Below are 138,374 nucleotides of genomic sequence, written 5' to 3'. Positions count from 1 at the left end.
CTGGCGGCCTCCCAGGAGCTTGGACTTGCCCGCTGCCGCCGCCTCCTCCTCCTCCTCCTGCCCCTGCAGGCCTCTTCTTCTCTGCTTAGCCAGCCTGCTCCCTCCCAGTGGATCTCCTGTGGGTGGCCTGGGCTCATCTTCCTTGATGCTGCAGAGTCCGTGTGGTGGGCAGAGCGTCTCTCTGTCCTTGGGGATAACTGTGTGCAGCCTGCCTGCCTGCCTGCCAATGTGGTTCTGCTGTTCTGGGGTGAAGCTTCCCTCCCCTTTGAAGCCCCCAAGAGGGGAATGCAAAAATAAGATCTGCAGAATGTTTTGCTTGCAGAGCTGGAAAAAGAAGGGGGGGGGAGAGAGAAGCAACCCACCTCCAGCCCTGACAAAAGAGAAAATCACCATAATCAGAAATGCACACAGCTGTGATTCAAAGAGCTGCCATTGACTTGCGTCTCCTTTGGCTGCAGGGTGAGCCATGCGGGATTAAGCCTGATTCACAAAGGAGGGAGGTGCTTTGATCAGGGGGAAGGAAGCTGGGCCAGCAAGGGTCTGCTCACAACACATGTCGGAGTCATCTTTTACATTCCCATGTCAAACTGTTTTGCTGGGGCAGCATTTCGGCTCTTGTAAAGCCGAGGGAGAAGGTGCTGAGGCAGACAGCAGCAGCTCTGCCCCCCAACCCAAACACCCGTTTCCCCAGAGAGCCCGAATTTCACCCAAACCCCTAACCTATTGGGACTGCCTTGAACTGAAACTGGAGCCCAACCAGCACCAGCACCACCATGGGGATGCAAAACGTGGTGACTGACTCAAAAGGAATTGTTCCCCTCAGCAGTGATGGGGGGCGGGGGCGGGGTCATGTTTTATTTTCCTACTTTTGAATAAATTCTGCAGTATGTGTTTTGCTTGGGGGGATACTTTTAAACAATTTAAAAACAGTTTTAAAATGAGCAAATGTTTTTCTTTCAAGGTCACACTCATTATCACTACATTCATGTGATAGAGTTACCTAGCAAGCAAAAGAGTCTCTGTTATTCTGCCTGAAATTATCTAAATTGGTTCAAAACCAGTCTATATCTGAACTGGCAAGTGAATCTCTTGTCAATGCTCATGGCTGGCATCTTAACAGGGTGTGCAAGCACAGAGCGCGCACACACACACACACACACACACCATGCTCATCCTGCTGTGCAAGAGGGCAAAGAATCTGGAGCACTCCCCACTGTTATGACATGTGGGGCAAGACACATGTTCACTGGTAGAACTTTGCAGCAAGGGCTAACCTGTGTGCGATCGTGGGAATGATACTCATGGGGACAACAAGCTTCCCAAGCAAAACATCAAACATTTATTGAATAATAAGCCAAACACACAATCTCATTTGGGGAATCGATAAAATAGGTCTCTAATTGCAGTACTAGCAAGCCAAATCATTTACGTGGGGGATTTGAGAGACGAAACTCACTTGCATGGATATTAACACAGAAAAGCAATGCATTCAATAATCACCAGTGGAATGAATGGGGCAACCATAGAGTTCTGGGAAGTGCAGCTCCTAGCCAGTCTCCTTCATGTTAAACTAGCTGCAAACCGGGCAGCACTACATCGGGATGGTTCCTGAGACAGGCAGAAGAACTAGCGAATCAGGGAAACCAAATAGTCAGGAAAGGAGGGGACAGGCAAAACAAGATATACTGTATAAGAACAGTCCTGCTGGATCGAGCCAAAGAAGGCCCCTCTAGTCCAGCATCCTGTTTCCCACAATGGCCCACCAGATGCCTCTGAGCAGCCCACAGGCAAGAGATCTGTGCAGGCCCTCTCTCCACCTGCTGGGGCTCCCCTGCAACTGCTATAGGCCACCTCCAGCAGTGTACTAGCCCTCCGACTAGTAGCCGTGATAATGCGATGCAACTGTTTTAGAGGTTGACCAGGTGGCTTAAATCAACAGCAGCTGCACACTGGTTGGTGGGAGCAAGTGTGGGGGGGGCGGGCGGGGTTAGGTTTTGAGAGAAGACTCAAGGGCCCTTCTCCTGTGTTGGTCACTATAATTTAGGCTGATAGTGAAAAGGGTCAGACGGGTGGGTTTTTTGTTTTAGAACTTAGGCAAACTTTGAGCATAAATAAATAAATAAAATAATAAATAAAGTAGTAGTAGTAGGCGGTGGGGCAGCAGCTACAGGTAGGAGATAGCTTGTCCGCCTGCCTGCAGTCAACAACCACCAAAATCCAAAACCTCTCTACATATCAGGAGCCAGCAGAACAGGTAAATGTCAGGCCAGCATCTTGTTCCCTGCTGTGTTCATTGTCTGCCTGCAGGGAGTTTTCAACATAACAAAGCCTCCAGAAGCATGACTCCCCCCTCCCAACTCTCTCTCTCTCACACACACACTACTTCCATTCTGTCAACTCATGTTGCTGCTTATATGCACTGAGCAGTGGGGCTGGACCTCTCCTAGACCTCCAATGTCCCTTCCAGTGCTCATGTCCCACGTTTCTACGGCCCTTCTCCTGAACAATGGACATTCTGGGACATCACTGCAGTTCAACGACTTATTGTTGCGGGTGGAACTGTACATCTGAATGTCAGAAATGTCACCAACTTCTCTCTCTGAAACCCTCAAGGGACCAAAAATGAGCACAGAAATGCCTGAAGTAGCCCTGAAAGGGCTGGAGGAGGAGTTTGGGTCAGGACGGCAGGGTGCCTGTGCAGAACGGAGCCCTGGCGGCAGGTGGAGCGCCATCAGCCTCTGCTGCCACAGCACCTCCCTCAGCCCTCCTGCTAGATGAAGATGCAGGATAAGCAGCTCGGGCAGGGAAGGATGCCGGGCTGTTGTTAAACAGCTGCCCAGCAGCAGCAGCAGCCTGAAGCCGGTGTGCCTGGCAGGGCTCCGGCGGCTTTGCACTTCTGTCCAACGCCCAATTAAAAGCCTCTCACTCTAGGCAAAAGACAGCTGGGCGCCAATGGCGAGGGTGGCTGGCTTGCCCAGGGCAGCCCTTCAGCCTCTCCCAGTGGTGGCCTCTCCGCCTCCAGATTAGAGCTCCCTCCCTCCTGCATGCAGCTTTGCACCTCAGAGAGCTTTCCTCACTTGCAGGTGGTCATGAAGATCAGGGCTAGAGCCGGAGGGAGCGCCATCGGCGGAATCCCCATCGTTGGCACCACCCGTTTGATTTGGGTTGCTGCTGCATTCCCCTAAAACTCAGTGGGGAGTTCTGCTGGGGGCGGGCCGTGTTCTGACCCTGGGAGATGTTTGGGCAATTGCCCTAGTGCAGCACGACTAAGAAGATCGCGGGCTTGCAACTGAGCCAAGCGGCTGTCCGTAGCAGAAGAGGTCAGGCTCTGGAGGGCAAATGGGTTTTCTAGGGGAGTTCAGAGCTTGGGAAATGGACATGCTGAGACAGAACTCCTCCTCCGGCAAATGGTGCAGGGCACACAAGGCCTACACTTCCCACCTTTAAAGGGCTCTCCAGTTTTGCCAACATTTTGTTAGGGTTCGTCCCAATACTGATTTTATATCTTTGCCCACAAATGCAGTCCTTCTTCCATTTGACCTTTGAATGACGATCCTTTCTCCGGGGGTGTAGCTATAATGGAGCAGATGGGTTCAAATAATCCGCCACCCCCCACCAGCTCCTGAGGGGCTCCCAGCAACATCCCTCTCTATTTTCTTCATTATTTCCCTCACTCCGAGGGGCCACCAGGGAGAGGGGTGAACATGGGCCCTTTCTCCCCTAGCTACGCCCCTGCCTTTCACTCTTTGCTATATTAGATCTCACTTTGTGATGCACTGGGCACTCTTGTGACCTCAGTCATAGGAACAGAGGAAGCTACCATATAGTGAGTCAGACCTTGGTCCACCTAGCTAAGTATTGTCTTCACAGACTGGCAGCGGCTTCTCCAAGGTTGCAGGCAGGAGTCTCTCTCCCAGCCCTATCTCGTTGGAGATGCTGCCAGGGAGGGAACTGGGAACCTTCAGCTCTTCTCAGAGCGGCTCCATCATCCCCTGAGGGGAAATCTCTTTGACTCTTCCAGTGCTCATACTTTTAGTCTCCCATTCATATGCAACCAGGGTGGACCCTGCTTAGCTAAGGGGACAAATCCTGCTTGTTACCCCAAGACCAGCTCTGCTCAGTCCATCATCATCATCATGGTCATCAATGTTCAGGATGAGATTCTGCTGCTTCCACATGTTGGCAGCACCTGAACGTGACAGCCCAGAATCCGAAATATGCTGCCATCGTGCTGCTTGATGTGGTGCTTCTGAGGGCGAACTGGAGACCAAAAGCATCTTTGGGCGCCAAGGTGTGCCAGCTAAAAGGTGGAAGGAGGAGCTGGTACCACCAGTCAGAAGAACCGGCAGCTGAATTGGCCAGTCTGGCCTTGCATGAGAAATGCCATCCGCAGCTGAAGAGGAAGCCATGCTTTCCAAAGCGCTTTCACTGACATCAGAGGGGTCCCTCCCCCCTGTTGCAGGATTCTGCAGCAGGTGGGGGCGGGGTTCACGTTTGCATCATAGGCGTGGGAGACTGAGCCTGCCCTGTCAGCCTCCGTGGCGGGGGCGAGTGCAGAGCCAGTGCCCAGCCTGGCGCCTCTCCCTTCACGCCTCTTCCTGCCATAGAGGAAGCCTTCCTCCTCCTCCTCCTCCTCCTCCTCCTCCTCCTCCTCCAGCCTAGGGAACTCAGCCCAGACGGAGCAAGTACTTGGAGCTCGCACAGAGTCCCTGCGTGGATCCCTCAGCTGGAGAGGGGAGGCCAGTGGGGGACCTCCGGCTGCACAGGCAGCACTATCGCTATGGGTTCATGGGGAATTACCTGTGCATTTGACAAAGGGGTAGCTTCAAGCTTAGTCCCATAATTTTTAATTTCAGATTTTATAACATTTTTGGTTATCTTTCTAGCAACTTTGGCTGTAAAAGGGATGCCCTTTATCATGGGATCGGGTCTGCTTGTTGCTGTCACACTACCTAATCCCCCCTCTCAGCTTTTGGAAGTGCCAAGCATCTCAGGGCAAGGGGAGCGTTGCTGGGGGGTCCTGCCCAGAGTCACTGGTGGGCTGCTCCCTCTCTTCTGAGCCAATCCTGGGATCGGTCCTATTGCCTCTTGACGAGGCAAGTCCCAAAGGCCTCAGGACCAGAGGGCCATGGAGCGAACCAAGGGGAGGACCAGTGGGCCCTGTGGGGCACAGCCATAGGGAGCCGTAGCGCTGTGCCCCAGGACTGCTGAGGAGTCCAAAGGCAGCCCCGATGCTGCTCAGGATGGGCGGTAGCAGCATCAGCAGCCCTGTTTGTGTGGCCAAGCATCAGGGCTGCCTTTGGAGACAGTGGCAGGAAGGCTGCCACACCACGCCAGCGACTGCCCATGGCAACAGGGGGTGCCCCTTCTCCCTGGCTTTAGAGGGGCCTCACCTGAAAGTGCAGCTGCTGATTCTGCCCGAGGCTCCTCTTCACTGACTGGTCACGGTCTGGGTCAGAGGGTGAGGGCAGAGCCATATCCTCAGGCTGTGGGGAGAGCACTGGGGCCAGCCCCACCCTGCCCGGGTCTTCTGACTCTTCCCCCTGGGGGCTCCTCCTCTAAATGAAGGCAGAATACACCCCAGGGGAGATGGGCCGGTGGTCTCCTGCAGGGCGGGGGGCTGAATGGTGCTAGGAACTAGCCAGTGGCAGCCCCGTTGCTGCTCTTGCGTTGGGGGCCATCCAAGTGCCAGCCCCCTTCCGGACTCTTCCAGTGAGCACGAAATAGCGGCGTTATGGGAAGGGGCCTTCTGGATGCTGCTGCTGGTGGTGGTGGTCTCACTGGTTCCATCCAGATCCCCAGCACCTCAGAGGGGAAACCGGGAACCCTTTGGAGCACTTCCCTCCTTGGGCCCAGAGCACCCCCTTGCAGCAGCAGCAGTGCAGGCCGCTGGAGTCCCTCTCCTGCCTGCTCCTGCGCTCATTTCTTCGACAATCGCACATTAACAGGCAAGAGGGGTTTGCTCTTTGGGCAAAATATGTAGCCCTTCAAGGGACATCCATAGCGGACATCCATGATCAGCTCTTCCAAACCTCTCTCTTTCCAGCTGCAGCCAGTGATCAGATTCGAATGGCAGGCAACCCACAAACACCATGGTGCCTTAGTGTCCATGCGCTGGGGTTCACACCGTGGATAAGCACTGGAGTCAAGAGACGACCCTAATGCAGGGATATCACCACAGCAAGGCAGAGAAAATGCTGACCCCTGAAGAATGCCGGCTCTAGCAGGTCACACCAAGAGGGTTTTAGCAAGGGGTCCTCAAAAGAGGGTGTGTGGGGGCCGTGTCCCAAAGGAGCAGGGACTAGCGAGGCAAATGGGGGGGGGACTGGAGCTGGTGCGTGCCGGCTGACGCAGGGGCTCCTTGTCCTTCACCCCAAAGCAGCCTCTGCCTCTCCCACCCCACCCCTGCCCCGGACACCACCCCGTGTGTGCCTTGCTGGGATGGAGAGGTCCCTGGAAATGGCAGGAAGGAGAGGCCGCAAGTAATCAGCCTGCCTGGTGACCCTTCACCCCTTCCCCGGCGTTACACATGCCCAGGCTAATACACTTGAGCCCAGCTGCTTGGCAGCTGACCCCCCCAGAGGCCCCCTTGCTGACAAAAGGCCTATCTTCTCTCCACCTAAATGATTTAAATTCTAATCAAACATCATTTATAGTACATCTCGCAGCCGTCTCCTGGGAACTGCTCCCACGTGAGCTGTTGCCAGGGCAACCAGGGGGTCTCATTTCAGAAATGTCAGATTGTATTATTGTCTTCACACTTCTCTGATAACCTGGTGTCTCTCTCCTTCTCTCCACCATCCCTGTGGTTTTGCTCTCTCCCACCCCACTCCTCCCTTCACCAATCCATCCCCACTCCGACATCCCAGGAGAAAATTACCAGCTCTATTTCATTACCTGCTCTGCCTCCATCATCACCCCTTACACACACACACACACACACACACACACACACACACACACACACACACGGTGCCCCCCCCCCCACATCCCTTTGGGGCTTGCTTGTGTGGTCTGGTGTCATTTCATTTCACTAGATATGAAAATGAGACATAGATTTTTACGTGCAGTGATGATCACGCAGCCCAGTGGCTTCTGCGAACGTCCCTGGAACCAGGCAGTTTTCAAAACAGCTCCAGTTCCAGACCTCGTGGTTGCCTCTGACTGCAGGACCCCGGAGACCACAGGTCTTGGAGCAGGCATTGCTGTAAGCACCATGAGGCTTTTCTGGGTTCATTTTAAAATGGGGAAGATTTTATCAGAGATTAGCCAAATACTCACTTTATGTCAAGTGCAAAAGTGCCTCATGGTCCAGTAAGAGAAACGAGCGAGCCGTTTGGGTTGAGTCAGGCATCCCCTCCCACCAAAAAGAAAGCAGCCGCCACCTCAAGGGAGAGCGAGAGCAAGAGCAAGAGAGAGATGGTCTGGAGGTATACAAGGGAGTAATTGGGCGGGAGCGAAGCAGGGCCCAGGTCTGCTCAGTGCCCAGATGGGAGACCCAGAGAACATGAACCAGAGTGAGCTGGTGGGATCCTGTCTTGGTACTGTGACCAGCACCACTTCAGATTGGAGCGAAGCAATTCCATTTCGGAATGCTCCCCTATGTAAAAACCTCAAGGAGAAGCAGTCTAGCTCAGCCCAATCCTTGCTGAGCTAAGTTTCTCCTTGCAGAGGGCATGCCATTTGGGGGGTTTCTAAATGCAGGGCAACACTTAAAGACACAGCTATGATGAACCAGCCGTGTGGAGCAGTACAGGCCACCCCACCCCCACCACTCCCACCCCCTGCACATGGGTCAGCTGCCACGGTTGCTTGCGTCCACCATGGGCACCACGTCACTACTCAAAGCAGAGGCATTCCAAGCACCTGAAGTGGGTCAAAGCGGGTGGAGTCAGGCCACCGGCCCATCAAGCCCAGGGCCACCACCTTCCCAGCAGATCTCTGGAACCTGAAAAGGCCTCCTCCAGGGTTAGGGTTAGGGTTAGGGTGGCCACCAGCCACCTTGAGCAACAGCCACTGGACGCCTGAGCCTGCCATCGGCCAAGTCAAAGCCATCCACCTCCCCCGCCCCGCCACAGACCCTCCTGCCATACCCGACTCACAGGGCTTGCGGCCTGAAAGGTGCCATTTGGACCCTCAAATGCACAGGGAGCCCCCAGCCCCACCTGATGAGGGTGGGCGGGCTCCTCCTCCTCCTCCTCCTCCTCTTCCTCCTCCTCCGGCATGGAGCCCAGTAGGAATGTTCCTCTCTGCAGAGACCAACCCTGCAGTGGTCCAAGCAGTTAATATTTAACTGAATAAAGAGCCATAAATATGGAAAACGGGACTTCTAATTAAATAAGCAGCTTTTAAAAAGACCCTAGGGCCAGAGTGACTTTTGTTTAAATATGATTGATTGGCCTCTCTTTCTCTCCTGCTTGTTAAAAGTCGAACGAGAGGGGCTGGCCGGTCCCTGTCACACTCCAGCTGCCTGACTGCTAAGCGGGGCGAGGGGGGGGCTTCCAGGTGGAGAGGGGGGCAGCGCTTCATTCCCAAGCTCGGGGGGGGGGAGCTGAGGCTGCAGGCCAACTGGGGGGCAGCACCTCAGGGGGCCCAGACCGGGCCAGAAAAGTCCGGTTCGTGCCGCAGGCGCGCAAGAGGCAGCCCAGGCTAGCAGGGTGCGGGCAAGGGAAAGGGAACGTTGCACCAGTCGAGTGGGTGTCGACTCCTGGCGCCCACAGAGCCCCCCTGTGGTTGTCTTTGGTAGAATACCGGGGCGGGGGTTGACCACTGCCGTCTCCCGTGCAGTTGGGATGGGCAAAACATTTTGACATGTCTCAAGCTCAAAACAAAACACCCCCTAAATAAAAAGCCTGTTTTGAGCTCAGTTTTGGAGGCCTGTTTTCCTCTTGCTGATTGGTTTTCTGGCACTGGCTTCCGATAGGCTTGCAATCTCCTTGCTTATTGGTTGGCTTGTTATCACACAAATCAAGTGCTATAATGGGCAACTGTGCCCCCACTGGCTGGGGGGGGAGGGGGAGGGAACACAAAAGGAGGGAGTTTCAAAATGTATCCCATGGGACTGGGAGGCAGAGAGCCCTTATAGGATCCTATGAGGGTTTGGGGGAAAGGTTAAACAAATCGGCTGCTTGCCCATTTCTTGGGGGGGGTTGCATGCTCAGTGGTAGGGATATGCAGAATGTTCTGAGCTTGGGAATGTTCCGACTTGGAACAGGCCATTTCGAGTGTTCCTAGCTCAGAACAGAACACCCCTAAAAGGGATGTTCCGAATGTTCCGTGTGTACTGGCTTTTAAAAACAACAACAACACACCTTTAAGAGATTGAGGGCAGCATGAGTGGAGGCCAGGGGAGCTGTGGAAACATGCCACCATGGCTGCTGTGTGGGATGCTGGCCAGAGCATCGCGATGGTGGCTTGCAGTGCCAGGCGTTGGCGCTGGTAAGAAGAGCTTCAATTCCTGTAATGTTAAAGGTACCTCTTGCTCCCCCCCCAGCACCCCCCTCACTACCTGATCGCCCCCCCACAAAGCCAGAACACTCGGGATGTTCTGGCCAGGATGGGCCTGTCCCTTGGCAACACCAGGTGGCCCCGGCCGCCATAACAGGGTGGGGAGGGTGACCCTCCCCTCACTGCTACCTGCCCAACCAGTTCGTCGGGGCTGGGCACCACTGGAAGTCAGTGTCTCGTTTCTCAAAAATAAGGAATAGTGAGGGGATGTAAACCTACAGTTGATCCAAGATCTGAGTTAAGGTAACCCAAAAGCTCCCCAAAGAAGCAGGGAGCACATTTGTACACGACACGTCTGCCAAGCCTGTGGACAGGATGGGGAGCTGGCACGTCCCACTCAGTTATAGCTTCGTCTAGTCATGCAACATTTTAGGGACAGCGATGAGACGATCCAAGTCCAGCTTCCGGCTGCCTTCTTCCAGCTTCCCCACTGACACTTTCTTGACTTAGCGAGGAAGTACAATGGCTGGCCTGAGCAGCAGCCCTGCGGAGATGCTATTCCGGCATTTCAGGGCTGCTTTGTGAAATCGTCAGGCCACCTAATGGCACAGCAGGGAAATGACTTGACTAGCAAGCCAGAGGTGGCCGGTTCAAATGCCCGCTGGGCTGTTTCTCAGACTATGGGAAACTCTTATAGGGGGCAGCAGCGATATAGGCAGGTGCTGAAAGGCATCATCTCCTACCGTGCGGGAGGAGGCAACAGTGGGAAATCCCTCCTGTATCCTACCAAAGACAATCGCAGGGCTCTGTGGGTGCCAGGAGTCAAAATCGACTTGATGGCACACTTGACCTTGACCTTTTGTGAAATCTTCCATGCAAGTAGCCAAGAGTTCACGCATGGGCACTGAGTCACCAGGCAGGGCTAAGCAGCGGCTCCCTTACATTTAGAACTGCTGGTCATGGCCGATTGGGCAATGAAGGGTTGCTACTAGAACTGCAACCAGCAGAACAAACACTCTGCTGGTGGCGTCTCAGTGAGCAGAAGACAGGCAATTGCAGATGGAAGGAAAGGAGGGCACGGCATCAGCCTTTAGCCACGGGGAGGAGGCCTGTCCCTCAGCCTTGGTGTGGGAAGTGGGGTGTGAGTTACACAACACATGCCCCACCTGTGCTGTGTGTCTGGGTGTTCTGAGGAGCCCCACAGCTGCTGCTGCTGCTGCTGCTGCTGCCGCCGCCGCCATACTTTTCGTGAACCCCATGGGTGCCCATTAAGATCATTGGGGCAGATCTGGTTGTAGTTACCACTGGCTCATTTGGTGATGCCATGAAACTGGACCTTCTAGGATTGCCATGGAGCTCTGGAGTGTGTTCCCAAGGGAAACCAGGACCTTCCCATTTCTGGCTGTTTTTAATTGCACCCATTTTATTTTATTTTATTTTATTTATTATTTTTTACATTTATATCCCACTCTTCCTCCGAGGAGCTCAGAACAGGCTTTCCATATATAATGTTTTAAAGTTTTATTGCTGTTTATTTTAATGTGTTTTATATGATTTTTACAGTTTTAATAGTTGTATTTTAATTTGGAAACTGCCCAGATATTGTATATGGGGTGGTATGCAAATCCAATAAAGAAACAAACACATACTCGCCGCACTGCAGCTGCGGGCTTCCTGGCGCATCCAGTGCCCACGGTGGGATGAAGCCGGGCTCACCCAGCAGGGCGCCCCCTTCCCTTCGCCCTCCTCCACTTGGCGGGCGACACATGGCCGGTGGGGTGGCTGCCGCCTTCCTGCCCAGCTCGGGGCCTGGTCAGCCCCGTTGGAGACAGGATTCCTGCTGGCTCCGCAGGGCTTCTCTCAGGCACTTAGTGACGGAGGCTGCTCCAGAGCAAAGGCAGCCGGCGCTGGTCTTCCCGGCTGCCTCTTTGGCAAACACGGACCAGAAGCGCATCAGGCAACACAAAGGGCTTCCCTTCCTCACATCTGGTGGGGCTTCACACGGAAGTTTGGCCTGGCTCTCAGGGAAGGCAGGCCAGGCCTGGCCGGGGCTCCCAGGACTAGAGCCAGGCACGTGCCACTCTGCGCATGGTGGCCACCAGAAGCACTGCAGCCCAGAACAGCCTGTGGGGCTCCCCGCCTCTGGCTGATCCCGGCCGGCCATGTGGCTGCCCTCCGCAGGGAGTCTTAGGGAGGCAAGCCTTGCCTTAGCGAACAGTGCCCTTGCCCTGCTGCGCCGGCTTCTGGGGGTCTCAGCTCCTCACCTGGCACCTGGCTCAGGTGCTGGTTTCTGAATGGCAGCGCTCAGGTCCCCTCTGACTGCCGCCTGTGCACGACCCAGACAACCCATAAGAGGTGTGACCAAATGTTGAGCAGGCATTGCATGCCACTCGGAGGCTTGAGGAGGTGTGAGCAAGAGTCATGTCTCTTGAAGAGACCATCCCAGTGGCCACCTCTCTCTCCGCATTGCCCTTCTCAGGGGCCTGGAAGCCAGAGGCAGCCGAGGGCTCAGTTGTGGCCACTTGTCAGCCCCTCCCCCAGCCTGAGTTTTAGGCACGTTCCTGGGCTTTTCCAGGGAGTTGTTTCTTGTGAAGAGATGAGGAGAGGCTTGCCACAGCCGGCTATGCCCCACACAGCTCCAGCCCTCCCATGTTCCTGGGGTGAGAACCAGGGGCGTAACAAGGCTGGAGTGGGCCCAGATACAAAATTTTTAAATGGGCCCCTCACTGACACACACACACACACACACACACACTTCACAATATATAGTCATGTGACTTGCCTCTGGGGGGGCCTCGAGGCGTGGGGGCCCCCAGGCAGCCGCCTCCCCTTGCCTAATAGTAGTTACGCCCCTGGTGAGAACCATGAACAAACCGTTTAGAATTGGGGGGGGGGCGTCTAGCTAGAGTGAGATGCAATGACGTAAACTCTGGCAAAAGAAATGCAAGGAGACAATAAGGGATGCAAAAATAAAGTTTAATAAGTACGTACGTCATAACGTAAGAGCAGCCCTGCTTGATCAGGGCCAAGGTCCAGCATCCTGTTTCACCCAGTGGCCCACCAGATGCTTCTGAGAAGTCCGCAGGCCAGAGGTGAGGGCAGGGCTTCTCTCCTGCTGTTGCTCCCCTGCAACTGCTTTTGTGAGGCATCTTGCCTCAAGCTGGAGGTGGCCTATAGCCACCAGACTAGTGGCCATTGATACAGGGGCAGAGCCACTGTTGGGCAAGCAGGTTCAAGGAACCTGGGCCACCGCCCCGCCCCCAGGGGCCACACCTCATGGCCCCCAACACGCCTCCCCCGTGTCTAACATCAGACTCGGGGGACATTATTTCACTCCCAAACGGGGCCCTGGGGCCCCATTTGAGACTGAAATTGGCCCACACTGTGTTGGCAGCTAACTCAGCAGGGCTGATTTTGGTCCCAAATGGAGCTACACGGCCCCATCTGAGAATGAAATAACACCCCCAGTGCCTGATGTCAGATGTGTGTGTGTGGGGGGTCGTGGTCAGGGGGCTGCAGGGGAAGTTGAACAATTGCTGCCGCCAGCCTCTCTCAGGACACTGCATTGATTGATTGATTGATTGATTGATTGTTAAATTTATATACCGCCTTTCATTAAAGCAATCCCAAGGTGGTTTACAGCAAAAATTTAAACACAAGATGGAAAAAAAAGACATAATTAAAATATTAATTGAAAAAAAATTAAACAAATCTCATTAAAAATTTAAAACAAAAGCATAAAGGCAATACAGAGTACAAAGAGCAGCAGCAAAGAATCAAATAAATGCCTGGGCAAAAAGCCAAGATTTTACATTTTTTCTAAAAGCTGTGATGGAGACCGAGGAGCGAATAGCCACCGGGAGAGCATTCCAGAGTCTGGGGGCAGCCACAGAGAAGGCCCTGTCCCAGTGCATGACAGCCGAGCCTCCCTCATTGTCGGCACCCAGAGCAGAGCCCCCTCAGAGGACCTCGTCAAGCGGGCAGCAACCCATTAGCCGTCTGGCTTGGGTTGCCAGCTGAACATCCTTGCTCCAGAGGGATGTGAGTGAAATCATGCGTGTGGAGAAGAGGTTCCTTTCAGACTGAGGCACAACTGAAGCGACAGAAGAAAAAGCTCAAGACATCCCTCAAACATATTTGTTTGTTTGGATGTTGGATATCCCATCTTTCTGCAGCGCTCAATGCCAACACAAAAACAATAAAATAGCAAACTAACCACAATAACTATAAACTAATAAAACTGCCACATCCCAACCAGCAGAAACCTTAGCTCAGTAGTGAAGAAGACCGCATGGAATGGAGGAGGGCCCAGTTGAAATGGGCCCCAATGAGGCAGGCCAAGGGGGGTGTGTGTGTGTGCTGGCTCCTTGGCGCACATCCCACACACCAGGTGGGTGCCACCAAGGAGAAGGCCCTGCCCGGTGACGGCGGAGGTGGCCCTTGACCTGCCCAGGCCTCCAACTGTTCACGGCTTTCAAGGATCTTGAACTGGACCCCAAAACAAACCACCTTGAACTCTGGCGAGAAGGAATAATCGGGCTCAGCAGGTGAGTTGTGCCAGGCCAGGAATCTCTGGGCGCCTCCTTCCTCGCGGGAGGCTCTTCAAGCGAGAGCCCTTCACCCTGCCCAGAGGGGCCAAGGTCGGGCTGGCAGCGCCTCACAGCCGCTTCCTCCTCCCCGCTCAGGGGGCTTCTGCTCGGCCGCCCTCTCTGGCGCTGCTCCGACGACGAGGCGCTGGCGGGTCTCGGGGGGCGCAACTGGGGCGCCCCCTTGAGCCAGAGGAGCAGCGAGGAAGAGGAGGGGAGGACACCCCCACCCCACCCCACCCCGCCCCGCGCAGGCTGCTCGTCTCCAGCGGTGCGCAGCAGCAGCAGCAGCCGCCGCCACCTGAGCAGCCCCCCCTCGCCCTGTTGCCATGGCAGCGGCAGCGGCGGGGCCGTGAGTGATGGCCGGAGCAGCTGCCCCAAGGCTCTCTCCATCAGGCGGCGGCGGCGGCGGGGGGGGGGCCTGACGGCGGCTGTAAATCGCCCGCAGAAAGAGGCGCAGCCAGCAGCCCTGCGGGGCCGGCTCTCTGCCGCCCGCCGGGAAGGGGCCCCGAGGGAGACGAGGGGACCCGGCGGGGGGGCTGCTCTGCCTCTTGTGCCGGGTCTCTCCGCGTAGCTGCTCCCCGCAAGGCGGCCCTGGCCACACACACACACACACACACACACACACACCCCTCCCTGCAGCAGCGGCGGCGGCTTCCCAATCCCAAGAGCGAGCCCGGCGCGCGTTCCCGGCTGGCTTGGGCGGCTGATTCGCGGCCAGGGTGAGACGAGGCCGCCGCGCCGCCTCCTCCCCGCAGTCCCCTCCCCGCCACGTCCTCCTTCCCCCGAGCGCTTTGCCGCGAGCGGCGGCGGCGGGTGGATTCCTGCGCGACTCGGCGAAAGTGCAGCGCGGTGGCAAGAAGAGTTAGTCTCTTGCCCCGAGGAGGCCGCTTCGCGCTTGCAAGCCCCTCGTGGTCCTGCAGGGAGAACTGTAGCCCCCCCCCCCACGAATTAGGAAGGAAGACACGCGCCCGCGCACAAGAGGCAGCGAGAACAAAGCCGCAGCAGCAGCAGCAGCAGGCGCCAAAGGAAGCTGTCGCTTCAGGCCAGACGCCTGGCGGACCCAAGGGGCCGAGCCTGCTCCTGAGATTCCAGGACACGGGGAGCCGCCTTCTCCCGGGTCAGACCCTAGGTCCATGGAGCTCAGTCTTGTCTGCGCGGACTGGCAGCGGCTCTCCAGGGGCCTTTCCCAGCCCTCCCTGGAGACGCTGCCGGGGAGTGGGGGACCTGGGACCTGCTCCTGCCTGCAGGAAGGAAGATGCTCTTCCCCTAGCCAAGGCCCGGTCCTCTAAGGGGACCTATCTTCTCCTAGCACTCATCCAAACACAAACCAAGGCAGGCCCTGCTGAGCAAGGGGGACAATTCGTGCAGAATTTGACACAGAAGAGGCCGGTGAGGAAGCGGAGTTGCTGGAGCACCCGCCGGATTCTGGAGTCGGTGAGGCTGCCACCCTAGAAGCTGGTCAGCCCAAGGCAGCGGTGGCGGCTGCTGAGCCAGGGGATCCCCAGACCCTCCCCAGCATTCCCAAGAGCAGAGATGGCCACCAGTCGGAGCTCAGCCCAGAAGGCACAGCAGCACAGGCCCAGGGCCGGCAGGGGAAGGCCTCCCTCTTCTACTTGTGAGGAGGAAGCAGAGAGGGCTGTGAGGAGGGGGAGGGTGGTGTGCTCAGGATCAGGGCCAAAAGGATGCTCCAGGAAGGGGTGGGGCAAGAGAGGTCGCCCAGTTTGTGTCTGTTGCTGGTGCAAAACCTCCTTCTGCTCTAGTCCTGGGCAGCTCCTTTGCTGCTGCTGCTGCTGCTGCTGCTGCTCTTCTCCTCTTCCATGTTCTCCTGCCAGGGAGTCCAAGCTACGCCCCTTGCGGTGACAGCTGGAAGCAGGACCAGTGCATGCAACTGGGCTCCACCACCCAGCTACTTGGGGGCCACAGGAAGCCCCCAGCCAGCCCTCATTTGCATAGCAGCCTCACAGACTGGCGGGGGTCACTACGTTTTCTCCCAGGACTTACCTGTGCGTCAGACACATGCCAACCTCTGGGAACTACTTCCAAAGAAAGGGGGCTGGAACAATCCCTACTCTGAGGAAGGGGAGAGGAACAGAGATGGCACCCTCGGGTGGGGAGAAGATGTTCCATAGGAGACGCAACAACATCCCTGACAAGAGGCCGTTCTGCATTCCTCTGCTATAGCGCTGGGCCATCACTCAACCGGCTCAACATCACGGAGCCTTCCCGTTGCCAAAGGGAACTCCAACCAGAAGGCTGAGGACTCTGACACCACCATTCTGGCTCACAACCGCTGCTTTCTCCCCCTCCCCTTGCAAAAGGACTTAATCGCTCCGGCATTGTTTGACATTTGGGTTTTACTCACTGCAGAGCAGAAAGCACCACTAATTAGTTCTGGGTGTCAGTGGAGTAGCACGAAAGCTCCGGCTTTTATGGAGTGCTGGCAGCGGCTCTGGCCAAGGCCTTCCTACAGTCTGGCGGGGAGGACCCAATGCGAGTCCAGCTCTCCTGCCTCCCCCCCCTCAATTTTTGAGATGTTCCCACAGTCAACAGCAAGTCCCAAACTGTGCACTTGAACAAATGAAGAGATCAATAGATCAGTCAATAAAATCATGAAAGTCTCTGAAAGCCCAAAGCATCCATGCACAGAGGAAACTTTACTCTTATGGTGCCTTTGTAGGAGTCACTGTTCTGACTTCCCTCCCGCCACTCAGCCTGGAGGCTGGTGAGTCTGACCATTTCTGCGCTGAATGCAACTGGATCATTCAGTCCCTGGCAAGGAGAGATGTGAAGGCCCCAGGAAAAACAGGAAAATTTCGGGGGGGGGGGAAGTATTTTCCCCCAAAGGATTTTTTGTTTGTTTTCCACCTTCTTTACGTCAGCTTATGAGGTCACCCAGCATTCTGTGTGCATGCCCCCCTATCAACTTCACAACACCTGGACCAATATGAACCAAATCGGGTATAACTGTAGGGACACCTCAATGGCGTCATGAGTGATGATGTCATCCCCTCCCCCCGATTCAAGATGGCAGATGTGTAAACGTTTGAGGCTCAAGTGGGCTAATTTGTGAACCACCTACCTGATTTGAAATTTTAAAAGTTGCTACAGCTGAAGGGATGCCCCAATGGTGTCGTTTGCAATGATGTCATCCACCCCAATTCAAGATGGCAGATGTGTGAATGTTTAAGGCTGAAGTGGGCTACTTGTGAAGATGATAGTGAAAGGGAAGTAGGCAGATTAGTTCTTACCAGAACACTGGAGGAGCACGTGGAAGAACTTGTGGATCAGCTAACCAAGGCTAACAAAATCTGGTGCAGTTGTGAGTGTTCCTGTGGTCCCCTGTCCCCATCAACTTCGCAATGCCTGGACCAATATGAACCAAATTAAGTACAGTTGTAGGGATACATAGGGACACCTCAATGGCATCATTTGCAATGATGTCATCCACCCCAATTCAATATGGCAGATGTGTTACCAGAACTTGTTTCCTGAAAAATGGGGGGGGGGGGGAGAAAGGATGAAATATTTTCTTCTGGCATTATGAATAAAATATCTAAGAAAAGACGTTCAAATATATTCATATAAGGAAAAGTGTTCTGTGCTTTACTTGCCTAAACTTCTTGCTTGCTTTAGATTCCTTCGTCTTCTGCAGCTTGCGAAAGAAAGTGGCCTATGTTTGGAAATATACCAGATCAAGAAATAAACAGAAAGGTAGAGAGTCTTGTCTCAATTGAGGCACTTCATTTTTATCATCTTAATTACTTCGGAAAACTGAAGGATCAAAAGCAGAAACTGCTGAAAATGAAAGTGAGACTAAGTTTAATGTGGCAAAATTGTATTCAATAAGTCTCTCCTCCTTCCTCTTTTTCTGAATGTGATGGGAAACGCATCACTGCCAGTAATGACACAAATTGTTAAGAGTGTTATTTATTCTTTATGTAAACTGCTTTGGAAACTTTTGTTGAAAAGCGGTATATAAATATTTATGTTTGTTAGCAGACCACAAGTTGAACATGCAGCTGCTAGCAAAGTGCATGCAATCTTAGGGTGCCTTAGCAGAGGCAGAAGAGTGCCAAGATCCCTCCAGCTGAAGGAGCAGATTCATGCTCTACTGCGCCTGGCAGCAAGTCAAGAGCCAAGGGGCTGGAAGGACAAGGGAACAATTTCCCAACTGCAAGAGTTGTGCAGCAGTGAGACAGCCGGCCTCAGCGGGCTCTCCTTCCCTGGACGTTTTCAGACAGAAGCTGGGGAACCGTCTTCTCATGGGAGGCCTCCAAGGTCCCTTCCCGCAAAAAGTTAATCTAAACTGGCTGGCAGGCCTGGTGCAGGGCCTCAGAAGCGGAGTCTGGAAAGCAAGACCCTTCTTGGCTCTGCCAGGCTCCAGCGATTGCCCCATCGCTGCCTAGGACGGCTCCTTCCCCATCCACACTGGCTGACCTGCAGCGTCCTGCAGAGTGAACCAGCTCAAAGCTGAGCGGTGCCCGTGCGTGAAAGGCTCTTCCCCAGCAGCGCGCCAAGGCTGGCTGCATTCCTGCCACTGGAGTGACTCCTTTCGGTAGGTCAGAGAAGAACTGCAAGGCCCCTCGCTGGACTGACACCCTGAACGTGCCTCCATCCAATTCCTTCCCCATCAGGCAACCGGCAACCAAGGCTCACACCTCCCACAGGAACTACCTCCTTGCCTCACTCTCAGGTCTCACCCTGCCCCGACAAGCCCCTCCTGAAACAATAGAAGGGCTTCCCAAAAAACATTCCAAGGAGAAAATCCCCCCTTGGCATCACAAGGCTGCAGTGAGAATTAGATACAGCTGCCTGGGTCAGACCTGAGAGGAGCTACGGCCAGCTTCAGGCTTCTGGGTGTGGGGACTGGATTTCGAAGCACCCCAGCGGATACCTGGGCCACTCCGCGCTTGGCCCAGCAAAGAGGCTGGTCACCTGGGTGGCCCCGCTCCGCCCCCCCCAAGCTCTGACTGCACAACTAGAAGTCAGCTTCTGCCCCAAAGGAGTGAGCCTCTCTTCCGCCAGGTGTCAAAACAAAGCAGCCGCTGTAATCGTCAGGCTCTTAGGCAAAGCTGCGGTGCAGCCATACTTGGGACACACTGCATGGCTCTGGCTGGCCTCTCCCAAAAAGCGACTGCAGAGGCTGGAGAACGTGGAGAAAAGGCTTGCAGCAGTTTCTGCAGGAGGCAAACGGTTAAAGCTTTTGACTTTAGAAAAACATGGCTTTATGAGGGCATGAAATGCGTTCTCAACAGTATGCAAGATGAGGATGTTTCCCTCTCTCGTGACATGGGCACCTGGAGGGGATCAAATGATACTGGCTGGCATAAAGGACTCACGGAATGCAGAATTAACTTGCAGAATTCTCTGCTCCTGGATGCAGAGCTGGGGATGGTGTGAGAGAGCCTTAAAGAGGCCCTAGACAAATTCACTGGTAGAGCCATCAATGGCTCCTAGATATAATCACTAAAAGGAGTTGTTTTCATTTCCTGTAAATGTAAATTTCCTCGTGAGCAAAGAGGCACCTTTTCAAAGTGGCGATTCTCTTGACTGAGCAGGGGGAGAGCAGCTGGCCCTCTCCGTCCCCAGCACAGCATCTCTCCTCCAGGGGGCTGTGGCTGGGGTCTGCCTTCTGCTTCTCTTTAGATGGCGAGCTCTTTGGGGACAGGGGCCCTTATTTGTTTATGTTTCTCAGTGTAAACCACTTTGGGAACTTTTGTTGAAAAGTGGTCTATAAATATTTGGAGGAGTAGTGCAAATTCCTGTCCTCAAGGCATTCAATATCCTCTGGGATAACCCTCCTACCTACTTGGTACTCACAGTAAACGGGGGGGGGGGGGGAGGTTCTGATCCTCAGCTGTTTCTTTTTCCTTGCTCTCCACCCACCCCCCTTCCTTGGGAGGGCTCTTGCTGTCAGGACTTCCCCACAATCGTCTTTTTCCTCTGGCAAAGGGGGTGGCTGGGTCCATTCCTTGGCTGGCATGCCTGGGAAAGGGGAGAGTCCAGGTACAATGTGCAGGAGCTTGGGAGTTGGGCTGTCAACCACTCACCATCCTGCTCTGCCCCCTAACCCTAACCCTTACACCACAGAACTAGGCCCAAACCCTTGACTGCTCTCCAGAGGTCCCACAACCCCCCAGACTGGAACTGGCAAAAGGGAGGAAGGGGCAGTAGAAACCAGGCAGCCTCTGTGGGGGGGGGGGCTCAGAAGAGCCTGCAGCAAGTGTGTCATGGGAGGTGGGGGGGAGGCTGCGATCATGCCCGCCTGTGGCTGGCTGGGAGGCACAGGAGCCCGCCCCACCCTTCCTCCCCCCCGTGAGCAGAGGCTCATCAATGAAGAACAAGCCCCCTCCCGGGGCAGAAGCAGCAAGATCCGGGCTGGCTCACTCTCGGGAAGCTTGGCTGAACTTCTGCCTCCCAGCTGCAAGGCAGGGCCAGTCCGGGGAGCTGTGGGTGCCTCCGAAAGAGGAGTCGGGCGCCTTGGCCTTCTCCTGGCCTGCCTGTCAAGGAGACCTCGCGCCCTGAACTGCTGCATTCAGAGCTCCCTCGGCCACCAGAAACCAAGAAGGCCCATTTCGGACGGTGGTCCACCGGATGCCTCTGGAAGCCGACAGGCAGCCTCTTGCCATCCCGGAAGCGCCATGTCAGGTGGTCCACGATGGAAAACGGGCGGTCATCAAGCCACCTGGAGCCAAGTCCAGCAGGGCTCGCCTTGACCTTGACCGGCTTAAGCTGGGGACACGATGGAGGTGCATCTCCAGCAGATCCCTCTTGTTGTGAGCAAGAGGGTGGAGAGAGTGTTGTGCCATCTGCAGTGGCGAAGGTCTTTGGCCCTTCTGGGGACGGGAAGGGGAAGGGGAAGTGGACACTCTGGGATGCCGCCAGGCGCCCCTTGTGCTGCCTCAAGGCTGCAGGCGAGGGGAGGGCTGCTTGGCCAGGCCCCAGAGCAGCCCCACCGCCCAAGGGTTAGGGTTAGGGTTGCCAGGGCAACAGCCAGGCTCCGGCCTTGGCTTCAGGGCTCTGGCCCCAGCCGTCCTTGCCCGACAGCCCAGGGGCACCTCCGTTGCCTCCCTGTAGACCTGACAGCCCACCCACCCCCACCCCCACCCCGCCGGCTTCAACCACTGCTGCTGCCTCCCTGTGGGAAGATCTCTCTGTCCCTGGTCCTGCAGCCGGCTCCACTTTCAGTGCTAGAACAAGCGGTCTGCAAGCATGGAGCTCCCGGCTGGGCCCTGGGCAGGTCCCCTCAAGAGGATCTCTGCTAGGAAAGGCCTCTTGGCCTGAGCAAAGAGCTGCTGCCAGCCAGAGTGGGCACTCCTTGGCTAGACAGGACCGTGGCCGGGCTCCGCACAAGGCAGCTGCACTGGCTGTCTCGGGCCAGACCCCCCCCCCCCCGCACGTGCTCCCCCAGTCCTGCTGCCAGTCCGAGCAGGGGCCCCATGTCCTTCCCCACACACTTGGCTCGCTACAACCCAGCAGGACCACTGGGAAGGGGGGGGCAGCGAGGGAGGAGAGCAGGACCCCCCCCAGGAACTCACCCACAGAAACAAAAGGAGCGATGAGATCACGCTCTAGATGTGTTCCTCAGCAACAGGATTCTTTTAAAGAAAAAGTAAACAATTTCCCCAAACTGTACAAGCTGTCAAGAAAGGCCACACTGAACTCCTGAGGAGTGAGTGGCTTCCTCTGCCGGTTTAACAAGGCCTGGATTCCAGCCAGGAGAGAGGAGGGAGATCCCAAGACACTAACTGATGAGCCGCGCTGCCTTCCCGCTGTTTGTCCAGGGTGCTCTTCTTCGGGCCGGGGGTGGGGCGCATTCACAGGCGGGGATCAAGGGGTGCCCCCCCTTGCCATCTTAGTTCTCAGCTGGGGTGGGGAGAGACGGGGAGGGTGAGAAGCAGGCTGCACGCCTCCCGCGGGGAAAACCCTGCAAATGACCTGAGGAAAGAGACACAAAATTATGACATGCTCCCCACCCTAAAAAACGCTGCCCATGAGAAAGTTCAGCAAGAGGAGAGATGCGTGCACATGCGCACCCCCCCCCAAAACAATAACAAGACTTGCATCCATTTGAGGCCGGCAGATGGAGGGTGGGAGAGCCGGTCTGTGATGGCATCCATCAGGATCTCCCCACCTCCCTCCCCAGCAAGGAGTGAAGAATTGGGCTCGGGCGGGTGGGGTGTGGGGGGAGGCAAGGCAGGAAGTGGGTCGGGGAGCCCGCCTGGGCGATGCATCACGCTCAGCACGGCGCCCGGCATTAAACATTCACCAGCCAGTGAATTTTCAAGGGATTTGTAGTAATTAGATGACAAAATGCTGGCAAATCTCAAGCTTGCCGGAGACGTTACTCAGGGGTCAGGGACTCAGCTCTGTGGGCTGGGTAATTTGTAAATGTCAATCACGCTCAGCCATCAGAGCCATCGGGGCAGGCAGCTCGGCCCCAGCGGCGGCTGCATCCTGACCGAGTCCGAGGAGCAACCAGCAGCCCCCGCCCCGACTTCTCCCTCTCTCGCCCGCCCCAGCCGCCATCACTCCACAGGCCTGCCTGCAAACGCAGATGCCCCTCGAGCCCCCCCCCGCTAAACAGGCCTCTTCTCGCGTTTCCCCACCGCAGGATCGGGACTGCACAGGACCCCCGCCCATGTGCCACCCCAGTCCCAAAGAAACCACCATCATTTGCTTGGGGAGGGGCACGTTTGTGCGTGAGGAGAAAGGGCCAGATGCCCCCCTGTGCTGCGCCCCACACCTGACGTGCAGCAGTCCCCACTGGAGCTGGCCCCACTGCGGTCATTTAGGCCTCTCACTCCACACGCCTAGGGCCAAACCAGGCAAAGGACCGAGCAAAGGCATGGCCTGCCAAGAGCGATGGACCCTGGCAGCTGGCCGGAGCAGTCTAGCTCTGACCCTCAGTTGCCTGGGGGCCAGCCGCGTTGCTTGCGTGCCTCCACTGTGGGCTTCGCCTCTCACCCACCCACCCACCTGGCATGGCCTGGCTCAACAAGGCAGTCACACTCCCTGCCGCTGAGATCCGGAACAGGGGTGTTGATTGGAAAGAGAGGGAGTTTGGGCCACTGCTTAACTTTTAGGGATGAAAGATGGTACATGTTTAAAGAACACAGCAAAGGGTTGTTTTTTTAAAAAACCTGGGCAGAACAAATGAAATCTCAAACACTCCCACAACACTATCTATCGCCCACTGGCTGAACTCTGGTCCTTGAGGATGCAACTAGACAAGGCAGTGCCTGGAGTGGACCCTGCTTGTCTTGAGAGGGGGAAACACACACACACACACACACCCTCTCTCAATAGCAGCTGTGGCAGTTGCAATTGTGCTCCAAGGCTGAAGGTCAACCCTCGCCCAGTGCGGTAGCCTCAGGGAGCGGTCTTCTGCCGAGCCAGACGCCTGGTCCTTCGAGCTCAGGGCGAGTGCCTACACAGACAGGCAGCAGCAGCTCTCCCGGGAGACAGGCGGCTGTTCCCTGCCCTCCCCGACAAGGCTGCCAGGCACTGGTCGCGCTCCACCATTGCATTTTGGCCCCGAGTGGAGCGGCACCCTTCCCCACGATTGCGGCTACCAGGAAGCCGATCATGGATCTTCCACGGCCCCATCTCGTTTGGGCCCCAAACCCTGGCCTGTGTCCTCAATTTGGGGGAGGATGTTGCTGAAAACAAAGGCGGGGAAGTGACGAGCAGGAGGGGGGGGACCCATGTGGCACAGCGCCTGGGGGGCCCCTCAGCCCTGGGACTCCCCGGGCGGCTGGCACTGGGCAAGGAGAGAGGTCAACAGCTCAGCTCCTCCACCCCAAGCAAGGACACCGCCCCGAGTACGAGCTGCCTCCAGCAGAGGGTCTGCAGACGGACAAGCCAAGGCGACCTCCTTTGCTGCTGGCGGTGGCATCCCCAGAGGCCAACTCCCCCATCTTTCTCCATGCCCTTGCCCAAGTCACACCCACTCCCATGAAGCTTGGGCCAGCGAGGCTCAGGAGGGTCTCTGCGTGCAGAGGGAGGACTCGGGCACGGCCCCCATTCCCGGTGCTGCTGCTGCTGCTGCCGCCCCCCAGGCGTGAGGGGCTCCCCCTCGGGGGAATCTGCCCTTCTCTTCCCCAGCAGACTCACTCAGTCGTGGGCCAAGATCTTCCCCAGCACGGGGGGGGGGGGGGGGGAGGAAGAAGTTCTTGACTGGGAGCCCAGAGGGAGCCCCGGGAAGGCTGCTCAGTTGTCCGCCTGCCAGCTCCGCTCTCCCCTCCGTCTGCTAACAGAGCGGCCTATTACTTTCCTGGCACTCCGGCCCTGGTTTGCATATTTCACGGATTCAGGTCACAACGCGCGCACACGCATGCCAGAGCCAACGTCTGTCGAGATTCTCGGCCTCTCGCCCAGCTCCAGTTTGAGGTGAAAGCCTTCCTTATTAGCCAATTTGGATACCCATTTACTGTGAATTACTCAGCCTGATTATTATTCATGAATGGATAAATCTGAAATCTCAGCTCCCTGCGATGCCATTCCTCTCTCCCCCTCCCCGAATGAATACATTTAGAGAAAAGCCAGAGGCAGCCCTGCAGCGCCCCTCCTGCTCAGAGATGCCAACACACCACGGCTTGAGCAAAGGAGCCCGCCTGCCTGCCTGCCTGCCGCCCTGGCCGGGGCCCTCAGGTCGGAGGAGGACCCTAACCAAGAGGCCAGAGACCCCTAGCCCGGCAGCAGCAATCCCAGGACAGAGCCCCAGCTCAGACCTTCCTGCTCTCGTGCTCCAAAAGAACACTCCGCTCCGCCATCTCTTCTTGGGGGGCGTCACTTTGAGCCTGGGGAAGAGCTCTGTGCAGCCGGAAGACTCTTCATAGGGCTTTTATAGCTGGGGCCTTCCTACAATGACCTGAGGGCCGCCTTCGTTGCCTTGACTTGTGGAGCTCTTAGGGAGGTGGCTGGTCATTTTGGAGCTGAGGTGAATCCACAGGATGAGGAATGGTTTTGCTGACTCCACTGGCTGTGAGTGAATGTCTTAAGTGATTGCTGCAGCCCTCTCTAAGCTAATGGAGAAGCAGAACCTAAATCTTTCAACGGGAATAAAGAAGCCAAGAGGCCTGTAAAAGCAAGGGCGCTCTTTCTGGATCTCTCCAGACCAGAGAGATCAAGAAAGTGTATCCATCTAGGAGAAACTGGCACATGGACCAAGACCTCCGAGAGAGACAGGAGAGGCCAGCTGGCAGGGGTGCTGGGACTTCAAGCCCTTAATTAAGAATGAATCTTCTTCCACTCCAAGTAATTAAAACTGATGTGCAAATTCTCGCTAAATTCTGTCGGATCATAATATTTTCGGGAGGAGGTTTTCTCTCCCACACAAACTAAGGAGGAAGGTCAAATTCTTCTTTCAGCAGAGAAGCCTCATGACAACAGATGGTCTCCATGGAAACATTTGCCAAAAAAAGGTCAAAGGAATTCCTTTTATATATAAATCATTAACAAACAAACACAAACCCTAAACACCCTGCTGAAGGAGATAAGAATCATTACGAGGGAAATAGAAAAATCTTCATTAAAGCTGAAGAAGAAAAAGAAGAAAACCCAAACAAGTGTGTTCAGGTGGGAAAAATCAAAGGGTTAAATTAATTTCCCATAAAAATGTAAACTTCAGAAGGCTCTGTGTTCTCCCCCCCCCCACCTCTGGTGCCTTTGAATGTCTGACTGGCAAGCATTTCATATTTCAATCTCAGCAGAACAAATTGAATTAGATGTTGAAACCCAGCTCAGCTCTGTTCACGAAGGCGACCTGCTCTGCTCGCACTAATCCTTTGCCTTGCTGCTGCAGAGCAGAGAGGGTCTCGGGGAGGAATCCACCCTGCCATGAAAGGCAAGAAGGGGCTGGGCGGGGGAGGAGAGAGACAGACAGACAGACCGGCCGCCCCCACCTCTGGCCAAGATCGGCACCAGGCCCTTCGAGGCAGCCATTCCACAGGGCAGCCATGAGGGCTCTCTGTCGCCAACCCTAGACTTGCACGCAAAGTCAGGAGCACCACCCCTTTCTGCCTGCCAGACTGGGAAGTGGCATGGTCTCTTTGAAGACGTGTGCATGAATTCCAGAGCCAGCCGGAAATGGTGTGGAACTGGGCTCAGCCTGCCTTCTTCCACACGATCCTGCCCGCCCACGGAGGTCTGGGTCCCGTCCCTCTCGGAAATACTGCTAGCAGATACCCGGCAGGAGCCTTCTCCGCTGCCACACTCAGCCTGCAGAGCTCCCCGCGCCAGGAGGCAGACTGATGCCCAGGGAAGACCGCTTGGCTTCGCCATGCCTTTAACACAGGCGAGCCATCCACAGAGGGACCCGTCTCACACAGACCAAGTCTGGCCATGGTTCCCAGTCACTCCAGGAGCCCACACTGACTGGTGGCGGGGGCAGCAATCCAGGGCTTCAGGCGGACGTCTTTCCCAGCCCTTCCTGGAGATGCTGCCAGGGATTGAACCCAACATAGGAAGCTGCCATATACTGCGTTGGTCCATCTAGCTCAGTATTGTCTTCACAGACTGGTGGCGGCTTCTCCAAGGTTGCAGGCAGGAATCTCTCTCAGCCCTATCTCGAGATGCTGCCAGGGAGGGAACTGGGAACCTTCTTCTCTTCCCAGAGCGGCTCCATCCCCTGCGGAGGGGAATCTCTTCCACAGCTCACACATCAAGTCTCCCATTCCTATGCAACCAGGGCAGACCCTGCTTAGCTAGGGGGACAAGTCCTGCTTGCTTCCACAAGACCAGCTCTCCTCTCCAGGACCCAAGACCTTCTGCATGTAAGGGAGGCCCCACTCTCTTGCTGTCCCCTTGTATCAGCATACAACAGTGCTGATAGAACAGTGCTTGTTCTGTTTCGCTGCCCATCTTCCTCCTCCTCAATGCTGTTTTTTTGATTGCACTATTTACTACCTGTTTTAAAAAGAAGCTGTTTTGAGGGCCCTTTTGGGAGGGTCAGACAACTGGCCTGTGAGGAGAGCTGGCCTTGTGGCAGCAAGCACGACTTGTCCCCCTAGCTAAGTAGGGTCTGCCCTGGTTGCATTTGGATGGGAGACCACATGTGAGCACTGTCAGAGATTCCCCTCCGCAGGGGATGGAGCTGCCGCTCTGGGATGAGCACTGAGGTTCCCAGTCCCCTCCCTGGCAGCAGCATCTCCAAGAGAGGGCTGAGAGAGACTCCTGCCTGCCACCCCGGAGAAGCCGCTGCCAGTCTGGGTAGACAATCCTGAGCTAGATAGACCAAGGGTCTGACTCAGAACTCCCCACCCCACAACCCCCTGGGGTTAACCAACTTAGGGGCCTCCTGTCCTTGAGGCCGCACCTCTGTTGGTCTTTGAAGGTTGGTTGACGAGTAACTGGAATTGCAGCCCAAGGACTGCTGAGATGGTTGGCTCGGGGTGGGGGGCCGTCTGCCCAGCTCCCTCCCATAAGCTCTACTGCTGCCTTTCGGGCTCCCCAGCACAAGCTTCCAACCACCTTCAAAGCAATTCCTGAGTTACTCGAATGTTCTGGCCTGAGCCAGCCTAAGCCAGAAGCCACTTCTAGGTGGGCATTTGGTGGGAGCACAGAGACAGGCCTTTCGTGGGAGCCGTGCTGCTCGCCTGCTCACTGAGCAAAGCGGCGCCTTTTGAAAAGTGGCGTTTCTCTTGACTGAGCAGGGGGAGAGCACTCGGCCCTATCCACCCCCAACACAGCAGCCCTCCAGAGGTGGCTGCTGCTGACTAGTCTCTGTCTTGTGTTTCTTTTTTAGACGGTGAGTCCTCTGGGGACAGGAAGCCATGTTATTTCATTTTGTATTTCATTTATTTATATCCACGTCAACCGCTTTGGGAACTCGGGTTGAAAAGCAGGAGAGACACACTCGTCGTATCTGTCTCGACCTGAACATCAGGACTTGGTGGAACCTCCCTTGAGCCAGGAAGGAGCTCAGCCTCCGCAGAAGCAGCCGCCGCCGCCGGGCGGGCGGCGGCGGCCAGCGTGCTCCAGAAGTGCCTCGGCTGCTGCAGCCCAGCCTCGGGCTGGCTGGAGCTCCCTCCTCTCGCTTCTCTGGGACCTGGAGCAACGAGTCGGCAAGTCCCGTCCCTGGCTGCCCTCCGAAGGAGCCGGGTTTCTCCAAGGCCAAAGCACTCCACACCCCTTGGGGGCAGCAGCGCCCCCCCCGCCCGTCTCTGGGTTTCGGAAGTGCTGCTTCCGTGCAGGAGTCTCCTTGCCGGCTTCCTGTGCCGGAAGGAGCCACACGATGCCCGGGGGGGGGGGCGCTTCACTCCGCCCACTGGACCTACGGTGGGGAAGGGGCAGCAGAGCCAAGTAGGGGCCACAGCAGACGAGAAGACGTTCCCAGAGACACGGGTCAGCCGCCTCGCTCTCGTCTCACCCGCTGCGTATGCGGAGACCCCATCAGGACTGGGACTGTGGCATGCGGGGAGGAGAAGGCTAACTCTGGCCACCCCACAATCCGGACTCCCCACCCCCCGCCCGGTTGCCACTTGCCTCCTTTGGGCACCAGGGGGGCTTTCCAGCTGGGGGGAACTGCAGCCATTGCGCGTGGAGAGAGTCGATCTGCATCAGGACTGTTGCAAGGGCAGAAGATGCAAGCCCTCCCCTCCATGCTGGGGGGTGCCAATCCAGGTCACCCCCACCTCGCAGCTGCTATTTCGGAAAAAACCCGAGAGAGACTGCGGCGGAGCAGGCATGGAGCACCCGGCCTCATTTCACCCTCAGCTGCCCAGAGTGGAAGCGGGCTGGCTCCTGACCCTGGCCGGGGAGCACTGGGCCTGAGCGATGGGCCCGGAGCACGCGGCATTGAAACCAGCTCGAACCGGGAGCCAGACAATCCAGACTCTGCACCAAGGCGAGCTGCAACCAACCCCACTCTGAGCAAGTCCGATTTCTAAGAACTTCTTCTGCATTTCCCCCGAATTCTTTCCTGCAGTTTCGTCAGGGCCAGAAGGGGAGAGAGCAAGGAGTCACGGCGGAGAAGGGAAATCCCGCCCCCTGGAGAGCCGGGCCTCTCCTCTAGCTCCTGAGAGTACAGCTGGCCTCCGACACTGCCGGCAGCGCTGACCGGAGCCACCCCACACAGCACCTGCTTTCCCGGCGGCTGCTGCTGCCCCGCTTGCTCCCCCCCCCCCACCGGCAAGCTGTCCTCTCCAGAGGAAGATGTCAGTGGCAGAGGCACCCTGCAGTCACAGCACAGCCAGGCCCTGCGCGGCTGCCGATTCCAGAGGCCCAGTGGGAAGCAGGCAGTCACTTAACCTGGCAGGGATTAATCCCGCAGTCCTGCAGAGGCGTCTTCCCTTTCATCAGCAGAGCCGGCCTCTCTCTCTCTCTCTCTCTCCCCCACCAAAGGAGGCAGGTGGAGGAGGAAGGCGACTGGCCAGCTGTGCGCCCAGATGGAGAGGAGCTGCCGTCGCCCAGGAGCTGACAAAAGCCCAATCCGCTGAAGGGCTCCGGCTGCCTTCGCCGCCGTCCCACTGCTTGGCGCATCAGCGGTGAGGGAACGGCAACAATAGGGCAATATCTGCACGAGGCGAGACCGGCCGTGCGCTCGGCTCCTGCCGCCCAGATGCGGAGCTGCCACCCACAATTGCCAGCCCTGTGGCCGTCTCCCTCTGTGGGGATCAAGGCGGAGGGGGGGGCGTCTCTGGGGTGCAGGGCAGAGCCGCCACACAGGCTTTCCAGGCAATCCAAGGCAGCAACCCACAGCCCGGTGGGGAAGGGGCCAGCCCGGACTGCCTGCCTTGCTGGCCGGGAGGGAGAGACAGGCTCCCCAGAGGGCTCTGGCTCCACAGCAGCCCCACTTGCAGCCCCTCCCCTCCTGATTCTGGAGAAGGCCTTCCTGGCTCAGTGCAGCCGGGCCAAATCCTGCTTCTACAGCATAGAGAGGCTGGCTGGCTGGCTGGCTCTTCCCAGAACAAATGGGCTGGTTTCCCCCAAATCTCTGGGGACAGGCTTAGGGTGCTCCTTAAAAAAAAAAGCGGGGGGGGGAGACCATGCCAATTCCTGCACAGCCCCAAGGCTAATTTGGTGTATTATTGATTTCAAGAGAGAACCCCTTGGAAGCACACAAGTGCCACCACCACGCGGGTCTAGCTTTCCCACAAGACGTTTCGAAAGACCCAGCAGGCACTGGGCCCTGCCACTACCCACAACAGTCTGCAGGCGACTGGATGGTCCCTAAATACAAAGCCTCTCCCGGCCTGTAGCAACGGTGTCTCCTCTGGAAGGAGGCTGAGCCGGGGCTGTGCCTGGCATCCAGCCGCTCCAGGAGTGGCGCTCCAGCCCGCCTCCTGGGAGAGCTGCCGCCCCAATCGGCCTGTGGGGGATGCTTGGAGGAGGAGGAGGCTGCCCCACCGGCCCAGATGGGATGCCCACGTGCAGAGTCTGGCAAGGGGTGGGGCGGGGCACACCCATCAGCCATCGGCCAGATGCACCAAGGGAGGCTGCGGCAGGGAGAGGACCCACCAGCTTTGCCGGGAACCGAAGTGGCTGAATGGGAGAAGGCCCAAGGAGCTGACAGGGCCAAGGAAAGAGGGCCCGCCACATGGGGCTCGAGAGGGAGCAGAGGAGCAGGGAGGAACCGGAGGCACACTGCCTTAGCAGGCCATCCGCAAGAGAGAGGCGACCAACCAACTGGAGAGGCGCGCTTGCCCTCTCTTCCGCACAACCCTACCCCCCCCCAATACCTCCACCTACCTTGTGGCTTGGGGGCAGGCAGGGGTCCTAGCTGCTGTCGCCCTCCTCCTCCTCCTCACCCCCTTCTCCCTCCTCCAGCTTCCCCAGGATGTCTTCTAGGACAGCTGACCGCTTCTGCTTCTTCTTTGTGGGGGAGTCTGTGCGGGACAGAATGAAGTAGAGGATCAAGATCAGCTGAGACGAAACCAGCAACCGTGCAAAGACCGCTGGCGAAAATGTCTTTATTCCAACCCGTCTCGAGAATCGCTTTCTCAAGGAATATTTGCACTTTGCCGGAGAGAGAAGTGTATTCTTGCCCAAGTGTGAAGCAGTCTGCATTGCTGCTGGAATCTGTGGGGCTGCACCAGAGCAACCTCTAACCTGCATCTCACCCACAGCATGCAGCCACCGGGGCGGGGAGGACCCCACATGAGGCTGGTCCAGAGCTCCGGGCAGTCCATCCTGCACCTCATAGGTTGGCCCATTGTAGTGTGACTGAGATCACTGCAGGGCCAGCAACTGGTCCCCCCCCACCCCCGTTTCCCAACTGGTTATGAGTTTGATGAGAAAGCTGCCAGCCACGGTGTCCAATGCTGCCTCTAAAGAGCACATCCGTTCTGCATTGCGAGAAGCAACATTCTGCAAGAGCCACCAATGATACACTGCCCACTATTTGTGCAAGTTATTCTGCATCCTAAACGTGTTGGAGATGAACTTCCAGTGCATGGACCTTCTGCACCAACTGTCCTAATGACCACAAGGGGCATTGGGAGTAGAGACGGTGAGTCAGGGTCTCCCTATCTGTCCCTGCTCTATGACCCCTGGACTGACTCTGCAGCACTTCCGGTGCTGAGTCACAATCCTTCCTTTCCTCCTAGACAGCAGATGGAAACATCTCTCTCTCTCTCCTTACCTAGCCACTATGCAGTCCTTTAGATTAGAGAGAGGTCTTTCAACCTCTAACAAAACGCCCCTTCTGGCTCGATCTTATCATCAAGCATATTCAACGTGCTTTCAACGTTCTACGATGAGAATGGGAAGGAGTCGGGCTAGGGTTAGGGCAGGGCAGCCGAGCGGAGGGTGCAGATCAAGGCTCCTGCCAGCCCCCTTCCTGAGGTCAGGGCGTTCAATCCACGACAGACAGAGGAGGCAACCCTGAAGCGAACCACCGCCACCCTCGCCAGGCTAGATGGCAGCAGACCCTCTCCACCGAGCATGCCTTCCCAGGCCATATCCTGGGAGTCAAGATCTCTTCCGGGGATCACAAGCTCTGGCCACTGCCCGGAAGCCTCTGAGGCCAGGTCCCAGGTGTGCGGAGTGGAGTCCAAGAGCTCCAGGGCCAGAACAGCCGAGGCGTGTGAGTTGGGGGCGAGCGGTAGAGGGACCCTGCAGTGCAAGACCTAATGTGACCAGCAGAGATTACGCACGCCAACTCCACCCGCGTGGTCGGTTTTGCACAGTTTTATCCTGGCTCTGCTCGTGGCGGGGAGGGAGACCGCAGCCTAGCCTCCCACCAGCACCCCGGCCCACAGATTTCAGAGCACATCCTCAGAGCCAGCAGGGCTCGATACACATCTCTTCCACAGCGACGCACATTTTTCCGAGGGGCTCACGATTCCCTTCCAACTGCTGCAGGAACTGAGAGGGCCGCAGAGGACAATCCCACCGCAAGGGACTAGCAATGGGGCCTTTCCGGTTGTGGCCCCTCAGTCTTGGAATGCCCTCCCGGAAAAGCTCCTCCATGCTCAATGTTTTAAAAAAGCAATTAAAGACATCTTTTTAGAGAGGCTTTTACATGTTTTATCCACTGCTTATATCTGTTCGGTTTCTTCATTTTTGGCTTTTTACTTTTAATTTGAAAATTTAAAACTATGTACCTTTTAAATGAGGTTTTAGCTTGGTCTTCTAACTAGTAATTTGCTTATTGCTTTATAGTGTATCTGTTTTATTAATATGGTGGGGCACCACGAGCAGTGATATGTTAAGTAAAATAAACAAGCAGGCACAGGGCCAATGCTTCCAGCCACTCCATCTTGCTCTCAGCCATGACAGGGACTGTCCTGGAGGGTCCCCTCGATGCTACTCGTGGCCAATGGCCACGTTAGGCCGACACAGCCCAAGTTCCCCAGTGCAACAGCAGGCCCCGTACGCCCTGCTGTGAGACCAGAGAATGACAGCGGCATCTCCCTGTGACCTCCACCCCCCTGTGGGTGCTTCCCTGCCGCCTCCACCCGCCCCCTTCACCCGCCAGGCTCTGCTGCTCCCCCCACCAGCCTTGGCCTCCCTCCTGCCCCCCACAGACAGGCTCTCCTGGCCCTGGGGAGGCTCCTCCCTCAGCAACAGCCACCCTGCACACCTGGCACATTTTGCCAGCTGGCCGCTCTGAGCATCCCCAAGGAACAGCCATCCCGGCAACAATTCCTCCCCCTCCAACGCTTTACAGAGGGAAAGAGGGACAGGCCAGCCACACCCAGGCATCCGAGGACCACCCACACGGCACGCTGTGGGGCTCTACTCTGCCCCCTGCTGCATTCGTCTCCTCTGCATTAGCCCCGTCCTCCATGGACTTAAAAACCACTGGGTGGTTGAATCGCAAAAACAAGATTGCACTGGAAACATGCAACTGTCCTTCAAGGTTACTAGGTGTTTAGAAACCACAACTGAAAACGTTTTTATTTGCTCATGCTTTTACCCCTTAGGGGCCGCCAGTCTCTCCTTTCCAGGTGCTCTGATTTTATGGCTGTTTTTGGTGTTTTTATCATTTTAATTGATTTTAATATTTTAATGTGATTTCATGGAATTTTATTGTATTAACTTTTGTAAACCACCTTGGGATAGTCCTATGAAAGGTGGTATATACATCAATAAAGGTGATCAACTGCTGAAGATATACTACCGCAACTGCAGCCTGCAAAACGGCAATGTACTGCATGGCAGCTCAGCGTCCCTGCGTGTGCATTTACACGCAAGTGCGCCAGCGACAAGATGGGTCTGTGCCCTCTCAGCCACTTGCATTCTAGGGACCCTGGAGAATGCCCTACACCTGCAGCTCCTAGGAACAGCATGTTCACACGGCAGGAGAAAAGAGGGGCGAGCCCTCCTCTTTGGATACAGGGAGATTCCCAGGTCCAAGGGAGGCGCAAGTCAGTGAAGGGACCCCGCCAAGTAGGTTGCGCCTTGCTGGAGGTCTTCAGAAGATGCCAGAACAAGCCTCCCGGGACTCCCCCCCCCAGCTGGAGGAAGCAGCCCCCCCTCCCCAAACGCTGGCTCTGAGCGCTCAGCTGTCAAACGCTGCGTCTCAGACAGACAAACAAATGTACTTGGAGGACTCGGGGAAAGGTGTACAATAAAGACGCAGAACCAGCCTCTGCATTTCCTTTTAGCATTACAGCTGCTTCTGAAGATAAACAACAACTAAATGTCACAAAACATCAATACAGGAGAAATTGACCTGACAAAACGGCTCTCTCTCCCCACCCCGCACCATCCGCGACCAAACAATTTTGCATTTCTAGAGTCCCCCCCATCTAATGATTTTATTTTTCAATTAATTCCCTGACAGAATGCCAGGACGAGTCACACTTCCACCCCTGGATTCTATGAATGTTGAGGGAGACGGTGGCGGGGAGTTTCTCGAGGGAGGCGCCATCTTGGAAGAGAGCCCCCCCCCTCCCCCGGGTCTTTCCAGAGTGGGGTGAGCTGGATGGTGCTGATCCGGAGCGACAGAGACCAGCTTCTCCCCAGAGGAAACGACTGCCAGGCCTGCTCTCAGCCTGGGATGGATTTGGGCGACACACAAACGGGCCGTATTGTGGGGAAGGCTCTCTATTTTTGACTTGGATCAAGTTCCAAAATACAGAATAGTTTTAAAATAAGAGCAGGGTTTGTTGGGGAGGGGGTGATATTCAAAGATAAGGACTCGTGTGCAGAAGCGAGGCTCAGACTCGAATCCTGATTTTGAAACACCAGCTTGAAGCAAGTGGGGGTGGGCAGGGTGTTGTGCCACCTCTGATCAGCACCTTCGGAGGCCACCGTAGCCCAAGGGCTGCGACTTCCCAGCCTGGGCCAGCAGCCCCTCGCCCTCCCAGGCCGAAGGGCTTCCTGCAGGCAGCCCCAGTGGCCCAGCCCCTGTGCTCAGGAGGCTCCCAATGGACGGAGGAAGCGGCTGGTCCACCGCGTGCAGGGCTGGCCACACGGACTGGTGGCAGCCCCCTCGGGCTTCCGAGAGGGGTCTCTCCTCCGGGGAGAAGATGCTGCTGGGACTGAAGCCGAGACCTCCCTCTCCCAGGCCGGCAGGCAGGCAGGCAGGCGCTCGGCAGCCTTCTCCCCCGGCCTCCCCTTCCCACAAGCATGGCTGCCCCCACGGCATGGCAGCTGGCCAGGGCCCAGAGGAGGCCGCCACCTGGCCATCCAGCGCAGTCCCAGGGCCTGAGGGGTGGCCACTCCCTCCCCCCCACCCCCGTTCCGGATCAGGCAGCGCTGGGGTGTGCATGACCCCCAGGATGCCAGAAAGGTGGTCCTCCCGTCACAAAGCTGCCTCGCTATGTTCACCAAGGAGTGTTCTTCTTCCCTTAGCCACGGAGAAAGCTGCAAAGAGAGAGGCAGGCATGAGAGGAGGAAAGAAAGAAAGAAAGAAAGAAAGAAAGAAAGAAAGAGAGGGAGGGAGGGAGGGAGGGAGGGAGGGATGGAGAGAAAGAAAGGAAGGAAGGAAGGAAGGAAGGAAGGAAGGAAGGAAGGAAGGAAGGAAGGAAGGAAGGACGGACGGACAGAGTCGCAAGACTGAAGAAGCAAAGGCTCAAAGAAACCAGTCCCTGGACCACTAGTGCTCTGGCGGGGGGGGGGGGGGCTCTTGGATGGAGTTCCTTGGCCGAACGCTCTCCTCCCCCTGCACCCCCCCTGCAACATGGAGAGGGGAAGCGGAGTGAGGACCACAAGAGAACGGGGGGGGGATGCCTCGCGTGCCTGAAGCCATCGTCCGTCGTGCCAATGCTGGGCCTTGGCTGTGAACTCCGCGGCTCACGGTGAGCTGGTGCTGCGGCTCAGGGAGGGGCCGGAAGGTCCCAGGCTCGAATTTCACTCCTGCCACCAACTCAACGGGGCACCTTGGGGCAGGCAGGTTCTCTCCGCCTCAGGCCTCCTTCGCACGATGGGGATAATCCTGCCTCTACTGGAAGCCTAGACTCTGGGCCACCAGTTGGCCTGGGAAGCCCCCAGAGAGGGATCAGGGCCACTGTGATTTAAGGACAGCCTATGATTTGGGGTGGATCTTGTCTGCTGCTGCTCTGATGGCAGCTTATGTTCAGCTGACCTCGCCTCCAAAGTGACACGAAGAGGCTTCTTTCCATTTGGCTCATTCACGGCAGGACGAGAGGGAAGCCGTGCTGCTGGCCAGCTCTGCACTCCTCCAGCTCCCCACACAGGCACAGGAGGGCAGCGCCCCACCAGGCCGCCCCCGCCACCTCTGCAGCCTTCCATGGGCGGCGGCATCACCCCCCCTCCCTCCCTCCGAGGCGGGCTCGCTTCCCCCATCCCAGTCTCAGCCCGGGCTGAAATTTCCTTCTGTCCGCTTAATTCTTTGATCAGTGGGGAAGAGCAGGAGACGCGGCCCGGCACAGCTGGCCTCCCAAGTTACCCCTGGCAGGAGATCAGCGGCCCTGCTGGTGACGGCTGAGTGAAATGTTTGTGGAGCGCACAGAATACAAGTCAATAGCAATTTAGTGGGATTGGGAGTCAGCTCCTCCTCTGCACGAATTGCCGCTCCCGGGAGAGGAGAAGTGTGCGCAGGATATTACTGACTCACTTGGAAATATTTCCAAAACAACCCGCGAAGGAGGGGGAGCCTTGCAAGCCAGCGGCTCCAGCACACCGGCAGCTCTGCGCTAAATGTCTCCCAAGCAGCAGCCCGGCACGTAGGCCAGGCGAGGAGGCAGGAGCAGCAGCCACTGCCACAGCACAGGCAACCCAGAGCCCTGTTCGTAGAGGGGCCCGGGTTCAAGGCCGAAAGAGAACGCCAGAGGCCGTACGGCCCAATCCCCCTGCCACAGGGGCAGGATCCTGCACCCCCCAATCCTGGCCCCTTCAACCCTCCCTCCCTCCCTCTTCAAGATATATTCGGGGAAGAAGAGAACCACCAGAGGTTCTCCAAAGTGTGCCTCAGCCACGCCTGGGGAGGCGGGGCGGGGGACACACCAGGCCGCGCACAGCAAGGAGCCCTTGCCCTGGGGTTCACACGTGCGCAACAGGCCAAGTGCGGAGTCCGTGCCCCACTGCAAGATTCCAGGTAACAATCGCTGTCCTTTTCTCTCCACGTGCCAGTCTGCCTTTGGCTGCTGGACGGAGGTTCCCCTCTGGGGCTGACCTGGAACCTCGAAGAGCGACAAGCCACCTTTCTCCACAGCATCCTCCGGAAGGCACAGGGGCGGGCAGGGTCTCCCCACTGGCAGCACTCCAAGGGGGGCAGCAAGGGCTCGGACCCTCTGCCTGGAGCAGCCGGCTCGCCACAAAGGACGGGGGGCAGCAGGAGGGAGAAAGCGGAGCATGTCGCCCAACAGAGGCCCATTTCCGCCTCCCCGAGAGAACAGCAAAGAAAGATTCCCAGAGCAGATCCTTCCAGCCCCATTGTGCGCTTTCCGATGCATTCCTAGGCCCCGCGGCCGGGAAATGGGCCTGAGAGCCACTCTCTGCTGTGGGCCTGCCGTTCCAAAGGCCCTCGGGATGAACAGCACGCAGCCAGTGGCTTCTCCTCCTCCGCTTGGCTTTCTGTCCGCCTCCTCCCTCCCCAACACGGCCCTGGAAGGATGTCCGCTTGGCCTGCCTGCCGGCTCAGGCACGGTGGGGCAGTGAGCCCAACATCAACTATAGCTCAGACTTTGAAAGCCAGGGAGGCGGGGGGGGGGAGCGTGCAGAAGCCCCCGGGGAGGGCTCCAGCAATGCGAGAGGCAGTCGGCAGGGGCGGGGGGAGTCAGGGCTCCTTTTCTGCTCTTTAGGCTTTGGGGGGCAAGATTTGGCTAGAACTGGGAGAGTCAAAGGGTGCCGATGAATTAATTCAGGGCACCTGCCTTTTGCCTTCTGCTTGGGAAGGGTGGTGCGTCTGCCTGGCTAATCTTCTGCCTCTCAAGCGACTGATCTTAGGATAGTCTGAAACATGGCATCTAACACCCCACCGTGTCCCACCGGCCAAGCTGACAGCCAGCACAACTGGCACACAACTGGTGTGATACGGGGAGGTGTCTCCAGCAGAGAGAGCATTCTCCAGTCAAGCCCTGCAGGCCGCTCTCCAGTGACAACAACAACAACACTTGGGGGCTTGTCAGCAACATAACCACAAGAAATGGAAGGCTAGGCGGGGGGGGGGGGGCTTGGCGATCTGCTGCCCTTCAGATACTCTGGCAGCCAAGGGGCTCTTGGGCTCTTTGGGTGCCGCTCAAGGTGGGTTCCACACCAGCACAGTCTCAACGTGCAAAATGTTGCTGGGAAGACCCACCAAGGCAGGTGATGCCCCTGGAATCGGAGGAGGCTGGCAGAGCCTGACTGGGGGGTGGTTGAGGGTGCTGGGCTCAGAAGCCCTGGCTTTCCCAAACCTCCACGCAGCCACAGGGCGCCTCCCCAGTTCTCAGCCCAACCCGCACCACATGGATGAGGGCGAGGGAGACCACACCCACTGCCTGGAGCCCAAAGGAGGGCAGGAGAGCCACAGCAGGAATGGCAGAGAGAAACCGACTCCGGCACCCGGTAAAGGCCTGTTGACCTCTGCAGGGGGCACACTTGTCCAAGCGGGTGCCGGACTCTGTTCTGGAGGGCAGGCCCAGCTGGTCCCTGGACTGGCCCCTCCCAGCAGGAGGCCAGCAAAGTCCTCTGGCGGAGGCCTCATCAAGGCGGCCCCCTCCTTACGCCTGGCCATCAACCCACTCCAGGCTTTGCTCTCTGCGTGCAACCGTCAGTGGATCAAGAAACCTTGGCGCAGAACTACCTGAGCTGCGCCTTTGCTGCTGCTGCTGCCAACCAGGAGCACCTTCAGGTCTTATTCTGTGTCCGCACACGTGTGTGTGTGTGTGTGTGATGAAAAGCCGAGACGAATACTTGCCAACCAAGACATCTGTGCTCACCCACACGCTGCCTGTCCAGAGCTGCGCAGAGCAGCAGTGTCGTGGCTGGGGCTCTGCCCCAAAGCCTTGCTCTCGGCCCACTGCTCCTCAGAGGGTCTCCCCCTTTCTCGACATGAGCCCAGGACTGGAAGCCGAGAAGCTACTGCTGCCGGCCCCTTTGCCATCCTCCGCCTTCCCCGGCTTGCAGCAGCAGCTGCTCCTTGTGTTGGCGCCCCCCCCGCCCCCCGCCATTGGCGAGCAGAGCCTGAGACCTGGACCGGCAACTCCTGCTGCCAACGACTTCCACACCCGGGGCAAGGACAGTTGGGTGGGCCTTTTAAAGCCACGCTGGGAGCCCCGTCTGGGCTGAAGAGCAAGGCCCCAACCCTGCAACCATCGAGGCAGCTGGCCCAGGTGCCCCTCTCCAGTTAGACCCCCACCCGCCCACCCCCGGGGCCCCTCCGTGCGCAGCGTTACCATGGAAGTGGCTGGCTGTCTTCCGCCTCAAGGCCTCCACCGTCTCCTCCGTCTCCGCCCACTCCAAGACGAGCCTCCGGCCGTACAGGTGGGTACTGTGGCACAAGGCGCTGAAAGCTCTCTGTGACGAGGGGAAGGAAGAGGAAGAACTGAGCAGCCAGACCCGCCTGCCTTCCCTCCGCCGCTCTCCCCTCTCATGGTCTGAGGGGGCCCAGACCAGGCTCCCTGATCCAACAACGGGGGGCTGCTGGGATCTCTCGTTCTGAACTAGGGAGCCTATGGAGGCCTGAGGCGCCAGGGTGCTCACTGGGGCAGGACTGGCAATGTCAGAATTGCTCCAGGAGTTTGCAAAAGGGGTGCGGGGAGCACATTCCAGCTCCTTTTTCTGCCTTTTTGCAATAAAAACACATCAAAAGAAAATTCAATTAATCTCTCCACAAAAAGCAATCCAGTGTTCTAAAAAAATATTGTGCAGAGTTTCAAAACAGCACAATTGTGCAACTGCACTTCTTTAAAATAAAAAATTCTACCTTTCTAACAACTGGGATTTCTTTTTCTGAATTCCTTCATTGCACCCCAACTTCAGGGTGGAATGAAGTTCCCACATTCTCAACTCTGAAAGTCTATGGGAATTTAATGGGAGTGAAACTAAAAGGATGCCAAGCATCGTGGGACAATTCCAGAATGAAACGGAGGGAACCCTCTCGTCCTCCAAGAAAACTGGAGCCCGAGCATCCATCCCTGGCCGGAGTTACACAAGGCATCTCTCTGTAAAGGAGTCCTAAGAACATAGGAAGCTGCCATATACTGAGTCAGACCACTGGTCTCTCTAGCTCGGTCTTCACAGACTGGCAGCGGCTTCTCCAAGGTTGCAGGCAGGAATCTCTCTCCCAGCCCCGTCTTGGAGATGCTGCCAGGGAGGGGACTGGGAACCTTCTGATGTTCTTCCCAGAGCGGCTCCATCCCCTAAGGGGGAATCTCTTCCAGTGCTCACACTTCGAACCAGGGCAGACCCTGCTTAGCTAAGGGGACAAGTCCTGCTTGCTACCACAAGACCAGCTCTCCTCTCCGTCGTTTCTGAGGACAGCTCTTTCTTCCACAAAGTCCTTGGCAGAAACATGTACGCAGATAACACAAACCAGCAACATCCTTTTTTTAAAAAACCTTTTTAATATTTATTCCCCCCAAAACCTTTGATTTAAGCTAAGAGCTAAGATGGTATCCATTTTCACTCAAACATACTTGCACTTTCTGTGCTTTTTAGAGCACAAATGAAAACTAAGGACATCTCCACTCCCATTTGCAGGCTTTTTGAAAAGGAAACCCTGAATGGGCACTGTGGGAAAGGGCAGTTTAACAGCACCTCTTACCCACGCTGGCTAAATGGAGCCTCCATATTCAGAGGCAGTCTCTGTCTGATGTAGAACGTTGGGGTTGAAAGGCAGCCTGGCTGCCACTGCCTCCCTTCCCCGGCAAGGCCCTTTTTGAGGAAACAAAAGCCCAGGAAGGGAGGGGGAAAGGAGCAGCCCTTTAATTCAGGGAGAGGCAGAGTCTGCCGGAGACTCTTCTCGACGAGCTGCTACGATCAGAACCAAGCAGTCCCTTGCCAGGACACACACACACCCCCCGCCAAACCCCCCCCTCGGCTTCAGACCCCCCAGTGGGCAAGGTGGATGAGAAGCGCCCTTCCCCGACTCCTTTGATTCGAGATGGAAACGGTCGCTTAAAATAAAATCTCACCTTTATGGGATCCCACTTGAAGAACTTGTTAGGATGGGCTCTATTACAGCTACGAAGGTTATTAAACAGCGAATAATTGATACTGACCTACAGGTTGAAGCCTCCAAAATATCTAGAGGTTTGTATATAGGTAACCAGCTCTACAATCTTAAGCCTGCTGATTACCTAAGTAACATAACTTTTCCTAAATTTAGGCGTGCCTTGACCCTTGCACGTCTTAATGTTCTTCCAACATCTGTGCTTAAGGGAAGGTTCAAGGGGATTCCTTATGTTTTGTGCCTCTGCCCTTGTGGCTCGGGTGCTATTGAGTCGACTGCACATTTTATTCTTTACTGTGACCTCTACAGGGATGCCCGTTTAGATTTTATCTCACCCTTGTTGAAGTCTTTTCCTGGCCGCTCAGATGACTTTTATCTTGATTTATTACTGACTAAATTTGATAGTATGAGTACTAACTCTGTGGTCAAGTTTTGTTACGTTGCATGTAAGTTGCGTATTACTATTTTATGATGTCTATTCTCTTTTTCCTTTTTGCTTGTGTTTGTTCTGGTCATTGATCGAAATAAAGCTATTGTTATTGTACCTGACTCCTCACCCTGCTCCAGATGCCTCTCGTTTTTGGAGTGGGTATTTAAACAGCGGGATCTCAGCCATTGCCCCATGGATCTGCACCAGATTTGGAGGGGTGGGGCCTCCTGTCCCCTAGCTGAAGTCTGCATATGGCCAGGTACGTTGGCCAGGTGGTTTCGATTTTTGGCCAACAGAATGTCCAGGGCTTATCATGGCAGAAGGCTGGGGAAACCCCTTCTCGTAACTATCTGGCTGCTGTGTCTGGACAACAGGTGATCGGAAGCAAACTCGACTCCCTGAAGGCAAAGGCCATCTGAAGCCTAACCGGCTGTTTCCAGGCCTGGCCCCACTCACCCCGTGACAAACCCACTGCTTCTCGCAGGAAGAAATGATCTAAGGAGCTAGTCCTGCTTCGCCAAAGGTTGGGACTCTTCTCTCCCTTGGCACTGTCTGTTTGCTGTTGCTGCCGCTGCCACCATGTGCATTTCAAGGCCTATTTTCACACGGAACAGGACCAATTAGCAGAGCAAGGAGTTGGCTTAAACAAACACTGCTGGGGTGGGGAGGGGGGAGAGGAGGAGGAGGAGGAGCCCGCAGCAGGCAGTTCTGGCTGCTGTTGATGTCGGCAGAAGCCCCCCTTCCAGCCCTGGCATGCCACTGCGGCCCGAATGGCGGGCTCTCCTTTGTTAATGGGTCCTTTTTAATCTCTCACCTCCCAGCATCATCAGAGAGAGTGTCTGTGCGAGAGTGAACGGCTTGTCGTCTGCAAACGCCTGCTCCACACCAGCTGGGCGCTCCCCGATTCGTGAGGGTCCGCCCACCCCGGGCAGAGGCAAGTCACGGCAGAACTGCCACCCGCCTCTGCGTCGCCTCCAGGCCAGGCTGCAGCCAGGCTCTCCGCTAGCTGGTCTAGAGGCCGCTCTTGCCTCACAGCCTGGCCTCTCCATGGCACGTTCACCAGCCCAGCACTGGTTGGCAGCACTCACTCTGGGAGCAAAGGCCATCGTGCTGTAAGCCTCCCCTGCAGAACCAGGAAGGACCTCGGGAAGCCGCTGCCAGTCAGGGTTGGGCTAGACAGAGCCACGGCCTCAGTGGGGCTGCCTGGAAGGGCCAGGGAAGGCTGTGGCTGTGACGGCTCGGCTTGTGCCTGGCTGCAGGCTGGCCGGGCGAGGGAGGCTGGCTCCCAGAGACAACACCTGGGGAGAGACAGAGCGCTCCTGCGCGGCCCCCGCAGAAGGCCCCCAGCTCACTCTGGGAAGAAGACCGGGGGCGGGGGAGCCTCCCTGGGAGAGGAGGGCTTGACTCAACAGCCTCTGACATGGATCCCGACGGACGGACGGGCGGCTTCCTGAGGGGGGCCGATGGCAGGAGCAGAATATCTCCCTCTGGTGCGGAGTGGAAGTCTTCGATTAGCTCCCCAGAGAGGACGGCAGTGGAGGCCAAGAGCTCAGATGACTGAAAAAAGAAAACTGTACTAAAAAAAGAACTCTGGGTGCCCAAATCCTGGAAGGAAGACGCCCCCCCACCGCCGCCCAGTGTGCATGGGACTCTCAGACACAGGCAGGCAGGCGGGGGGGGGGGGGCAGAATGGTGCACACCTCAGACCAAGGGAGCAGGCCAGCTGGGGGGGGGGGCGCGCTGGGGGCTATCACTCGCCAGACCTAAACGCTCTTCACCGGAGGGACCGGACCACTCTGCCTCTCTGCTCCCTGCTGCCCTATTAAACACTTGGCCCAAGGAGCCCCCAGGCAAAACCATTAGCGGGAGACAAAAGGCACAGATTTCCCATCCGTCCTAAACACAAAGACTCCTCAGAGCTCCAGGGGGGGGGGTTCGCTGCAGTGCCAGCTGAGCGCTTTGCCACGAGGGCCGGGCTCCGCTCCTGGGTGGGAAATTTCTCCTTTGGAGCAGCTGAGTGTTTAAGGCCACGCACTGCTCTGGGGACCACCGCGAGTGCCGCTGTCAGGCAAGGCACCTTGCAAAAATTAATACAGAAACCTTTTGCATGCAGACGCAGGCGCGCACACACACACATGCTGCCCATTTAAAGCACAGTGCCTCGAAGGGGCGGGGGAGTGCGTGCGTGCAGGCAGGCAGGCAGGTGTTTGGAAACTCCCTCTCCAGCTGTAACTACCCCGAAGAAGCGATCTTGGGGTCATGGCAGAAACCTCATGGAGAAACAGCAGCTCAAAGAGCAATGAGAGCAAACAGGGGGGGGACCCCACCACCACACAGGAAGCAGGAAGTGCTCTACTCTGGCAGGGAAAGGGAGGACGAGCAGCACCCCCTGATGGTCAATGAAAGCCACGAGAACCATTAAAACGGAGGGCAAAAGTATTAGGAAGTAATCATCATTAAAATGTGCACTGCAAAGGCCAGAGAAGGTTCAATAAATGGTAATGCAGAAAAAACAGCCCTCATGCCTTGTGATGCAGAGACATCATCTGCTAATAACACAACACAAAATCAAAAGAGTATTCAAAATATTGCAAAGGATGGACACAGAGCAGCCAAATTCTCCAACTCCGTACAGTTCCCTGCTCAGTGGGTGGCTGGTCAGACGGCCGATGACAAGACAGGGAAACTAACCCTCCCAGGGGATGACACTGTCCACCTTACAAAGAAAAAAGCAGTTTCTTCAGCTGGGGGACGGGCAGGAATGACCGTGGGCCATGAATTCCCTTTCCTCGGAGAATGTTTCATCAGTGCAGGAAATAGGCCTGGCGGAAGAGTCTGGCTCAGCGGCACTTCTGCACGCCCTGGCCCCGTTCTCCTGGATCTCACAGCGGAACTGATCAGTCGGAATAGTGCCTCTCCGCTTTCTCCACCCACCTCAGGGCCAGGACTGGGGTGCTGAGTTACCCACTTACCCAAGGGGGGAGGGAACACCACCCAGAACAAAAGCCAAGCATGTGCCAAGGGGCCAGGGTGGCCCTTTCGCATGGCTCTTTGGCAAAGACCTGCAGCTCCCCTGCATCACTTGGCACCTTCAGGTGGGACAGCCCACGAGAGAGGGCTGGCTGACCTCTTGGGGCTCCCCCATTGAGAAGCAGCAGCAGCCCAGGGGGACTACTGCCAGGATCCTGGGGCCAGCCGCTCGGGAGGCCTCCAAGGTAAGAAGTGGGGCGAATGGCTCACCTTCGCATCCTGCTTCGTGAAGAAGTCCACAAAACCAAACCCACGATGCCTTCCCGTTCCGACCATTTTCTTTGGCAGGCGAACAGTCTTCAGCTCTCCAAAGGTGCTGAAGTTGGGGGGGGGGGAGAAAAAAGAAAACGTGATGAGGGCCCCTTCTGGGAGAGACCTGCAGGAATTTGCACACCACAGAGCACAGCCTTTCCCCTCTCTGGGAAAAGAGATGACGACAAGCCGCCAGGGCCAGACCCCAGACCCCACCCCACCCCCGGGGAGGAGGAGAAGCAGGAACCAGCCCCAGAAGCAGCCGCCTTGCCAGACGTGCCCCCGAGGAAGCCGCCTTGCCCCCCTCTGGCTCGGAGATCGACTCCTCAGGACTTGCTGCATGACAGGAGGAAAGGCTCCGGGAGGAAGCGCCCCCGAGGCAGCAGGAGGCTGCTCAGCTCAGGGGACATCTCACTGGCCTCCCCACCAGCCCCCACGCCTGTCAGGCACACAGGCGGAGGGCTCGGGAGAGGAGCGGGGCTTTGGCCAGTGGCCCCCGGAGACAGAGCGAGCAAGGAGCAGGGGGAGTGCCCAGAAGGGGTCCCTGCGGTCTCTTCCCTTCTCCCAGTGGGAAGGAGGAGGGCTGCGTGTCCTGCTCGCTCAAGAGGAGGGGGCATTTGCCACCGGCCAAGGGGTTTGTGGGGGCCTGTCTGGTCCCCCAAGTTTTCCTCAGAGAAAAAGCAGCACAAGGGACTAACTGGATGGGCGGGGGGGGGGGGGCTTGAGCGGCTAGCCAGCCCAGACCGTTCTGGAGCTGCAGTCTAAGCGTGGGGCCCTCAGCGGCCTCCTAGCCAGCCTGACCCTGGAGTGACCCAACCACAACCCACGTTCCGTAGTGAGCTGGCTGTGGTCCCGATTCTTACCAACAGCACCCAGTCCTGCCCCACACTGGCCCAAGCCTGGAAGGCAGAGACAGAGAGCCCCACCCTCCTCAAACGCTAAGGCTTCTGGGAAATCTGAGGGGCACCTCAGACAGTAAGGGCCAGTCTGGTTGGCCCCTTAGGGAAGGCTCGTGTGGGGGCTGCTGAAGAGGAGGCGGCAGGTGAGGATGCCACAGGCAGCAGGAAACACACCTTCCGTTTACTGGGGGCGGTGGGGGGGGGGAGCCAACATGCATGCCCAACTTCCACCCTGCACAGCTGCAGCCCTGGCAGCTCCCTAGTGCTGGCACGTTGCAGCGTGGCATGTCGGCCAACGTGGCTGAATGGCTTCAGGAAGAGCCATCCCGAAGAGCTCCCGGGGGCCTGCTCTTGAGGGGCACCCCTCTGCAGTGTGCCCCTCCCCAAAGGCACCCACAGGCAGGCTCCCTTCAGCAGCCTTCCCCTCCGCTTACCCAGGGGGGCAAAGGCATGCCTCACTGTCCCCCTTTGCCCAAAGGCCACAGAACCTGCATGTTACAGCCCAACCTTGGCCTACAACAGACTAGCACAGGGAGCATGTGCAGGGAGCCTTGGGCGGCGGCGCGGGGGGGGGGGGAGCATTCTGAGGAGGACTGTACCACATGCCTTTCCCCTATGGAAAAGGAAACCGACTACTCTAAAAGGCAAGGGAGGGATTCCAACCTGCATGAATGGCTATGGCCATGGAAGCAAGGACAATGCGTTGCTCCAGTCAAATGCAAGGAGAAGGAACAGTGGAATAATCTAACATACGGCAAAGCTCTGGTGTGCTCGGAAATATCCAGCTTCCTTCCCCTACAGATGCAGACCCCTATTTATCAGAGCAGGCTTTGGGGGCCAAACATTAAGCTTTTAAGGGCATGATGTTTCGCATCTCTTCCGGCTCACAATCTAATGCAACTCCATCTTCTATAAAGCTTAATTGGAAACACAACCCTAAGATTGGAGCAGGCTGCAAAAAAACCCTGACCCAAACATCTAGTTAGGTGGACTTTGCTGGTCTTTGTGCGTGGTGGAAACAGAGGGCACCATGGCTCCCACGGGGTCTCCTTGCCCCTCACACCAGACAGAAATTCCACAACAAAGAAGCACCTTTTCCTGCTGCCAAGGAGCAGCCGCCTTTCCCTGGCGTTGGGTCCATTTATCAACACCTACGTACAAATGGGAGACAATGAATATTTAATGCAGGCTCCAGCTGACTAGGTGTGCTATTTTATCTGACAATCTCCACACACACGTGCAGGAGAAGGAAGCCGACGGGCCAGAGAGCGCCCGGGAATAAACACGGTAAAGTGCCATAAATGCTCTCGTGAAATGATAGAAGCCAAATCCAGGGAGTTAACCCGCTGCACTGCCGGCATGACCAGGCATCCATCTAGTGAATTTCCTCGGACTCCGCCGTGTGTAAGTGGAGCATTATGAAGCCGCAAAATGAATCTGCACGTCTTGTCCCTCAGAAACTCCCCCCTTCCTCCTCCTCCCAGTCTCCATCTCTCCTTCCTTTGAAATGGTAAGGCAGAAACAAAACACACAAACAAGCAAAAAGGAGGGAGACAACAGACACCTCGGAGCCAGCGGGAAACCTGCGTCCAGGAGGAGAGCTGCAAGAGGAACTCCCCCGCCTTTGTGGCTGGTGCGGGGTGGGCGGGGTGGGGTGTTTTTGCAGTCAAGCTCAGGTAACACAAACAAAGTGCTGTGGGGGCCACCGAGAGTCACCCGGCTGCACACTGCAGCAACCACTGGAGCAGGCCTGCCTGCAGCAACCTCCCCCTCACGGCGGGTGAGGGTGCCGTCCCATCAGACACTCCAGACGGCTCAGTCCAGCGGCCCCCCCCGCCTGCCTCCCCCTCCTGGCTCCTGCCCGCTTTGAGTCCCTTGCCAGCCCAACCCATCAGGGAACTCAGAAGCTGCGGCCGCTGCACCGCCACAACCACCGCAGGACTCACAACTCGTTGACTCGGCGTGGTGTGCGTGGAGAGCTTCTTTTGTCTGCCTGCCCTGAGCTTCTGCCCGCCCAGCTGACGGGGCAATCCTCACTTCTCATAAAGGTTCGGGGGCGGGGGGGGGGGCACCGTGCATAATTCTGACTAGCCTCTTGCGGCGTATCTGCATACCTGCCCTTGTTTTTACGTTTGTTTAATGTTTTAATGTTTGTTTTCATCTGTGCTGTTATTGTAAAACCGCCCAGAGATGCGGGTTTTGGCCGCTATATAAATATGCCTTAAAAAATAGCCAGAGAAGAGAGGAAAATGTAAATGAGAGTTCTGGGATTCAGTGGTGAGATCAGGAGGAGGAGGAGGAGGAGGAGACCCAGAGAAGCCCGCGGGCCTCCACACTGGTTGCGAGGACTCCATGTGACAGAGGGCTTGCAGAAAGTGCGGCTGGGGGCTGCTTGAGGCTGCTGCCCAAAGCGACACAGCCTTGTCGCATTCTGAAGGCCCACAAATATCCTGCGGCACAAGCTTCCGAGGGGCTACTCAGCTCCCTTGGCCAGATACTCAACGCGCTCCCTGAACCAGTAAGTGGGGGGGTGTTCACACATTCCCTGCCACTCTGTTCCAAACCAGGAACCTCTGCTCCGCAAGAAGAATGGGGCTCAAAGCAGCCCTACATGCAGGACGGAGAGGGCCAAGCTTTCCTGAGGCAAGGCAGCCTCTGTAGGCTCTACACAGCTGAAAGGTGCTAGTGCCAGAACAAACCCCCCAACGTTATTTTCTACTACACATTTTGATGCCAAATATTCTCCAAGTGCACAAATATGCAGTGAGTATTTGTTTTTCAACATTAACATTTAAGATCCAAAGATGCAGTAGCAGTCAGAGTGTGACAATCTCCAATGAACAGTGATGAATATTTGACATCTGATAGCAGACATGCAACAGTAATCAATATTTGACAGCTGACATGCAAAAGAATGTAGTAAATTTTAGATTGGCTTTATTTTAGCAGATTAAAGCAGGTGATGACTTTTGAATTTTTTAAATCAAATTTTGATTGAGACGTGCAAAATGCCAATTTTTAAGATCAAGATTCCCCAAAACTTCATGAACTGATCCTGATATTCTGAAACATACTTCTCCCCTGATGTGATTTCCGCCGCCACCCCACCCATCTTTGATATGGAGCAGCATTTAGTCACGTGCAATCTGAAGTGGAACCATCCAGGCATATGTGCTTGGCCACTGCAGCACAGACCCAGAAGCGTGGGGTGCACAAGGCCAAAGGGAAAGCAGCCACACTGCTCTCCGGACCGCCTCATCAAGGGTGGCACTGAGGAGCCTGGAATCTGAATTCCCAGGGGCTTCCCCGTGGAGCAGCTGAGAGCAGCGCTGGGGAGAATAATGGGGTAGCCATGGTCTCCTTGACCGGGAGGGGGAGGTCCCCCTCTTCCCCCCTCCCTGCTGCGCGGATAATTAGAATCCATCACACGGCCATTGACATCCCTGAAGCTGCGAAAGTGGCGGGGGGGGGGCTCTAATGCCCCCCCATCCCCCTGCGAGCAGCTAACACCTCTCTTTTCCAATTACGATGTTCACCTTTTGAAGAGGGGGAGGAGAGACCAATTACCCTTTCTGGAGCACAATGTGCCCCGTCTATGGAGAATAATTTATGTTTTGATCAACAAGAAGAGTTCTCACATTTCTAATTTGTTTTGTAGCATGGGATGGTGTTGGTCTGTGTATATATGCATGCCGGGGGGGGGGGGGCGTGTTTTGATGAAACCCAAGAATGATGATAGCTTTCTTGAGCGTTGGCAGTAACGATGTGCACAAACCCCCATTTATATGCAGATGTGAGCATGAATAGCGTGCGTATGTGTGTGCGTGCACCCATCCCTCCATCTTCCTTGGATTGTGTGTGCACACATTCCACGAGTGGAGTGCCATTGTCAAAGACTGTTCGCTACCAACACATCTTTACTCATTAAGAAACATGACACAGCAACCTTGAAAATATTCAAGGTCTATTTATAACGAATTAAAGAACTACCAACAAGGTTTCTGTGCAGAATTAGGAAGAATCAAAGAGAGACCAAGGCTTATTTATACCCCTTGCACAGCATTTTTCAACACACATTGTGAGAACCAAGCAGAACCAAACTTGGGACCAGCACATGCCAGGAAACGGGGTGGCATCAGGCCCAAAGGCCCCAGTCACCAAGGGGTCCACCACCAGATCAAGCAGAACATAGACCGGCTAAAAAAATGCCCCTGGTCGCTTGGGCAACTGATTTGTTTTCCTGGCTCAAAGTGCTCCTTATAAAAGCTTCAAGTGGCCATCCCATCTCAGAAGAGGCACCGTCTCGGTGCTGTGCGAGAGAGACGGGAAAGACCGGCTCTGCTCTGGGCCATGCACAAGCAGCAGCAGCAGCAGCAGCAACAGCACCTAAACACACATGAAGGACCTTCTTGTCTTTGCCATGCGAAAATGGACAGTTTTGGACAAAATGGGCAACTGACAAATGCTGCCAGTTGATCAACTGTAACACATATGACTAATCCACTAAGATGTATTTCCTGGGGTGGCAACTCTGCTTCCAGTCAGCCCACAGCAGCCTCTCTCCACACAAAAGCCAGCCCCACCCCCCAACTCCAGCGTGACTAAGAAACAGAACCCAAGACGGGGGGGGGGGGGGAATGCAGACCAAGGCAGGCCCGACTGCCCATGCAGAGAGATGATCAGTGGCAAGGAGCGGGTTTGGCCTCTCCCCAAAGGGGCCCTCAAGTGCACCCTTTCGCTTTTTGCCATGGGGGTGAGGGGCTGGCGTTTATGCCTGGGGAGAAGGAGGGAGCCTTTGCTGCCTGTAGCTCCCTGCCCTTGAAGGAGATCGGGAGGGGCGCAAGGATCCTGCAGGATGCCCCTCCCCGGGAGAGAGCCTCCCCATCTCTGGCAGCTTTTGAAGAGGTGAAGACATTGCTCTTAATGGCGTCATCCAAGCGTCTCACTAGGCTTGTAGCACTGTGTATTTGTTTTAATTCTGGGCTATATTGGTTGCAAACTGGCCAGAGATGCCAGTTCCGGGCAATATGCAAATATACTGAGGACAGGCAGGCGGCACAGCCGGGCCAGAGCCACCAGCAGACGGGCCGCTCTGCTCCGCTGCCCATCTGACTGGCCCAGAGGAAATGGCCAGCCGGGAACCTCCTTCTGCTGCTGGGCCTGCTTCAAGGCCAGCCACCGGCCTCCACGTGGTTCCTCCCTCTATTGTGTATCCCACCTTCACTGCTTCTCTTCTCCCTCTGCCCACGTGACTGTATTTTTACAAGTGCACTCCTAAAAACGGAACATGTGGATTATCAGACAAATACATATTTACACACCATACAGGAACCTTCGTCAGGAATGGCTGCAACTCTTTGACAAGGAGACACCTGGGGGCAACCGCAGGTTTGCTACCACGCTGCATATGAAACGGCCCAGAGACCCTCAGCCCTGGGACTACGCACAAAGGCAGCCCCACATAGAGCACATTGCAGTGATCCAGCCTAGATGTTACCAACATATGTACCACCGTTTTGAAGTCATTCATCTCAAGAAACGGACGCAGCTGGAGTATCAGCCACAGTAGATAAAAAGCACCTCTGGCCACTACCTCAAACTGGGACACCAGGGAGAGGTTTGGATCCAGAATCACCCCCAGACTGCATACCTGCTCCTTCTGGAGAAGCGTGACCCCATCCAGAACCGGCAGATCAAAATCAGCTCCTGAGTTCCGACCCTGCACAATTAGTACCTCCGTCTTATCTGGATTCAGCCTCAGTTTGTTATCCCTCATCCAGCCCATTACCACCTCCAGGCAGGCATTTAGGGGGGTTATACCTTCTCATGATGATGTTGGCATGGAGAAATAGATTTGGCTGTCATTAGCATACTGATAACACTCTGCACCAGATCTCCTGATAATCTCTCTCAGCCGTTTCATGTAGATGTTAAATAACATCAGAAACAATGTGGAGCCCTGAGAGACATCATACTGAAGTTCAGATTTTGAAGAACAACAGTCTCCAAGAAACACCATCTGGAATCTGCCCAAGAGGTAGGAGCAGAACCACAGCAAAGCAGTGCCTCCCACCCCCAGTTCCCTCAGACATTCCAGAAGGAGACTATGGTCAATAGTACTGAAAGCCGCCGAGAGATCCAAAAGGGCCAACAGAGTCACACTCCCTCTGTCAGTTCCCAATTGGAGACCATCCATCAGGCCGACCCAGGCAGTCTGCACTCAAAAGCCCGCCCAAAAGCCAGTTTGAAATAGATCTAGATAGATTTTAAAAGAAAATACAATACGGCAGCACCTCTGAGAATTAAAAAGCTTTTCTTTCACAGGTATGAGACCGGGGGTGGGGAGGCCAATGTGGATTGCCCGCGTGGTCCATCCTTCCCCCATCATCTTGCTGCAGGCTGCCCACCTGGATACCAGAGCAACGGGCATCTCAGCAAAACACAACCATCAAGCAATCTCCTCTCTCTTTCTCTCTCACCACCCGAATACAGCATTTTCTTCCAAATTATCCCTGATCATTTCTGGCCTGCAATGAATGGCCAACTACAGAGGGATAATAGCTCATTTTCCATCTCGTCCCCTCTCTCCGAAGGAAGGGGTCTGCCCCACCGCTTTGCCCCGGGCGGAGCTATGGCCAGTCCCACCCTCTGCAGGAGAGAGCTAATTTCTTCCACTACCACCCCACCACTCTTCCGATGACTCCGGTGCGGCTAATCCCATTACGAGAAAATAACGTGGATAATTCAAGCTAATGAAATCATTACGAGAATGTGGACAGCCAGAGGTGGACATTGAGAGCTAATTTAACACCTTGTGCTAGTGTTATCTGCCAGACAGGAAATATCTGTCGGGGAAGAAAAGGGAAGGAACCCTCCCCTCTGGGCTCAAACTCAAATTTGGTTAGCAAACGCAGGACGTCTCCCTGCTGCATCCCTTCTCCGATTACTCTTATCACCACCATCAATAACATCTCCTTGCTAACTATGGAAAATTAATGAACAAACATTCCCGGGGTGGGGGTGGGCAGGGATGGCATCTACCTCCCGACACACGACAGGGAGACCATTCTTGTCTGGAGGAGGAAGCGGTGGCGGCAGTGACTTTCTAACACAGCCAGACCTTCTGCATCCGCAGCACACTAACCTGTCCCCAGGTGAAGCAGTCCCCCAAAGCGGGCGGAAGAGCCTTAGCAAGGAGATGCAGCATTTTCTGTTGCAGCCTCGCGGAAAACCGACAGCTCCCGGGGCCAGGGCTTCACAGAGCAAAGGGTTTCTATCATTTCGAAAAGCACTCCAGCTTTTCCCCCTGCCAAAATTATTCCGAAGGTGCCATATCTGCCGGAGACAAGTCGGAGGGCTCAATCAGGGCAAGTGCCAAATCCAACAGTCCGTTTTCTGAGAATCTCATCTTGCTTGGTTTCTTTTTAAAAGCAAGTTTCCAGTCCTCGTGGGCTGTGAGATACGCTTGCGAGTCTCTTGGCAGCACAGACCATGGAAACCTCGGACTGGGGGTAAGGGAGCGACGAGGCAACAGGCTCCAGTAGGAAGATGTCGACGATCTGGAAGAATCAGCTTGGAAGCACTCACAGCCAAGAACCCCACCAGAGTCAAACTCACTGGATTCAAGACGTCTAGCCTAAGTTTGGACTTGTGAGGGTCCCAAAGGCAGGGACCCGTCTCCAGGAGTGGCAGGGAAGGAAAAGGGACCCAGCTTGGCATGTTCTGAAGAAGGGTTGCTGCTCAGAGAGGGCAGTCACCCCCTCTCCAGAGCAGCATCCACAGCGAACCCCCTGGGCACGCCACACACTGGTCCCTGATTTACTCCTCCCCAGCAGCACCCGCTGGGCCCTCTCCGCCCTCTGGCCGACCCAAGCCTGGAATCCAGGCCTCCCCCATCATGGTCCATGCTGGGCCCAAAGAGGCAGGACTGGCTTCGAGCAGGCACAGAAGACATCCCTACCGAGCAGGACAAGCAGTGGCCATGCCCTGACACGAGAGATCTGGACTCCTTGCTCAGAGGAGGCTGAAGGCTAGTGGTCAAGCACAGAGTGCAGCCACCGGAAGAGCCCCGGGGGTCTTCTGGGCTTGTCTCTTCAGACGGAGACGGCGGCAGCAGCCAGTCTTGGGAGCCGGGGCAAGAGGCGGCGGCAGCCATGCAGGCGTCCCCTGCTCCAGGCCCGAGAGACCCCAGCCCTGCCTGGAGAAAGGCCCTCGCCTGCCCCCCAGAGAGCTGCTGGCACTCAGTGCAAGCCACAGTGAGCCAGACGGACCAACTGCATTTTTCATGCCCAGTTTGTGTGTGGGAACTGCTCCCCCTGGACGGTCTTGCTGCAACAACCCTGCAAGGTAGGCCAGTATGCTCAGGCGGAAAGGCCGAGGCTGGGACGGAGGAGCTTCCCTCAGCCCCCCGAGGAGTTCTGGGCAGAAGCACAATTCAGACCAGCGAAGGAAGCCCTGATCTGCGGCTCAGGCTTGGTGCTCCTCCTGCGCGGCACCCGCTGGAGAGAGGTCAGACTCCGGGGCCTGATCCACACCCTTTGGCGAAAAATGCAGGACAACCGCAGGGCACGGCAAGGTCCCCGATAGCGGCAAGAGAGGCCCCAGCTCAGGGGTCACAGTGACTCCACTCCAGCAGCCAGCCAGCCCCGTGGCAACGGGCCTGCCGGGCACACAGAAGCTCCCTGGTCCAGTCCTTCTTGCCTGCCTCTCTTCAAGAGCCACGGCCAGGAAGGACAGCACAGGCCAGAGGGAGCCCAGAGGGAGGCCAACGGCTGGCCAGGGCACCCGGCCACCTCCTGGGCTTGTTCGTAGGGAGCCGGACTCAGCAGGACCCTGCTTCCCCTCGGCTGGCAGGCGGGTTGAGCCTCATCCGGATTCTGGGGAAGACCCCCCACCCCACCCCAGACAGATACACACACTCCCCGCTGCATAAAGGTGCAAGAGAAGAAAAACCACAAGCATAGTGATGCTCTCGCGGTCAAATCCGTGCTTGTACTCTGGCATGCAACCCACCAGCTGACCCACCAGTTATGCTATTATTACCAGTGATTAATAAAAACAAGGCACAGGGGAGAAAACAACCTCAGGATAAAGAGGCTTCCTACTGGTGGGATGGTTTTTGTCCCAGGGCCATGAGAAGACAATTGGGAGAAGATGCACTTGTGCAACCAAGAGGGTGCCAGGACCCTCCCCCCCCCCAGCACAAAGCAACACCTGCGACACAGCTTCAAGACGGACATTATCTAGAACTGCCAACTGGCCAGAAGAATTCAGTCCAGCCAGCTCTTGTGCCTTTTAATGGCAGCCTGATGGGCAGAAAGCAGCAAGTGGAGCTCTACTCAGTGCGGTGAAGAGCACCGTTTCCTGTCCATGGGTGCAAACCACATTAAAGGCACAAGAGCAAGGGCTGGCTGAAAAGTTGGCAACCCTAAGGTGAACCGAGAAAACACTTGGCCAGGAGTTCATGCTGGCCCTCTGCCTGGGAGCCAGCACTGCTGGAAGGACAGGGGGCGGCAGAAGGCAGCTACACCCGCCTGGGTAGCAGCAGTCCACACAGGAGGGCTCCTTCACCGGGCATGTCGCACGAGCCCAAATCGGTTCTGGGGAAAGGGCTGGAGGGGGAGCACGGCCTCTCTGCTCCTGGGCTGGGGCCAGGGGCCTCCTCCGTGGGGCACACGCCTCCCGTCTGGTCTGCATCCCACTGAGTCTGAGAGCAATCCAGCCCCCTCCAGCTGGAACGAGGGTTTCCTGAGGGCTGCCAGCCCCTGGCTAGAAGAGCTTCCGGAGACGCTCTCTGCGGCACCCCAACATCCCTTGAGGCTTGGCTAGCGAGCACATGGGGCAGGGCCTTTTGCAGGATGGCCCCCAGGCCCTCCAGCTCCCTCCCCCCAGAAGCTCCGCTGCCCTGATCAAGGCCTGCTTGCCCCATCGAGCATCTGCTGTGGCGAGAGGCGGCAGGCATCACCGGGGGGTTCGTCTTTCAGCCGCGAAACGGGCGGAATGGTTTCCTTGTGAGGGCTTTGTTTTTTAATCGCAATTACATCTGTAAAGTTGGATCGTCAACCGCAGAAGCGAGGTGTGAAAATATCCTGAAAGGGATCCCCTGACCCTAACCGGCTCGTTCATGCAAAGCTGCCTGAGGAGGGTCCCTGTGCCCGCCCACCCACCCACCCCGGCAAGGGAAGTGGAGGCAGAGATATGCATGGCCTGCTGAACTCCTCCCCTGGCGTCAAGGCGAGAACGAACACAAACAAGCAGCCCTACAGGCCGGCCAGACAAGGCAAAAATGTTGGCATTGGCCTTGTGCGTGTTGGGGGGGGGGCCTTCACTCCCCCCCCGCCCGATAATCAGATTCTAAACGTCTTCAGCACAAAGCCAGAGGTGTCTGCAGCCCATCAGAGGTGCTGGCAGGCAGCTGCACTTTGCTGACAGAAGCTGTCAAAATAGCCTCACACACAGGCGTGGGGTGGGGGGCCTTGATGAGAAGGCGAAAATGAGATACAAAGGGGGGGGTTGCCTGCCGCTCCCTCCCTCCCTCGCTCTGGCTAATGGCGATATTTGCTGGGGGAGCAAAGCCATTGCAGGGATGGTGCTCACGCACACGGCACTGCGCCAGACGCACCCACAGTCCCGTTGCCCCCCTTTCACAGATGGGAAACTGAGGCCGAGAGACCGCCCCTTGCCCAGGGCTCACATCCGCTCAGCAACAGGCGGCTTCCCCGCCAGACCCTCCAAACAAGGCACTGTGTGGCTGGAACGACACAGGGAGCTGCCGGCCGACTGGTGCTGCAAGGAGCTCTGGTGGGTTTTGCTCCCCAACCAAAGCATCCGAGGCATCGCCCCCCAAGGCCCCTGCCCCATTCAGGAGACAAACTGGAATGGCCCAAAGTTCGGCCTGGCCGGAGGGAGAGTTGCCACCGCCCCCCCGCCCCGCCCCAAGGACCGTGGGGGCCTGCGCATCTCACCGCCCCTTTGCCTGGGCAGCCACACGCCAGAGAGAGGGAGGGAGGGAGGGAGGGAGGGAGGGAGGGAGCCATCACCGCTACCCACCGGCTCCTGCACTTGGCCTGCGGGCAGCAGAACTAGCTGGCAGAGTTTCCATTCTCCCGCCCGCAAGCGGCCTCTTTTACCTACTGCCATTTCGATTTCTATCACCACAGGGGGAAAAACTACTTCCAAGAAGTGTGTCTTTCATAACAAAAGCGCGTGCGCGCGCACACACACACACACACACACACACACACAGAGGCATGCAGAAAATGCTCTTGGCCAGCGGGGGGGGGGGAGCGTGTGCCCGAGGCCAGAGGGGAATCGCTGCACACCACAAAAGGTGCCCGGGGGGGGGGGGGGGCTCCGTGACACTTGCTGGGGACCTCCACACGCCGGCCCCCTTCTGCTTTTGAGAGGGGAAGTGGGGTTGCATACCGAGAGGACTCCAGCTCCAGGTGACAGCCACGGCCTTTTGTTTGGGCAGCCCTGAGGCTCTCCAGCTGGGTCAGGAACACTGAAACAGACGTGGTCTCTCAAGGGCAGACACGTTACCTAGGAAGCTGCCATAGACTGAGTCAGACCCTTGGTCCAGCTAGCTGAGTTTTGTCTTCACAGACTGGCAGCAGCGGCTTCTCCCAGGTTGCAGGCAGGAATCTGTCTCAGCCCCATCTTGGAGATGTTGCCAGGGAGGGGACTGGGAACCTGGATGCTCTTCCCAGAGTGGCGGCTCCATCCCCGGAGGGGAAGATCTTCCAGGGCTCACACACCAAGTCTCCCCTTCAAATGCAACCAGGGTGGGCCCTGCTTAGCTAAGGGGATAAGTCAGGCTTGTTGCCACAAGACCAGCTCTCATTGCAGGAGGAGGGTGAAAGTAGGGCCAATTGGGGGAGGGGGCCACAGGGTCAGCAAGAGGAGTCTCCTACACATCCCATCACCATTTGAGGGAATGAGGAAAGAGCCTTCTCGGCAGTGGCACCCAGGATGTGGAACTCCCTGCTCCATGAGATTCGCTCTGGCTCCCGCACTGTTCATAATTCCAGTCGTCATCTGAAGATTCTGTCAGGTCTTTGGACTGCTTCCAGTCTGATTTCGGATGGATACCCCCTTTGGAAATCAGCACTGCTAGGGGGGCTTTACTTGCTGGTTTGCAGTGCTACATTCTTATTGCCTGGAAGTGTGTTTTAACTCTGTGGTGAAAGCCAACTAAAGCACTTCACTGAAGTGGCACATCAGGGTGGTAATTTCCAAGCGAAGAACAGAGGGCGGAGGGCGGAGGGGGAGGCCAGTGCCACTCGGTGTGGGGGGAGCAGGAGCAGGAAGCAGCAGGGGAGGGCGGGGGGGTCACGCGGGCACCACAGGCGGCGGCTTCTGCACAGCGGCTGCAGCAGGTGCCTCCAGCACATGCCCCCCCCCCCCGGCTCGGGTTCTTGCAGGGCAGCAGGGGCGGGGTCCCCCCAAGCCCTGCTTGGCACAAGGCGGCCGCCTGAGGACGTGGGACCCAGAAGCCCCGGCTGCTCCCCTGAGCTCTGACGAAGCTTATCGCGAGAGCCCACCGGGGGGGGGGGAGGCCACAGAATGCCTCCTTTCCAAGGCGCTGGGGGAGGAAAACGGGAAGGAGGCCCAGAACACACACACACACACACACACACACACACACACACACACACACACACACGCTTCCCCCTCTGACTCCCCAGCTTTCTGACCAGGCCTAGGAGGAGTCTGCAGGTGTGGAGAGGTGGCGCTTGGGTTCCAAGAGCGCTCACCATCTGAGAAGAAGAGTGCCAAGCGAGCAGCCAGCCGCCATGGCGGGCAGGGACGGCATGCCGGACTGGACAGGCCCGAGCCCCTCTGCTCTAGCTGCCCCCCCCTTTCCCTCTCGGCCCCCTTTCCCTCTCTGCCAGCTGCTGCTCAGGGCAACCAGACGGGGCAGCAGGAAGGTACCACCGACCAAGCGGCTGGGGCTGACCCACTGCCCGGCTCGACAGGGTGGCTGCAAGGACACGGAGCCGGTGCGCACGGCCTGCCTGGACCACCGGGAGGGGCCCCAGAGGCCCCCAGAAGGAGCCCCAGCCCTCCGGAACAAGAGGGCAGAGCGTGCGCTTGGCTTGCCTGCATGCGGCAGCCGGGCCCAGGACTCGGGGTGCCCCTCCAGGCCCTACTCCGCACTAGCTGCAGAGGCCCGTGGTGAAGCGAGGCGCCCGGGGTGAAGCCTCCGATGCTGCGAGCCAGAAGCCTTCCCTGGACCACACCTCAGAGCCAAAGGTGCCGGACACACACACACACACACACACACCCACCCGCACGCAGGCCCTGTCACCAGGACAGAGAGGCCTTCTTCTCTTCGGTCTCCGTGCAGGAAGGTCCTGTGGGGCTTGGAAAAGAAAAGGGAAGGTGCCGCTTCCAGGGCTGCTGCAAGGCCGTCTGCGGGAGGCATGCCTGGGCCTGGCCTCCGCAGCGCCTCAGAGGCCAGGGCAGGCGCCGTTCCCACGGGGGGGGGGGGCTCTGCGCCTGGCTGTGCCTTCAGCACCTCGCCCCGCCCTCCAAGCGCCCCTTGGAAGCTTCCGCCTCTCCCCCGCCCAAGAAGACGACGACGACACGCAGGAAGGACCACCTCTCCCCGCAGAGGACTAACCAGGGGATGGGGAGGCAGCTGAGGAGGCAGGCTGCAGCCGCAGCAGCCAGAGCTGTCCGGAAGGGGCGGCACGGGGAGGGCTCCACACACACACACCCCGCCTCCACGGGCAGCTGGCAGTGCCCAGCCCAGGAAGAGCTTGCAGGGAAACCTCCGCTCCAGCTTGGTGCTGGTCTCCGGCAAAGCTTAAGGGTGCCCCCTGCCGGCCTGGCCAAGGCGAGCAAGGGGCAGCCATGCTCCGCAGACCCGAACCCCAAAGGAGGGAGGGGGGCTGTCGGGACCCCTGCAGAGGAGGCGCCAGCCCCTGCCCGGGCCCCGTCAGCTCCTTCCCTTGCGAGCCGGACTGTGGCTGCTCCGAGAGCCCCACCAGCTCCAGCCAGCAGCAAGCCCTTGCCTGGCTTCACTGCCTCTGGCCCCGATCTGGCCTTGCTGCCTAACAGAGGCGCTCCTCGCACCGCCTGACAAGCAATGCTCCTTTCCGAACGCAGAGCGCGCTGCTCCCAGGCACAAGCACGCTAGTCCTCCTGCCAGCTGCTTCCGTGCCCCAACGTGGCAATGCATGCCGAGGGGGAGGAAGTGCCCTTGGGGGCCAGAGATCCCAGCCAGGCACACGGCATGTCAGCTGAAAGGGACCTCGGAAGGCCTTCTAGTCCAACCCCTGCGCAGTGCAGGAAGTGCCTCGACGGCATCCCTGTGTGGAAGCAGGGCAGGCCGCCCCACAGCTGAAGCCCTGCCTGAGGCCTCGAGGGCCTGCCCACGCTGGGGAGAGAGCTTGGGCCCATATCCCCACGCCCCCCTGAGGCTTCCATGAGCGGGAGAGTTCTCACCAGGCCAGGCACCTCTGCAGGAGCAGACCTGACTCTGCCCCCCCCCTCCGCCCCCTGACGCCTTACTGGGCCGTCACCTCCCCACAGATCAGCGTAAGAGGCAGCAGAGGCTCTTGCCAAGGGACCCGACAGGGCGCCTCCCCACCCAGGCCCGAACCTGCTTTTCCACTACAGCCCCAACATTTAGTCAGTTAGTTGGTGAAATTCCTCATGTCAAAAGCACCATCAAGAGGCACCCAGGTCTCCTCGGCAAGGCAACTGAGGAACCACCTCCTCCGGTGACGGCACATGGAGGAGTCCCAGCAAACACCATCCGGGCTTCTCCCCCCACCCCAGATTCCGTTTCAGTCAAACCGGCCCCGGAGAGCCACATCCAGGGAGCAGCCAACGCAGGCCACAGGCGGCCTCCTTACCTGAAAAGCTCTCTGACCTCCTTCACCGTGGCCTGGAAGGGGATGTTGCGCACCAAGATCTTGGAGCTCTTCTGCTTCCCGCTGGCCTGCTTCTTGCGGGCCGAGGCCACCTTCGCCCTGGCAAGTCAACAGGCAGGAAGGTCAACCATGCCATAAAAGCCGCCTGCAGTTCTCAAGGAAAGACAGAGCGGCAGCCCAAGAGAGATCGGGATCCTGCCCGGGGGGTGCCCCACCCATAACCATCCAGCGTGGAAGAGGCCGTGTGGGGCCCCTGAGACACACAGACACACCGCCCTCCGCCCCTTCAGCAGCTCTTCCCAAGCAACTGGCACAATGTGGTACTCTAGAGGCAGGCAGGGATTCCTGGCAAGTTTCAGCCATCTGGTGCTAGACAGATTTGAGATGAAACTGAAAAGGTTGTGTACACACACAACAGTTGTCTACACACACACGCTATCCATATGCACAGCATTTCAAAAAGAGGATTTAGAATTGTTGTTAAAACTGTATATAAACTTTCCTGTGGATACAGACTTTTTTTTTTTTTTAAATAAACCCAACGAAATCGATTTTTAAAAAGGGAGAGGGAGAGAAGAGAGGGCCCAGCCCCCAATGCATATACAGTGCTTCACACACAACCACCCTCGAAGGGCAGCTCAGCATTTTCCTCACCCTGCCGACTGGGGCCTGGGCCTGGGGACTGGCCTTCGGGCAGAGGCAGAATTCCGCCCTCACCTCCTGGCTGCGATGAGACCTGAGTCGGCAAGAGGACTGAAATGACAGGGCAGGAAAGAGGACAGGGACAGGGTTTGGCAGGAGAAGAATTTTACCTGATGGCTCTTTCTGAGATCTTCACTTCTAACTGGTGGCCATCCACTGAGCAACCCTGTAAAAAGGAGGATGCGTTGAGAAACTGGGACTGCCACATTGATCCAGTTCTCAATTAAGAAACATTGTCATCAACTAAAACAGGTCCCCCAATCAATCAGCCAGCAGATTTTAAATTATTGAATGTATATACCACTTTATCCACTTGTATACATACATATGCTTGTGTTTTAATTTTAATTTTATTTTTAATCAGATTTATTTTTATATTTTTAGCTCAATGTTTTAATGTGTCTTTTTTATAATCTTGTTTTTAAATTTTATTGTGAGCTGCCTTGGGATTTTCTTAATGAAAGGCGGGGTATAAATTTAAAAACAAACAAACAAATATACTGTATTTACCCTGAATTTAAGACTCCTCCCATAAAAAAGAGAGGTTGAATACAGGTTATACCTGCATAAACTCGAAAGGAAAAGGACTCTGTATTGAAGATGACCCTCCAATGTCTAACAGCAAAGAACCTGGGGAAAAACCTGACCTTGGGTTCAGGGAGACAGGTAAATTGGTACTCACCGTGAAGGTGTCTTCTGGCTGGTGTAGAAGAGGTCACCCAAGCTTGGGGGGGATTACATCCCCCCACACGCTCCAAAAGGCAGGAAGTAGTCCTACTTGAAGATCCTTAACCCAGTGCATGTGGGCGGATCTCCTCAGTGCTTAAAACAGCTCAAGCTACAGAATGAAAACCACAGAACATAACAGAGAATATACAACAATATACGAACCATAATGCAGAGAAAGACAGAAAAACTGTCCCCCTATAACCAGATCATCAGCTGCAGCCTCACACAACCCGGGCGGGCCTTGGGTGACCTCTTCTACACCAGCCAGAAGACACCTTCACGGTGAGTACCAATGTACCTTTCTCGGCTGGTGTAGGAGGTCACCCAAGCTTGGGACATACCACAGCACCAACCACGGGAGGGAAAATACCCAAGCTGCAGCAACTGAGCCGGAAGGACCCGTTGCAGGACCCTCCGACCAAATGCCGCTCTGGCAGCTTCATGTTCATCCCACTTGTAATGCCTTGAAAATGTAAAAGGCGATGACCAAGTAGCTGCCTTGCAAATCTCTTCAAGGGACGTCAGTGAAGATAACACAGCGGAAGTGGCTGCCGATGTAGTTGAGTGTGCCGTAATCTGGCCAGGCACCGGAAGTTTCTGGGCTTCGTACAACACTGTAATGCATGAACGGACCCATCGAGCGATAACGGCTGTAGAGACCTTGCATCCCATCTTAGAAGCCTTAAAGGCCACAAAAAGAGCATCTGACTTACGAAAAGCCTGCATCCGGTGCCACTCCTTCTCTGCAGGGTGACGAGCATCCGGACAAAAAGAAGGTAATTAAATGTCCGCCTCACGATTAAACTGTTATTATTTTCTTTTTTCTTTAGTAACTAGAGAAAACTAATAGTAGTAGAATACCAGGTGAAGAATAGATTGGAAATAGTCAAAAATAATAGGAATATAAGCAGAAGAAAAGAAGAGGCCTAGTGTAAATAGGCCTCCTGGAGATCTGTTGAAGCCATGTACTCCCCCATCTGCAATGCCTCTGAGATGGTACAAAGGGTTTCCATCCTGAACCTCCTTTTTATCACAAAGCGGTTGACTGGGCGTAGGTTGAGAACTGCCCTGGCCGATCCGTCCTTTTTTGGCATCGTAAAAATCACAGAATAGATGCCTCTCTGAAGAGGTGTGACCTCCTCTATGGCCCCTATAGCCACCAGATACTGAATGGCCAAGGACAACCCCTTGTGCTTTTCCAGTTTCCTGGATCTAGGGGTAAGGAGGAATCGGTTTCCTGGGGGGCTGGCCAGCTCCACTTTGTACCCGTGTAGAATAATGGAAAGAACCCACCTGTCATTGATGGATTCTTTCCAAACGGGCCAAATGGCGGGCCCCCACTTTGCCTGAGTGGGAGTCAGGACTGCTGCTTGTGGCCCCGCTGCTGGTTTCCGAAAGACTGACGGTTCTGCTGATTGAACCCTTGCTTGCCTTGGCCTCTGGATCTGTTCCACTGCGATGGAAAAGGCCTAAAAGGCTCCGTCTGACAAAACTGAGGTCTAAACGCCCTGAAGGTTTGCGTCTGTCTACGATTAAAACTCTTGTCCTCCTTCCTAGGCGCTGACGGCAGAGCCCTGCGCTTATCCTTAGTTTCAATGAGGACCTCTTTCAGGGCCTCATCCCCAATTAGCTTCCCCTCAGCATAGGGAACAGCAGCTAAATTAGCCCTAGACATATCATCAACTTTCCAATATTTCAGCCATATGTTGCATCTTGCCAGGACACCTGCACTGACCGCACGTGCCGAGAATTGAACACTGTCCAGAGTAGCATCCGCTGAAAAGGCAGCTGCCCTCTGCAGACGAAGTCGCTTACGCCGCATCTTAGATTGACCAGCGGGAGGGTCATTGGGTAAGCTCTAGACACCCAAGACGCAGTGGTGTCAGCTCTGATGGCCATTGCTGAAGCCTCGTGGGCCCTGCACAGTGCAGATTCTGCTTTTCTGTCTCCTGGCTCCTTAAAAGAGGAGTCCCCATCCTTGGGTACCACTATGCTACTAAGTAGGGCCCCGAAGTGAGCATCCGTAAGTGGCACCTTCAGCAAGTCCAGAGTCTCCTCCTCAAAGTTGTACAATTTGCTAGCCAATGCCAACATACGCTTTGGGAGTCGCAATAGCCGCCCATTCCTCCTTGATGGTCTTAGTAAAGCCCTCAGGTATCACTGATTTAATCTGCGGTACCTTAGCCTTAGGCAGCACCAAGGAGCCCTTGGACACAGGAGAGACCAGTTCCTCTGTAACTGGCTTCAGATCAAGTGCAGCAATAGCCTGGTTAATTAGTGGCTGAAAGTCCTCCATAAGAGAGAGCCTCTGACTGTGTAAGTTTGCTGCAGAGTCCTCAATAATCTCCCCCTCTTCCGAGGAGGGGGGCCCCTTGTCTGGGTTGCCCAGCAATGTCTCCGACCCACTATCCCCGGGCTGCAATAAATCTGGGGAGTCCTCTCTCCTGCCTCATCTGAAGACCTCCCCCTACACAAGGGCACAGAGTCCTGGCGTATAGCCACCCTGGGCTGCTTGGCGGGCACCGTCTCCTCCCGAGAGTCTGAGGACGACACATGGATCACCACCTGCCTTGCAATGCCTTGCAGGCTTCCGCGCTTTAAGCGCCGCTGCCAGGGAGACCTGAACGGCCTCCTGAATCCAGCCCTTTACAGTGGCAGCATCGGGGGGGACCCCCACATTCCCTGTAGCAGTAGGCCCTGAGGGAGGGGCCACATAGGGGGCATCTGCACCCACCTCCTCACCCCCCTGAGCAAGTCCCGATCTCACCGGGGGGAGCTGTTCATGGCCTTCTGGGTAGGGGTGTGCACGGAACCAGTCGGGCACTGGGGTGGGGGGTTCCAATTAAAACAGGGGGGGCTTTACTCACCCCTTCCTTCAAAGTCACTGTAATTTTTGTAGTAATCGGGCGGCAGGGTGCCACCCGCTTCAATCTCCACTCGGCTCCTCCATTTGTATACATAAGTTATAATCGGGCGGCAGGATCGCTCCCAGTCCCTGCCGCCCCCTTCAAGCTAAGCCCCGCTCAGCTGGCGGCCGCCCCCTGCAGCTATCAAGAGGTCCCCCGCCGCCCCCTTCTTGCCAAATGTCCCCCCCCATTACAAGAGGACGACAGGAGAACTCCCTGCCGTCCCCTTCCCCTTTGCCGGCTGGGCTGCAAATGGCTTCTAGGAACTTTTTTCTTTAGTAACTAGAGAAAACTAATAGTAGTAGAATACCAGGTGAAGAATAGATTGGAAATAGTCAAAAATAACAGGAATAAGAGCAGAAGAAAAGAAGAGGCCTAGTTAACAAGGCCAGAGCCAGCGAGCTGTAATGCGAGCTCCTTCTGGAGCAAAGGCCGGAAGTAGGACTGAGGACGAGATCCGCCCACATGCACTGGGTTAGGGATCTTCAGGTAGGACTACTTCCTGCCTTTTGGAGCATGTGGGGGGATGTAATCCCCCCAAGCTTGGGTGACCTCCTACACCAGCCGAGAATAGGTAGAGCGCACGTGCGCACACACAAACTGCAGCGGGCAAACACAGCTTTAGAGGAGAGGCAGGACAGCCCCGATGAGGGTGTTATTAAGACATCGTCATTCCCTGCCTCCGGGGATGGGGGGGGGGGCTCCCTTCCCTCGCCTGCTTGTCACCTCCACACACTGCATTTTTAAGAGTGCATTTGAAAAACATCAGAGGTGTACACCTAAAGAAAAAACACCAGGCAACCACATGAGGAGCAGGACGGAGGCCGACAAGCAAAGGGCAGGATGAAGACGACAGGGATTAGGGCAGGACACCGCACTCCAGGAAGGGAGAGGCGCCCACTCGCGGCTCCCAGAGCTCCTGCTCAACTCTGCTTGGAAAGCGGAAGACAGACACGAAACAGACCCACATGCAGAAGAGCAAAGAGGCATTCGCCAGTACCTGCAGCTGCCTGAGGGCCCTCTGAGCACGGTCTGGCGTTTTGTACTCCACAAATCCAAAGCCCATGGAGAGCAGCGCTCCTGGAAAACAAGGGGGTGGAAGCCCCAGGGTAAGCAAGGCTGACGGCCTGAGAGGCTCCCAAGGCTGCCAGCGGAGGGGGAGGCCGTGGCGGGCCACACAGAGACCACACCCCACAGAGCTGGGCTCCTGTCCGGGCCTGCTTGGCTGAGCTCCCACAGGCAGCATCTCTGCAAGCTAGAACAGGGAACGGGGAAGGACGAAGTGGGCCTGGGGGTGACCTCCCATCAGGAGCATGAAACGCCGTGGGGAGGGAGGCTGGGCTGAAGGGAGGCCCTCGCCCCTTTCCCCTCCCGTCTGGCGGCTGGCCATCCCTCCTGCTCTCCCCGGGGAATATTCTACCGGCTCTCTTGCCGAGTCTCCCTGCCCCATAGCCCCTGGTGCTCTCCCCACCTCCCAGTATTCCCCACCCTCCCACCCACCCCCCAGCTCCAACCCCTGAAACTCTCTCCTGCCTCGCTCTCCCACCCCCCCACCCCCACCCCCACCCCTGCCATCTTCGGAGGCTTGCCTCAGACGCCGAAGGTGGGGGGAGAGCGCCCTGCTGGGGGCACACTCTGAGCCCTCTTCTGCACCAGGCAAAGAGCTTTCCAGCCCCCCAGGCCTGCAACATAGTTTTTAACCTGCTGGTCTAACCCTGCTCTTTTAAGACTGCTGGTGAGGCTATTGGGCACTTTACTGTTAGGTGGTTTCTTCTGTGTTATGTCTGTAAACTGCTTGGGAAACACCACGGAAGGGCAGTATCCAGGTGCTTCAAGTCAGTCAAAGCGACAAGCTCTGCTCCACAGGCACGAACCACCCCCCACCTCAAGTGCAGGGAAGAGAAAGCTGAGGGATGCCCTCAGAGGCCCTGCAAGGAGCAGCCAGGCCAGAGAACCGAGCCTCTGGAGTGCTGCGGAACAGGGATCACTGGCCAATTAAGATAGGTACCCGCTTTGTTTTTCTTCTTTGAGATAGTGCAACTCTTCACAACTCCCACTTTGGAAAAAGCCTGGAAAGGAAATTAGATGCTCGTCAGTTCTATTCCAAAGAGCCACATTGCAGACCTCCAAACACACACACCCCCCCCCGCTCTTCGGAAGACCAGTCCCTTTGGGAAGAACGACAAGGCCACTGACATCTCTGAGTGCCGCCTGCAAGGAAGCTCTCTATAGAAGTCGCTTGCCTGGTGCAGAGTCAGGCTCATCTCGTGCATTGGGCCTGGCATCAGCTAGCCCAGTTGGCAGAAGTTCAACAAGCTCTCTCTCTCACCCAAGGCCATTTTAAAGTGGAGAAGCTGGGAAGAGCTGGAAAAACCCACACAGATTGGCCGTGTAGTGCAGTAGTGAGAACACTGGTTTAGAATCAGGAAGACCCTCCTTCCCCCTCAAATACGTGGCTCACTGGGTTGGGGTGACCTCAGACCGACCCCCCCCCACCCGTCTCTCAGGTGAGAGGTGGCCGACCTCCTTTAGAGTTTCCTCTGTGGTGGCAAAATTGAGATTCTTTATGAAGAGAGTACATCCCGAAGTGCTCTCCTCCTCCTCCTCCTCTTCTTCCAGCTCCATTTTAGCCTCTTCAGCCTGACAGCCAACTGAAAGCAAGCAGAAACCACCGCCATCACCACACAGGTACCCCTCAGACCAGTCGGAGAAGAGGGCCTTATGCTGAGGAACTATTCATCACAGCAAGGCAAGCATCCTCCATGGCACAAGTGAGCATCTTCACAAAAGGCTCGGTTAATTTTGCACAACTGACTGCTCAAGGTGTGTTGGGGGGGACGGCCATTGGCTTAGCTGGCTTTAGAAGGGAATTAGACACACTCATGAAGGGCAGGCCTCTCAACGGCCAGTAGTCACCACTGCTATGTGGAACCTCCATGTTCAGTGGCACTGTAGCTCTGAACACCAGCTGAATGAGTGGACAACAGTGGGAGAAGGCTCTGGACTTCCTGCCCGCTTGTAGACTTCCTGTAGGACCTCCTGCTTGGCCACCGTGAGAGTAAGCGGGACGCTGGCCTGGAGGGAGTCGGGGTTTGATCCAGCAGGGCTATTTTTGTGTCCATGAGTATTTTCTGAATAGCTCCCCCTCATCCTGACTGACATCAAGAAGAGCTTTAAAGATGTGCGAAAGCACCTCCCAGGACGTGGGGAGGAACTGGCACCCAGGCCCAGTGGATGCAATTCAAAGGAGACACTTCCATGTGGTCTGGGCTGCAACTGGCACAAGATCCCCAGTGCTCGACAGTGGCCTAGGACCCTCCTTCGAAACCCAGCTCCAATGTGACGCGTCTATGGACACAGCAGGCGCCTTCAAAAAGGGCTGCCGCCAGTTGCTGCCGAGCTCTTTGACCTCAGAGTTGCTGAGGGAGGACATTTGGTTCCCTGGCGGCGGCGGCGGCGGTGGTGGCGGCCCTCCTCCTCCTCCTCCTCCTCCAACATTCTCCCCTGACCTCTGACCTGTAGAGAGCTGCCCTTCGCAGGACTGGCAGGGGACTGGCTGGGGAGGCAAGGCCAGGCGGTACCCCTCAGCCGCTGCCCACCCCACGGGATGGGGAAGGGGCTCCGGACGCACCACCCGCCACGTCAGCCCCAGAGGCGTACCTGCCGCCGGCTGCTCTGTGCTTTCCTCCTCGCTTCCTGGACGCGGAGGCGGTTTCTTTCCAGGGCCAGAGAAGACCCCCATGGGTGCCCATTCAAGATACAAAGGGATGTGCCGGAACTAAGGCAGGAACGAGAAGATTTCACTGCCGCAGGGCAGTTGCAGGAGGGAGCAGCCGCAGCAGGGCCTCTCTGCCAGCATCTGCCCGGGGCGGCTGCTCAAGGCCACACGGGGCTTCCCACCCCAAGGAAGCAGTGGTCTGCTGGGGGGCATTCCAGCCCCAGCCTCCCGGTCAGGTGTGCCATGGCTTTGGGAGGCTCATTCAAAGGGTGCGGGCAGCCAAAGTGGGCCCCAGCCTGAGTGAATGGGGAGAGGAGGTCCAGAGCCCTGGAGGAGTCCGCAGGGCCCTTTGGAACCCCAAGAGCGGCCCTGGAGCAGCTGAGAGCCATTCTGCAGCATTTCCTTTTTGGAAGCCAGGCTGCCTCTACCTGCGGAGGACAGCGCGAGGCAGTGCCTAGGAGGAGGACAGAGGAAGCTGCCTCCAACAGACTGGCAGCCGCTCTCCAGGGCTCTTGCAGGCTCCGGGCTCTCCAGCACCAAAACAGGGGCAGCCCCGTTCCCCGGCCACCACGCAGCGGGTGGCTTGCCCCCAGACAGGCCCAGCCCAGGCCGTGCCGTGTGCTTCCTCATCACCCTTTTACCTTGGAGTAGGCCAGCTTGGCGAAAGCCCTCTTGGCTTCCGTGGGCTCCAGGAACTCCACAATGGCGGTCACTCCTCCCTCAGGAAGCAGGACCCGCCCGAGGCTGCCGTGGGCCCCGAAGGCCTCTTCCAGCTCTGCCCCGGTGGTGCCGGCAGGCAAGTTCTTCACCAGGATCACGGTCTTGCTGCGCTCGCCAGCAGCCTGGTGGGAGGGTGGGAGGAGAAGACGCCCACGACTGAGGACTGCGGAGGCCCCAGAAGCCCCCCAAAGGGGGCCCCAGAGTGCAGACCCCAGAGCCACCCACTCCTGCCCGGAAGCGGCTCATTCCAGACAGAGGAACCACCCCTGGACTGGCACGAGCTGAGCGCCGGCTGAACGTCACACAAAAGGCACACAGAAGAGCACCGGCTCATCCCGTGTGCCGGGGGGGGGGGACCTGCTGGAATACCCCTCCCCCCTTAATGAAATCTCTCCCCCCTCCCCACACAGAGTGCCATGTGGGTGAGCAGCCTCCGGCCTAGCAGGCTAACTGCCCACAGGCAGGAGCGCTCGGCCATGCCATCCCTCCCGCATTCCCAACCGGTGTGGTTCCAAGAGGACTGTGGCAGCGCCCCTTTTCCAGACACACAGACAAGCCCTCCGGCAAAGAGGCAAACCTCCTCCGAGCCTGCAAGCACGAAACCCCACGGCACGCAGCCCTCACCTGACTGAAGGCATCCAGACTCACTCCATGTCCGAGCAGGAACTGGCGGACCTTCTGCACGAGTTCGGTCTCGCCTAGCGCCACCCTCACTGCCACGCTGCCCTTGCCCTCCTGCCAGCAGAGAAGGCAACAAGAACAGCCGCGTCAGGAGTCGTGTGCCCGTTTCCGGCCCTCCGGCCAGGGCAAGGATGGCTGCACGAGGAGGAGGAGGCGGCGGCGGCCAAGGAGATGCTGAGCTGGGAGGAGCGTCCTCCTTGGCCATCTCCGTAGGGCCGCTTGGCAGGAACAGACGGGCTGGAGCTGCCCAAGTCCCCCCTGAGAAGGCCCAGCACCTGGGCAGGCAGAGGATGGGGGCGCAGGGGAGACACCGTGCAAGGGGGGAAGCGTGAAGCTCTCCACTTGCCGCAAGGAAGAAAAAGATGGGGGGGGGGAAGAGGTCACAGGAGGGGGAGCTGCCACAGAGGGGCAAAGGCTGCCCGCCGGAGGCCTTCAGCACCAACACCCCACCAGGAGTGCCGAGGAGGATGCCATGCCACTCCGGGCACCTCCCTTTCCTTCACCCCCCGCCCCACCCAGACATCTGCACAGGTCAGGAGGACCCTCTTTGCTCTTCAGAAGCAGCACAGACCGAGCGCCTCACTTACGTGGTCCAGCACCCGGCTCTTGGCAGCGCCATATTTCTGGGCAATGGTGTCCGCCACAGCGTTGGTCCCCATGAACAAGGCGTTCCAGTTGTGGGAGCTGGGGCGGGGGGGGGGGGCGAGAGAAGAGTCAGCCCTGCAGATCCCCAGCCGGAGTCTTGCCTGGAGGGGCCTCTTGGCCACACACCCCCCCCCCTCCAATATGGGCAGACTGGTCCTGACAGGCAGATGCCAGCGCAGCCGCCAGCTGGACCCAGGCAGCACACGTGGCTCTGGGAAGCCCGCAGGCAGAAGGAGCTCCTGGCCTGTGTGGAGCTCCACTTCGCTCAGAAACGACCAGAGCAGGCACCGGAGATCAGTCAAGAGAGGCTGGGCTGGCCGTGGGGAGCTGCTCAGGCGCCTGTGCCTTGCCTGGGACGGCCCACCTGCACACCCTCCACGGCGGAGGCCTCTGCTCTGGCCTGAGCCGGCAAAGCGTTTGACACGTGTCTGGCAGGCTGGAGGCAAGGAGAGCCTTGGGAGCACATGGCCGGGGGGCACACCCACCCCACGTTGCTATTATTGGGACCCCTCCAGCACGACAGGTCAGAGGACACAACAACTCGCTAATGGGGAGGGTGGGGGGCTGCCATGGCTCCTTGGGGCCCTATCGAGGCACCAGCTAGCAGAGCCCAGGCAGGCCTCGCCACCTCCCCACCCCCTCCCCCCTCCGCAGCTGTGGTGGCTCTGGAGGTGTCTGGAACGCCCCCCAGAAGTGTCTCCTTTCCCGACCTCCCTCCGTGAACAGGTGAGAACGCTTTCACGCTGTTGGACGTCCAGGGTTAAGGAAGACCCTCACGGGGTTTTTGAGCAGCACAGCTGCTGCACGGCAGGCTTCAGGTCAGGCCCTGGACTGCAACCTGCCTTGAGAGCAGAACAGGAGTCATTGTCTCACACACACCGCGTTGCTTTGGAGGGAACACAAAACAACGCGCATTTCTCCTCCTGGCTGGATCTGCTATACTGAATCAAGACAGATTGGCGACTGAAACCCAATCTGCCCCGCAACACACACACACTTACTTCCATCACAGCACAAGTCGGCTTTTCTGACACGGGGAAAGCAAACTCCCCAACGGAGGACCAACCTGCAGCTGCTGGCCTTGTCCTTGGCCTCCTTCTGCTTCTTGTAGGAAGAACCCCGGCCAGCATCAGAGCTCTCTGCTTCGCCCTTCTTGAAGGTGGAAGGCAGGACGTGCAGCATTCGGCCCTGGGAGGCAAGAGAGGACCCACCCTGGGATGGAGGCACACCAGCCTGCAAGCCCAGCGGGATGCACAGAGCAACCCCGCTCTGACCCAACTCGTGCAGAGGCCTTCAGCTTAGGGCTCACTTCATATAAGTGTGCATGAATGAATGAATGAATGAAAGGAGATTATACACACACACACACACACAATTTATAGCGTTAGGCAGCGTTGTGCATGCTGTGCAGCAAACCACCCTGCTTGCGTGGGCCCCGCCAGTCTGTCACTGCTGCAAGCAAGCAGGGGAGGCTACTCTGTGCAAATGATGCGCGTGGGCAGCCTTCCCAAGGCGACTCGGGTGCAGCTGCCATTCGCACGGAGCCTCCCCTGCCTGCGCTTGCATCCATGGCCGACAGGAACAGCGCAAGCCCACCTCCTGCCGGGGGGCACACACCACTGCTTGCTGCACAGAATGGTCAGCCCTTCCTTTTGCAGCATCCAAAACATTTCAGGTACAGGAGGCTCTCTCCATGGGCGGGGGTTCTGTTCCCACCCATTTCCGAATATAGACCTTAACCCTGTGGGGATTGGGGTTCTAGGTTCCTAAGCACACGGACGGTGTGCTGAAAATCACAAGAAAAAGCAAGGGGAGCAGAAATAAGCAAAGCACCTTGCTCTCCAGCAATGCCCCCCAAACTTCCAAATCCTCTAGTTTTTGAGAGATTCCACACACCCTTTGCCAAAGAAAGAGCCACAAAATGGCTCAGCACTACAAAATGGCATGAGAAGTCGTTTCCAGCCACTCAGGAACCACGGAAGGGTGAAAATAACCCTATTTTCACTAGACTGAGGGAGGGAGAGGGCGGGAGGGTGGCCCAAAGTCACTCAGCATGCCTTGTGTACCTGGAAAACCTGCCCATCCACTCCAGCAAAGGCCTTCAGGGCGTGTTCGGGGAACATGTAGGTGACAAAGGCAAAGCCCTTGGGCTTCTTGGTCAGGCTGTCAATGGGAAAGTGGATCTCGGAGAGAGGCCCTGAGGAGAAAGACCAGAGCGGAGTTGGGAGCAGACAGCCGGCAGGGCCCACTCCAGCTCCAGGAATCCACCGTCTCCAAGCGGGGAGGCTTCGCTGAGCTGTGAGAGCCAGGAACGATCAGGAACGTTAAACCAGCCCAAGAGAAACAACCGAGGACCAGGGACCCAGACTCGTGTGGCACGTTGACGGCAGTCTCCTGTGGGGGACTCTAGTCCCCGAAGGCCTCTGCTGCAAGCAGTGTGAGGGTCTCCACAGGGCCAGCAGACTCTTGCAGCAGCAGCAGGCTAGCAATCCGACCCCTCTGAATGGGGTGCCTGTGGTGGCCAGGGTGTGGTCTGCACCCCTATGTTAGGGGGTGCCACAGTCAGCGATCCCACAGAATCTGGAGTACCGAGACGGAGCCTGCTCCAGGGATGTTCCCAGCCTCCAAAGCCATTTGCATCCCAGGCAAAACAGGCAACTGACTGGCCCTTGCAGAGCTCCTGTTTCCCTCTTTGGACTCTATTAAAAACGTGATTTATGACCCCCTTATTGTTCCTTCTTCCTAGGACTGGGTCCCGTTTTCCGTGGTCCAAGTCCGGCACTAACCACTGACCACTCTGCTGCTTTCCTCTGTTCCCAGGGCCCACAGATCCACGAAAAGCATTAAACAACCCTCTGGTGGAGGGAGAGAAGAGGAGCAGAAAGAGGAAGCGAGTTCCTGTGGTGATCTACCATATTTAGAGAATACTGCTTCCAGGTCCTCCTCCGTGCTGGTGTAGGGAAGGTTCCTCACAAAGAGCCTCCCCGAATCAGACAGATCCTCCTCCTCCTCGTCATCCTTCCTGGGCCTTTGCCAGGCCTGGGCTCGGCCTTTCAGGGAGTTCTTCACCTTTGCAGCAGCATTCTCCTCAGGAAATATTTCGATGTAGCGCCCACCTGCCAAATACAGCACAGGGTGGTGGGGGAGCAGGGGGGAGCGAAATGGGGTGGCAAAAGGTCAGTTTCACTTGCTCTCAGGCGCTCCCAGTGTTCCTGCAGGGCAGGTTCAGCTGAGAGAGAGGACAACAGGCCCCCAGTCTCACGGCCGAGCAAGAACCGGAGCCTGGCTCCTGAGTCGGGCCCCAGGCCAACCGGCTACACACCCCATACGGAGAGGGCTTCCTTGCCGGAGCTGCTGCAACTCCCCGGGGACACAGCATGAACGGGATGGCTACGGCACACAGAGAGCCCCGGGTCCAATCCTTGGAAGCACCTCCAGGCAGGGCTAGGAGCGAGGCCCCTCTCAGATCCTGGCGAGCCCCAGCCGGCCAGCAGGCACAATGCCAGGAGAGACAGACCAACCTCCCGGCTCCACAGAAGGCCCTTTGACATCACGGATGAGTCCCCCACCCCCCCGGACATGCCAGGCATCCAGTGCTGTGGCAACCCTAACGCCTGAGGAGGCTCAGAGACTCATCCTGCCCCATCCGCAGCAGGACACTTACCCATGTACTCACGATTCCGCTTCAAGGCTCTCTGCACCTCTTCCTCGCTGTCAAAATCAACAAAGACATAACCTGGGGGGGGGGGGGAAGAGGAAGGGCTGCATGTAGGCCTCAAAGCAACAGAACAAAGCCAAGCACAAGCTGCACCCTCGATCAGGAGCTCCCCCCGCAAGCCTGGCCCAGTGACGGCCCTTTTGTCCTCCACCCTAACCGGCTGGCTGGCCTGCTTTCGGGTCCTGGAGCCTGAAGGCCCCTTGGGTGCTTCCTCTGCGGGCAGAGCCCTGCCCTCCCTCCCCTCAGCAGACAGTCGGTGGAGCTGCAGGGCCCTGGCAGGCAGTGGAGGGTGGGGCTGGGGGCCCCCCAGCGGCACAAGCCCTGTGCCCCCCTGACTCACGGCAGGAGCACAACCAACCCCTTGCCAGGGCAGGCAAGGTCCAAAGGCCAGAGGAGGAGGAGGAAGGGGCAGCAACACCTTTTCCGGGGGCCGGAGAGGTCCGAGCCAGAAGCAGGCACTGGACAGACACCTGTTCTACCCCCATGAAGAAGCCAAGGAGGCAGCTGTTACCCGTCTTGTTTCCGTGGGCATTTCTTGCAATCCTGATTGCCACCGGCCGAAGAGGCACAAGGAACTCCCTCACGTTTTGCTGCAGGTGGTGGCAGGAGATCAAGACAAGAGAGATATCAGTCTGGGTCAGAAGCCCGCACGGCAGTGCAGCAAGAGGATTAACCATGACTCCTGGTTATAGTCTATGAACACGTTAACAGCAGTATATGGGGATGAGAGACGACAGACCTGATCAGTCCTATCCTGCAGGTGGTGGTGTAAATGCAGCACACGCACACACGCACACGCACAAGCCCTTGCCCCCCCCCCTCAAAGTGCAAAGAAGGCCAATGAATGAATGGTGGGTTGGGGGGTGTGTGGATCTGAATGAGGAGGAGGAGCCTGGACACAAAGACCAAGGGGAGAGGGGAGGGGAAGAGACCGGGAAACCGGAAGTGGACAGAACACATTTATTCCGGCCCCGGGACACTTTTTTGGAGCGTATCCTCCACTGTAGAAGGGAAACCCCTATCAAGGCTCTAGCCTGGAAAAGAGATGCTGTTTGGGAATATTTCAATGACATTCCTGCCCCTGTGGGTAAGAAAGGCATGAGTGCAACCAAGAAATGTGAGGCCAGGTTGCCCGAATGAAAAGGCACGATGAGAAGTGTGTCCCTGCCTTCTAAGAAGGAAACCTACATCTATCTCTGAATATGAATTAAGGTTATATTAGATAGACAACAAGAATGTACTTCTACTAGAAAACAATGATTAAACAGAATCTTCCAGACTAGTGATTTGAATCATTAAAAGCAAGTCCTTCTGTGAAGCGATTTAAAGCAATTTGGTTTAAATCAAATCAACTGTGCAGCGTAGAGAAGCCTTCATCTCCCCTACTGAACAGCTTGGAACATGGGAAGCTGCTTCCTACTGAGTCAGGCCCTTGGTCCATCTAGCTCAATCCTGTCTACACTGACTGGCAGCGGCTCTCCATGGTTCCAGGCAGGGGTCTTTCCCAGCCCTTCCTGGAGATGCCGCCAGCAGGGACGGAACCCGAGACCTTCTGCAAGCAAGCAGAGGCTCTGTCACTGGGCTATGACCCCTTGCCCCAGCCCCACCCCATCTGCCCCGAGTCAAGAGCCTAGAGAGGGCAGCAGCAAGGACAGTGAATAGGTGCAGGCTTGGATCACTGAAGCAGCCAAGCAACAGAACTTCTGGAAGAAAGAAACCCAAGTACCAATAACAACTCGAAACACTGGATTTAATACAGTGTATTTGTTATTTCTCTGGGTAAACCGCCCTGAGCCATTTTTGGAAGGATGGCATAAAAATCGAATAAATAATAATAAGAAGAAGACTGACAGCCCAAATCTAAACATGTTTCCTCAGAAGTAACATCTCAGACTGAAATTGATCTGGCATTATTGACAGACCACCATTCCTGTGCATGGCACTTTACAAATAATGAGAACCAAGGTCCCTGCCCTGAGGAGCTCACAGAGTTAAAAACAAGACAGAGGAAGGAGAGGGAACAGGAGGCCCTGATCACCAAGGCCAGAATACGCAGGAGTTTAATTCCTGGCATGCAGGCAGAATTCAAGCAGGGGGTGCAGAGCTGGGCCAAAGGCTTCAGGCAGCACCACCGCGGCATTCTGGGAGGCCGTTCCAGGCACAGGGGCGGTGAGGGGGGCGGTGAGGCCTTTGGGCAGCTGCCGGCTTGCTTCTCTTCTCCACCTGGCACTCCCGTTCCAACAGCTCCACTTGGCTCCCACAACTCGCACCCTGCTCCCTGGAAGCTCTGGGGACCACATGATTCCAGCCATGCCCTGACTCTCCCCCACTCCAAGGGCACTGCCCAGCTCTCCCAGGATCACCAGTGGCACTTCCAAGGAGCAACCATGCCTCCCAAGCCCCAGCAGTCCTGAACGAGACAGTGTCATCCTCCAAAGGCTCCCCGCATTTTGACGACTTCTGCCCAAATCCCATCCGCCCTTGCCGAGGGGCTGAAAGAGACACGTACCTCTGTGACGTTGAACGGGGCGCCCCGGAGCTTCACAGTGTACGGTGTGGTAGGTTGGCTGGCAGTGGCAGGAGTCTGGACCTGCAAGAGGAACACACGTGGCCAGTGGTAGCCTTGAGAAGTCCTTCCTGCAGCCAGAAAGGGCACCTTGCTGGACTAGAGCAGCAAAAGTCTGCCAAGGCTAGCGCCCTGCGTCTTCCAAGCCCGATGGTCCTGAGCCACCCACACGCAGGGCAGGGATGTCTCGGGCTTGCCCTGCCTGTTCCCAGCACCCAGAGGGCCCAATCCTAGACAGAGGGGCCCCATTTAGCCACCATGGCTCGCCGGATTCTGCCTGGGAGTGGGGCAGGACATACCTGGGATAGAGGCTCAAGTTTCTTCTCTTCCGCTGCCCTCTTCTGACCCTTGATCCTCTTTCCCAGTTCCACTTCTGCTGAAAGACCAGAACCAGCCATCTGCACACCTCTTGGCGCCTTTCCCCGCTCCTCCCTTTGCTCTGCAAGCTCCCCACTGCTGGTCTCCTCAGTCTCACTCTCCTCTTCAGATGCAGGAGAGTCCTCATCATCATCCTTCACCACTTTTGATTTCAGGTAATCCATGTCCGAGAGCTCCTGGCTGCTTGCAGACATCCCCTGGGAGCTTGTTTTCTCTGGTGGTTGCAAAAGCGAATAGAGCATCAAAGCTCCAGCAAGGAAACATCCTCTTTCGGGCTAGCAGATAGACACACAGCCAACCCAGTTTCAGTTGCAATGGAGAGGGGAAAGGACATGCCCAAGGCCAAGAGAGAGGGCAGTAGCAGGACGACACACACTTGCCTCCTCCAAAATACTATGACCACCCACTATGAAAAGGGAGGGGGGAACCGCATCCCAGAGTGACAAGTCCTTGTGGAGAGCAAGTGAGGAGTGCAGCATTTTCCTGCATCATGGGTTCCCATCATGCCATGGAGAAAAAGGCCCGGCCAGCTATCCTGGGCAGAGCTAGCAGCAGAGTTGTGTGACCTCTGTGCATCCTTTAGGATCTGAAGCCCGCCTACGTAGATTCTGCACAACCAGAGGCAGAGCACAGATTCTCAGAGGCACCGATTGAGCAAGCCACTAGGCACTTTCCATGGGCACAAGGCCCACAAAAGAATGGACTCCTGAATACGCCCATGTAGATTTGAGCAGTTGTCTGATCAGGCATTGCCCAGACCCCTTCAAGTCTCTCTCTGAGGTCCTAGGAGCTACAAACATCCTGTTTTGTTTATTGAAAGGAAAGCTGGGAGTCACCAAAGACGGGCGCTGGTGCCCAAAATGAAATGTCAGTGTAGTGCGGCATGATCCGTGGGTGCACTGCAACTGGGCTCTGGTTTCCCAGAAAAGCTGTCCTTTCTAAGCAAAGTTAAGCTGTGCCAGCACCTACCTCCACTAGCCCCACCCCATTCAAAGGCCCACAAACGCACTTGCAACCACTCAGCACATCTATTCCGTTTCGGAGGGTTAATTCTGTTGGAGATGGACTTCCAGTGCCTCCACCTTCTGCACCAACTGTCCTAATGACCACGAGGGGCATTGATTGGGAGTAGAGACAGTGAGTCAGGGTCTCCCTCTCGGTCCCTGCTCTATGACCCCTGAACTGACTCTGCAGCACTTCCTGTGCGGAGTCACAATCCTTCCTTTCCTCCTAGACAGCAGATGGAAACATCTCTCTCTCTCTCTCTCCTCACCTATCCACTATGTAGTCCTTTAGATTAGAGATAGGTCTTTCCTGTCTAAGTGTATTTAACCAATAAATATTTAGTGTTTAGTCACACAAGGATCTCCATGCGTCTTCTCTAAACAGCTGCAATATCCAACCCATCCTCTGCTACCTACTCTGTCACTGGAGTGTGTGCTCATTCCTTAGTGCTCGGCTGTTTTACCTATTGTGGGTAAAAATCAACAACCTCTAACAAATTCAGGAGGAGTGCAGATCAGGGGAGTCTTTGATCTTCTCTGGAGTCCAGAGGAGGGCAGGGATGCTGCTGGCTGGCACTGCACAGGCTCAGCACGGCAGGGAAAGGCGGCCTCCCCACTTCCCAGCTCAGAGCTCATCCCCAGAGCCGCACTGGACCTCCCACTGGGTGTCACATCATCCAATACGCTGCCCCTCCTTAGGGAGGGCACGATTATCACAAAGACAAACTTGGGCTGGCTACAAAGACCAGCTAAACTCTGGGAATGCCCCCCCCCCGCCCCCAGCCCTCTCTCTCTTGTCTAATGCAGACTGCAAGCTTGCTAGGACAAGAGGCCATGTTCTATCTTACAAGAGGCCTGTGTCATTAAGAGACAGGCTGAAGAACAGGCCGTGAACTGAACGTGTTTGTTCTTTTGTCAAGAAGCAGCCACAGGGATGGCCCAATCCAACTCAAGACCGAGTAAGCCATGCCCCGCTGCACCACTTCCCCCCTAAAAATGGTCCCCACCAAAGCAGCCCTTTGCTCCCAAGTAGATACTTGCCACTGATCGCTTCCAGGGGAGTTGGGCGAATGTTTTACAGGAAAACAGCAGGGGGGCGGGGGGAGTTAATGCCTCCACATGTCATGGTTCTGAGCCAGATCAGGTCTCTTGACACAAGGTCTCACTTCACCCAGAGATCACAAGACAGAAGCATGCATTTATTCCATGCCTCAGTTCAGCGACAGACCACTGTTTCCAAAAAACAAACCACGGGGCGGTGGGGGCCCTTCTCAAGGATGAACAACTCATGAAACATCCCATCAGCAAACACAGCCATTACCTGGGGAAATTCCAGCATCACGTCCCACAGCCCCAGTCTCAGCTTCCTCCTCACTGAGGCTTTCAGACTCATCCGAATCAAAGTTCAGATAATCATCCGCTGGCCTTGCTTTGGCCTCCTCAGGATCCTCCGTCTGTGTATCATTAGACCAGGTGGCTACTTGGGAGCGTTTCTGGTGCACCGCCAGGAAATCTTGAAAGGTCTCTTCTCTTTCCAGCTGTCAGAAGGGATGGGGGAGAGGGAGAGAGACCACCAAGATACGAGAGGGTTACCACCGTGATGCGGCACAGCACTCCAGGTTGAGTCCCCAGCTGCACCTCAGAGAGATTCTGGGGCTGGAAAGCAGCTTATGTGAGATTCTTGAGAGGAACCGCCAGTCCAAGGAAACAGCCCTGGGCTGGACAGACACTCTGACGGAACAGAAGGTTGTATATGTACACACAGCAGAGCGGAGGGGTGGAGGAAAGCATGGCTCATACGCGGGGCTTAATTTCGGACATGAGGGATGTTGGGGCTCAGCCATTACCTTGGAAGCCCTCACCCTACTCTCCTGACACAGGATATTTAAGGACTTGCTGTTGAAACTCAGCAGGGGGGAGGAGGAGGAGGAGGAAGTTTATTGTTGTAACCACTCGACGTAATACAGCTTAAAAACATTAAAATGAAACCCAGCATACAATAACATTCAAAAATAAGGATATTGAATAAGTTAAGCTGAAACCAGCACTACAGTTTGGAACAAAGCATAGTAGATGTAAATTTCTTTCTACGTTTAAAAGAAAGCAAGGAAAATGTGGCAACTTGGTCGCCCACATATGGAATCACATTTGCAAAGTGGTAAACCAGACATTCCACATCCGAGCCCTTACCTTTATCTATGGTCCATCTCAATGTGGTTTCCCTAATCATATCACAGAAGGATCAGTGCCACAGGGACAAAGTCACCAATGAGCAAAAAAAACCCACCCCTCCCAGTGGCCAGAGGCAGTGGTCATACAGAGAACCAGGTCTAAACTCTTATCATCCAAAACAGGCTCTGAAGCCGCATGGCAGCTAGTCCTGGCTGGGATTAAGACTAGGATACACATCTTCTGTCCAGGCACTGGGAGGCAGGAACCATCATTTCCAACTCATCTATTTCTCTCCGAAACTCACCCCCCATCGGAACGCAAGACAGGCAGGGATACCGCATGCAACCTTGCACCACTCTGCTTTCCGCTGAAATACCATGAGGCCATTTAATGCAGCCAATATGCCTTCAATACGCATTTCTCTCTCACACTCGTACTCTAATATCATCATCTATAAGTCAGGGTTGAGAACAGCCCTTGCCCTATTATTGCCATCTTGCAGAGTGTGTGATTTTCTGCTTCTAAAGAGGGAACTCAAGCTCCAGCCAGACATCCCCAGGTGCAGGAGGCAGAAAGCAGCCAGCCAGCATGCCACCCTCTTGGCCCAGCAGACCTTCCTGATATTTCAGCATTGGGACTTCCACAGCACAAGGCTCCTGGAATATGTGCAGGAAGCCATCCAGCGGAGAGCAAAGGGGCCCCCAAGACAGCCACATGCCTCCCTTCACTCATCCCAGAGCCCAGCTTCCCACTCTCATGGGATTCGTCTACCAAACCATCTCTAAGCCAAGCTCTTCCACATCGTGACCCCCCTGCAAATGCTTTAGACTTACCTCTTTCAACTCTCCTGTTTGGTTCTTTTTCTTTTTATCCTGGAGAAGGGGGGGAAATGCTTGCTGTAAAATGGCACAAACACTTGATGTCACTTAATAACCTGACAGATCTCAGGAGAACGAGGGACAGAGTCCAGAAAACAGCATCCCACAAATATTGTCCTTCCCCACAACATTTTTGGCTAAGCAGAAAAAGAAGAGTCATTCTTACTTGCTTTGCTTCCGTATGGCTTAAACCCTCAGTCTCGAGAGCTTGCTTCAACACCGGGTGTTTTGGGGAGTGTTTACTCCAAGCTCTAGCTTTCAGTGGGTCCCCAAAAGACTTACAGAACTCAACCTGTGAAGAGTTGGAGTTGAAATGATATAGTTGTGGTAAAGGAAGGGCACTCGTGTTTTGACTCCCAAGATTTGGAGGCTGATAGATAGTTGGTTGTGTTTTTGTTTCTTAATATTTAATATAATTTTAAAAGGTACACAAATAAAAGCCAGGAAAGCAATATCTGAGATAAAACTTTACATTTAATAAGCACATTTCAACATGTACTGGATACTGCTGAAGTTTCTCCAAATTACATTATTAAAAAAATTAGTAACCTGTCCATTTATCTGGATATATATGTTACAGATGCAGGTTTTTAACTCCCTTAGGCTGTTTTTCATTTTCCTGTATTTTGGAGAGAGAGCATCATTACCATGCTCCCAATGAGACTAGGAAAAACAAAACATCACACAAAACTTGAACACAAGATGACATTTACCACTCCCAATTGCAACGTGCTTGAAAATGAAGCGTCTCCTCACTACAGCACTATGAGGCAGCTCCCTTTTCAGCCTGTTTTGACCCACACAGTTTCTTCTAGCCCCTTCTAACTAGGTCAAGACAAACTTATTATTTATTTGTTTGTTTGTTCGATTTCTAGACCGCCCTTACAGAATAGGTGATTCTCTTATATTTTAACAAGACAGCAACTGTCTCTATTCTTCCCAACATAGCATCCCTCCCAGTGGCTGTTGCTAGTGTCTCCTTTGGACAGGGAACCATAACAAGAACTGTTATACAGATTTTAAAAGGAAAGGAAAGATTGTGCCATCTTTTCTTGGTAGAATATAGGAGTGGTTTACTATTGCCTTCCTCCCACTCAGTGTGAGAAGATACCTTTGCCTCACTGAAGTGAGCATCCGCCTGGAGCACCTTCTGATATCGTTGCTGCCTGATATAAGTGACTACAAATATATATTTACTAAGCAGTCTGGGAAGCACACCGGCAAGGATTCGAACTACCAGCCTCTTGCTCCCTAGGCAAGTTGCTTCCCCGCTGCGCCACCACAGCTGATGTGTTGTGCAGATAAGTGGTATACAAATATTCACAATTCCTACTGCCAGCTCACCCTCCAGCCTGGAGCAACAATTTCTTCATTGTGAATATGAAAGGAAAAAGCAAGAAGAGTATGACATTCTTTGTCCTGCTTCTGTCTCTCCCAACTGCATGACAGTCTGCAGAGAACCCTACTAGATGGATACCAAACTACCCAGTCTGGATTTACGGGCTCTCCTACAACAAGGAATTGGGTTGGGTAGCTTGCAGAATTCCTCTTCCCCTTTTCTGCCCTCAGAGCTAATCAAGCCACAGTCCAAGTAAATAAACCTGAACATTACACACACAAATTGTAAAGATGTTATTCTCTATTTTAAAGGCACCTCACCACAACTCTGGCTGTATCTATAAAGCTTTTGTTGAAATGGGCAAGTGCTGCTTTAGCCTCCTCTTCCGATTTAAATCCAATAAATCCAAATTTGCGGAATTTGCCATCCTTGGTGAATTTCAAGCTGCAATCTGTCAGCGTCCCAAAGGCAGCAAAGAGCTTCCGGAAGCGCTCTTCCTTCATCTGGGGGGAAAGCAGAAATCCACCATCCATCCATCCATCCACTGCAGCCCACATGATGTGCAAGGGTTAGGGTTAGGGTTGCATTCCCAAGTGGCCAGCACTGCTGCACATGTGGAAGTCAGCCCCAGTGGTGCTGCGCAAGAGCACAGATATAAAACTAGTTGAACCAGCACAGACACACTTGCACAGCACTACTTGCTTTGTTCCCAATGTCAGGAGCACCACCTAAGGAGCTGCACAATTCCACCATGGCTGGCTTCAACACGCATGGATGTGCCAGCTGTTCCAAAACACCAGCATTGCCTTGTGTATCACATGGACCACTAGGTTCAAAAGGCAACAGTTTGCAAGAAGGGCCTCCAATATGCATCAGCTTATAAATCAACATCCAATCCAATGAAAACAGCACAGGTGCCTGTCATTACTCAGGTTCTAGATTTTAAAATAGCCATTTGCTCTGTGCAAGCAACACAAACCTTTCCGGTCTCCCTCCAAGAGGTGAATGCTCATACCAACAAAACTGCTCCCTGCACCCAGCAGGCGAGGGGCTGTGGGGATGTGATTTTAAGGTACTAAGGGAAAGAGAGCAAGACACCAGCGGAAAGGGATCCGTGTTCATCTAATGTGTACGAGAGAGCAGAGAGCGCCAAGGGAGCGAGTCTCGTGCCGTCCTGAGGAGCCGGCTGACAAGGAGGGACCCGACGGGGCTGGTGTGTCCCGCATACGAGGGGGCTACGTCTACACGGGGCCGCTTCCCTCCAGGTCTCAGAGGGAGACATCCACGCAGGCGACACGAGCCCCGCCGGCCCTTCCCGGGAGCTCCGGACGGGCAGCCTCCCCGCCTCCGATCAGACCCTCCTCCAGGGCACGGAGCGGCTCCCCAACTGCCCAGCAGGCAGCGCGGAGGGGGGCGGCGAGCCAGCCCGGAGCTGGGGGGGCGCCACGCCGCAGCAGCATTGGCAGGCCCTTCTGCCGGCCCGCCCCACCCGGGTGCTGCGTCCCGCTCACCCCGCTCGGCAGGTTCTTCACTACCAGCCGCGACATGCCGCCGCCTCGCCCGGCCCGGGGGCTTCTCTTGCCGCCTCCCGCAGTCAGTCACACGCCGCGGTGGGCGCCGCCATGTTGCGACCTCCGCGCGATCACGTGGTACTCCCAGGGCCCCTGGCCAGCAGGCGCGCCTGCGCACTAAGGCCAGCCACCCGTCCCGGAAACCGCTCGAAGGGACCGCCTCGAGGCTCTCACTTCCGGCCGGAGTGGGGCGGGGGTGAGACCGCAACGGGAAAGGAAACTTCATCTAGCGTTCCTTGCATCGGCTGAATTTCCCTCTGCATTTCATCACTTCTTAGGTAGGATTCCCTTCCCTCTGGTTTTTGAAGCTAGAACTCCCTGCATTTGGGGAAAATCCCTTTCAGGCTCCCATTGGTCCCCGTGCACGTGGCATTAACCGGATTCCCCTCGCCTCACGCAAGTTGAGTTGCGGCTGGACATTTTATTGGGCGGCGGGTCCTGGAAGTTATTGCAAGGCTCGCTCTGATTGACTGGCGGCCTGGTGCGCCTCTCATTGGCCGGTACAGGGAGCATAGAGGTGCTTGGCGCTAGAGCGGCTCCCAGAGGCCGGAAGGGCCGAGACTAGCGGTTGGCTCCTGCAGCACCAGCGGCGCCGGCGGTCTTGCCTGCCTGGGCGGCCATGATGGGCTCGGCCCGCGGCCTTCTCTTGGCGGGGCCGGTGCGGACCTGGTGCTGCAGGCGGGCGCTGGGCGGGCCGCCCTCGGGGGCGGGGAAGAGGCGCTGGAGCAGGCCGGGTCTCTCGCCGGGGGCGCAGGCGGTGCCTGGAGAGCCCGCGGGGCACTGGCAGGGCCGCGGCGAGGAGGCGGCGGAGGGCGGCGGGTCCCCCGAAGTAAGTCGCGGCCGGGCCCGGGGGAGGCGCTGGAGCGTCGCTACGCTGCTGAGGCTGACGGGAGTTGTAGTTCCCGGTCCCACTGGGAGGCGCCCCCAGGGAGGGAAGAGGAAGAAGCGCATGCGCGCACCCCCGGGGGGAGGAGCAGCTGCGCAGGCGGGCTGAGCCCCCTCGTGCTCTGGCTGGAGCGTGGGCTGCCTGGCTCCGCCCCCGAGAACACACGCACTGGGCTCCCCACTGCTCCCTCGAAGGGATTCCCAGGGGGTGGTGTTCACTACAACTCCCAGCAACCCTAGCTGCAGTGGCCTTTGGCTGGGGGTTCTGGGAGTTGTAGTCGTCGACCCGCTTGGGACTCCCCGCAAGAGGGATCTGTGGGCTCCTCTGCTGCCGCAGCAGGCACCAGCAAGTGTCCTCCTCCTCCTCCTCCGGGCACTTGGTCCTCTGCTGCGTGGCCGGCTCCCCAGGAGGAGGAGGAGGCGGTACCTTCACAAGGCAGCCGCCTGGAGATGCAGGAGCGCCTCCGCCTGCCGGGCCTGGCCCCCGGGTAGCACCCACCTATGGGCGGCCTGCAGCTCTCGTGTGGCTCTGCTCACTGGGGCCCTTGCCTGCCCCTTGCTTGGCCTTCTCTCTACCCTGCAGCACTACTACCAGGCCCGGAGCCGGGCTGTCCAGCAGCTGAGGGGCACCGCTGAGGACCCTTATCCACACCAGTTCCGTGTGGATCTGCCCCTTCCTGCCTTCGTTGAGAAGTACAGCTGCTTGCAGGCGGGAGAGCACTTGCCCAGCGTCACGGTGAGAGTGGCAGGTAAAGGCTCACTGGGAAGAGCACGACGGGCAAGTCTTGATTCTACAGTGGATTATCTCGGGGGGGGGCGGGGTGGTGGTGCTTGGAGGAAGCTTCAAGGCTAGCAAGAAAACTCTGCCCTTGCCACTGGGGCAACAAATGCCAACTCCACCCAGACTGGGGTGGCCAGTGTCAGGCTGTCCAGCTGCCCCACTTCTGGGCTTCCCAGAGACAACTTGGTGACTACTATGTGAAACGGGATGCTGGACTAGTTGGGTCTTGATCCTGCCAGGTGAGATGGTGACTTGTTGTTCTGTTACCACTCTGAGTGTGTTCCCACTGGAGCAGAGAACTCCAGTTGCTCTAGAGCAGGCCTGCGCAATGAACTGAGCAGACACCCAAAAACTTGTGAGTGCAGGCATGTGTGCACACCTTAGAGGGAACAGTGCTCCCAAGTAAGCATGCCTAGGATTGCAACTTGAAAGCAACAACAATTTAGGGAGGAGAGGACTTGCCATTTATTTGGGGCTGGCTTGCACTCCAGGTACCCCACGGACTGAGCAGGGACAGGGCCTATTTTGCAGTCACTATTCTTGATTAAAATTGGGTGGGGGGAGATTCATAAGTAGCTAATTCTTGCTTTCATTAATATTGTTAATTAATCTGAACATAATCATGGGCCAGAAAATGGACCTTTCCCCCTGCACACTAAATCGTGGTTGGTTCTGGCCTACTGGGGCATTGGAGTTGTGCACTCCTGCTCTAGTTTTGCTCTTGGCCGTGAAATGGTACCTTCATTACTGTGAGCATGAGAGGGTTCCTCATCCCGCTGTCCCTTCTGTGTGTATTTTCATTTAGGTCGGATCTCCGCAAAACGTGCCCATGGAGGGAACCTGGTCTTCTACGACCTTCATGGGGAGGGAGCGAAGTTGCAAGTTAAGTCAAGCTCCAGGTGAGGTTTGCCAGCAGCACTAGAAGGGCACAGCTGCCTTTTCTGACTCCTAACTCAGTCCTTGTGCTTTCCATGAGCCTGAAAGAGGAAATTAAATTAGAGATGTGTTACAATGGGGACGAGAATGGCACAGGATAATTGTACCGGGGTGGTCATCCCGCATTGACCGTGTCTCTCTCAAGCATTGGCAGAGTTTCTCAGAAGGGGCAAGCAATTCTGCATTGCCAACTGCCTTCTTCCGTTCTTGGATATCTGTGCTGAGTGTGAAACAGGAGTTCTTGTGATCTATGGCTATGCCTTCCTTAATCAGTGTCAGTAATACGTGGCTGTGAAATTTTAAAGAAGTCTCTTGATAGATATATTCCTGCACCTTTCCTCATGTGGGTGGCTTTGGTATTTCCTCATGGCCAGAGCAGCTTGATCACTTGTGTGGAGTGGTATCTTGCTGCCATGTTGTGTACAACCACCACACCAGGAGATTGCAGCTGCCAGTGGGGCAGGTCAGGCAAAGGGCAGGGTGAAGAGGGTGGGCTTGACAGGAGAGAGCTGCGCTTGTGTGATCCTTTGGCTGTCTTTCTGAAACATCCACACACACTACTGCCAAAGGGTTCCCAGGAGAAGTAGTCTCCCATGGCCTTGGCTCTCACTGCGGCTTCCAGAGCGTGCTCTTGATCTGAAGTGTCGGAATCACTGCTACAGTGGTATTATGTCCCTTAAACATTTCTAAACCACAGAGATGCTGTTGTTACACTTGCAGATGCCTCCGTTGCATTGGAAAACAGTCCCTCTGTCCTAGTATGGCCTTTCAGTCAGTTGCACCTTCTTGCCTAGGGGCTCTTCATGGGTTGTCCACCCAGATGGACTCTTGAGTTCTGCAGACAGGTCCAGCTGCCTCATGTTCAGTGCTCTGGTGCTTCCTGAGGGGAGTTAGTTCAGTAAAAGTTACCCCTGCTAGCTTAACAAAGAGGCACCTTTTAACGTGGTGATTCTCTTTATTTAGCAGGGGGAGAGTAACTGGCCCTCTTCACCCCCAGCACAGCATCCCTCCAATGACTGTTGCTGGGGTCTGTCTTATGTTTCTTTTTAGATTGTGAGCCCTTTGGGGACAGGGATTCATCTTTATTTATCTTATTTATTTATTATTTCTCTGTTTCAAATTATTTATTATTTCAAACCACCTTGAGCCATTTTTGGAAGGGCAATATATAAATTGAATGAATAAATCCTATATAATAAAGTGCCTGGCGTGCGTCTGTGTCTTCGAAGGATGGTGTCTGCGTCCGTGTCTCCCTCGGCTGTTCTGGGCATGCGCGGCGCACATGCCCAGAACAGCCGAGGGAGACACGACTGCTGGCACCAGCCGGCCATGTTGCCTGGTTGGTCGGCCCAGCCGCAGGGAGGCCAGAGGCAGAGGGCCCGGGCTGGCCGTGGCGAGGCCAGAGGCGGCGGCAACGGGACCGGACAAGCCGGGGAGAGGGTAGAGGCGGCGGCAACAGGACCGGACAAGCCGCGCGGAGGGTAGGGGCGGGGAGCAGCACTCTGGGCGGCGGCGGGTCTGGCCCGGCCACGTGGAAGGACAGAGGCGGCGGCAACGGGACCGGCCAAGCCGCGGGCAGGGTAGAGGCGGTGACGCCAGGTCCGGCCCGACCGCGGGGAGAGAAAAGACAGCGGCACGGGTAGCAAACACAGCAAAGGGCATGAATTTTCGGGCCCCATCCGTCCAAACGGCAAAAGATAAAGTGACACACAAGCACCCACCCACCCCACCCCCAAAAAAGAAAAAGAAAAAACCCTTGCTGAGGATGAAATACAGATCTAACAAACAAATCGACACAACCCTACTAGCGCCTGTTAATTTAACGGGCTTAAAATTACTAGTAAGTAATAAGACACCTTGTTTTCTTTGCAGAAGCTACAAATCTGAAGAAGAGTACACGCACATCACCAACAAGATTCGTCGTGGAGACATTGTTGGGATCCAAGGGAGTCCTGGGAAGACTCAGAGAGGGGAGTTGAGCATCCTTCCCTATGAAATGACCCTGCTGTCTCCGTGCCTCCGCATGCTGCCTCACCTCCATTTTGGGCTCAAAGACAAGGTAGCGTGTCTGGCAGCTGAGTCGTGTGTGTGTGTGTGTGTGTGTGTGTGTGTGTGTGCGCGCGCGCATGCTCATGTTGGTATCCCCGGAGTATTGTCTCGGCTTTGCTTTTGCTTTGGTCCGCTCTAAATCTGGCCATTTCCATTCCAGGAAACCAGATTTCGGCAGAAATACCTGGATCTAATGCTTAATGATGATGTGAGACATAAATTCATAGTCCGTGCAAAGATTGTAGCATTCCTTCGCAATTTCCTAGATGCTTTGGGCTTTCTGGAGGTATGTCCTTCTCCTTCGTAGACTTTTTTATCCCATGATCGCTTGTAGAGGTCTGGAGCGGGAGTGAATACTAATGATGGATCGGAGTAAGTCTAATGGGGGAGAAGAGAGAGTGGAATGGGAAGGGCTGCAGCAAACCGGGCCACAGTGAATGATTCACCAGGAGTGGCTGCTGAGGGACTGGAGACGCGGCTGTGGACCAAGCGAGGCTGTGGATTCATCTCGTCTAGTGATGTCTGCATGGCTGAGAGTGACTCTGCAGGATTTCAGGCCAAGAAGGGTTTTCCTCGGCCCTGCCTGGAGAAGCCGTCAAGGGCTGGATGTGTGTGGCTTTTGGCCTGCAAAGCAGGCACTCCTCGCCTTCTGAGCCGTTTTCCCTTAGGGAACCTCTCCTCCTCTCCCGGAGGGAAAACAGCCCTGAAGGGTCTGCTGCAGAGACTCAGTCATTTGGAAGGGAAGGTCTCAGTTAACACTGGGTCACAGTGAAAGCCCCAGAGCTTTAGTCGGCCCTGATTAGGTGCACCCAGCTCCGTGTGCCTTGGGCCTCAGCAAGCAGAGAGAGAAACCCTGAGACTGGCCTCTTGTGCAGAGTGGCCCCTCGCTGCCAGGGTGTGAGCCGCCGTGGTCTGGAACTGTGTCTTTGTCGCTCACTTGGAGAAGGCCCCATGCTCGGCACCCTGGCTCAGTTCCTCCCTCTGAGGGTATCAGCGCTCAACTGTTGCATCGTTTGTGGCAGGGGTGCTCAGACCTGGGTCCCCAGGGGGTGATGGGCTAACACTCCCCTCACCTGCTAGCCACCCAAAGGCAGCTGAGGATGCCTTGTGGTTGAGGAGGGTGGGAGTTGTCCCCTGTGCTTTGTGGCTGTGCTTTGTGGCTTCCGTTTTGACTTTGGACTGCCCCAGGCTCCATTTCCATCAAGCACTGGAAGGGTGGTGTGAGGGCAGGTGGGCTGCTGCCCAACCCGAGGAGGAGGAGGAGGCGTGATGGTGGCCCTCTTGTTCCCTGGCTAGGTTGAGACTCCCATGATGAGCCCCGTCCCTGGCGGGGCTGTGGCAAAGCCCTTCGTTACCTACCACCAGGAGCTGAACATGAACTTGTACATGAGAATGGCTCCAGAGCTCTACCACAAGGTAGAGAGCGCCCTCTGCTGGCTGGCTTGAGGTTTGGGCACAGCTGTGGGGCAAAGTGAGGGCCTGGCCTGTGTCCACCGGGTGGGGTGGGAGGGGGCATGGGAGGGTGGAGAGGCCGTGGGAGGCGCCACTCCCAGCCAGGCAGCAGGTTGCTTCCCAGAGCCGCTGAGATCCCACGTCTCTTAGCACAGGAAGTGAGACCAACTGGCTTGGTGTGTTTCAGATGCTGGTGGTGGGTGGAATGAACCGGGTCTTTGAGATTGGGCGCCAGTTCCGGAACGAAGGCATCGATTTGATGCACTACCCAGAGTTCACCACCTGTGAATTTTATATGGCCTATGCCGACTACTACGACGTGATGGAGATGACAGAACAGCTGCTTTCAGGTTGGTCCCGGGGGTGGGGGGTGGGGTGGGGGGGCCTGTTGGGGGTGAATGTGGGCAGGAAAGAGGCCTGTGCTGCTCTTCTCCGGCAGGGCTGGTGAACCACGTCACTGGTGGCTACAAGATAAAGTATCACCCCGAAGGCCCAGAGGGCCCGGCGTGTGAAATCGACTTCACCCCTCCCTTCCGGAAGATCAGTCTGGTGGGCGAGCTGGAGAGAGTGCTGGGCGAGAAGCTCCCTGCAGCGGATCAGTTCCAGACGGAAGGTGATGGGGGGGTGGGGAGATGCGGCCCTCTCTCTTTGCCCCGTCCCACCGCCGAAGGGTCCAACGAGTGATGGGCAACTCGAATGATGGGGAGGAGTTGACCCCGGTGGGAACTCAGAGCGCTGCCTGCCGCCGCCGCCTCCTCCCTTGTGCCTTGCCTGCGTCCCTGTTTGTCTCAATGGGAAATCGGGGGGGGGGGGGGAGAGAGGAGAGGATGTATTCTCCTGAGAGTTGGGGTGTCGGGCCTGGTGACACTGCCAGGGAGTCGGGCTCTGTGCTGGCTGCGCCCTGCATGCTCTTCAGCTTTCTGCTTGGTGGGGACAGGGAAGGGATCCAGCGGCGGCGGCAGCAGCAGCTTCACCCTGCCTCTGCCTTGTGCACACAGAGGCTCGCCGGTTCTTTGACGCGGCCTGTGAGGAGAGAGGGGTTTCCTGCCCTGCCCCGCGGACTGCAGCCAGGCTCCTGGACAAGGCAAGTGGAGACGGCGACAAGGGGCCCCTCTGCTGCTGGAGGCTGCCTGGCCTGCTTGGCAGTTGCTGGTGGATTCTCCCCCCCCCCAGGTGTCCTGCTTGGCCTTGGCTGGGCTCCCCAGACTCTGCCGCCGAGAGCCAGCCTCCCTCCTTCCCCCTGGAGGCAGGGGGCTTCCTGGGGTCCAGTCAGAGCCCTGCGTGCCCAGGAGAGTGCAGGGCCCGGTGGCTGCCGTCCTGCCTGTCCAGTCCAAGCTGGAGGGGCCTGGCAGCCAGTGCCTCCTGTGGGGTGGGGCCGAGGGGGGGCGTGGACTCAGGCCCACCTCAGGAGGGGCGCTGAGCTCACCAGCCCCGAGCAGAAGGGCCCAGCTGGCCTGCCCCGGCGGGACTTGTCCTTGAGCCCCAGCTCCTTTCCTCGCCTGACACTGCTGGGCAGGTGGCTGCGCTCTCCCCGGGAGACCAGTTGCTCCTGCAAGCTGCCAGCAAGGCTCCCGCCCCCTTCCAGAGACCTGCAGCTTCCCCCCAAGGAAGCGCTTGCTTGACTCATGGGCCCCACTCCCTCCTCTTCCTCTCCCCACACCCTTTTCCTCTTGTCTTACAGCTGGTGGGGAAGTGCTTGGAAGTCGGCTGCATCAACCCCACGTTTATCTGTGACCACCCCCAGATCATGAGCCCCCTGGCCAAGTGGTAGGTAGGGCAGAAGTGGGGGGGAGGGCACTCCGTCAGCACCTTGCGCAGCCCACCGTCTGGCACAAGGGCAGATTCTTGTTAAAGTGTTTGAGAGGCAGATTTTGAGTCCCTAATAAAAGCCTTGGCAGTTTGGAGAATGGGCTGGACGGGGGTGGTTCAAGCTTCTTCCCCTAAACAATGCAGGCTGGGGAAATGCAACCAGTGTGTCTGATGGGGCCGTGGTGGCCAAGGGAGCTCTCTGCAGAGGGGTCTCCTTGGCCTGGCCTAGGGGAGCCGACGTGGTGGTGGTGGTGGGGCTAGTCCTTGCTCTCCTCTGCCGTCTGCACAGGCATCGCCTCCACCCAGGCCTGACAGAGCGCTTTGAGCTGTTTGTGATGAAGAAGGAGGTCTGCAATGCCTACACGGAGCTGAACGACCCTTTCCTGCAGCGGCAGCTTTTTGAAGACCAGGCCAAGGTATGGAGGACTCTGGGCGAGAGGTGCCTGCTGGAGCCGTGCTCTGGAAGAGGGGCTGCCCGGGGGGGGGGGCGGGCCTTGAAGGACCATCACTGCCCTGCGCAGTGCTCTTGCCCCAAGTGTGTGGCCTGGTCCCTTCTCAAAAATGCATCTCCCTCGTTCTGGCACATCGTCCAGGCCACAGGCAGAAGGGCTGCCCATAGAGCACACAAGAGTGCCCAAGGAAGTCGGCCCTTCCACCACTCGAGGGGTGCCCAGTTTATCCCCTCCGCAATGAAATGTTTTCCGGCTGAAGTACAAGCACAGCTCCTTCTATGGAGCCCAACTCTGACTTCTTTCTGGTGGAATCTGTGCAGTCTAAGTTCCTGAGGCACATTTTTCGAGTACCCTGCTGTGTGCCTAGTGCTGTCCTTCGTGTGGAAGCTCTGCTGCCGAAAGTAGAGGCCAGAGCACAGATCATTCGCTTTGAATTCTGGCTGAAGCTGGTTCCACACCCTGTAGGTTTAGCACCACTTGTGCTAATGGATACCTACCACTCCAGGTGGGAAAGAGAGTTGGAGGAGAGACGGCATCGTTAGGGTTTCTCCCCTTCTGCATTGATAGCGCTGCCCACGGCCAAGCATCTCAGGCAAAGGAGATCTGCTGTGGAGCCTCAAATTGACCAGGGCTCTCTTCCTGTTGGTGGCCATTTGGCAACCAAGGTCCAGTGTTCGCTCGAACAGTTTTACCGAGACATATGACAAAAAAATAGAATTTCTTTTATTAGTTGTCATCCAGATGGTTTAACAATAATAATAATAATAATAATAATAATAATAATAATTCAATTTCTATACCGCCCTTCCAAAAATGGCTCAGGGCGGTTTACAAAGAGAAATGACAAATAAGATGGCTCCCTGTCCCCAAAGGGCTCACATTCTAAAAAAAAACATAAGACACACACCAGCAACAGTCACTGGAAGTACTGTGCTGGGGGTGGATAGGGCCAGTTACTCTCCCCCTGCTAAATAAAGAGAATCACCACGGTAAAAGGTGCCTCTTTGCCCAGTTAGCAGGGGGCAATCTTGATCTTTTAACTGACCAGAATGATTCAAGAGCGTATAATGTGGCTAAATTCTGTTTAATAGCCAGTAAAATTCGCCAGGAGCTCATTAGGAATCATTTCTAGCTGATCTGTGTGTTTAACCACAGTATCATAACCTTGTTATGAGCCCCTGGTGGCGCAGTGGTAAAACTGCTGCCCTGTAACCAGAAGGTTACAAGTTCGATCCTGACCAGGGGCTCAAGGTTGACTCAGCCTTCCATCCTTCCGAGGTCGGTAAAATGAGTACCCAGAATGTTGGGGGGGCAATATGCTAAATCATTGTAAACCGCTTAGAGAGCTCCGGCTATAAAGTGGTATATAAATGTAAGTGCTATTGCTATTATTGCTATTGTCGGTTTATTTTGCTGGGCTTCTGTTTGTAAACTGTGCTGTTCTCGGCTGGTGTAGGAGGTCACCCAAGCTTGGGATTACATCCCCCCACATGCTCCAAAAGGCAGGAAGTAGTCATACCTGAAGATCCTTAACCCAGTGCATGTGGGCGGATCTCGTCCTCAGTCCTACTTCCGGCCTTTGCTCCAGAAGGAGCTCGCATTACAGCTCGCTGGCTCTGGCCTTGTTTACTAGGCCTCTTCTTTTCTTTTGCTTATATTCCTATTATTTTTGACTATTTCCAATCTATTCTTCACCTGGTATTCTACTACTATTAATTTTCTCTAGTTACTAAAGAAAAAAGAAAATAATAACAGTTTAATCGTGAGGCGGACATTTAATTACCTTCTTTTTGTCCGGATGCTCGTCACCCTGCAGAGAAGGAGTGGCACCATCTGGATGTCAGGCGGGCGCTGAAGATCTATATTGACAGGACGTAGGCTTTTCGTAAGTCGGATGCTCTTTTTGTGGCCTTTAAGGCTTCTAAGATGGGATGCAAGGTCTCTACAGCCGTTATCGCTCGATGGGTCCGTTCATGCATTACGGTGTTGTACGAAGCCCAGAAACTTCCGGTGCCTGGCCAGATTACGGCACACTCAACTACATCGGCAGCCACTTCCGCTGTGTTATCTTCACTGACGTCCCTTGAAGAGATTTGCAAGGCAGCTACTTGGTCATCGCCTTTTACATTTTCAAGGCATTACAAGTGGGATGAACATGAAGCTGCCAGAGCGGCATTTGGTCGGAGGGTCCTGCAACGGGTCCTTCCGGCTCAGTTGCTGCAGCTTGGGTATTTTCCCTCCCGTGGTTGGTGCTGTGGTATGTCCCAAGCTTGGGTGACCTCCTACACCAGCCGAGAAAGGTACATTGGTACTCACCGTGAAGGTGTCTTCTGGCTGGTGTAGAAGAGGTCACCCAAGGCCCGCCCGGGTTGTGTGAGGCTGCAGCTGATGATCTGGTTATAGGGGGACAGTTTTTCTGTCTTTCTCTGCATTATGGTTCGTATATTGTTGTATATTCTCTGTTATGTTCTGTGGTTTTCATTCTGTAGCTTGAGCTGTTTTAAGCACTGAGGAGATCCGCCCACATGCACTGGGTTAAGGATCTTCAAGTAGGACTACTTCCTGCCTTTTGGAGCATGTGGGGGGATGTAATCCCCCCCAAGCTTGGGTGACCTCTTCTACACCAGCCAGAAGACACCTTCACGGTGAGTACCAATTTACCTGTCTGTGACTGTGATCAAGTATGGATGGACTGATGGATAAGTTCTGGCACAGCCGCTGATTGGGAAGAAGAAGAAGAGGGGACTCTCCCAGGCAGTGAGCCCAGTGCGGGAGGGGAGGGTTGGATGGTGGAGCTCGGGGGGCGCCTTGGGAGCAGAGCCAGCGTGGTCCCTGCGTGGGCCAGCCCAGGCTTCCGTGTCTTGGTGTGGGGCCAGCCTTGGGCAGAGCTCTGGGCACAGGCTCTCCAGAGAGGGCCTTGGGGAGCTGCTCCTGGGTAGTGGGGGGAGGCGGCGGGGGCTCCTCCTCCCCCCGCCACCTGTAGATCCCTGAGGAGGCTGAAGAGCTCGGCCAGCCTCTAAAAGAGACACCTCTAGCCCGGCCTGCGTGGCTCATTTTTAAATGGTTTTCAACAGCTGGAATGTTAGTCATTTTGGATGGGTGATTTATTTTATCTTGTTTCTGTGAACCACCTCGAGCCATCTGGGCCTCAGAGTTGCACCACTTTGGCCCCCCTGCAGAGTTTGGGCTACGATTCCTGTCGCCATCCCTGACGCTTGGCCCCCACAGTGGCTGGGGCTGATGGGAGCTGGAGTCCCAAGAGCAGCCCAAAGGCCCACGTGGGGTCCTTGCCGAGGCACCCCCCTCCCTCTGACCTCTCTGCAGTGCTGTGTGGCAGCAGGGAGAGGTCTCCAGCCCTCCTGCCCCCTTTCCCTGAGCGGATCCCCTCCAGGAGAGCTGCTTGCCTCTCTCCAGGGCCGCCTGGAGGGGCGGGGAAGCTCTGGTGCATTTGCTGTTGGACTCTGGCTCCATGGATGACCTTGGCGGCCTGTCGTGGCTTCCCTACCCCAGGCAAAAGCTGCTGGCGACAGTGAGGCGATGGCCATTGACGAGAACTTCTGCACGGCTCTAGAATACGGGCTGCCCCCGACAGCCGGCTGGGGCATGGGCATTGACCGCCTTGCCATGTTCTTGACGGACTCCAACAACATCAAGGTAATGGTGGGCTTCCGGCTGGGTGCCGAGGGCCGTGAGAGACCAGAGGGCCTTTAGCCAAGCCTGCACCCGCCTCTGCAGCATGGAGGCAGCTCCGATGCACACGTGTGTCTCTTGCTGTTGCTGCTGCTGCTGCGTTCAGGAGATGCAGCCAGCCCTGCCTCCCTGGCACTGGGACTGTGTGTGCACGGCATGGGCTTTATTCTCTGGCTCTTGCGTGGGAGAAGCCCCACCAGCCCCCCTGAAAAGGCAAAGGAGGGTGGGGAGAGGGCAGTGCTACCTGCCCTGAGCACTCCCCTCTTCCTTCTAGGAAGTGCTGCTGTTTCCCGCCATGAGGCCAAAAGACCAGGAGGAGGCAGCGCAGTCTGCCAAGGGCACTTCGGTGTCATCCAATGGAGGAGGAGGAACAGGCCGGGGCCAGGGGCACGACCTCCCCAGCTGTGAATAAAGGTGTCACTCTGCCATTCTTGACTTGAGAATTCTCCTTTGTGGTTTCTGGTGGGGGTGAGAACACAGGAGCCTTAACTGGATGGCAAGCGTCAGTTGGATACAGATGCAACTGCTTTGGGCCTCTTCCTCTCCCCATTTCTGCTGCTCTCAGTAGTCATGCGGGTGACACTGAGACACCCTAACATCAGGCTGGGGAAGAAGAACAGCTCGGTCAGCCGGGAGAGAGACCCACTGCTTCGTAGGGCTGGCTCACCCTTGGACCCAGGCACGGCACGCCTCTTGCAGCCCATCGCAAGCCAGTCCCTCCGCCAAGCAGAGCAAGATGCCCCCTGCCGGCCAGCCAAGGTGCCTCTCAAGGGAAGGTGTGGAGAACCCACACAGAACACTTCCCTGCCCAACTTTAAAACAGCTTTACTTCCAGAACCACTTCACCCTGAAGAGGTTGCAATATAGCCCTACGGACCGTTTTGGTGTGTGTTTGTTTTTAATTACGCTCCTCAAAACATATAGGAAGTTACAGTCAGCCACGCGATGCTGTGGTGAAGCTATCTGAGAGCCCCCCTCTTCCCCATCAGATCCAAGAAGCTTTCCTCTCTCTGGGCCCCCTCCGAGAGTGCATTTAGCGAGGAGAAACTCTGGAAAACCAGCAGTTACAATACTGAGGTGGAAACGCTGCTGCTGCTTGGGACAGCAAGAGCATCAATTTTCGCTCCAGATCCATGAGCCACCCCCTGCACAACTCCCCAGAAGAAACTGCTTCCGTCCAGGGGCTCTTGGTGACAGAACTATTACCCCAGAGTGAGAAAGACTCTGGGTTCTTTTCTGAAGTACCTCAGGCAGAAAAGGTTTTCAAACAGTTCATCCCACAAGCATTAATGTGGTGTTGACTCTGGCACTTCGCACAGTAAAATGGTAGCCAAAAATTCCAAATCATAACAGAATTTCAGGAAGCCGACCAGTCTCAACCTGCTTTCTTGTCAGGCAATAACCTACCCCTGCCCCTCATGTTTACACATTTTGATTCTGCCTAATCCAGCAAAGTCGACAAAAAACTCTGCAGACCCAAACTACTAGCCATGTGGACCTGGCTTGAAGTGAATCCCTTCCCCCCCCCCAAAAAAAACCTGGCCATAGAGGGTGGGCCTCAGGGGCCCCACCCACAGATCCTCAATTAAGTCCCATTGTAACTGAAGGGTCCCAGCAGAGAATCAAAAGGCTGCTTTAATCCTACTGGAAGCAAAGAATGCACTTCCGCTCAGCAGCAGCCATCGGAAGAATCCCTCAGCCTACCCTTTATGTAAATGGCTAATTAGAATCAGCAGATTGCCCCGCTGAAAGGCTTTATATATTTAAATGATCAGTTTACCAACAGGATCAATTTGCTGCTCTCACCTTTGAAGACAACTTGCAAATAAAGTTTCCTTTGCCCAATAGGGCACATTTGGGGATCTCCACCCACCCCACAAAGCACATTTCCTTTCGGAAAAACTCCTTTCACTGGAGCCCACAAAGAGATCCGGGGAGGGTGGGGAGGGGCAGAGACAATAAAGAGGAGGCTCATCGGCCATTTAACAACGCCCAGCTCATCCACTCCCAGGGCAAGACTTGCTAGCACTGCTGGGAGGAGGGCCCAGAGGGAGATATTACAGTGCAAGCAGCAGCAAAGTCAGAAGGCAAGTGCTGTGACACCCCAGGAGGACACTCCAAGTATTTCAAAGTGTACTAATACGAGTGCACATTGTGCTCTGTTGTAGGTTCTACTTATGGGTCTGCTTTTTCAACCTGCACTCAACAAGAAGTGGACCCAACGGGCAGCAGCAGCATAAACACCAGATCTCTCTCTGGCAGAGCTCTCCAGAACCCCACCGTTTCCTTGAAAATTGCCCTTGAATACCTGCTGATCCTGCCTGTACATCTTTCTAGATGCTGCAGGTAGATTAGGCCCTGCCACGTCTGCCTAAGATTCTGATAGCCCTTGGAAAGCAGGCACAAGGGAAAATCACCTCCTTTGCAGTGTGCACAAGCAAGACGGTTTCCCAAGGACATGCGCACTGGCACCCTCCATGTGAGAGGGCCACCCTCAGAGGGCAAGACAGCACTGAGAAGCAGCAGATCAGCTGCACTCATGGAAAAGCCACATATTTGCTAGCACAGGTGCCTTAAACTAGCCCAAGTGCCAGAAAACAACAGTCCAGAGAGTTTATGCCCATGCTCACCTCCTCCACCCAAACTGATGGCACTTTTTAAAAAGTGCATCCCTTTGGCTGGACCATGCTCTGGTTAGTTAGGTCCTGGCCACAAGCCACCATGATGGGGAAGGCAAAAGGGCACCTTCCCAGTGAAAGGCGCCAGCAGACCTTAGTCCTGCAGAAGGAAATGCAGCCTGAAGGCCTCCGAGAAGCAGAAGCTCGAGAGGAGGGCTCGTCCCTGCACCACAAGAGCACTCAGCCGAAGAATGGGAGGCTTCTTAAGGAGGCCCAAGCAGACCTCAGAGGGCCCTTTCTCAGCCGCCAAATCTGAGCCCTGACAGACTCAGAGAGCTGCAGGGGAAACCTGCCAGGGAGGGTGGGCCTGGTTTTTCAGGTATGTCAAGGTGCCACTCTTTCACACACACTTTTAAGGGCAAGTTCTAGAACGCATGCTTTCTTAACGCCAGTTTTCTAATTGCGCTCACCCAGGGGTTTGCCAGTAAAGAGAGAGGCAGCACAGAACAAGTTAAGTTGTGAGTTTCTCTTGGTTCATCAGGAGCGCACAAAAAGGACTCGAGCCTCGACTAAATTAGTTTGGTTTACTACACCACACACTAGAGAGGTGTCTCCTTAGTTTCAGTCACTGCCTGTCAAGTTCTGAGGCTGGAACCAAATGTCATGATCCTGACGCCTCTTATTCCAGCCTACAGCCCGAACCAGGAGGAGGAGGAGGAGGAGGCTGCTGCCGCTGCCCAACTTTGAGAGAAGGCTTCTTCACAAGAGGAGACAAAAGAGAAACAAACAGGAGCCTTCTGGAGAGCCTGCAATCCATTGCCACAGCAGTGCAGTGGACTTCTCCACCCAGAGGAACTCAGCCAGGGGCAAAACACAGGAGGCAATCCAGATAATTCTTGCTTTCAAAGCAGGCTTAAGCCTTACACCCCAAAACACAAGGCAGCAAAAGGAACAGAGAGGCATGTGCAGACTCGAGAGGCTGCCTTGCCCAACCTGGATGCTTTTGTGCGCATCCAGCTCTTCCAAAGGAGCCCCACGGCGCTCTTGCCAGGCTGGGCACCCACCCATGTACGGCAGCTACAGGAGAGGAGGCGACAAGCCAGAAGCCAAGTGGCCCAGCATAAGTGCGATGCAGACTCCTGCTCAGCCCTCTTCTCTAGTGGGGTTCCACTCTGGCCACTTCCTTTGCCAGCCTTACCAGGGGGCAGGCCCATTTATGGCCGGCTCTCTTCTTGACTGCCTCCCCCAACTCGTGGCCTGGCTACCATGCGGGCACTCCGGGCCAGCGTTTTGCATCCCCACCTGTGCCAAGGCCGCCGGTGGAGAGAGGCGGCGGGAGTACAAGCCATGGCGCGGTGCTTAGCAGGCACGGACTGCAAGCCCAGGGCGACAGAGGCCGCCGCCGCCTCTTTGCCAAACGCCGCCCGAATCCAGCCGCAGCGCCGGCAAAGGGCTCCCCCTTCCCCAGGCAGGCCAGGCCTTGGCGGACAAGGAGCGAGCAGCCCGAGCGCACCGCCCGCCGCCACCGCACCTTCCGAGGCCCCAGGAAGAGGAGGCGGCGGCGGCAGCGGACGTAGCGAAGGGCTGCCCGGGGTGGGGGGTTGGGGGGGGGCGCGGCTCACAAAGGCAGCTGGAGCGGCGGGCTTGAGGGGTCGTCCCGCAGCAGCCCCGCTCCGGAGGCGCTTCCAGCTGGGACCATCCTGGCCCCCCCGCCCCGTAGAGAAGAGCGGGGAGAAGGGCTGCCCGCTCGCCTGGGAGCTTCTCCTCCCCACCCCACCGAGGCCCCCCGAAGCACCCGGGCGAGCCTCCCCCCTCGGGCTCGGGGGGAGGGGAGGGCTGCGGGAAGAGGAGCCAGCAGCGGGGAGCGACTTTGCGGGGCAGCCCCGGCAGGCAGGCAGGCAGGCAGGGCACGCGCCCCTCCCCCGTCCCCGGGGAAGCCAGGAAACCCGCAGAGGGGCTGGGGCAGGAGTGGAGGCGCGGCGGGCGGGCCGGGGAGGACTCCCTTCCCCTTCCTCCCTTCCTTCCCGTTGTGCGGGGGGGGGCGGCGGCGAGGGCAGCCTCCTCCCGGCCCCCGCCGGCCCCTCTCCGCCTCCTCCTGCTCCGGGCGGCGGCTCCGGCTTGAGCTCCATGCCGGCTCAGGCGGCTCCGCAGGCGGGGGACCAGCAGCAGCGGCGGCGCCCCCCGCTCAGCGCTCCCATCACCTGGCGCGCCCGCGGAACGACGCTGCTCCCCAACCAGCTGCCCGCCCGATGCTGATGCTGCTGCCGCCGCTGCCGCCACCAGCCTCTCTTTCTCTCCTTCCGTCCTCTCTCCCCGCCTCTCTATGACCAGCTGACTGACAGATCGGTCGGGGCCGGCAGGCGCCGGAAGTAACGCTACACGCCCCTAGCGCTCCCTCGTCGCCAGTGCGCACGCGCCTCCTTCCCCGCGGGGTACGCCGGGAAGCGTAGTCCCCAGCCAGGACAAACCGCCTCTGTGTGTGTGGTGGGGGGAGAGCGACGGGGGATAAGCTGTCAGGGCCGTGCCCGCCCCGCGGGGCGCGCTTCCGCCGCCCCGCCTTGCCAGGACCCGCCGCCCTGCTGCTGCTGCTGCTGCTGCTGCTGCTGGACGTTGCTGTCGCCCCGGGAGGCAGGCGGAGCGCGGCCGGTGGTCCTTGCTGCTCATCCGGCCCCGCCGCCGCCACCAGGCCTGCCACCCTTTCCTCCCTCACGAGGAGGAGAGCTGGCGGCGACGGCGGCGCCCCTGACCGGCCTCATGCGTGTATGTGTGCACGTCTGCAGCCGCCTCAGCAACATCGCCGGAGGCGGGGAGTGTCCTCCCCCCGAGGGGGGCGGCTGAGGAGCAGCCCGCGAGAGGCCCCCCTGCAGCGAGGTGGGGGGGGGGTTCTGCTGCCTGCCCCTCGGGTGTGGAGGGCCCTCGAGCTGAGTGCCGCCGCCCCAGATCCTGTGGGGACGCGGGAAGGCCGCCTCCAGGCCCCTTGCAGGCAGCAGCCCCCTCAGGCGGGAGGCAGCCGCTTCCTCTGAAGGAGGTCAGGACAGCCCTGCTGGGTCAGAAGAAGAAGGGGGGCCCCCGCCAGCGCTGTGGTGTAGTGGTTAGAGTGTTGCGCTAGGGCCGGGGAGAGCCGAGTTCGAATCCCGCCTCAGCCCCATGAGACTGGCTGGGCCCCTCCCTTCTCCCTCAGCCTCTCCTCCCTCACAGGGTGGTCATGAGGAGAAACCCAAGTATGTAGGACGCCGCTCTGCCTGGGCTCCTCCTGGGAGGAAGAGGTAAACATAAAATGGAAGCCTACAGGCAGGAGCTGGGAGGGGCCTGCCCTCCCTCAGAGCAGCCTCCTGCCCTGGAGGCCTGGCTCCCAAAGTGGGGCAGGCCAGAGCGAGGCCCAGACCCAGACGCAGGTGAAAGATGCTGAGGGAAGCTGCTGCTGCTGCCGCCAGGGCCAGACACCGCCAGCCTCCTTGCCCCAGGGCGGTGTGTGTGTGTGTGTAGGAGATCTGAGTGGAGGGGGGCTCTTGCTACTGGCATTACAAAAACACACACACACAAAAAAAAACCCAAAACATTTTAAATCCTACATACTTAAGTTTCTCCTCACAACCTCCCTGTGAAGTAAGTTAGGCTGAGAGAGAAGTGACTGGCCCAGAGTCACCCAGCTAGTTTCATGGGGCTGAAGGGGGATTCGAACTCTGCTCTCCCGGGTCCTAGTCCAGCACACTAACCACGACTGCTGCCAGAGGCTGGTTCTAGCCAAAGTGGCCGTGTTGGGGAGGGGCTCAATGGCCCGCCCCAAGGGAGCCTCCTCCACACCCCAAGGCAGGATCCCAAACCTGATGCAGCCCATCCAGGCCACCCACCTCCTGCCACAAGAGGCCCTGAGCGCCTCCCGGGAGCACACACAGCTCTCTTAGTTCTGTTTTAGACTTCTGGAAGCCCGGGGAGGCCCCGGCCAGGGCTGCAGAGGGCAAGGCTGCTGCCTCTGTGCCCACAGGGAGGCCAGCGCCAAGACCGAGGCCAGGCAACTGGGCTGTGTGTGTCTCTGGAAGAGCAGGCACCACAGCCAGCATTTCTCCACCTTCAGAAAGAGTTGAGTTGCAGCCCACAACCTCCCCGCCATTTGCTTGCAGAACCGTTTTGTCCAGGGTTTGAGGCAAGCAACTTGCCGCCTCCTTGGCACTGCACTGCACAAAGGGAAGGCTGCCAGCAGGGCATGGCTCCAGTTGCACCACACTGCTCTCCACAGGCAGCTGCTGCCTGCTCAGTTTGGGAGAGTCATGGCTTGGGGTCAGCCAGCTGGTCGGAAGCTGTGGCAGCTTCTCCCATCCCACACACCCCAGCCTTGCTAGCTGCTGCTCAAGGCCTGGCCAGCGGCCCGGCCTTTCGTGGAGGAGGAGGAGGAGGAGGAAAGGTGTGGCTACCAGAGCCGCCCCGGCCCAGCACCTTGCCAAACCCCCAGCTGCAGGTGGGCGGGACTAGTGCCCCTCCACCCAGCCCCACTTGCTTCCCTCCCCTGCACCAGGCTGCGAGGTGCTGCTGCTGCTGACTTGGGGGAGACACGGGTCCCGTGGCTCCCCCCCCCCCGCCCAAAGGAACAGGCTGTCTTTTGCTCACTGGGTTTCTCATTTCTAAGCTTTGCTCACAGGATGCCAAGAGTCAGAGATGGAAACAGAGGCAGCAGCTGCCATACACTGAGCCAAACCACCCGTCCATCTAGCTCAGTGTTGTCTACACAGACCGGCAACGGCTTCTCCAAGGTTGCAGGTAGGAATTTCTCTCGGTCCTATCTTGGCGATGCTGCCAGGGAGGGGACTGGGAACCTTCTGCACGCAAGCAGGCAGATGCTCTTCCCAGAGTGGCTCCATCCCCTGAGGTGAATCTCTGACAGTGCTCACATGTGTAGTCTCCCATTCAAATGCAAACCAGGGTGGACTCTGTTTAGCAAATGGGACAAGTCATGCTGGCTACCACAAGACCAGCTCTCTTCCCCTAGATGTTCAAGTCTCTTTAGACACAGAAAATAGGATTGTTTGGTGTTGATGACATCATTTGCAGCTTTGCAAGCAGATATATGTTCCTCTGGCTCAGAAAATTATGCTCCCTGCACGTGCTCAGGGACCCCATTTTTTAACATTCTGTTTTATCAAGGTGATTGGGCTTGGCTGAGTTCTGCAGTGAGAAGAGCTCCTTAGAGCAAAGGTTCCCAGCCTGGATTCCTCGGATGTTGTTGGATGACAACTCCACTCATCCCAAGGCCTCTATAGCAGGGGATGGTGGTGGGGGGACACACAAGGTGTGTGTAGAGAGCCTCAATTCTTATGGGGGGGGGCTTTTGAAGTGTCCTGCAGCTCTTCTCTGTGTGCTTCTGGCTGTGAGGCAGCTGCTGCCTTTCCACTGCAAGCCACTGGGGATCTGAGGGGGGCAGAGGCCGTGCCCCCACACATGCATGGCTGCTTTGCAGGTCTGTGCAAAAGTGGGCTTTCTCATCTGGGCGGCTTTCTGCTCCTCCTCGCTTGGCAATAGCCATTGGCCACCCATTGCATCCCTGGGCAGGGAGTTCCACCGATCTTAGGACAGTCAGATTCCATAAAGGACCAGGATCGCTTGTCTGGCCTACAGAAGCTCCATTCCTGTCCTTGTCCAAGATACAAACAGAGCACATTTGATTATCATCAAGCTTTTGGGCTGTATATTGTGTTTTAATTAAGTCCGCAAGCACCTTGGAGAGGCAAAGTGAACAAACAAACCTAAAGTTTAAGTGTTGGCTTGCCACTTTTAAAAGTGGTGGTACTTTTCATTTGTATGTGTTTTCAGGTTTTGTACACTGCCTTGGTTTTATTTCAAGGAATGGGGGGGGGGAGGCTAATTAATAAAGGTGCCAGTTAATCTACTGGTCTTTCTACAGCAGGCACTTGCCAAGGGAGGATGAGGGACTCCTCCGGGGGGGGGGGGGCAGAAATCCCAGAATCCCTCCACCCCGCCTCCCATCGTTTTTGTTGCAAATCTCCCGGCCTTCTTCCCTGCTCAGGAGCCGCCTTCGACGTGCTTCTCCCCCGCCCGCCCGCCCGGGAAAAAGATATGTGCGCTCGCCCCCCACCGACAACCGACGGCTCCTCGGGCCGGCCTCCTCAGTCTCCCCCGGGCGCCCGGTGGTGGCCAAGGGAGGCGCCTCCCTCCTCGCTGCGCCTTGGCCCATTTTGCAGGGCGTCGCGCTGAGGCCAGCAGCTGCCCTGGCCTGCCGTCGGAGAGGAGCGGCAGCAGCAGGTGGCCGCCCCCCCGCCCCGCGCTCGGAGCCGGGGGGGGGCACAGAGCGAGGGGGCGCCTTCTCCTCGGCGGGCTGGGGCCTGGCGAGGCGGGGCCCAGAGGCCGTCCGGCACGGAGGGAGGCGGGGGCGCAGCCGCCCGAGGAAGCCCCTCCCAGGCCGGCAGCAGCAGCAGCAACAGCCCCAGGCTGGCTCCTCCGTCCTGCAGCAGCAGATCACGCAGCAGAGCCTGGAGGCTGACGGACTGACGCCGCGGGCGCAGCAGCAGCGCTCGGCTGGACAGCGCCGTCGGGGCAGGGAGAGGCCGCCCGTCGGTCGGCTCCTGCAGCCATGGGAGGTCCGGAGGCGGTGCAGCGCCGTCCCTGGCGGCTCCCGTTCGCGCTTCTGCTGCTGGGGCTGCTGTTTCCCCCCTCGGTGAGAGGGCAGAGCAAGGTAGGACCCGACGGTCGCGGCCCCCCCTCCCCCTCCGGCCGCCCCCCAAGCCAGGACACGTGTGCGCGCGCGGGGGGGGGCGCGCTCTTGGGACCCCTCGAGCTAAGCCCCGCCGCGAGGCCCCCAGCAGGAGCCAGGCCAGGGAAGCTCCCCTCGGACGCGGGTGGTTCCCGTCCGGCGCGGGGTGAATGCGAAGCCGCCGAGGAGGCGTTTGTCGTGCGGGTGAGCATTCTGGGCAGCCTCTGACTCCACCAGAGTCCCCGAAGCCGCGCCAGCAATTGCGCGTCCGCTTTCTGTGGGTGCCGAGAAGGCTGCGCTCTTCTTGCCCAGTTGAGCCGGGGCGGCAGCCGCCAGGGGAGCCCCCTCTTCCAACCGGGGAAGGAAGGAGGAGGCCCCGATGTGGGGGTCGCCCCTGAAGAGGCCGAGGGTCTGGCCCATGGAGCCTCCATCACCGGCCACGGGAGGCGCGGAGCTCCGGCCAGAGGAGGCAGCCCTTCGAGGGTCCTCCGCCCCGAGGCTGTGTAAACTGGGCCGCGGAAGGAACCCTGCTGGCCTGGCCGGAGAAGGAAAGGAGCCCCAGGGAGCCGGCTGCATTGGGTGCCTGCCAGGCGGAGAGCCTTGCCGGGGCGGGGGGGTCCTGGCCCTGTGGTGGCCCAGAGGACTCTTTGGGGCCATGAGGCAGAGCGGCCAAGAGCCAGCAGGGCAGGCACCAGCTCAGGCCCCCAATCCAGAGAATCTGTGTCCTCCCGGGAAGCCTGGAGCTTCAGCCTGGCGCCCCACCCCACAGTGCGAGAGCGGGGGGTAGTGGGTAGAGCGTCAGGCGACCTCCACTTGGCTGTTGTGAAGCTGCCTGATGTTCTTGGGCTAGGCAGGGAGTCTCTCTCTGAGGGGCTGTTGGTGTCAACCCCAATAGACCCGACTTCTCTGGCCCGGATAGATTTGTGGGTTGGGCTGGGAGGGGCGGCTCCTCTGGTGGGGTAGGCAGAATTTCGGAAGTGGGGAGCAGCTCCAGGAAGGAGGGGGCAAACCATGTATGCCTTGGTTTGATCAGGAGGCGGGAGCCACTCTTGCCCTTCTGGAATGGCTGCTCTCTTGGACGTGGGTTGGGTGGGAAGCGGGCTTTGCTCTCTGTGGGTAGCAGCCACTGTGTGCATGTGGATCTGGGGCCTGTCTGAAACCAGGTGCGTCTCTAGGCATGTTCAGAGTGCATCACTGGAGCCGGCTGCCATGCTTCTAGGGAATGCAGCGTGATGGCTCCTGTCCATCTGAAGCCGCTTTTGTGAGCTCGCCCGGCCCCCTTTCTCCATTGGAGGAGGCTGACTTGCCAAACAGCTTGTTGGGGACTAATTAATTCTTGATTGGATCAATGACCTGCCAGAGACCATCAGGAGAAGAATGCTGCTCGCCCACGCGCAGAGGGCTGCTGCTGGTTTCTGCGCCTGGGCTGTGCCTTGGGAAGCTGGGGAGCGCGCCTCCGCCTCCGCCTCCTTCTTGTGAAACACAGGGAAGCCGCTCGCTTCCAGCAGCCAGAGGCGCTCTTACCCTTGGAGTTTGGGGCCAAAGTCCAGGGCCTCCACAGCCCCGGGGGGGCCCCAAGTCCTCTCCAGTCTGGCCTGGGGGGTGGTGAGGTTTGTGCCCTCAAGAACCTACATGTTGAAAAATGCAGGTGCTTCACTTGCCACGGAGGGTGGGGCCTCCAAAGGCCTCGAGGGCCAGGCTCCCCAATGGCCCACTCGGGGTGCTCCTCCCAGGCACCGCGCTCTCTGCCTTTCCTCACGGGGCGCTCGTGGCGGAGGGGCCCTTTCCTCGCCGCCCCTCCCATCACCCCCCCCCCCCGCCGGCCGACTGGCTGGCCGGCAGGGCTTGGGCTTGTGTTCCTGCGCCGGCTCCGGGCTGGGTCCCCTGGCGCTGCAGGGAGAAGGGGTGCTCTCCAAGGGCCCTAAGCCAGCAGCCGGACCCCCGCATCCCCCCCCCGCCGCCCCATGGCTGGCCCAGACTTCCCAGGCTGCCCTGGCTGGCTCTGACTCTGTGGGAAGAAGCGGAGCGCGTGGTGGTGGCCGCGGCTCGCTCAGCCAAACAGCCTGGAAGGGGCTTAATCCCGGATTCTGCTGTCCAAACTGTCTGGGGCAGAAGCCGGGCCGGGGAGGCCGCTGGCCGGCCACTGTCAGCACTTCCGCCACAGCAGGAAAGGCAGCTTCCACTCCCCCCTCATCACAGGCGCCGCCGCCGCTGGCCATCAGCCAGGCTTGGCAGAGCCCAGTGGGGGGAGGGAGGGCAGCCTGAGTCCGTGGGGGTGGGGTGGGGGGTGTCTGGTGGGATCTGCTGCTGCAGCTCAGCTGATCACCAGATCCAGCTGGCGCGGTGACTCCCCCCCCCCCCGCCACTGCTCTCAGGCCGGGCCTTCCTGCACCGCGGTCGTCTTCTTCAGCGGGGCAGGAAACAGTCCCTCTCGCTGCTGCTCTGCCATCGGCCTGCCCTCCTGCAGGAGTCCTCTGCCATCTCAGGGTCCTGCCGCTTCCCTGCTGGCTTCTTGCTCTTGAGGTCGTGGAAGCCAAGTAGTGTCTCCCCACCCCACCCCATTTCGCAAATCTCTCCTCAAGTTCCCTTTTGCTTGCTTCTAGCCACTCACATGTCTTCTGTTTCCTTCATTTGGGCAGGACTCCCCATTTTGGAAGGAGCCGCTCCTACCTTTTGTAGCTCCCCTGACACTGCTCTTTAGCCACGCTGGCATCCTCTTGGATTTGTCTTGCTTCAGCTCTTTTACCTGTGCTCCTGTGAGAGTGGCTTCAAAGCCAAGCTTCCTGAACACATTAGAGACTTCTAGAAGTCCTGCTTTTTCAGCGGGGACTGAGCGTGCCCAAGATCTGGCTCAGGGTTTCTTGCAAATGGGGAGAGTCCATTCAGGCCAGCTCAGGGAGACTCCACCTTCCTCTGCGGCAGTCCCCAGGTGCTGCTTCCCCCACCAGCCTAATTGGAGCAGGCCACACTTGCTGGTCTAAGCAGCCATGAAAGAATCTGGCACCCTGCAGGGAGCGGCTGCCAGGCTGAGTTGCTCCCGCAGCGCTCGATGGCTCACGTGGCCTGCATCAGCGCACAAGCGAGGGGCTGCACTGCTGGGGCCAGACGGACCGGAGGTCAGTCCCAGCAGTTCTCTGGCACTGCCCCACCCGCCGGGCGGGAGCAGCTCAGCCGCCGTGAGACTCGGGGCCAGTCAGCTGGAAGGCAGACTCCTCAGCCGCCCAGCCTCAGAGGCTTTGCAGGCCGCAGCAGCCCTCCACGTGGGACGCCGCCGCTTGGCAGCCGCAGCCTCTGAAGCCACAAGTGCGAGTGGAAGCCACCTCCCGCCACTGGGAGAGGGCTGCTCCTGCGACCAGCCGGGACTGTGTTCGGGACCCCCTCAGCCGCTGCCTCTGCGGCTGCCCCTGCTCCGCTTGGGACCCCTAGGCTGTCCTGCCCCCTCCGTCCCAAGGCAATGGAGAGGGGTCTGGGTTCGTGGCAGGGACAGGGGAGGAGGGGCCGTAGGAAGCCAGGCCCTGGGTCCATCTCACTTTGCAGCTGCCCAGATGTTCTGCCACTGGGCTATGGCCCCCAACCCCCCCCCCCAGTTCTGAATTCTCTCTCATCCAAATGCAAATCAGGGCAAATCAGCTGCTCTCCTCTCCAGACCCTTCCTCCGTGGGGCTGGCATGGCCTCTCGTAGCCCTGTCTGGGAGGAGGAGCCAGCATGGGGGGCCACATCCTGCTGCTGCTGCTGCTGCTCTGGAGAGGCCTTTGCCAAGTGCCAGCGGCTTGATTCGGAAGGTTTCCTTGCGTGCCTCTTGCAAGCAGAGCCCATATGGTTCCTGTTTAAGGAAGCAGTTTGGAAAACAACATTGGGGGCTGGGGGGGGAGATAGGCTGGCCTGGAAGTCTGGCAACGGGAGCGTGGTGGTGGTGGTGGTGCACGTGCTGGCCTAGAAGGATCAGGATGTGGCCCCTCGCTCTGGCTGGAGACCCTTCCCCAAGAGCTCCTCTGCCTGCACTCCCAGCCCCCTCCCTGCCATGGGGACTCTCTGAGTGCCCCCCCCCCCCAGTTCTGCTGCAGGTTTTGGATCCTGGGCTGTGCCCTTTGCTATGGAGGGGGGCAGGGGTCCCAGCCTGCAGGGAGGCTCCCCTGGCTGAAGGAGACCCCTCCCCTCTTCTCCCCACCTGATCTGATGGATGTGGGGCCTACAAGTGACCACTCAGAGCACCTTCAGGCTGCAAGAGGGTCGCGTTTGCTGCCCCCCCACTTGGACCCCCCCTTTGAAAGATGGGGTGCCAAGAGGCTGCTCTGCACCCCAGCCCAGCCGTGAATCCGCAGCAGTGCACGGACCCCTCCGTGGGCTGGTCGGGCCCCAACTCCGCCTCCGGCTGCTGCCCTGAAGAAGCAGCAGACTGCAGAGAGGCAGACCGGCCCTGACTCCCCCAGCCAGGCGGTGGCCCTCTGGGAAAGGGCTTCCGGCCAGCAGCAGCCACCACCTGCTGCAGCCCAGCAGTTGTTGGGGGGGGGGGGGGGGGCGGGCTCAGCAGGGCGTAGGTGGTGGGCCGGGGGTCTCTCTCTGGGGAGGCTGCTCAGGAGCGCGGGCCAGGCAGTGGGGCCAGTGGTGGATGGGCCTCTTGCCTGGCTCCCCTCCCTCCGGCCAGGCTTCTCCCCACGGGGTCCCACACAGAGGAAGCCCACCACCTGCTGCCCCCCTGGGCTGGGCTGGGCGGAGGCCCCTGCTGATGGGCCCCCCTCCTGCAGTGCAGTGAGGCTGGAGGGCCGTCCTCTCAGCAGACCCCCCCCGCCCTTGCTGGATGCGGCCAGGCAGCCCAGGCTGCATGTGCTGGGGGGGAGCACCTGGCCCCTCCCTCCCGGCCCTGCAGAAGCCAGCTGAGAAGTGTGGGAGAGGGGAGGGCTGCCCTGCCCTGCCCTGCCCTGCCCTGCCCTGCCCTCCCTCCCTGCCTGCTGCTGCTGCCAGCCTCTGGTGGCGATTCCCACGGAGCAGAGCCCTGCTGCCTCTTTGGACCAGCCAGCCTGGGAAACTCCGCCCTGGCTGAGCTCAGCTGAGGAGTCACACAGCACGCCTCCCGCCCCTGGCTGGGAATCACCAGGCTTGGGGCGGGGCCAGAGCAAGTCCTGGGGGGACCACTGGGGCGCTGGAGGGGGGAAGGAAGGGGGGTGTTGTCAAGCCTCTCCCGTGGCCTGGAGGTCGCGCTCCTTTGGAGGGAGGCTCAGGGGCCCAGCCTGAAGCCGAGGACTGTTCCGAGGGGTTTGCTGCCTTTCGCTCTGGCTGGCTGCTGCCCTTCCAGAAAGACGCCCACCGCCGGAAGTGGCTCAGACGAGGCTGGGCACAGAAGTGGCTTCAGAGGGGAACTCCCACGGGGCTGTAGGGGTTTCTGCTAAGGGGGAGTCGGATGTTCCGCCCCTTCCTGGCTCAGAGAAGGGCAACCAAGGCAGCAGCCAGGGGTCTGGACGTAGTGGAGGGGAGGCTGGGGGTGTTCGGCTGGGAGAAGGGCTGGCTGGAGCAGGAGCGTGAGGGTGCTAGTGCTCGCCCGAGGCTTGGAGAGGGCAGCAGGACCGGCCTGCCGTTGCAAGGGGGTAGGCCTCTCCGCTGGGCCAGGGGCCAGAGCTCCCCAGAAGAGGGTCTCTTGCCCAGGGGGTAGCTGAGAAGGCCCCTCAATGGGAGGGGGTGTTGGCCAGGAGGGGGCCGGCAGAGGCTGCAGGCCTGATCGGACCCCTCCCCTCCAGGTCTTGGGCGAGGCGGAGCCGGTGCGCATGACCTCGGAAGGCTCCGATTGCCGCTGCAAGTGCGTCCTGAGGCCCCTTAGCAGAGCCGCCTGCAGCCGCCTGCGGGAGGGCCGCGCGGAGGAGGACTTCTACACGGTGGAGACAGTCAGCTCGGGCACCGACTGCCGCTGCTCCTGCACCGCCCCTCCGGCTTCGCTCAACCCCTGCGAGGACGAGTGGAAGATGGAGAAGCTGAAGAAGAGGGCCCCCGAGCTCCTGAAGGTAGCCGCCTGGCCAGAGGAGCTGCTTCTCGGGCAGGCCTGGGACCAGAAGGGGCTGTCTGGCTGCTTCCCCCCCATCCGGGGGGGGGAGGATGTTCTGGGAGGGGGCGCCGGGCAGCAGAGAGGGGCCTGGCCTGAGCAGAGAGGGCACTTCGGGGGCCAGCCGAGCCTCCATCACGGGCTGGTTTGTTCCTCCCAAGCTGCAGTCCATGGTGGACCTCCTGGAGGGAACCCTCTACAGCCTGGACATGATGAAGGTCCACTCCTACCTCAGCAAGGTGGTCTCCCAGATGAACACCCTGGAGGAGGTAAGCCGGGGGGCGGGCCTGGGGGAGCCGTCCATGGGCTAGCCCACCAGAATTCTGCCATCCCCAGAGAGAGCCGTTGGCAGTGCTCTGGCAGGAATTGGGTGGGCCACCATCGCCGCCCAGAAACTGTGAGCGGGACTTGAGGCTCCAGGCCAGGCCGACTCGGGGAGCGACTGGGGGTGCTGTTGGCAGAGGAGGGCCAGCCGGTGCCAAGGGCTCCAATGACTGGCAGGGGGCTGAGCTAGCCCCCTTCCTTTGGGATGCCCTCTCAGCTGTTGTGTTCAGAAGGCTGCAGGGGAGGGAGCTCAGTTTCCTCTGAATGAGGGCTGGGCTTGCAGATGTCACTCAAGGCCTCCCACCTTCCCCCATAACCCAAGGGCAGGTCTTTGTGGGGAAATTGGTCCTGTGCTGTTTAAAGACGTTGAAGCCCTGAGACAGAATGCAGCAGCCGCTGTGCGCCCACCCCCTTCCGTGGTAGGACTTGAACTCAGACCCGGTGGGGGAGTCGAGGAAAGGGGCAAATGGGCAGACTGACGCTCCGTCACTGGCATCCTGGAAGGCTCCGCCAAAGGTGTCCTGGGCCTGGCGGAGAGCAGGACCTGGGACTTGGGTTAGAGCATTCACACAGCCGCTGCAACGGCTGGCTCCCCCGTCCCGGAGCCCCAGGGCTGCTGCTGGGGCTGCTGACGCCCACCGGGGCCCCGCCTGCAGGCCTGGCCCACGGGACGGCAGTCTTCCCAGCTGAGCACCGCAGCTCCTACTGCTGCCGGCAAAGGCGTCTCCTCTTCCCTCCACTTGAACAGAGCATCAAGGCCAACCTGAGCCGGGAGAACGACTTCATGAGGGAGAGCGTCCTGCAGCTGAGCAGCCAGATGAAGCGCTACGAGAACTACTCGGAGGTCGTGCTGGGCATCCAGAAGGAGCTCTCCAGCCTGGGCTCCCGGCTGCTGCAGAAAGATGCCGCCGCCACGCCCGAGAGCAAGGCCCAGGTGGGCCCTCCCTGGCTGGCAGAGTCTGGGGGCAGCCAGAATGCTGAAGGAGGGTCAGGCCTCGGCTGGAGGGGGCAGCGCCCAAGGAGCCCAGGCAGAGCACTGCCCCCCCGCCCCCCGGTGGGATCCCTACTCGGTCACCTGCCCAACCCCAGGAGATCCGAACCCTGCTTGGTTGCTGGGAGAGCCTTTGGGCTGGAGACCAGGATCAAACGTGTCCCCACGGAATGCCTGCCATGGGGGTTCGTCCCACCCTCCTGGAAAACCTGCCTCCCGTGTCTCTCCTGGGAGTCTATTTGGGCATGAGGGTGGGGCCCCCGTGGACCCCCACAGTTCCTGGGCTCCCTCTCGTCTGCCCCTCCGGCTCTGGATCCTCCTGAACCCGGCTCTTCTCCGCCTAGGACCCAGCCGGAGGGAGAGGCAAGGTCACTGGTGGGAAGTATCCCAGTCCTCGGAAGAGCCCGGGCGAGAAGGCCCCCCTGCGGGCTCCCCAGGAGAAGCCGCCCAGGAAGGAGAACGCCAAGGGGCGGGCTGGCCCCCCTCAGCCCACCCCCAAGCCCAAGCCCTCCTCGGGGCACCCGCAAGCCACCGTGGTCCGGGGCTTCACTTACTACAAGGCCGGCCGCCGGGAAGAAGCCGAGGGGATGGTCAGCAACCATGGTATGTCCCGAGACTGGTGTGAGCGGAGGGGGGTCCTGGCACTGTCTCCGTCCCGGGGAAGCTTAGAAGCCCGCCCTGGCTGTGAGGGCGCACCAGAGCGAGAGGCGGCCCTGGCTTCAGCCCAGGAAGGGCTGCTCAGTCCGGCTGCTTGCTCCCCACAGAGACCCCCACGAAGGCAGGGGAGCCAGAGACGGGCAGAGCGCTCGAGCCCCACACAGTCCGGGAGGGCCAGCCGAGGTCAGCAGCTCCCCGCACCACCCGAGTGCCCAGCACCAGTGGCATCAGCACCACACATGCGCCTAGCATCACTTGGGCTCCCAGGACCGGAGGCCGCAATCGGCCAGGCACAGCTCTTCCTGTCGGAGATCAGGGCAACGCCACGGAGGGGCCTGCCACCCCTCACCGCAGTACGTACACAGCAGGGGTTTGAAGAGCAGCTGGGGCCTGCTGGGCCGGGAGGCGGGGGGCTGGGGCTCCTCGTGGAGATGGGAGCTGCAGCTTGCGGGGCGGGGGGGGGGGGGCAGGTGGCTTGCTGAAGGCCCTTGGCTCTGCAGGGCGTGAGGCGGAGTGTGAAGGCACCCTGGCGGCGGTGGAGGCGCCGGAGGAGCAGCACAGCTACGGGCGCAACGAGGGCGCTTGGATGAAGGACCCCACTGCCCCAGACGGCCGTCTCTACGTCACCAACTACTACTACGGGAACAGCCTGGTGGAGTTCCGGAACCTGGACAACTTCAAGCAAGGTGAGTGGGGGGGCGGGGAGGGGTGCTGCTCTGGGCTCGGGGGGGGGGGGCAGGCCCTCCATTGGCCAGTGGGAGGCTCTGCCGTTCCACCACTTGCCTTGACCACGAAAGGCCCTCCTTGTGTGGCCAGGGCAGAAACCTGCTGCCCCACTACCCTGTTGCAAGCAGTGGTTGCGAGAGTCCTCGAAGGCTCTGGGCCGGGCTTTCTGGTGGGCCGTTCAGATCCAGCCCTCATTCGGCGCCTGTTAGCTTCAGCACGTCCTGCCTGTCCTCTTGTAACTCGTGGCTCCTTCGGTGCTTCTCCCCTCCCCTCCCCTCCCCTCCCCTCCCTTCCCGCTTGGCCCCTCGAATCCACCAAGCCCCCTCCGTCTGCCAGGCTCTCCCCCAGCGGGGCGCTGTCTCGGCCCGCTCAGCCCCTCCTGCCTTCCCTCCCGCAGGGCGCTGGAGCAACCTGTACAAGCTGCCCTACAACTGGATCGGCACGGGGCACGTGGTCTTCCGGGGCGCCTTCTACTACAACCGGGCCTTCACCAAGAACATCATCAAGTACGACCTGCGCCAGCGCTTCGTGGCGGGCTGGTCCCTGCTGCACGACGTGGTCTACGAGGATACCACGCCGTGGAAGTGGCGAGGCCACTCGGACATCGACTTTGCTGTGGACGAGAGCGGCCTGTGGGTGATCTACCCGGCCGTGGACTACGACTACTCCCAGCAGGAGGTTATTGTGGTGAGCAAGCTGGACCCTGGGGACCTCTCTGTCCGCAGGGAGACCACCTGGAAGACGGGCCTCAAGCGCAACTCCTACGGGAACTGCTTCCTCGTCTGCGGCATCCTGTATGCGGTGGACGAGCACAGCGCCAAGGAGGGGCAGGTGACCTATGCCTACGACACCCACACGGGCACCGAGGCCAACCCCAGGCTCTCCTTCCACAGCGCCTTTGCCTTCACCACACAGATCGACTATAACCCCAAGGAGAAGGTCCTCTATGCCTGGGACAACGGCCACCAGGTCACCTACGGGCTGCGCTTTGCAGCCTGAGGGCGGGGGGAGGGACCCTCACCCAGCTGGACACACCTTCCTCCCAGCCCTGGCCTCCTTTCTGGGGATGGGGAGCCCAGCAGAGGCCCGCTCGAATGGGGCCTGGCCGTGCCTTCCGGAGGGGTCTCCATCCATCCCCAGAGCGGTCTCGGGAAGGGGAGGCTCCCACACCCCCCCACTCTTTGCTGCTGCTTCCTTCTGGGAACGCTCTGTGGAGGTATGTGGCTCCTCCTTGATCTAGCCCGTTGCAGGAATAAGAAACAGCCCTTGTCCTCTTCACAGCTTCCTGCAGGCTGGAGGTGGAGGTGGCGAGGGGGCCCGGATCAACCCCTGGCGGTGGTGCTGGGCCACTGCCAGGCCTGATCCCGGCCACAGGGTGGCAGCTGGGAGGGGGCTGAGCTTGCGGTTGCAGCTGCTCCCCCAGAGTCAGGGCAGACTCCCTCGGCCCCCTTTCCCTCCCCCACCCTCAAAGCCAAAGGGGGGCAGAGCCGGGCAGCCCCTCTCCTGGCCAGAGTGCCCCCCACCCCGCAGGCCTGCTGGCCAGCCAGCCCTCCAGGGTTCTTCCTTCCTTCCGGAGGGGGGGGGGGCGGTGGCCTCCAGCTTCTGCTCGCTGGGCTCCAGCTGTGGAAGGAAGCCCCCGCCCAGCCCCGCCCCCAGCCCTTTGCCAAGGGCCTCCTGGTCTCCTCCTGGCCACACGTACCCCCTCGCCTCCTTGTGGGTCTGTGATGGGAGGCAGCTCCCTCTGCAGCAGGTGAGCTGGGAGGTGGGGGCACATATATAGCAGGAAAAGTCCCCCCTCTGGGAAGCAGCGCTCAGGCCTGGCCAGCAAAGGGCCTCCTGGAGGAAAGGCCAGCCTCCCCCCCACCTGCCCTTCTGCTCACTCTGGGGGTGGGTGGGATTCAGCTAAGAAGCAGCCCTGCCAGAGGGCCCCCCCGCCCCCCTTCTTTGGCCCTTGCTGATTGGCTGGCGGGGAGGGAGGGAGGGAGAGCCTGGCTGCAGCCTGGTCAGGCTCTCTGGGCTGGGGGCTTGCTTGGTGCCTGCCTCCCTCCCCCCCTCCCCTCCCCCCCCAGCTGGCAGCAGAGCTCTCTGCACCCCCCACCCCAACAACTTGCACAGCCTCACTGGCTCCTCCTCAGAGTTTTCACAAAGGAGCCTTTACACGCCTGCCCCCCCCCCACCAAAAAGCAGCTCCCAATCTTGTGGCTGGTAAAATCCTGCTTTACTGGGGCTGGACAGAGACCTGGGGGTGCAGCCCCCATGTCCTCACACTCTCTCTCTCCCTCAAAAAAAGGACCCCCACCTCAAATTGAGGCTTCCCCCCTCTCCTCCTTCCCCTCCCCACCTTGGGTGATCCACCGGAAGCATGGATGGCATTCCTTGCTCTGTCAGGCCAGCGGTTTTTCTCAGCTTCCCCTCTTCAGAAGGGCCAAAGGGCCTTTCATGCTGTTCTAGACCCTCACAGAGGAAGCTGTGCCTTGTACGGAGTCAGAGACCTGGTCCACCTAGCTCAGGACTGCCTGCTCTGGCCGGCAGCGGCTCTCCGAGGTTCCAGGCTCAGGGGTCTCTCCCAGCCCTGTCTGGAGATGCTGCTGCTGCTGCTGCCGCCGCCGGGGAGTGAGCCTGGGGCCTCCTGCAGGGTGTGTCTGGCTAGGGAGGAGGGCCTGTGGGCGGCAGTCCTGGGCTCCCAGGGAAGCTGCTCCTGGCTGCCTTTCGGAGCTGGCCAGAAGCCGGCTGGAGCCCCTTCGGCCGGCAGGCAGCTGGGCGGGGGGCTCGTGAGGGAGGCGCGAGGCAAGCCGCACCCCCCGGCCGCCTCCCCTGGGCTTCGGCTCTGCGAGGGGAGAGAGAGCCCTTGCCCTGCCCGTGGGGCCCACAGGAGGGGGAGGGTCCCAGTTCCAACAGGACCCCGGAGGGCCAGGCGTGTCTGTGCGAGGGGCTCTTGCTCCTGCCCCCAGGGCCAGTGGGCTCGCGGGAGAGGGAGGCTGCGCGGGCACCTGCTGGCCGTTGTGGCCAAGCCCCCATGCAGGCCCTGCAGCTGCAGCAGGACGGGGCGGCTGCCGCTGGTCTGTGCTGCGGCATTGCTGGGAAACCAGCGCTGGGTGCCTCCTCCAAGGCGAGGCCGAAGAGGCCTTTGCCTGGCTCGGAGGCAAGTGGCAGGTTTGGGCTCAGAGCCTCCTGCAGGCCGGCCTGGGGGGGGGGAGGGGCTCGCTGGCTGCGCCGCCCCCCCCCCCCCCGCCGGGCCAGCAGGATCGGGGCTGCTCTGGCCCCTCTGCCCTCTGCACGCAGCAGCTCCGCAGGCTCCCTCCAGGCAGTGGCTGCTGCGTCCCGAAAGGGCAAAAGTCTCTGGCTCAGGATGACGCCACCCTCGCCGCGGATCTCCTCACAGCAGCCCCTTTGTTGTCTGGAGCGCAGCGGGTGCCCCAGGGCGCCTGGGCCCAGCGGCTCCTCTGTCCGGGCCACAAGCAGCCCCTTCTCCCAGCGGTCTGAGGAATGCAGCTCCCCCCCCCCCCCCGCCGTGCCTGTCTGGAAGCCCACGGCCTGGAGAGCGGTGGCGGCTGCTGCTGCTGCTGGTGGAGGCCGCTGGGAGGCCGGAGCTCTGCGCTTGGGCCACTGGGCCAGAGACGGAAGGCCGGGCCTCCCCCCAGGCTGGTTGTCTGGCGCTTGAGGCTGCTTCCCAGCCACACTCTCCAAGTGGCTGCCGCTGCCGGGTCACTCTTTGGCCCAGGCGGTGCTGGCTGCGGGAAGCAGCGTCCGCCCAGCGTCATCGGGGGTCCCCCTTGGAGAGCACTGGCTGGGAGCGGGGCTCCACTGCAGCCTCCCCAGGCGATGGGGTGTTCAGCAGAGGCCAAGCCCGAGTGGGGCTAGGGGTCGCGTTTGGCAACAGCCTCCCAAACGGGCCCCCCATGGCAGGAGGTGGCGGCGGCGGCTCTGAAGTGCCGAAATGGCGCTCCTGCGGCCAGGGGTGGGCCCCCTCCGTGCCTCCGGCAGCCAGAGGGAGGCCTCTCCGGCTTCTTCCTTCAGCCCTGAACTGCTGAGTCGAGAGCAGGAAAGTGAGCCCCATCCCACCGCCCGCTTGCTTGCGCTCAGGGCTGATCCTGCTCCTTTCCGAATCACGGCAGGCTCTGCACTCAGGCTCGCATGAAGACCTCCCGGAGGAAGGGTCTGCTCGGGGCAACATGGGGATGGCCCAGTCTGTGTTGCTGGCCCTTACCTAGTTGTGTCTTCCCTCCCCCCTCCATGGGAAACCTGGGCTAAGCCCAAATGATAGCCTTGCTGAAGCAAAATGCTGGTTGCTTTAAGTGTTTAATGGTAGGGGAGGAGAGGCCTTATTGCCCACTGTGTGGTTGGAAAGGGAATCCCCCAAGCCAGAAAATCTCAAGAGGGATGACATGCCTGTGGGAACTACACAGGCAACGTCTCTTACAAAGAAGGGCCTGGGGGCGGGGCGGGGCTGACGGGCATCTTTGTACTTTCTGCACTTTGGGGCAAGAGCGGCGAGGGGAGCCCTTCCTCCCCCAGAGTACTTACATAGGTTCTGCAGCACACACCCAGCTCGGCTTGGGCCCCTGCGCCCCTCTCAGTTCAGGGTGTGCTGACATGCCAGCCTACCTTGGGCCGCCCTCCCGCCTTGGTCACGAATGCTCTGGCCGCTGATGGTGCAGTGTGACACCGTGAGTTGCTTTGGTCCGTCCTGCCAGCTGCTTTAGCAGAGCCCTTTGAAGTTCGTTGAACTGGACTCCGCAATGGACAGCAGACAGCGGGGGGGGGCGGTCTTTGGTGAAAGGGTTGTTGGCACCAGCTCTGACCTGGGGCTGATGTGGGCTCCTGCAAACTTATTCCCCTGCCCTCGTCAGCTGATTTCCATCGCCTGAGCTGCCTTAGCTGACTGGCTCATGTGTCCCCAGCCCCTGCCACCCTTCTAGGAGCCGGGCTTTTTTTCTTGAGCCATGTGGATTGGTCCTCTTCCGGAATTTGGCTCCGAGGGCAACCTCTGCTCACCCTGGGGGTTGGGATTCCAGTAGGAAGTAGTCCTGGTACACAGTATTTAAAAAAACCTTCCCAGGCCTGCCTACATGTAAAATGGCTTGCACGCCCCTCTTCGAGTTTAACTGAAACACAGTTGTCAGTTCTCAGCCTAGCTTCTTCAGAGACCCTGAATGTCGTGCTCTTGGGTGTCAGTTAAAAACCTGGGGTGTTCCTGCTGGCTTTGTATACAGAGATCAACATCAGCAAAGGACTCCTCTGCCTGGGGAATGGCATCAGTGCTCTGGGGGGACAAATCCAAGGACAGCTTTATCCCTCACAGGGACTCCAAGCCGACCCTCCTCCCCCGTAATCTGCTAAAACAAGAAACCAAAGGGGTGTCCCTGAGCCCAAACTGCTGCTCCTACACTCTGGGAAGAAGCAGCCAGTCTCTGATGATTGCCTGTGCGAGTCCTGCCAAATCCAACCTTACAGAGACAAGGGCAGTCCTGAACCTGCAGCCAGTGAACCGCTGCATGGCAAAAAGAGCAGATTTGCTTTCATTGCAACTGGAGGATTGTGCCGCATGATGGCCCCCACCCCCGTTTTTCCATCTATGGTCCAGGGTTTTAAATGATTAACAAACTGTTTACAATTGTGTTGAGCAGGCGGGGAGTAACTGGCCCTCTCCACCCCCAGCACCGTACCTCCAGTGACTGTTGCTGGTGTCATGTTTCCTTTTAGATTGCGAGCCCTTTGAGGACAGGGAGCCATCTTATTTATTATTTCTCTGTGTAAACGGCCCTGAGCCATTTTTGGAAGGGCGGCATAGAAATCGAACTAACAACAACAACAAATAATTGTCGATTTCCAGGGTTTTTTTACTGTTTAATTGATTTTATTGTCTTTTAATAGTTTGATTTTAACTGTTAGCTTGTTTTAATTGTTTTTATCGTGCTGTAAACCGCCCGGAGCCATTTTGGAAGGCCGGTATATCAATCAATCAATCAAATAAATATGTGGGGATGAGTTTTCTTCCAGGCAGTGTGTGCATACGTGCATTCAAAGTGGAGCAGAATCTAAAATTAAACTGCTGCCAGCAAAAAACTTGAGTGGGGATGCACATGTGCACACCTTAGAGCGGACACTCGCCTCGCCTCCTCCCGCCTTGGAGCTCTGTGTGGTGCGGAGAGTGAAAACGAACACTTGCCTAGCCCCGGAAGCTTCCCACCTTCCGGGATTCCCAGGGGTTGCTGGACAAGGCCACATGGCGGCTGGGGGATCATGGGGAATGTAGTCCCACAGCTTCCGGGAACCCCGAGTGCCGGACCTCCTTACACTGAAGGGAGGGGAGGGGGACTGCGCCAAGCGGGACCTTCCCAAGAGTGGGAACTCCTTACCACCAGACGAGAGCGTCACCAGGCAGCAGAGCGGCCCGGAAGGGCGGGCATGGCTGCTGGGGGCGGCTGTGGGGTGGAGACGCGCTCTACAAAGCCACCGCGACGTCTAGGGAACCCACTTCTGCTCTCCCTGCCAATGTCCCGCCTCCATCCGCCAGAAGTGCTGCTCTGAGACGCTCAGAGCACGAGGCGGCTGCTCCAAGGCAGGAGAGCAGTTCCTCCCCTTGTAGGTTCGCTCTAGCAGGCCTGTGCAGCAGGTACCGTGCTTTTTTCTTTACATCACTTCCGCCGGGGCCAGACGCAGCAACGCAAGCTGCTCTACAGTTCCGAAGCGCATGCTCAGCAGCCCACGAGACGACTCCTTCTGCAGCCCAGACTAGTCAAAACCTGGCGAGACATCCATGCTGCCAGGCTATCCAAAACGGCACGGAGGCTTCAGGGCGGGCCACTGGGCGTGCGCAGCCGCCGGTACAGACATGCGCAGAGGGCGCAGAGACGCAAAGCCTCGGCGGGGGAATTCTGGCGGGCTTTCTGCGCTCCTCCCCGCGGGCCCCTGGGAGCCGAGTCCACTTCTCTGATTGGTTGGCGGGGTGACAGGCGCTTCACTGATTGGCGAGCAGCTGGACAGCGGGCTCCGCCTCCCGCAGCTGAAGCTCGCGACGCCTCGAGCGCGCTACGTTTGATGGAGAAATAATTTGAGACACCTGAGGCGGCACGAGCCGCACGAGGAGGAAGACCAGCAGGGCCGAGAAAGAGAAGCTCCCCCCAGGGAACCAGGGGCCCCCACGCCCCACACTGCAGCAGGGGGGCCAAGGCCGGGGAGGAGAGGCTTTCGTCAGGGAACTAGGGGGCTTCACGCCCCACATTGCCCCTACTCGGCTGCTGAGGAAGGCCAACCACAAGCCTCTAAGGGGCAGAGAAATGCTCTGAGGGAAGGCTGTCTCCAAGACGGCAAGGAAGGACTCCATGCCCAGCAGTGGCTTTTACCTCAGCATTTTAGTGAGAATAATTAATAAATAGTCATGGAGGAAAAGCTGTCTCTAAGCTTGCTTCTAATCCTCTGGGGGAAGTGCGCTATGCCCAGCCTTGGCTTTTACCTCACCAAAATAATGATAATAAATCTCTGTTGCTTCAGAAAAAGGAGGAGGAAACCACTCAAGCCATGCTACTTAGCCAGGATAGGGCTTTTTAAAAGAATACTTTGTGGGAGAGTGGTGGGATTACGGTCTTCAAGACCCCTGCCAAAAGCCAGTTTCTGAAGGGAAGGGAAGTTTCTGAGTGGGGAGTTCATCTCTCTGCTTTGGCTTCATCTTGCCAAAAGAACTCAAACCCCTTCTGTGGATGCTGCAGCCGTGCTGACGTGTGCAAAAGCCCTGCCACCTCACTGCCCACATTTGTAGCATTTGTCTGCAGAGGGCAACACGCCACAGATTCTCCCCGTCCTCAGAACACTGGGGCGCCACAGTCTTCTGCATCACGGTGAAAACCTGTCCACTCTTAGCGCGTTCTTGCTCTGTGCAGACAAATGCTAGAACTATGGACCGCGTAGGGCAGGACTTCTGAGCGCAACGGCACAGGGGCTGTAGCAGGAAATTCCCTGAGGCCAGGGGCTGCTGTGCAACTACAGACTGGCCCTTTTAGTCTGAGAAAACTGGGTGCGACCTGAGGCTCCTTTATTCTCCCAACAGCTGTGTATGGCAGCATAATTCCTAAGAGAGTGGCTGGCTTGAATGGAACACCCTCCCTGCGCATTAAAAGGCTTAGGCTTCTAGATACTCAGAACACTTTTCTGAGGCAGCATAATCTCTAATTTTCAGGCAGGCTTGTATGGAACATGCTTCAGGCTTCTTAATTCTCTCAAGAGAAGAGAGGATTCTCTTTATAGTCTCTCAAATTCTTTTTAATGAGTTATATCTTTTCATATTTGTGAATGGCATAGAGCTATCTGGATGAGGGGTATAGACACTTAATGAAAGAATGAATAAATAAAACAGCTGTGGGAGTCAACATAATCTCAAAAATGGGGGCTGGCTTGTATGCATGATAGAAGCACTAGGATGCTTTATAACTGCCAACTTTATAGGGAAGGATAATCTCAAATTTAGAACCTATCTTTAACTGAAAATTTTTCATGTGTGTTCTCTCCCCACAACATCGCTTGGAGGACAATTTAGCAAAAAGAAACGGAGTTGGTGCATGTGTCCCTATGACCCACAGACTGGAGTGCTGCTCTTGGAGCATTTGTTCCTCTCCAGAGGCCAACGTGGCAGGTAAGGCTCCAAAAAGAGAATGCTAATTGTACAGGAGAAAATTGACCAGAATAGAATCCCTAGCTGTATCATTGCATTTTGGGATGAGACCTTTCTTCAGAGGACTGAAGAAAGGGTACCTCAAATGTTCCTCCGATATATATTATGGATTATTTTATTTTTTCCATTTTATATCCCACTCTTCCTCCAAGGAGCCCAGAGCGATGTACTACAGACTTAGGTTTCTTTCTCACAACAACCCTGTGAAGTAGGTTAGGCTGAGAGAGAAGTGACTGGCCCAGAGTCACCCAGCAAGTCTCATGGCTGAATGGGGATTTGAACTCCGGTCTCCCCGGTCCTAGTCCAGCTCCATTGGGAGCACATACAACACGACAAACACATCACAACACGAAACGGCAGCATCTCTAAAATGGTGGCTGCCTTGAATGGAAGAGGCTTCATGCCTCTTCAAGCAGCTTTGGGGGAATTGCCAAGAAGAGACACAATACCATATACAGGTTGTATTCTGCCATTAAGAGAACACGTTTCACGCGTGTTGGGAGCTTCAAGCTTCTTTAGTTCCGCAACGCTTTTCTTGGGCTGCATACACTCTAGGAATTTAGCTACCTTGAACGGGAGAGACTTCATGCCTCTTCCATTGCATCCCCTCGACAACCCTGCGTGGCAAACCGGGCCAGAAGAAACGGAGTCGGCGCATGTGTCCCTACGACCTCCAGGCCGGAGTGCAGCTCTTGGAGCATTTTCTCCTCCCAAGGGGCCAACGTGGCAGGTAAGCCTCAAAGATACTGACTGGACCAAGCTAAAGAGAAAACCATATATGAAAAAAAGAATTCTCAACATGTGAGACCATATAACAGAAAAAAATCTCAAGCTCTACCAGCACCTTCTAAGATAAGGCTCTTCATCAGGACTGGAGAATATATATACAAAACACATTGATAGTCACAAGATAATATAAAACTGAAACAACTGTTTAAAGTATGTTATTCCAGAACTCTTATATGTTCTCATTAGGCCATCTTTACATATTAGAAGATAAGCATGTAATATTGCCAAAACTTCAAAATAAAATACCTAGTTTCTTTCCCAACAGATTTCACAAAAGGCGGCAACCACACACAAGCCAAGGAAGGAGGAAAAGAGTCTCATGGAAGAACCAAGAGGCAGCGACACACAAGCCACAAAGGAATTAAAAGAGCCGATGACGATGCACAAGATAGCCAAAGCAAGGGCTGTGTTCCCCACCGCCCTGAATGCTCTGTCAATCCAGGGTCCATCAGTAGAAACTTCAGGCTGCTTTGTTCTCTCACCACCTGTGGAAGGCAGCATGATCTCTCATTCTGTGGCTGCCTGGAATGAAACACGCTTCATGTATGTTACAAGCTTCAGGCGTCTTTATTCTCCCAACAGCCTTGTCAAGCTGGATATCCTCTAAGATGGAGACTGCCTTTAACAGGACACACTTCATGTGTGCTGCATGCTCAGCAATCCTTTGTGCCATGTTTGGAAAGAAGAAACAGAGTTGGCACACATTTGCAATGACCTCCATGCCGGAGTGGGGATTTTGGAATGTTTTTTCCTCCCAAGAGGCCTGTGTGGGAGGCAGGATCAAAGACGGGCTGGACCAAGGTAAAGGGATCCCACCCCCGTCAAAAATAGAACTCCCAGGGTGGTGTAAGAGACAATCAAACAGGAACTAGACTAATGCCTGCTATGATGAGGCTCTTCAGCAGAGCACTGAAGAATCTATACCAAATAGGTGTTGTTATGGCTGACAAAGCAGACTAGGTTTCTCAGTAGTTACCCCTCAATGGTTACTCTAAAGGATGACTCAATTTCAGTAGGGGTTGCATTGGGTAATTTGGCCAGGATGTCAGCGGGTATTCATTATGCATTGATTTTTGCAAGATGAGATGAAACGGCTGTGAAACTAGTTACCAAGAAATCAAAGATTTCATCCTTAGTGAACTTCTCATATTCTAACAGAAGAATGTGGTATTGCTCACACTTTAAAATCAATGACATGCCTTTTTCTCTTCCAGTGGGTTTCAAGAAAGAGCACAAGGAATGAGGAGGACATAGAGGACAAGACAAGCTGACCTGATCAATCTTGTGACGAGGAGGCGCATTGTCCGAGAATTGAAGTATTCAACATAGTTATTCAGTTTTGCTCATGATAGTTCTTCAATTTTATTCAAAATATAAATATGTGTAAATACTGAGCATACATATTTATTTCACACTGATTGTTACTAGAGAATGTAAAAATGAAACTGTGAAAAGTATATTCACCAAGCTTTGCTCACACTTCATATAAATGACTTGACTTGTTCTATTCCAGCAGATTTCAGGAAAGAGCTGAAGGAGCGAGGACAAGACAAGCTGTCTCAATCTCTTTCGTGATGAGGCTTCATCAGAGAACTGAAGAACATATACAAAATATAAAGATGTATACAAATACTGAGCATACTTATTTATTACATACCGATTGTCACAGGAGAATAGAAAAATGAAACTCTGAAAATGTATTACTCAGGAAATCTAAGGAGTCATCCTTCATAAATGCCTCATACTCTAACATCATGTGGATTTGCTCACACTTCAAATAAATTATGTAACTTGTTCTTTCCCAAAGGATTTCAAAAACAGACCAGTGGAGGCGACAAGAGACAAGCCACGCCAAGCAAAACTGCATTACCCTTTTAGGGTTTTTTTTCAGATTGGTCTCAAAACGAGTGGCTGGCTGCTGCAAATAGAGGCTTCAAGCGAGAGTTGATTTTGTCCTTAACCCTGTGAGGTAAGTTAGCCTGGAATAATATGTGCTGGCTTCAAGGGTTCATGCCTAAAAAATAAGAATACATTTGTTTAAATTGTTTGTATCCTGTCTATTCAAGAGCCTTAAACAACCATCTCTTCAGCCTGGCTTTTAATGATATCTTGTTTTAATCTTAATTTTAATTAGATTTAATCTGGTTTAAATGTTTCTTGATTTTAATTTTTATTTTGTGTTTTTTTATTTTAATGTAAACCAGCCTGAGCCAATGAATGAATGAAATAATAAATATTCAGCAAAATGCTATTCAGGGCCGCTTGCCCTCTCTTAAATGAAAACAACAACCACCACCTACTAAATGCAAAACAACAACAAAACCCACTATTAAATGCAAGCTCCCACACTACTAAATTAAAAAAAAAACACTACTAAATGCAACAACCCCCCGCAAAGCCCACTACTAAATGGGAAAAAACCCCACCACTAAATGCACACACTCCACTAATAAATGCAAAAAAAAATTCACTACTAAATGCAATAAAACAGAAGATAAAATAGACAAGAAAAAAGAGCATTCACAACTAAAAACTGAGTATTCTAAACAGGAGTTAAAAAAACAACCACCATTGGCTCTGTTCACCAGCCATTCTCATTGAACTCTGTTGGTACATTACTCGTCAGGTTTTTTCACCCGTCAGGCATCCTTTTTCACTTGTCACAGATGGGTAGACTAGTGGATTTTCTGAGCCCTGATTCTAAACTTGGATTGGAGAAAAATGGAATTTTTTCTTGGTGCAGATCTCCTGACCTAGCTGCTTTGCGTGAGTATTTGTTCAGTGAATCTGAAAAAACTATTAGCGTGATGTTTGAAACTAACATTTAACACATTTGTTAAAGATTTGTGGTAATGTTTTATTTTGAAACATGAATTATTTGAAATGATGAAAGAATGTTAATATGCCTATATATTCTCTTTTTACCCAGCAGGTTGACTTGTATACAGTGCCATGTGGATGGTGCATAAATCCCTGCCAAGGAGGATATTGCAAGAAATCGGAAATGTATAAAAGTGGCTACTGTCAGAGGGGTATATATTAATCTATGTCTAGATATGCTTTTGATTTTCTTTTCCCCTAGCAATCAATCAATGTATCTATAGACCAGAAAAATTTCCCCTAGCAGACTGATTTACATAGACGGCCATGTGGATTGTGGGTAAATCCCTACTTAGGAGGTTATTTGAAGAAATCCAAAGTGTATAAAAGTGGCTGATATCAAAGAGGTATGTGTCTACTCCTATTTAGATGTTTTTACTCCCTTATTAGGATGTTAGATATACAGTTAAGGTGACTCTATTTAAAAGTCTTCTGTCTGGATGATTTTCCTCTCAAAAGAGACTTGTGCTGACAGGCTGAAAGTTGCTCTTACAATAAGTGATGTAGGGACATAGGAGCTGAAGTCCTATGGTCAGGGTGAAGTGCTGGTAACCTCTCCCCTGTAGCCTCCAAAGAAAGAGGAGAACTTTCTGCAACTGGAAGAAAAAAGATGAAGTCTGAAGAAAAGATTCACTGTGGAAGGAGCGGTTCGCTTGCCATGGACTGTGATGCTTTCTTGCTCCACGTTATTGATAGCCAGTTTAATTTATTGTTACCTTTAAATTGTTGTTCTGTATGTGAGCGTTCTGTGCATTCAGTATTTCTGTAAAGCCTTTGTGTAGAACCCGGGTTCTTCCTTTTGTAATGTATTTTAAATGTATGGAGAATTTTTGTTGTAGCTGCTACACTTCTGATCAAACCTATGATGTTGAAGAGCAATTCTGACAAGATGCAAAACAAGGGAGCCTTCTTCCTTAGAAACCTGTGGTAAATCCACGGGGGCTGCTCCAAGGACAGCAATATCTGACATTTTGCTTGACAGAGAATCCCACAAGTGGATGATGCGTTGTGTGAAAAAGTGTTTGTTTGTTGGTTCTAGAGGTGGTTCCTATCCAATTGCCTGGGATGACCTCTGGTTCTAGTGTGATGTGAGAGGGAGAAGAATTTCTCTCCATCCTCTTTCTCCACCCTATGCCTGATTTTATAGACCTCGATCATGTCTCTCCGCCGTTGTCTTTTTTCTAAACTAAGTAGCCCCAGGTGTTGTAGCCTTGCCTCATATGAAAGGTGCTCTAGGCCCCTGGTCATCATGGTTGCCCTCTTCTGCACCTTTTCCAGTTCTACCATGTCCTTTCTCCTTGGGGTTTTTTGTCCCAATGTGTATCACTTTACACTTGCCAACACTGAAGTGCATTTGCCACTTTGTCACCCACTCACCCAGTGTGGAGAGATCCTTTTGGAGCTCCTCACAATCCGTTGTTGGATTTCACTACCCGAAAGAGTTTGGTACCAGCTGCAAATTTGGCCACCTCGCTGCTTACCCCTGCTTCTAGATCAGGGATTCTCAAACTTGGGTCCTCAGATGTTTTTGGACTTCAACTCCCATAATCCCCAACCAAAGGCCACTGGGGCTGGGGATTATGGGAGTTGAAGTCCAAAAACATCTGAGGACCCAAGTTTGAGAATCCCTGTTCTAGATCATTTCTAGGGCAGGGTCTTCCCTTGGGGGCCAGAGAACCAACCAAGCCCTCTTCAGTGCAGCACCCTTCCCCTGCCCTCCCCTTTCCCACCCCGAGGAGCATCTCTGTGGGTTCCTTCCAAGCACTCCATCCTCCCCCTCCTGATTGGGGGCCTCACAGACCAAGGGCAGGTGTGGGGTTCTTCTGGTGGGCCTTTCCACAGACTCTCTGGCACGTCCAAGACCAACATGTCAGCCTTAGGAAGCACCTGTGAAATAACAGCTTCTGTTTTCTCCCAGTGTGAGAATTTCTGGCTGTCATGGGGTGCAGCACTTGCTGTGAAGGTGGGAGAGGAAAGAAGGAAAGCCTTCCAGCACCAGGGCAAGGTGGAATTAAACGGCTCTCCTTCACTTAAGCTGCCTCCATTGAGGTGGGAGACCATTTGAGAGGCCTCATCCTTGGTCCCCCCCTCCTTGCCCTTTTTATCTTGAACAGCCTGGCAAGGCAGGCTCAGCTGAGAGAGAGAGCGGGGAGCCCAGAGCCAGCTGTGTGACTTCGTGGGGATTTGAAGCGGGGTGTGTGTCTTTGCCTCTAACCACTACCCCACTCGGTGCTGCCAGCATAAGGCTCAGCATGCAAAGAGAGCCAGCAGGGGGAGGCAGCCTCCAGCACCCCGATGTTCCTGAACTACAACTCCCAGCATTCCCAGGCAGGGCATCCTGGGAGTTGCAGGCCAGTCACAGCCGGAGTCCTGCTCCTGAATCTGAAATATTCAACAGTCCAAAAAGACAGAACAAGGTGGAGGGAGCGATTCCCGGCAGCAGGGAACACACAGGAAGGGATGGGAAAGGAAACGGTGCAGGAAAGCGCCAGGGGAAGCTGCCTTGTGCTGATGAGTCGGGACCTTGGGCTATCTGGCTCAGGACTGTGCTCTGACCGGCAGCAGCTCTCCAAGGTTTCAAGCAGGACTCCCTCCCAGGCCCACAAGTTACTGGGAGAAGCTTCCAGGCATTGAAGCTGGGTCCCCCTCCTGCAGGCCAAGCCGGGGCTAGTCTAGGGCTGCGCATCATCCCTGCAGGGGCATCTCTCTCGCAGGGCCCCCCCAGGCAGTCTCTCATTCAAATGCTAAGCGGAGCCAGCAGGGGAGGGAGCCCGGAGGAGGAGGAGAGCAGCAGCCGTGGTTAGGGGGTGGGAGGGTGGGTGGGGGCTTCACCCAAGGAAAGCCCTTCGGGAGAACTGCGCGGAGCCTGCTGCGCTTGCATGGAGAGCGTGGGGAGGTAGGCTGCGCACGCAGCTCGGGGGTCCAGGCAGGGTTGCTTTCTGGCTCACGGCTGGACCCGCTCCTCCGCCTGCCACCTGCAAAAGCACCTGCGCATGCTCAGCAGCGAGAGTGCACGAGCGAGACTCTTGTAGCCTCGACTAGGCAAAACCGCGACAGACATCCATGCTGCACGTGGGGACCCTCCTCCTCCTGGGGACGGACCCTGTTCCCTCCCAAGCTGCACGGAATGGGGGCGGGGAACACACCGGGGGGCCCTTTGCTGTTTTCCCAGGCTCGGGGCGCCCTTCAGCTGTGCAAAGTCTCTTAGCCCCGAGATCGGGGACTGTCTTTGGCCAGAGGGGTGTGTGTGGGGGGGGCGTGGAGTGAAGATTTGGGGAGGGCTGGAGAAGGAGCCCGCCTGCCATAAAGAGGCAGCTGTGGAAAGCGATTCCCAACCTTGGGTTCCCCGGTGTTCTTGGACTTCAACGCCCAGAATCCCCAGCCCCAATGGCCTATGGTTGGGTATCGTGGGAGTTGAAGTCCAATAACGTCTGAGGACCCAGCGTTGGGAATCCCTGCTCCAGACAGCCAATGCCTCCTTGTCTGGGCGCTGCTCCGCACCCCCCTCCTCGTCACGTGGCCCAAGGGAGGCAGAGGCTCCCCTCCCCTCCTGGCAAAAAATCCCCGGCTAGCTTGGCAGAGAACCATGCTTTAACTGGTGATTCTCTTCATTGAGCAGGAGGAGAGCAACTGGCCCTCTCCACCCCCTCACAGCATCCCTCCAGTGGTTGCCGCTGGTGTCTATCTTGTGTTTCTTTTTTAGATTGTGAGCCCTTTGGGGACAGGCGGCCATCTTATTTATTGATTCTTTCTCTGTGTATACCGCCCTGAGCCCTTTTTGGAAGAGCGGTATAGAAATGGAGGAAATAACCATTCATAAGAAAAATGGCAATGGTGGGGGCGGAGCCCAGGAGTTGGCGGAGAGAGGCGAGGGCCTGACGTCACCGGCTCCGCGCCATCGGGGAGGAAGGAGCCAATGGCAGCCAAGGTCACGCCCCTTCCCCCCGTCGCCGGGTGACGTCAGAAGCCAGCGCCCCAGGGCCTGTCGGTCTAGGGAGAGGCGGGGCGCCTCGTGTCGGTCGGAACTTCCTCTCCTTCCGCTTCCGCCACCTCCTCGGTGCCCGCCGGGATGGCGCCGCGGCTGCCGCTGGAGAAGGCGGCCTGGCGCCGGGTCGAGACGGTGCCCCCCCCCGAGGCCGCCTCCCGCGGAGCCCGCAGGCGGGTGAGTGGAGGAGGGGTCTCCTGCGCCCCCGGGCCCTGCCTGCGGCTGCCCCTCGCTCGCCAGTGGGCCTCGGCCAGAGGGAATGGGGCTGGGGGGAGGAGAGGGAGGGCTGCCTGCCCGGGTCTGGCGGCCCCTAGAAGGCGGCCTGGTGGTGGTGGGCAAGTCGCCTCAGGGTCAGGATCCCCGGGGCTGCCCGTGGGGAGGCCTCGCTCTAAGCAGCAGCAGGAGGAGGATCAGAGGGTGGGGGTGGGAGTGGGGTGGCCGCCCAAGGCCCCCAGGAGGTGGACCCAGAGAGGCTGCCTGTGTGAGCCCGGCCAGGGCTTCCGCTGAGGGGATGGAGCTGCTCTGGGGAGGGTCAGGGCGCCGAGGCCAGTGCCGTTTCCCAAGGGTTGGCCCGCTGGAGAGGGTCTTGCTTCTGCGCAGCTCCTCTCCCTCTGTCTGTCTGCCTGTCTTCTCTGGGGCCCCAGCCCAGCCTCCTCCCCACAGAGGAGCTGTAGGTGTGTCAGTCTGTGGGGTGCGGCATGGCCCCAGGCGCTCTCAATGTCCGTGGGCTCCCTGGTCCTTCCCATGAGGACTTCTGCCTGCCGCTGAGGGGGTTTCCAAAAGTCCATGAAAGCTTCTGCTAAAAGGAAATTCGTCTTCAAGGCAACACCAGCTGTTTAGTCTGCTGCAGCAAGACCCCCCCCCCAGCACATTTATCTGAAATATTTCTGTACCACCCAAAACTTGAGTCTGGGTGGTTTACAATTAAAATAATTTAAAATCTTAAATCAGTTAACAATTGAAATCATGTCAAAGATTAAAAACATTTAATTGCTCTTACCATTAATTGTTTTAAAGCACCTTAGTTGTGAAGTTCGCTGTGCGCCCCCCCCCCCCGCGCGCGCGCGCGCTTAGCTTACTGGGAGATGAACAAGCTTGCCTGTGCAGGGCTGGCCCTGGGCAGAGAGGGTGGGCCGGAAGCCAGACAGACCACCAGTCCTATCCCCACCACTTCAGCACTGGCCGAGAGAGAGAATCTGGCTCCTGAGAGAGTTTCCTGGTCATCTTGACTAATACAGTGAAGGAGCTTTGGCAGTTCAGAGCTTCCAGGCAGCCGCCTTTTGGTCTTAAGATGGGGAAGCAGGAGAAGAGCTGGAAACATGGGGTGGAGCACAGTCCCCGCAGGGTGTGTGCATGTGTGTCTGTCCACATCTGTCTTCTCCAAAGTGGTGGCAAAGGCAGGGAGCGTCAGACTGGTGGGGTGTTGCAGCAGCTGGGAATGTGGCTCTTCTGGGGTGAATGGGGGTCGTTTAAGGAGATAGCTGCCTTCTGCCCCAACCAAGCAGTTCTCTAGAACAGGGAGGGAGGAAGATGAGCATTTCTACAGCATGCTAAGAGCACAAAACAACTGACCCCCACCTCCAGTCTGGCTCTCCATTTCTCTTTCTCTCTCTCTCTCTCTCTCAGATGTGGGCTTGTGAGGAGGAATGTCACTGTGAACCACACGCTTCAAGGAAGGGCTTTTTGAACCAGGATGCAGCCTGCAGCTACGCTTAGGAACATGGCAGCTGGCAAAAGTGGTGCTGCAACCCCTTCTGTGCTGCTGACACACAAGAGAAAAACCTTCTTTCCATCCTGGGCCTTTTGCCCAAGAAATCTCAAGAACCTAGAACTTATGTGCAAAGCATTTCTAAATGGAAGAAGTGAAAACCCCACCAGCTCTTTACTCACTAAATACTTTTTGTTGCCTCTGTGTATCTCTTGTTGGACTCCCCTTGAAGCTAAAGATGTGAAATGCCATTTGTACCCTGGGTCTCTCACCAAACAACTCTCAAGCCTGCAAAGTTTCTTGGAAAAGCAAAGCGTCTCTAGTTGGAAGAAGTGACAGCCCCAGAAGTCACCAATCCTGATGTTTCACTTTGGGAAATTTGAGTGAAATGTTAGTTGGCCTTATTGTCTAATCTTACTCTTGATTACTTCTTTTTAGGCAAATAAGATAATAATTTGCCTTGGTACTGAACTTTTATCTTGAATGGCACAAGGAGGGCGAGTAGGAGATTGGGGCTGAATATGAAAAGAATTTCTAATTTCAACCCATTGCTCTAATTGTTATTGCTCTCCGGATAAAGGAGACTGCTAAAGGAAGAGTTTAATAAGGATATAAAGGAGTCTAGTAAGGATTAAAGAACCAATTCCTATGCTTTGGCACATTATACTCCCCCACCCCACTTTATAAGCATGTAATATGCTTAGTAAGATATCTGGATGGGAGCGGGAGTGGGGGGGAGAGCCCTGAACGTAAACATTTAGTAGCTCTTTCATGCTTTCTTCACATTTGTAACTGGATTCTTTTACTCCCTAGTTCTGGGAGAGAGGGAACATTGGTTTTGGTTCTCCTCACTCTTTTGTAGAATTCTGTTTAACATTGTCTTAGTTGGTTTAACCTGGTTACTTTTCTCTCTCACCTTTTTGGTGGTGATTTGGAGGATGGGGAGGGAAGGATAGTTCCTGGGTTTAGTTATGAATGTATTTCAATGCTAACAGTTTCTGCCAAAGATGATGTATTTCGACTCAAGGCCTATGATATAACATTAGTCCAATTGGTTATAGCACTTGCAGTTGTTGACATGGGTAATCTGTCCTTTAAAGATGGGTGATTTAAATATTTTTTCAGTTAATTGTAATGGCTTAGTTTCTTATCAAACATTCTAAGGTGTTTAAAACAAAGGACAGATATAATTTTTCTTCAAGAAACACGTACTAAAAGAGGAACAACAACATTGTTTAGTTTAATTATCCTCATCAGGGATAGCAGCTGGAAGCTCGAAGTCCAAAGGAACTGCCACATTGTTTTCCCCAAATTGCTGATTTACACCCTTGAAAGACTATAAAGATTCTTTTGGTCAGTTTGTATATATTGAGGGCACATTTTTGGATAAACCCTTGTTACTGTGTTCCATATATGCCCCAAATACTCTGTCACTGAAAATCTCTTTTAAAAACTTCAAAGTATTAAGATTCAAGATTGGATAAATGGGTGTGGTTTTAACTTAACCATAAACCCTGCTTTGGATAGGTCAGCCTCCAAGTATACTCCCAATATTTCCACTTCTAAGTTCCCTATAGCATATCTCTCTAAGAAAGCTAATTTGGTAGTTCCTTGGCAGTTGTTACACCCAGGGGAAAGGGATTACACATTCTTGTCTGCCAGACATGAAACTTGTTCTAGGATTGATTATGTTCTCATCTCCAGTTCCCTACAGAATGATATTCAAGATGCTATTAGTGATAAAATTTGGACAGATCACAATTGGATAATATGCTCATTAAGTTTTGAAAGTTCTAATAACTCTTGGTTGAAAACTTATTTATTATACAATAAAGATATATGCAAAACATTGGAAGATTGTCTTTTAATTTAACTCGGATTGTTGATTCAGCCCAGCCACAATTTGGGAAGCATTTAAAGCAATATTTTGTGGAGAGGGGATTAACCAAGCTGCATACACTTCCAGGCTCCAGAACTGTAAAAATAAAAATAATATAATAATAAACCAAGCAAAATCGTATATGCTGAACATAAAGAAATAAAGCCAAACCTCCTATTAGAATCACAATCTATTAGAAAACAGCTACTCCTTCTTTGGCAAATTATGAAAGAGGTGCTAAAGCAAGCAAAGTTCTAGCTAAGTACATAAGCAAGAAAAGGCACTCCAAAGCCATCAGATTGATTCCATCCACAAACCATGCCAAATGAATGGTTTGCTCCGTAGACATCTCCAGAAAATTTGAAAAGTTTTATCCTAATTTACAGTCCTCTGAATTACCCACTTCAGATAATACATCTAACTTTTAAACCAATTCCATCTCTTCGAAATTAATTCCGACACATACAGCAGACTATTCCATTGACTGGCAGCAGACTGCATCTGGAAACCTATTAAAAGGTAAGTCCACCCCCTACTTAGATACTAGATCCCCAATACCGCCCCTCAGAAGAGCCCTGGGACTCCACAAACTCAACAGGGCTTCTGCTCCCTCTTCCTTCCCCATCAGCCCTGGCAGCAAAAGGATCAACACAACAGATTAGAGCTAACTCCAAACACAGAGACCTTACCTGGTTGGTCAAGGCCAGCTTTCCTCCTAACAGGTCTACTCCAGTGGAGTTGCTGGAGCAGCAAAAGGAGCCTGTGAACTGACTGAGGGCTTATAAAGAGTCATAGCCCCGCCCCTTCCTGTCTGCTGAGGCCTCCTCGGGAGTAGGGCTAAACTGAGGAAGGGGCGGGCCTTTCAATGAGTACATAAGCTCTCCATTCACAGTGGTGCATCACAACTTCAGCGGTTCTACCACAGAGCTTGTGGTGGTCAGTGGTGTGCCTGAGCCAGCTCAGGGAGGGTTGGAGTCTGGCTTGAGGACTTTTCTGAAGCAGTTGACTAGCTGGCTTTTATTGCAAGACAAAGAACACAAGATCTCTCCATTGATCCAGCAAGATAACTATATTTCCAAGTGACTTTTAAAAGGGCTGATCCTATTGAGTCTCTGCTTTATCTGGTTCTTCCACCCTGTTGAAAGGGTTGCTGGTTTTAAGTTGACTGGCACTCTCCCTGTTCCTGCCTAGTAAAATGTCTTTATTGGACATGGCATGATACTGGAGTAGAACATTGTTGCCTACTTAGAAGCTCCAACACTAAACTTCTCTGACTGAGTTTAGTATTTAAAGCTTCTATCCTAGAAGTTCTAACAAGTAAAACTGAAGTACTGGTGTTTCTTCAGTTCCCCCCACTCTTTAGTCCAGCCACAAAGGTCATTCTCATGACTGGCTATATGCCAGTAGGGCAGCCCTACCTGGGTCTAGCCATGAGAAGACGCCCCAGGATCAGCAAGAGCGTGCCTGCCAGCTAAGTCAAGAGAAGAACATCTTAGTCTGCCAGCTCCCTTCCCGTTCCCCATAGTCGGAGTAAATCTCCTCCTACAGTAAGGGGGAAAGGCTTGTTGTACCTGGTGGGCTGGCTGAGTGTTGCTGCAGGGCCATCGATTCTGAAAGGGAAGCCGACCTTCCATCTTCAGTCACAGTGACTTGTAGGAATGGAGCGGGCAGCTTCTCCACCTCAGTCTCTGGTCCAGATTGGCCAAATCTTGTCTTAACACATCAGGGTAGATCTCCAGTCTAAAGGCAAAGAGCTTGCTTGGGTCCTTGGGGTATCTTTCCTGATGGGCCTGTGCAGGAGAAGGGGAGGCCGGCTGTGATGTCTTCTCAGGAGTATGGCTGAATTAAAGAGCCATGGGCTCACTTCACACCAGCCCTGAACTGGTCCAATAGTCTGTGATCTCAGCTGCCTTGCTTCTTTGCCTAATGTTGGTTGAGAGAGCATGTAATAATTTGTCTTGCTTGTGCAGGACAGTACTGAAGTCCTCTGTGCTTGTCAAGGAAAAAGTGCCTCGGAGAACTATCTCCCCTCTGCCTGTGCTCACAGGGCGCCCACTTGGAGTTGGCACTTGCTCTTGAAGGGTCAATTCCAGGTGCCTGCTCATTAGCTTCAGCCAACAGGGAGACTTGCTGTTAGGAAGCCAGGAGTTTCACTCTTGGGTTTAGCTGCAAGGGTTGTGTGAAGTAGAGGATCTGATCACTTCAGCCCAAGAATCAGCAGAGAAATGAGTCTGATGTCCAGGTTTGCCTCCACTTGCTTTGAGTTCTCCCAGAAGCCAGAGAAATTAGGCCTTTCCTGCTCCAAAATATGCCTATTTCAGCTTTCCAAAATGTGAAATGTCTAGTAGAACCATGAAGGACATATGCATGATTCTATATGTTGCAAGAGGATACCAGTGGCTAATGCAATAATCTGAGGTGGAAGGCCCTCGAGAAAGTTGAAGCTTTATTAACTTGTATGTCAGTGCAATATCCCAGACATATGTACTGTTGCTCTGTGGAGGGCAATACTGGATCTTTCCAGTGATAGGGCTCTTCTGTTCTGGCCAGTGTTGAGCTGTAGGCCAAGAAGACTTCATAATTAACTGCATCATCTTTTGACTGTACCCCTAGTAAAGCTAGTAGGGGATCTGGCTGTAAGTTGTATCCCAGTATTGGTATATTCTACTGAGCTTGGCCATGAAGCAGTGCAGTGTTCACTGCAAAAGCGACAAAGGTGTGGATGTCTGTGTATTGCTCTGGGGATTGGTGCCTGTCCTAAATTCTGAAAGGCTGGGTAATTGGGTTAAGACGTCTAGCTCAGTTTTCTGGGTGCTTAATGAAGCTCTGCCTTGTCTTTGCTTTCAGGGGTTTGTGGATGCTGGACCAGTGTGGCACAATATCTTGAGAACTGTACAGCACTGGGCCAATATACCAATTCGGGCATGGGATTTACTAAGCTACCCTGGGCCAGTCTCAAATGTAGGACTCTGATCTAGCAAGAGAGCAATCTTTCTAGTTTGCCCCCAAATCAGCAGCTAACACTGATTTGTTGCTCCCTTTGTAGCATTTTCCATTGAAGGGGTGTTGGTGGTCATACTGCTGGTCTCTTGAATCTAGTACTTAAAGCTAGAACAAACCAGGTCTTTCTCGTGCTCCCCCATGTTACATCCTATTGGCCCAGGTCAGAACGTAAGGCTGTAACCCTGCACTAAAAAGTCCCAACACTAAAAAGCTCTCAACTGTACTGTGTACTAAAGCACAGTCTACATACTCATAGGCCTTCACTTTGTATGTCAGGTTAGAATCGGGAATTACCCAGTTCAAAAAAGCTTGTCTCTTTTCAGGGAGTTCTGGGGATGGGGCCCTAGGCTGGTAGCCAAGTGTTCTGCTTTTCCAAGTGGTGCCCACTTGGGATCCTTCAGATGACCCCAAGGCTTGCAGCAGAGATGGGGGTCTCATGAGTGAGTTCTGCAGAGGACAACTGTCCTTCCTTGCCTATACAAGCATTGGAATAAATGTCTGTTGGGATGCAGGGAAGGAGAACTGACCCCTACTAACTGGGCAAAGAGGCACCTTTTACCGTGGTGATTCTCTTTATTTAGCAGGGGGAGAGTAACTGGCCCTATCCACCCCCAGCACAGTACTTCCAGTGACTGTAGCTGGGGTCTATCTTATGTTTCTTTTTAGAATGCGAGCCCTTTGGGGACAGGGTTCCATCTTATTTGTTTGTTGTTTCTCTGTGTAAACCGCCCTGAGCCATTTTTGGAAGGGCGGTATAGAAATCGAATAATAATAATAACAACTGTACTGCAGGTGCCTTCCTGTGTAGCTTTTAAAGGCTCCCCACTTTTCAGTTTGTCATTTATGTCCCAGACTTGCCTTCACTTAGAGTGCTGCTGCCAAAAACCAGATCAGGAGCCTTTATTCCTCCTGCAGAGAAGCTCAGATGACCCAAAGGGACAAAGTGCTTCTCCCTCCATAGGTGGCTGTAGTATTTTGCCTTGAAAGACTGGAAGTTCCCTCCATGAGAACCTGGGAGGACAAGGATGGCCTCCTGTGCTGTTCTGCAGAGAGGTAAGGGGTGTGTGTGGGCGTCCTGATCTTGAGAGCAA

General features: G+C 56.4%; 3 protein-coding genes across 25 annotated transcripts; 2 read left to right on the top strand and 1 right to left on the bottom strand.

Annotated features, from left to right (window-relative positions):
- Window positions 1-21,606: 21,606 nt before the first annotated feature.
- On the bottom strand, window positions 21,607-84,708 carry RBM19 (RNA binding motif protein 19). 2 transcript variants are annotated; one of them, XM_053279658.1, is made up of 25 exons: window positions 84,207-84,707; window positions 83,016-83,198; window positions 81,523-81,648; window positions 81,312-81,350; window positions 79,628-79,844; window positions 77,224-77,516; window positions 76,868-76,948; window positions 74,870-74,948; window positions 74,305-74,376; window positions 73,553-73,756; window positions 72,707-72,837; window positions 71,707-71,828; window positions 70,583-70,679; window positions 69,939-70,049; window positions 69,236-69,436; window positions 68,537-68,654; window positions 67,400-67,527; window positions 66,885-66,945; window positions 65,877-65,956; window positions 61,352-61,407; window positions 60,522-60,638; window positions 44,717-44,822; window positions 39,269-39,389; window positions 30,729-30,865; window positions 21,607-21,974 (listed from the first exon to the last, which is right to left on the bottom strand). In XM_053279658.1, exons 1-24 carry the CDS (start codon window positions 84,240-84,242, stop codon window positions 30,756-30,758), a joined length of 2,889 nt encoding a protein of 962 aa, XP_053135633.1. In that variant the 5' UTR covers window positions 84,243-84,707; the 3' UTR covers window positions 21,607-21,974; window positions 30,729-30,755. The 2 variants fall into 2 exon arrangements, with proteins under 2 accessions (XP_053135633.1, XP_053135634.1); XM_053279659.1 differs by lacking the exon at window positions 81,312-81,350 and having other exon boundaries at window positions 84,207-84,708.
- An 87-nt stretch (window positions 84,709-84,795) lies between these two features.
- On the top strand, window positions 84,796-96,748 carry LOC128337940 (lysine--tRNA ligase-like). Of its 7 annotated transcripts, none has more exons than XR_008312478.1 (14): window positions 84,796-85,095; window positions 85,735-85,900; window positions 86,738-86,831; window positions 88,741-88,927; window positions 89,078-89,203; window positions 90,214-90,333; window positions 90,557-90,719; window positions 90,809-90,982; window positions 91,368-91,453; window positions 92,051-92,136; window positions 92,468-92,594; window positions 94,357-94,515; window positions 95,120-95,275; window positions 96,141-96,278. XR_008312478.1 is itself a non-coding variant. In XM_053279677.1 (13 exons), exons 1-13 carry the CDS (start codon window positions 84,886-84,888, stop codon window positions 96,730-96,732), a joined length of 1,821 nt encoding a protein of 606 aa, XP_053135652.1. In that variant the 5' UTR covers window positions 84,798-84,885; the 3' UTR covers window positions 96,733-96,748. The 7 variants fall into 7 exon arrangements, 4 of the variants coding, with proteins under 4 accessions (XP_053135654.1, XP_053135653.1, XP_053135655.1 ...); XR_008312479.1 differs by having other exon boundaries at window positions 84,797-85,095; window positions 94,447-94,515; XR_008312480.1 differs by lacking the exon at window positions 94,357-94,515 and having other exon boundaries at window positions 84,797-85,095.
- Window positions 96,749-101,392: 4,644 nt separating this feature from the next.
- On the top strand, window positions 101,393-134,250 carry OLFML2A (olfactomedin like 2A). 16 transcript variants are annotated; one of them, XM_053279667.1, is made up of 14 exons: window positions 101,393-101,698; window positions 103,563-105,623; window positions 111,375-111,635; window positions 111,835-111,942; window positions 112,746-112,931; window positions 113,333-113,591; window positions 113,753-113,998; window positions 114,146-114,331; window positions 114,769-123,000; window positions 123,595-123,769; window positions 124,094-124,629; window positions 125,043-125,144; window positions 125,342-126,860; window positions 132,320-134,250. In XM_053279667.1, exons 2-9 carry the CDS (start codon window positions 105,522-105,524, stop codon window positions 115,368-115,370), a joined length of 1,950 nt encoding a protein of 649 aa, XP_053135642.1. In that variant the 5' UTR covers window positions 101,393-101,698; window positions 103,563-105,521; the 3' UTR covers window positions 115,371-123,000; window positions 123,595-123,769; window positions 124,094-124,629; window positions 125,043-125,144; window positions 125,342-126,860; window positions 132,320-134,250. The 16 variants fall into 16 exon arrangements, 15 of the variants coding, with proteins under 15 accessions (XP_053135642.1, XP_053135640.1, XP_053135646.1 ...); XM_053279665.1 differs by having other exon boundaries at window positions 101,393-103,693; window positions 104,958-105,623; XM_053279671.1 differs by having other exon boundaries at window positions 101,393-105,623; window positions 125,342-125,797; window positions 126,761-126,860.
- The last annotated feature ends 4,124 nt before the right edge of the window (window positions 134,251-138,374 follow it).

Source organism: Hemicordylus capensis, chromosome 15 (assembly GCF_027244095.1).
Source record: "Hemicordylus capensis ecotype Gifberg chromosome 15, rHemCap1.1.pri, whole genome shotgun sequence".
NCBI classification, from domain to species: domain Eukaryota; kingdom Metazoa; phylum Chordata; class Lepidosauria; order Squamata; family Cordylidae; genus Hemicordylus; species Hemicordylus capensis.
Note: the sequence above shows the minus strand (reverse complement) of the source record. Positions and strands in the feature narration are given on the sequence as shown.

Coding starts and splice junctions, on each gene's coding strand:
- RBM19 (XM_053279658.1), bottom strand. CDS start 84,242: ATGTCGCGGCTGGTAGTGAAGAACCTGCCGAGCGGG. Junction 67,528..68,536: donor CACAGAGCAGCCGGCGGCAG/GTACGCCTCTGG, acceptor GCTTGCTTTCAG/TTGGCTGTCAGGCTGAAGAG. Junction 44,823..60,521: donor GAGGTCAGAGAGCTTTTCAG/GTAAGGAGGCCG, acceptor CCCCAACTTCAG/CACCTTTGGAGAGCTGAAGA.
- LOC128337940 (XM_053279677.1), top strand. CDS start 84,886: ATGATGGGCTCGGCCCGCGGCCTTCTCTTGGCGGGGCCGGTGCGGACC. Junction 90,334..90,556: donor CTCCAGAGCTCTACCACAAG/GTAGAGAGCGCC, acceptor GGTGTGTTTCAG/ATGCTGGTGGTGGGTGGAAT. Junction 91,454..92,050: donor CAGCCAGGCTCCTGGACAAG/GCAAGTGGAGAC, acceptor CTTGTCTTACAG/CTGGTGGGGAAGTGCTTGGA.
- OLFML2A (XM_053279667.1), top strand. CDS start 105,522: ATGGGAGGTCCGGAGGCGGTGCAGCGCCGTCCCTGGCGGCTCCCGTTC. Junction 113,999..114,145: donor GCCTGCCACCCCTCACCGCA/GTACGTACACAG, acceptor TTGGCTCTGCAG/GGCGTGAGGCGGAGTGTGAA. Junction 114,332..114,768: donor CCTGGACAACTTCAAGCAAG/GTGAGTGGGGGG, acceptor TCCCTCCCGCAG/GGCGCTGGAGCAACCTGTAC.